General features: G+C 38.8%; 1 protein-coding gene across 2 annotated transcripts; it reads right to left on the bottom strand.

Moving 5' to 3' along the window:
* Positions 1-1,745: 1,745 nt before the first annotated feature.
* Positions 1,746-118,228, bottom strand: LOC114655875 (collagen alpha-1(XXVI) chain). Of its 2 annotated transcripts, none has more exons than XM_028807159.2 (14): positions 117,618-118,228; positions 110,427-110,549; positions 106,225-106,328; positions 41,633-41,694; positions 41,268-41,403; positions 33,864-33,989; positions 27,658-27,789; positions 9,875-9,967; positions 9,308-9,396; positions 7,505-7,546; positions 6,523-6,558; positions 6,167-6,211; positions 5,600-5,684; positions 1,746-2,404 (listed from the first exon to the last, which is right to left on the bottom strand). In XM_028807159.2, the coding sequence occupies exons 1-14, from the start codon at positions 117,773-117,775 to the stop codon at positions 2,235-2,237; spliced, it is 1,401 nt and encodes a 466-aa protein (XP_028662992.1). In that variant the 5' UTR covers positions 117,776-118,228; the 3' UTR covers positions 1,746-2,234. The 2 variants fall into 2 exon arrangements, with proteins under 2 accessions (XP_028662992.1, XP_028662993.1); XM_028807160.2 differs by having other exon boundaries at positions 106,225-106,322.
* Positions 118,229-121,254: the final 3,026 nt, after the last annotated feature.

Genomic DNA, 121,254 nt, shown 5'->3' with positions numbered 1-121,254 from the left:
CCATTCATATTGTTGTGCCCCTCAGCAGATTTAAAGAAGTTCCTTGATAAAGTCTACATATGTGAATCTTCACTTCCATAATTATGGGATGGCTAAAAAAAATACATTTGCCCTCTTTGTTGAACACGGTAGTACAATGATGTTAGTGTCTTAGAAATGATGAAAAAGTAATCCAATCTAAACAGACAAACTTACAATTTTAGAAAATTTGTGCATCAAATCATGCATCAACTTGAACACATCACGTATGACGTACAATTTTCCAGTGAATGTCCCTGGTTGGCAGAGTCTGAGAAATATTTGCTAGGTCACTGAGAATTGATGCCACTCTGTGCTTTAACACATTAGTTTAGTTACTGCAAAAATGCCCTCTATTACTCATTGACCACTGTATAACAAAACCTCAACATACACTTCTTTGGGTCTTTGTAACACAAAGTATCAGTACAGTGTTAATTCATCTCTTCAATGTATAGTACAGTACTAACAAATCGTCACTATGGAGTGGTCAGAGGTGTCTTAACTGAGACACACTTCTCTTGATATTACATATTTGGCGCAAGCCCCATCTTATGAACAAGTAATTTTACCATCATGACAATACACCACACTGCACAGCGATGAATGACCTGTCTACCGATGTTTTGTAAGTGTCATGAAGACCAGAAGAAGCCTTTGTTAAGGTCTTGTTACATAAGAACAAATGAGTAATAGGTGCATTTTTGCTGTATCTTAGCTAAAGTGTTGTCAATATAAATATGTGAGAGGGGGAGCTAGAAACAAAACTGAGACAAAGCTGAAAGCAAAATAAGGTCAGTTTACAGGCCAGGAAAACACAGAAAAAAAGATGCTGGCAAGGACATATTCAAGTTCAGTAATTAAATCAAAATACTAATTGAGGGAGAAAAAGAAAAACAACAATGGCAGGATCCATCCATCCATCCATTTTCCAACCCGCTGAATCCGAACACAGGGTCACGGGGGTCTGCTGGAGCCAATCCCAACCAACACAGGGCACAAGGCAGGAACCAATCCCGGGCAGGGTGCCAACCCACCGCAGGACACACACAAACACCAAGCACACACTAGGGCCAATTTAGAATCGCCAATCCACCTAACCAGCATGTCTTTGGACTGTGGGAGGAAACCCACACAGACACGGGGAGAACATGCAAACTCCACGCAGGGCGGACCCGGGAAGCGAACCCAGGTCCCCAGATCTCCCAACTGCGAGGCAGCAGCGCTACCCACTGCGCCACCATGCCGCCCACAATGGCAGGATGGTAAGTTTAAAATATTTGTTGCAAGGGAAAAGTTCAAGGTCAAAAATACAGAAGACATTAGAAGCACATAAACTAGGAAACTGGCCTACAGTAACTGAATGAGTAGTGAGTGCAAGGAGCATGTTTAGATGTGTAGCGATTAGGACCAAGGAGGCCTCAGGTATCAGAATAGCTGAGTGAAGTAAGAGACCGGAGGCAAATTTTGAAAGCTAAGTGAAGGCCATCATACATGAAAAAACAGTCACCTGATTACTGCTTTCAGTTCTGAACCATTTCAGCCTCGGTATGAAATAACCAGACAAGTTTGTCTCAGAATCTTGATTGCCTAACGACAAATGACAAATTGAGAAATTAGCTAACACAGAATGGACAAAGGCAATCATGAACAACTTTCATTAAATGAATAACTTCTTTAAATTAACCATTAAATACTGAAAGTCACAATTATAAAAAGTCGCCAAGTTAGTTTCAACTTTCCAAAGCTGTATTTTGAATGGAAAACATACACATCTTTATATACAGAGTAAAAAATCCAATTAAAAAAGAATTTACATGATCATAAGGAACTCAAAAGATTTGCCCTGCTACTGAAAAATACATTTTTATTCTTTAGGCAATTACAAAATAAACATTTGTTAAAAAAATGACATGACAAGTAATACATGTGCCAGATCCAATACTCATGTGGCCCAATTCACAGAACAAACCTCCATAGCAATACTAAGGAATTTGCTGCTTTGGCTACAAAATCCCATATAGTACAAAGCCAAGCCCCTGCACTGGACTGCAAATTCAATTTTAATTTACAATACTGAGTACAAATATCCTAATGCCATCAACTGTGCTAATGTGTTGTTTGGCATCCCCGTTTTACCTCTCCCCTATCTCATTTAAGTGCCTAGGTAAACAGGCCAATAAGAAAGCACATATTCCTCCCCCCTTCTCAGGAGGTTATTCTTGGTCCTGTCCATCAATGTCCAGTCCAATTAGATTACTGTCTGTCAGATAAGGGGTAGATGACAGATAGCCTTTCCCCAGTCTAAGTCTCTTCATGACTGGTGTTTGAGTGGAGCTTGAAAGGATGTCCAGTCCAGATCCAGGCTCAAGTGATGAGGAGGGCTCTGAAGGGAAAAAACAAACACAAACAAGCAAAAAATGATAATACTTTTTAAAGTACTTTGGACTTTGAAAAATGCCTCAGATACAGTATGTTCTTAGGCCAGAATCCAAGAGGGCTACTGGAAATGAGATGAATACACAAGTAGATTAAATATGTTAAGGCTTTCTCCATTTTTTGGTTATGCATAACTTGCTAGAACCGGAACACCATGAACAGCCATAAAGACTAACATAAAAATTGGGATGCATGATCTTCCCAGATCAGGCACTGGTCCATGAGCAAAAAATATATGGAATAATGTTAATAGCTCTACTTGAAAACCTTAAGCCACATGGACTCACCACTTCCCACTTGCTCTCAGAACAATGGAGCAGGAAACCAGCATCACTCAAGGAGCAGACAGACATTTTAACTTTGTACCTAGTAACAATGACTAAAAGATATAGCTCTAGGTGAAATATGGATTACTTAACAAATACTGAAACTGCAGGCAGGACTAACTAATCACTGTGGATTGAAAGACTGTGATATTCATATGACATGCGTTTTGAGTATGTAATGGGGATAAATGCTAGAACAGCTTTGTCCATAACAAAATGAGAAATAGCTGATTAGGAGAATACAGCAGTCCTGGCAAAGGTTTTATTATAGGAAAAGAACCTCTATAGTTAAATAACCTGACATTCAACCTCTTATTTTGTGGTCAAAAGTAAATCCACAAAGAACTCCTCCTCAAGGACAGAAACACGGATAACTGGCGTAGCACCAGCTTTAATCTTCCAAGACAACGGATGGTACCATTTATTCCCAGTGAGCTTATACTGAGAGTTACATCTTCATGGTGGAGGATGTTTGACCCTGAGTAAGTTACTTAAAACCATAATAAAAACAGTATAGAGACAAAAACAGCTATAAGCTTATAAAGTGACTTTCAATGCTGTTTACCATAGAAAGGGTCCTGTGAACTGGTGTGGTAGAAAGCATGGATCACTTTACCTCTGATTTTCTTTATTTACGGAGCCCAGGTGGATAAAAGCACAGATCATTTAAAAAAAAATGTAAAGGTAAATTGTTACTTTTGAAATTGAAAAGTATTTTCTTTCATGACTACAAGCTTTTTTTGAGAAAACTGCATACTCTGTTCAATGCTTGTATGGACTGGGTGTTGGGCAAGGTCGTCCAGCGGCTGTGGGGCATCTGTTGGTGAAGAAAAATTCATAGATCTTGACTTTGTTGATGATGCTGTGATCTTCGCGGAGTCAATGGAGGTTCTGATCGAGAGACTGAGTGAGGAGTCTGAGTGCCTGGGCTTGTGAGTGTCCTGGATAAAAACCAAGATCCAGGCCTTTAATGACGTCTTGGGCACAGCCATCAGCAGTGCGTCTGTCTGCGGAGAGAGTGTCGACCTTTTCAAGAGGTTTACATACCTTGGCATTGCCATGCATGACTCTGGTGACTCTTCCTATGAGGTCAGTAGAAGGATTGGGAGAGCATGGGGGGTCATGAGGTCACTGGAAAGGGGTGTGTGGCGCTCCCGATATCTATACAAAAGGATGAAGGTCCAAGTCTTTAGAGTCCTGGTGCTTCCTGTCTTGCTATATGGTTGTGAGACATGGACACTATCCCGTGACCTGACACGAAGACTGGTCTCCTTTGGTACTGTGTCTCTTTGGAGAATCCTTGGGTACCACTGATTTGACTTTGTGTCGAATGAGCAGTTGTTCATGGAGCCCCGAATGACGCACATTACCTGCATTGTGAGGAAGCATCAGTTATGGCACTATGGCCATGTGGCGTGATTCCCAGACAGTGATCCAGCTCACATGATCCTCATTATTGAGGACCCGAGTGGCTGGACCAGGCCAGGGGGTCGCCCACTTAACACCTGGCTGCAGTACATTGAGGGTCATTTCCGGAGGGTGGGACTGGACCGCATGTCTGTCTGGGGGGTTGCCAACCGGGATCCCAAGTTGTTTTGTCAGGTAGTGGGTGCGGCAACGCACTGTACTAGTGCATGCTCCCTAACTTGACTTGTGTATATAGTAATGTATCAAATATATTTTCTTTCAGCTATGAAGTTGTCCCTGTCAAGAAATCCAACACTCTTTGAACAACATCTGCTCCAGATCACTCCACAAATGTTCAAGGGACTATACTATGCAGAAGACAAAACCATTGTTCAATTTTACTCCCGTCCAATATTTTCATTTTTTTTCATACCCTTTATTAGGCTAAGAATCCAATTCATCTCACAATTCAGCCTGATTACAGTGCGGTTTGGTTTGGTTTTTGGATTTAGAATAGACACACAGTTCTGATACAGGGATTTAGGAGGAGGCCAGGAGAGCAAGACCATTTAAGCACTATGTGAACACATGTAAAACACACAAACAAATACAAAACTGAAAAATCCACTTTTGGAAAGAGTTCATCCTGTAAGTTACCTGTAAGTACATCATTTAAACTGAAATGTTCTTTGTAAATTTTAATCTAATTATCTGTGTAAAAGCACTTTATTAGTAATTACATATAAAACAATACAAAACAAAGAAGACTCCCCAAGAACTGAACAACAGAGTTGTTAAAAGACACAAGATAAGCTGGGGGCATATTACATGATTTCCAGACATGAGTATGCAGGAGTTAAGGACTGTAGTTACTGGATCTTGTCTTCTTGGTGATGTCAGATTACCTGACTAGGAATCACAGGGGATGACAAATTATAAAACTCTATGATGACTTTTCAGCACAGTTGCAAGTTTCCAAAGTATCGTGACATTGCCTCACTCTGGCGACCAATGAACACGCTGGTATGATGGCTTTACAGGTATAGCAAATTCAGCTGCAATTTTGACCCTTTAATTTTTCCTTTTTCATTTTTATCACAGTACGACAAACACAACACATCGGATAGATAAGCCTCCCTTCTGACTGTGCTGTTCAGAACACCAGCCATAAATCTTTTTTTCACAAATGGATTTTCAAGTTTTGTTCTTCAAACACAACAGCCTAAAACACAGGGCTAATTGGTGACAGTCGCACACTGGTCTGACTAAGTTACTGGGAATGTCAAAATATAATACTGGGGGACACAGGAACCATGCTCAACTGGCTCAAACAGTCTATTTTATATAATGGGTAGTATGGCAGAAACAGAATTCATGCATATCAAATTTGTTTTGTTTTTTTTGCTTACCGTGAATGCCTATCATGTGCTCCAAAATGAGGACTCGCTCAGCAAGAATTTTCAGTGCTTCTCTTAACTGCTGCACCCCTTCACCCTAAGTGTAGAGGCAAAAAACAATTAAGGAATCAAAAATTAATACAATGCACCACCCGTACTGCAGGTTGTGTGCCTCACTTAAACATAACACTGTTGTGTGGGTAACAATATTTTTTTAGTTTTGGTTAAACAAAGAATAGAATTATCTCTGTACTATAGAACACCTTATGAAATGTGCTGCATAAATGTTTAACCTTTAGAACTAGGATTCTTAACCCTGCACACTGGACCCAAGTGTAGTTACTAGTTTTATGTCCAACTGGACTGTTAAGTTCTGAAGTAACTTTATATTATTAATGTGAGGTATTTCTCCTATTTTTCTGCAAAGAACTGGAGCAGAATAAATTGATATAATCAGTTAAAACCAGAAATTGTTTTCCAATTAAATATATATTATATATAAAGAACAGCCAAAACAGATCCCAAAAAGTAGAGTTAAAAACCGCTATATTTGAGGAAGACTGACCAGGCAGAACTTACCTCAGCAGTTTTGTCACCTGAATCCCCTTTCATTCCTGGTTGTCCCTGTATTCACCAAATATGCAGAGAAAAAAAAAGAGAATAAAATCACCTTTCAATTAAGCAAAACCAACCCAAAAAACAAGACTCTGCATATGCAATAATATACACCATCAGTTGTCTACCAAGCATTTCTAGACATGACACTAAGATTTGAAGATGTTCAAGGCATGGACAGCAGTATTTCATATGAATTACTGTGGGTGGACTAGGAGTCATTTCATGATCAAAACAAAAACCAAACATATGACTGTACACAAGGTGATCACAAGCTTGACGTTATGATAAGCAGTAAAGGTGCTGCACTATGTACTTACCGGCAAGCCCTGCTCCCCTGTCAGTCCTGGAGGCCCCTGTGTTTAACGTTTAATTAATAAATAAAAGAAATCATTAGTGAACAGCCGAACATCAACAGAATTTAAACTCTGATGTGATGCTTTATACATGCTTCAACTTGTACAGTACTTCGAGCAACGCATAATACAGGGTAAGAAGCAAGATTCTAATTGCCACTAGCCACTTTCCTTAAGTCGCTCCTCCATGTGCACGGCATAGATAGAGCTCCTAAAGCGATATCTGAGGTGCATGCATTCAGAAAATGTATACAATGTATTAATTAAACCAGGAATACAAGCATTTGAACACAATGCCATTTAAAGTGTGTTCTTGAATAAGCCAATGATTCTTTCTTTAGATGTCAATGGGAACACCAGCTGTAACAGAAAGGATGCTACTCTTGAATAATATTGACTAATTTCATTTAATCACCTTTTCAAGAAATCTACCTTGGCTACAGAATATGAAATATATTTATCTAACAAATGCTTTGATTTGATTTAAATCCTCAAAAATATTTTCAATCGGAGTAAGTTGCTTTCTTTTCTTTAAATTATTATGTTAAGCAGCATGTGAACACTGAGAATGGAAGGCAAACTTCCAGAGTGGGTGTCACTATAAGGGCAGAACACTACAAAACCTGTAAGTGGAATAGAAACTTTGAAGTGGATTAAAACACAACCATGAGCTCTACATTGGCCAATCTCGTAAGTCAACATAAGCAGTCAATATAGAGTCCATCTTAAAATTAACTCTGTCCAGATGCTGAGCAGATGCTATGTTCTGATTCTCATTACATTTTCTGCCCAATGATCTTACTTACAAATGTTTAATGATTGCAATAGCTAATTATGGTTTTGCATCAGTGCTTTCTTAGAAACCAATTCTATTTTCCTGTGGGATATAGTTAGGAAATGTTGTAACTATTTTTTTCCTGAAGAAAATCAGCTTAGCTTTACTCACCCTGTCCCCTTTTTCACCCTTGGGACCACGAAGCCTATCAGCCTATAATACAAGAACAGACAAATCAAGGATTCACACAACCACACAAATACACACATTATGCAGTCACATACATAAGAGAAAAAAGCCATGTTGAAGATAAGCTGTTTCTTGAAACAGAAAGTTTAGCGATTGGCAAAAATGGATATAGTGAGGTTATTAGAAATAAACTTGATGCATTAGGATTCAAAGTCAAGACGGAGGTAAAGAATTTAGGGGTAACTATTGACTCTGCCCTGAATTTTAAATCGCATATTAATCAAATTACTAGGACAGCATTTTTTCACTTAAGAAATATAGCAAAAGTTAGACCTCTTATAACATTGCAAGATGCTGTAAAATTAGTTCACGCTTTTGTTTTCAGTCGACTAGATTACTGTAACGCACTCCTCTCAGGACTACCAAAACAAGACATCAATCGATTACAACTAGTGCAGAATGCAGCTGCTAGAATCTTAACTAGGAAAAGAAAATCTGAGCACATCACCGCAGTTTTGATGTCACTACATTGGTTACCTGTGCTATTTAGAATTGACTTTAAAATACTGCTTATGGTTTATAAAGCCTTAAATAATCTCGCTCTATCTTATATTTCAGAATGTCTTACATCTTACACTCCAAATCGTAACCTTAGATCTTCAAATGAGTGTCTGCTTATTATTCCAAGAGCTAAACTTAAAAGAAGTGGTGAGGCGGCCTTCTGTTGTTATGCACCTAAAATCTGGAATAGCTTACCGATAGAAATTCACCAGGCTAATACAGTGGAGCCCTTTAAAAAACTGCTGAAAACACATTACTTTAACATGGCTTTCTCATAGCTTCATTTTAGTTTAATCCTGATGTTCTGTATATTCAATTAATTATCATTATCATTCATGGTGGCTCCGAAATCCGTACTAACCCCTACTTTCTCTTCATTCTTTTTCCGGTTTTCTGTGGTGCTGATCTGTGCCACCACTACCTAATCAAAGCACTGTGATGTCCCTATATTGATGGACTGAAGGCCAGAAGTCCACATGACCATCATTATCAAGTTCTTCCATGTGAACCCTGAATACAATGAGAACTGACTGAGGTCATTTATGTTACGTAGAATGCCCAGAGGGGGCTGGGTGGTCTTGTGGCCTCGGAACCCCTGAAGATTTTATTTTTTTTCTTCACCTGTCTGGAGTTTCTTTTGCTTTATCTGTCCTCCCTTGCCATCGGAGCTTACTTTTATTCTATATTAATTAGTGTTTCCTAATTTTATTTTCTTATTTATTTTGTCTTTTTTCTCTTTCTTCATCATCTAAAGCACCTTGAGCTACATTATTTGTATTAAAATGTGCTATAGAAATAAATGTTGCTGTTGCTGATGCTCCTCCACAGCTGGTGTGTAATTATGAATTTGACAAGGAGCTGTATATGATTGATATTCAATAATTAGGTGCTTATTATAGGCAGTATATGCAAGGTATCCATTATAACAAACCATCCAATAAAGACTAGGCTCCCCAATAAGTACATGTGACAATAAATGTAACCTATACAGTCAGACTGAACTTGATGAGGTCCTCTCAGTATTCCTATAATAAGAAGCTCCTCTGGCAATCCTTCTTTTAAAAATGAATGGGCGCTATATTGGCTATGGCAGTTTCTAAAGTCATCACTCTCTTGGCATGCACTGATTTTCCTTGAAACAACATTCTAGCGATTACCTGCAGAAATCTGATCACACAAACCCCATATGTGTTATATTGCACAGCTCAGATTACTGGTACTCACTTCATGCCCCAGATTCTCTGAGTTCCCAGGGAGGCTGACAGGCCCTGAAGGTCCAGGGGGGCCAGGTGGTCCTGGGGGTCCAGGAGGGCCTGATTGAAATAAAAAGAAAATTCAATCTTCATCTACTTATAATTCAAAAATGACTTGTAGTCCATTGTTACATCTACTCATCTGTTTTTATTCAAAAGGGCCTGCTATCAGGCCTATTTGTGGTCTTTGAGCTAATAGAAAATACACCAACAAACTCATTTTTTTTTAAATAGAATGCATAATACTAGCAAGGTGAAAAATGTGCTTACAGAGAGAAATCAAAAATGCAAACACTTTGCGACAAAACATCAACTTTGACTCTGTACTTCTATTTTAATCCATAATCACTACTACTCAATTTACACAATTGCAGGTGTCTTCCCCCAAAATACAGTTAAGTAAACAAACCCAAGTAGATGCCAGTCTTTCTCATGTCCTTAAACTAAAGCAGTTTAGAGTTGGTAACAGCCTACACACTAGGCATCTAGCCTCATTCACTGATGTATGGAGACCCAACAAAGAAATCTTCTGGCTCACCTGGAGGACCTACAGGCCCAGGGATGCCTCTTTGTCCAGATATCTCTTTTTGTGGTGTGTGTACCTCTGGAGAAGGAAAGAGAGACTCTGCATCTGCATAAGGGACATAAAAGAACTCTTAAGTTGAATAGTATGAGAAACTAATTAGAAAAATACTGATGTGAAGCCAAGCCACCTCTTTCATTATTAATGTTTCAACAGCCATACAAATCCTATAATCCGAGGACAACACATGCTTTCCTCACAAGAAACCCCAATATTTAAGTAGGTCACCGTCACATTCTTCAAAGGTAATCTCTACTGCTTTAAGTCCCATTTTAAATGTGAATGTTGGTTACCTGGACACTCAATTACAATCTGAGGGAGACTAATATTCTCACTTGGGAGATACCTTTCAAGTTTCAGCTCCTAAGTAATGGTATTATAAAGATCAATACAAACACTATCTTTTTAGATTGAATCAGTGGTTCCCACTGCTTGAGCCCTCTTTTACTCCTACACCTTTACAGTACCAATGAGGAGGACACTCTCATTTCATCAATTGTTCCGCAAACCAGGGTTATGGCAGGCCAGTCAGAAGGTATACCTGATGGAAGGGTTATCCTCTTCAATTAACCTATTAAAATGGAGTAACCGAAATTTAACCTCAGGCTCAAATGCTGGCTGTGGTTTATTCTATGTTGATTCTACATCTTCTACTCTAGCCTCATATTGGTTTCTTCCTACAGTCAGAAAACATGCTATTAAGGTTGACTAGGGACTGTTGTGATGTGAGATTTTACATATAACTTGATGAATATTTTGTATGACTTTATTTGTAATTTAGGCATAGCAATGTAATTTAGTGTTTACCCCACTCCCTTAGGAATGGGTCTGTTTGAATTTTACAACAGGATTTGGGGGATGTGTCTTAAACCAGTTTGCCGAGTGTTTCTTTGCTAAAGTAATTTCTACCACCCCCACCTGGGGGCAGGTGTTAAGATGTTCTATTCCCCCATTGGTCTGAGGTATGGCTGTTTGGAATTGGCTTGTCTCAGAGGCCTTTAAGTACCATGATGTCCTATTGGCTCTAGGGGTTGGACAGAACATCTATAAATGTATGTGTTTAACCTCACAATCTCTCTCTTACTAACCAACATCTGAAAGAAGCATCTCTCTTGCTAACCTGTGATAATGAAGACAACACAATGAAAAGCACAGCTCAGCAGCCATTTTGAACAGACATGTGGCTGAAGCTGAGCACCAATGATGACTTAACTAGATACATATAAGTAACTACAAATCTGTGTGCCGCCTGAACTACATATCACCATTTAATCAGGTTGTATGGTTGCCAATATTCAAATATACTTTGCATTTTGTTATTATTTCTGAATATTATCAATAATACATTATCTTATGTGTAACGTAACTTCTGCTTGCCTTTTTACTACATTTAATTGCCTGAGGTTATAGCTATAGATAAGTTATATATAATAATACCTTATAAACTGTGGTAAGTCTGTGAGATTAGGCATTTTGACAAAGGCTACATATTAATGATATAATAGGGGAAAGTAGAGCAATATATTACTCTACCAAGACAAAACAGGACTGAAGCTTTGCCTGAGATTCATAGTGTAGAAATACTTTAATGAGCAATGTCTGCCCTTCCAGTTTTAGATACATGCAGAGCCAGAGTCTATACCTGTGATATCAAGTGCAAGCCAACAATCAGTCCTGAACAGATGACAGCAATTAAAAGTCATATTTGTAATGGAATGATTTCTAGAAGGGCGGCACGGTGGCGCAGTGGGTAGCGCTGCTGCCTCACAGTTGGGAGATCTGGGGACCTGGGTTCGATTCCGGGTCCTCCCTGCGTGGAGTTTGCATGTTCTCCCCGTGTCTGCGTGGGTTTTCCTCCGGGCGCTCCGGTTTCCTCCCACAGTCCAAAGACATGCAGGTTAGGTGGATTGGCGATTCTAAATTGGCCCTAGTGTGTGCTTGGTGTGTGGGTGTGCTTGTGTGTGTCCTGCGGTGGGTTGGCACCCTGCCCAGGATTGTTTCCTGCCTTGTGCCCTGTGTTGGCTGGGATTGGCTCCAGCAGACCCCCGTGACCCTGTGTTCGGATTCAGCGGGTTGGAATGGATGGATGATTTATAGAAATCAATTGAATATCTACTCCAGTGCTACATTCCTGTTTGGATTTAAACATGATATAACATAAAAATCTACAATGTGTTGACGTCAAAATGGTCATAGCAGTACCCATAATTTTACCTTCTGATTTTTGTCAGGCGTATGTTTCACAGCCTCTGACAGTGAGATGCCAGTGTCAGTACTTTGCAGAAGGGGCCATCTAACTGAGTTTCTACAATAAAGCCACTAAATAATGTGCTATGGCATAATTAATGTATACCTTCATTTCTAAATTTTCAAATAACCATTTTAATAAACTTCATACAGTGATAACCATAGACTAAATTTAAAATACAAATGTTCATTCTTTTCACACAACTGTCGATAGTGATAAATATTATACTTTGCATCCAGAAGTATACAGGTATATTTATTATTGAAAAATGAAGATTTGAAACTGATAATCACTCTTTTATGGCAGTACTTGATAAATCACAGCTATGTATTTAGCTCAAGTTTCTGTTTCAGAAAAACTGACCAGTTTCTGAATGAACAACGCTTTTGGCCACAAGCAGAAAACTGAGCTCACAATATGCATTAAATCTACAACTTCCTGAACTGAACAATTCAAGAGGACAAGGCATTAGACTGGTCCCCGTCTATATCTCTAGTTACTGCTTTAAGGGGCTAGACATGTGCGACACCATGGTAGCATAGTAGTTAGTGCTGATGCTTCACAGATCCAGCATCCTGGGTTTGAACTCTGCCTAAGGTGTTTGTGTATTCAATTGGTGTGTGTGTACGTGAGTAGGTGCTGTGATGGACTGAAACTAGGTCCAGGATTGAAACCTATCCTGTGCCCAGTGTAGCAGGGACAGACTCTAGCCCACCATGACCATGAACTGAATTAAGTCAGTTTGAGAAGGTTATTTTATTGATATTAGAGTTAGAAAATGTAAAAAAAAATTACTACTACCATTGTCATTTATCAAATGAATTAATGTTTGCCTTGCAATTCTAGTTCAAAACACAAACCCTGGTGTGTGTTTAATACAGGGGTGACATTAAATGCTTGCAGTCTCTTTGCCAGTATTTCTTAGCTTTGAGGTGTATTTTAGTTTACACAAGGTTAATGAAATACTTACTTCTATTGCTGAAAATAAAATGTAATCACTTCATTAAGCACATGTAAGAAGTTTATTCACATGGTGACGCAGTGGTAGCACTTGCAGTTAGGAGACCTGGGATCGCTTCCCAGGTCCTTCCTCCGTGGAGTTTGCATGTTCTCCCCGTGTGTGCGTGGGTTTCCTCCAGGTGCTTTGGTTTCCTCTCACAGTCTAAAGACATGCAGGTTAGGTGGACTGGCGATCCTAAATTGTCCCTAGTGTGTGCTTGGTGTGTGGGTGGGTGTGTGTGCCCTGCAGTGGGTTTGTTTCCTGCCTTGCGCCCTGTGATGGCTGGGATTGGCTCCAGCAGACACCTGTGACCCTGTAGTTAGGATGTAGGGGGTTGGAAAATGGATGGATGGATGGAAGAAGTTTATTCAGATAGTGGAGCCAGCACCTGTAGCTTGTAGTCACTCTGGGAGCTGAAAGTTGCAACTGAAGTACAAACTGTATATCAAAACACCGTCTTGTCTTTGTATAATGATGTTGGAAAATGTAAAACACAGCAAACCAAAAATAGATGTTTCAAATGAAGACTTTGATTGTAAAGAGTACTGACATAATGACAGCTCTTCTAAAGTGATGTATTGCTTGCCTACAAAGCAACTTTTACCTGTTTGGCAAATCAATGATGAATGTTATGATTTGCAAATTAAGTTTTGAATTAAAACCAGCTTAATTAAGCAGGAAGCAGGGTGCTGGATTCTATCACATCATATCATCACAATATACACTTATACTGGAATAATTTAAAATTCAATAATCTAGTAACACATCTGTGCGATGTGGCCAGAAACCATAATGTGCATGGAACATCCAAACAGACTCAGTAAGAGCTTGCTAAGTCTTCACAGCCAGTAACTGAGTAAACTTGGGTTCAAAGTGCCATCCTTTATTAGTGTGCTGTGCACTGAATAACATCAGTACAATGAGAAACTGGTTTTAGAACCCCCAGTGTGACAGGGTAGTTGGCTAAAAAACACCAGTGTTTGTGCACAACTTATCTTTACATATAAACACCTGAAAAAAAGATATTGAAATAAAAATTTCCTAGGCTCACCAATTCATGATTTTTGGTCACTTTCTGGTAATTGTTCCCATATACTTCAAAGATTTGAGCCTTAACTGGACATACCCTGGGGGGCGAAGGTTTAATTTGTTATATGTGCACTAATGAAAAATAATGCATTTACAATAGGAAATGTGTTACATAAGCACTATATGTCCAATTTCATTCTACATAACATTTTAATTTTATTGATGTTTTACATGCAATATATTGGGGGTGTGTTTTTAGTAATATTTAAATTTCAGAAGTAGTAAATTTTGATATCATTTTTGTCTTCAATTCGGACCAAAATTCTATTATGTTTATTGCACAATTTCAATTTTGCCAGCAAGCAACCTTGAGTTTTCAGCTTTTTGTTGGTCTCTGTCGTTCTCCAACTCAGACTTGGTCTTGAGGAAAACCCTATGGGTGTATTTCCCCTTCCAAACTTATTTAGCAGATACCATCCATCCATCCATTTTCCAACCCACTGAATCCGAACACAGGGTCACGGAGGTCTGCTGGAGCCAATCCCAGCCAACACAGGGCACAAGGCAGGAACCAATCCCAGGCAGGGCGCCAGCCCACCTCAGGGCACACACACACACACTAGGGCCAATTTAGAATCACCAATCCACCTAACCTGCATGTCTTTGAACTGTGGGAGGAAACCGGAGCGCCCGGAGGAAACCCAGGCAGACAAGGGGAGAACATGCAAACTCCACGCAGGGAGGACCCGGGAAGCGAACCCAGGTCCCCAGATCTCCCAACTGCGAGGCAGCACAGCTACCCACTGCGCCACCGTGCCGCCCCAAATTAACAATATACACCACTAAATTATTTTTCATTGCATAATCTTTTTGCTTTTATTTATTTTAACCTGCTGAAAAAAATGAAAAATAATTTGCTTAGGCAGAATGTTTAAACGTTAGCAAGCTAAAAAATTTACGAGACACACAGACATGACAATACATTAAATGTTATGAAAACAATGCACATCTTTCTAAATTTCCAAGAAAGATTAAACAAATATGGTTGCATATTTCTGATTGCATTAAGCAAATCTGCCCTTATGTATGCCAGTGATGTAGGTGTGTGTATTTTACTTTTTTATATTTATATTTATAAATATGTTAATGTTCTCTGACTTGATCTTCAGTAAACAGTAAAACACTTAAATACATTTAAATAAACACTGATGAAATTAATCAAAACTGAAGACAACTCCCCCATTAAGTAGGCAGGTATTAAATTTACCCTCACTGTTAGTTTGGACAAGAAAGATGAGAGCATCATAGAATCAGAAAAATGCAGTAATGCTGGGGACTTCTGGAACATTCCCTAAATAAATCGGTAGTCTGACTGATTAATATTTCTGACTAGTTTGGCTTCAAGTTCATTTTTAGGGATAATGATATATAAGCATTTTAGCTCATTTTTACGATTGCAGCATACTCTGGCCCATTTCAGACATATTTGAGCCATAACAGAGCTAGTCCTACAATTGTAACCTCAGACTGTCTTGTGCAAAAATGTAAGACTTGTTACCATGACACTTGATTCATGGAGAATACTGAAAAGAGCTGCAGAAATTGGAAAAAATGTAATTATATTGTTTCCTTTTTCTGGTAGCAAACTTTATGTGAAAGTGAGAAATAACCTTGACAATTTGTCAAGCGATAATCAGATGATTAAGAAAAACATAGATATTTCATGTAGAAGAAACTGTAACCTCTCTAAAAGTTGCACTTCTTAAATGATGATGGTGATGAAGAAAATGATTCTAGTAATTTAGTACTGCAACAGTAACAGTCATGCTGAGGACAACACTGTGGAAGCAAAGCTGTCACTTGGGTAAGAACCTATAGGTAAATGAAGAAAGTGGCAAATGATTCGCACTTCAGATGGAGTCCAGTAAGAAGCTTGTACAACAGCTTATAAGTCAAACAAAGACTCTATAAGTGCATGCATTGTTAATGTTGCAAGTCATTTGTCTATGGGGAAATGCTAATTTTACTGGGATTACAAGGCATTCTATGTTAACATTTACACCAAAAATTTGATTATTATTAACCTCCAGACAACTAACCTCAAAAATCTGCAGAATCACCTGTGGGACACATGCTTCTGGAACCAATTTTTCCAATCTGGCACTGGTTAGAAAAATACTGTATTTCAGCCAATGGTAGCTATAGGTCATATTTATTATTATTATTTTCCCCATTTTATTTTGAATATTTTCTCCTTCTTACTAAGCAGGTTTTTGGCTAATATGACTGGTTTGACTGCCAGCAACTAAGTGAAGTGCTGACAGGTTACAAATTGGCTTTGAATTATAGCTCTCTGACAACAGCAAGAACAGAAAGTCTAACAAAGCCAGGAAACTAATTGAACTCACATTGCCAAAACCTTTGTCCAAACTAAATAACTAAACCTCTGTCTCCCTCTAGTGACAACCTGCTGCTGGTTCAAGTACAGGAGCATAGACACAGGTCAAACAGTAAATGGTGTGCTGCTGTGCATGTGCATCTAAGTCTGACTCCAGCACTCTTCTGTTTGTAACAAAGCCTCAATGTACGGTGACCTTCTAGTCCAAGTGTTACTGGTTAAGATTAACCTGTTTTTTATTCACAAAATCTCTGTTGTAATTTGCTTAAGCAAGTTTATCTATCCTAAAAAAAAAGGTCCATAAAAATCAGATTCTTCACTTTCAAACATAACTCAATACAGAATTCATAAAGCTACTGGGTAACACTTCAATGTTCATGTAATGGCATACACATTTATCTGTCTCCTTTGGTCAAGTTACACAGTCTATTGAATGTTCTTGCTTGCAAAGAATTGAACTGGAGACAGACAGATTGAAATTAAAAGTTTGTTCAATGAGTAAAGAAATAATACGTTAAATTGGGTGGTCCCGCTAATCAAAAAATTGTAAATCTCTGGGTATCACTGGAGCCTGCTGAAACCAGTCAATAAATCAGTGCTATTGTGAGTGAAGAAGCAAAAAAACAGTAATTTGTCTGGAAGAACTGGAGCCAGATGGCCACCATTCACAAGAATGACTCAAGACATACATTTCACACTTAACTGACAACACTTGGCCTGTATTCTTTAATTAAGTAATAATTATTATAATTCAATGTATCAGTTTAACATGTATCTAGCCACACTGGGATTACATACCAGAAGTATAGCATTTCATATCAAAAGACAATTCATTGAGTGTTCTTTGTATGGGGTCATTATAAGGACTATTTGTCTAATTAGAAATAAAAAAAAATGACTTGCTTATTCTATCCATTTTTTCCTACATTACATCCGTTATGGGCTGGGCAAAATGTGTATCTGGGTACAACTTTTTTTTTCTTTGAATTTACTGCCTTAATCTTCTTTATTTATTTATCTGGTTTGTACAATGCTATATATTGTATACCCTGCCATTCTATCTTAAACTCTGTGAAGTGCCTTGAGCATGGGAAAGGTGCTATATAAATAAAATGTATTATTATTATTATTAACTATAAAATATGAACATGTGTAGTTGTTTATCAAAAAGTGAGTTCTTTTTGGAATGCTTAAGGTAAACCTAACAGGTCAGATTGGAAAGCATGCACTGGTATAACGACGAAAACGCTCAGAATCCTGGTTGGCAACCCCCCAGGCAGACACATTGTTCAGTCCCACAGTCTGGAAATGATCATCAATCTGCCAAAGCCAGGTGTTACGTGGGTGTCCCCCACAGCCAGGTCCAGCCACTCAGGCCCTCAGCAATGAGAATCCTATGAGCTGGATCACCTTCATGGAATCATGCCACACGGCTGTAGTACCGCAACTGACGCTCCCTCACAATGCAGGTAATGTGCCTCATTCGGGACTCTATGAGCTACTGATCACTTGAAACAAAGTCAAGAGACACAGTAGTGAAGGAGGCCAGTCTTCTTCTCAGGTTACTGCATAGCGTCCATATCTCAGAACCATATAGCAAAACAGAGAGCACCAGGGGCCTCATGTATAACGCCGTGCGTAGAACTCACACTATAACATGGCGTAAGCACAAAAGCGGGACTGTGCGTACGCACAGAAAAATCCAGATGCTGGAATCTGTGCGCACGCAAACTTTCACGTTCTTCCACTACATAAATCCCAATCAGCGTGAAAAGTAACGCACGTGCACGCGCCTTCTGTCCCGCCCCAACTCCTCCCAGAATTACGCCTCTTTGAATATGCAAATCAATATAAATAGCCTTCTGTGAAAAGACAATGGGAAAAGCACGGGGGGAAATATAAAAGTTTCAGCGAATACCAAGTGGAGGCAAAGGAAAAACGTACTATTTGTTGGTTTAAACAGTGGTATAATCAACAAAAGGAAGTTGATCGAGTGACAGAGTGTCAGAGAAACTCGAAGGCTCAAGTTCACAAAGTCGCACAGTGCCCGAAATAAAAAAGAAATCACATATCAAAGTCGCCGTGAAAAGGCGAGTCGTAGCCCACCGTCTGAGTGTCATATGAAAGCTTATTAGGGTACTAACAAAAAAAAATAGGCACACAGTGGGACAAAAGCACGAAATGTCAACTTTAATCTCGAAATTTCCACTTTAATCACGTAGTTTATTTTGCCATTAAAGTAGAACATCATAAACTTCATCTTAAAATCGTTTACTTTACTAGTTTCTCAAATCCCATTGTAACTAAAGTGGCACATTAAATGCTTTGTTCTGTATTTGATCTTCTATGTGCTCTACATGTGTGAATCACTACCTGTTTCTTAAAGGGGCTTTCTCTTTCTCTGACAGGACACATAATCCATTACATTCGTGATATTACAGCTCTCTGAATAATTAAAATACTGAGATGTATACGTGATATCTTTTTCATGATGATAGGAATGAAAGCATGTTATTAAACATGGGAACACGGTGGCGCAATGCTTGTTCATGTCTCACGCAAGAGGCTTGCAGCGCCATGCGCATCCTCCGATGAAATAATTTATTACAGAAGTACTGTCTCTTTCAAACGTACTAACCTCCAATTCCTGTCCTTACTTTTCTTTCTCCAAAAACCCAATCGCCACACAATCAGCTATATAGACGTGAAGCAATCTGTAAGCTTAAAACGCCGATTCTTCAAAACTTTTAAGGAACATTGAAATATCTTCGTAGTACATGTTTAATTATTATATCCGTCTATCCTTCCAGTGTCACGTCAGCACCAGCAAGAATACAACGCAATGCAGGAACAATCCCTGAACTAACTAGCGCTGCAGCACCGTGTCCTCACATGTTTAATTGTTAACAATAAAGATTATTTAAATGAAGTTAAAGTTTTATCTGTATAATATAATCAACATATTTTGCTGCATTTCATCTTAAAAATGATATCATCATATGTAACTACACTCTTCATAAAGTGGCGCAGGTTGTGCAATATTATAACTGTAGTGCAAGTTTACAGTGAGGTAATTGTACTTATAAGTACAAACAGTTCTACAAGGAGCACTTGATGGACTGATTTAGTGCATTTACAGTTCTTGGGATGAAACTTTTTCTAAACCGCGAAGTCCGTACAGGGAAGTGTCTGAAGCGTTTTGCCTTGGCTCAGGCAGTGTCTGCTTCATGCTGTGTACCGATAATTCTTTCCGATCAGCTGCTGCTGTGAGTCCCCACTCAGATACAGTGATATAAATACTCCGAGTGGTGCAGTGAGAGTAATATGGAAAAAGATGATCTGCTGTGGCAACACCTAATGGGAGCAGCTGAAAGAAGAAGAAGATGCAGTGAGAGTTACAACGCTAAAGCAGTTATGGTATTTGGAATACTATGGCTATTTCCTGGACCATTATATTGCTGCAGGTTAATTAAAATCAGATGCATTACACTAATAAACAATATGCAGTTAGTTTCAGTGTATTTATAAAGCCGCAACAGGAATGTGGATCTAAGAAAGAAAGGGTGATCACACAGGAACAGTAGCACTGCTTTGACGCTGGGTGCCGCCAGTCTGCAAAACCGAGCGGAGAAATTGCGTACGCCAAGGTATGAGTTACCGTGGAAATGTTCGTGGCTTTACGCCAAGTTTAAGTTTTATACATCGCGATTTGAGCGTGGAAAGGTTCGTACGCAACATTTCTGTGCGTACGCACCGTTTATACATGAGGCCCCAGGAGTCTAAAGACTTGGACCTTTGTCCTTTTGCAGAGATATCAGGAGAAACACACATCCCTTTCCAGTGACCTCATAACCCCCATGCTCTCCAATCCATCTACTGACTTCATAGGAAGAGCCACCAGAGGCATGAATGTCACTGCCGAAGTAAGTAATCCTCTGGATGAGGTTGACATTCCCTCTGCTGACAGCAACACTGCTGACAGCTGTGCCTGGATCTTGGTTTTAATCCAGGACACTCGCAAGCCCAGACACTCAGACACCTCACTCAGTCTCTCGAGACCCCAATCAGAGCCCCTATTAACTCCATGAAGATCACAGCATCGTCGGCAAAGTCAGGATCAGTGAATCTCTCTTCACCAACAGATGCCCCACAGCCACTGGACCCCACAACCCTGCCGAAAACCCTGACAAACTCCAAAATCAACTGGGAAGAACACTGATGTTCTGCCTCTAATCTGCCCAGAACTCACAGTACCAGTGTAAAGGCCAGTCATAATATCCAGCAATTTCAGGGGGTTCCCACAAAGTCTCAATATGTCTCACAGGGCAGCTCAATCAACTGAACCAAATGCTTTATGAAAGTTGACAAAGGCTCCAAAGAAACTCTGCTGATATTCGAGTTTGCACTCCATGAGAACCCTCAGTGCCAGGATGTGGGCAATGGTAGATTTGTTAAGTGTAAAACCAGACTGCTCTGGTGTCAGGCAAGATAGCAAGTCTTCACGAATCCTATTGAAGATGGCCCTAGCAAGGACCTTACCCGGCACCAAGAGCAGTGCTATCGCCCTGTAGATGCTGCAATCAAGGCATTCACCCTTCCCTTTCCAGATAGGGACAACAAATTCCATTTTGAAGTCAGTTGGGATGATGCCAGTCTTCCAGATGGAAGCAAAGGTTGCTTGCAATGCCAAAACGAAAGCCTAAACACCAGCCTGGAGAACTTCACCCCCAGATATCATAGTTCCCTGCAGCCTTTTCTACTTATAGCTGGTTCACCACCTGTGCAATTTCAAAGAGACTGGGTGGTTCACAGCTAATTGGAGGATATCCTAGCCAGAGGATCAGCTTTAAACAGCTGCTCAAAGTAGCCGGCCCAGCAGGTCACAACTGCAGTGTCATCCATAAGGAGCATTCAATCACTCTCCCTTACTGCAGCTCCCGAGGGACAGATTCGGATGTGTATAATGCTTTGATTCCTCTGTAAGCCAAATGTGGGTCACTAGACCATAGATAGTGTATCACTTGCTCACATATTTCTCTAACAAATGCCTCCTTATCTGCCCTCAGAACCCTCGCAGCCATACTTCTTAGTTCCTGGTACAGACCGGAGTTGCCATCAAACCGTGCACTGCAGTTCCTCTTGATGATATCCAGGGCGCCATGTGAGATGAAATACCTCCTTCTGGGAACACTGGCGACACCAAAACTGCCCTCAGCAACCTTCAGGGTCTTGTCATGGAAGGTCTCCCACATCATATTAGGATCAGCAGTTGCACCCAATTCTGCAAGTTCCTCACACAAACTGCATGCAGACTCATTAGAAACAGCCTGATCTTGGAGTCTGGCCAGGTTCAGCCTCTTTCTCGTAGTAGGTGGTAGCCTAATGGACCTAACTTGAACTTCAAAGTAGAAACAACAAGTCTGTGGTAAAAATTTACAAACTAGGCACTTCTGTAGACCCTGCAGTTCTGTACAAGCCTGCAGCATCCGCTCACAAGGATGTGAATGATCTCCTTCACCGCACCACAAGTACTGGAGTATCAAATCCAACGATGTGGATCAGTGCAGTGGAACCAGGATCCAGCAATCCACAGCCCCTGACCTTTTGCAAAGTCAAGGAACATCAAGCCACTTTCAATACGATCGCCAGACCCATGGGGACTGGCACAATCCTCATACCCAGCCCTGTCAGTAGCAGTGGTTGCATTGAAGTCACCCATGACCAGAGGAGTGTCACCTTGTGGGCACCCATCAACCACCAAGTGCAGTTGTGAATAAAATGTCTCCCTCACTGATACATCACTCACCATGGTCAGAGCATACACTGAGACAACAGACAAGGCACCCCGAGAGTGCCTTAATCAGAGTCTCATAATACACTTGTTGAAAGGAGTGACATTGGACACAAAGAAGCCGATCCGCCACAGCAACAGCTACTCCCTGAGTATGAGAGCCATCAGAGTGACCAGACCAATAAATAGTGTACCCACCTACAGAGATTTCTGGCCAGTCCTATGTCTGTGCACCTCAGAGAGTGCAACCACTGAAATGTTGAGTTTACAAAGCTCTCCGACAGCAGAGGAAGATGATTACCATGCTGGAGAGAAATAAGCTTACCCAGATGGGCTGCCTCAAAGTGGAACTAGAGTGCTGCTGTGCAGTGGGTGACGTCTCAACACCACATCAGCTCCGATCCCCAACAGGTCTGACTCCATTGGCTCTCCAGCAGTTTTGAATCTTCCAGGGATGAGGCTCCCGAGGGCTTTCCCACACCCCCTTCATAAAGTGAGCTGCCTTTCTGTAGGAGGATGCAGCAAAGCAACTCCTGCAGAGAGCATAAAGAAGTCTTGTCCACTATATCAGAGCTGCATGAAGTTTTTACAGTGGCTGGAGTGCCAATCCTGCTACCAACCCCCAAATTTTTCCTGCAAGTTGGAGGGATACTTTCATGGCCTGATGCTGTTTAACATCATACCCAGGACAGATATTCCTGACACACATAAAAAAAACCCAAAATGTATTGAACACAAGTCTGTCTCGGTGTAAAAAGAATAAGATAGCAGCCAGACAAAATGTCTGTCCATTGTATGGTACACTGAAAAACAAGCCTACTATCTAAATTTACCTTCTGACAGCATGTCCCACCTGTGATCTTGAAATGAATAAAGTGATACAGTACTTTTGTACATTTTAATAAACAAATAAAACTCCAAGAATGCCAATGTGGTCACTTAGGACCATGAAAACCAAGATGTAATATACGTTGAGCTCATAAACAACTTTCATGTTAGGTATGTTTTTTTTCTTTATCCATCAACACATTTTTTACGTTTGCTTTAACTGGACCAAGGCAGCAGGGTAAAAAGGCTTATAGCACACATTTAGGAGCACAAGTTATGAATAAGCCAGAGCAGAATGCCAGGACACTGCATGGAATGCTTATCTTTATTACCTCATATACCATATATAAGAATACCAGCTCAATTTAGCATTGTTAATCAGCCAGAAAGCATGCCACAAGATTGTGGGTGAAAACTTGCATGAAAATTGAACAAACCTGCAAACTCAATTCAAAAGGAACTTTCAGCTACAAATATAAGCAGGGTAATAAATCTTCAATAGTGTTTGATGCAGAATATTTACTTCTCACTCCAGTTTACTGCCGGTGTATTATTTAGTTTTCTGAACCTGTTTTTATCTATTAATTAATCAATTAAGAGGGACCAAAGCCAGTCCCAAAAGTATCAGGCATAAGGCAAGGACAAATCCTTAATGGAGTGCCATGACAGACCAGGCCACAAATACCTTTATGCAGAATCAATATTACATTCCCAACACTAGAAATCTAAGCACTTCATTAACTGTGACAAAACTTCCACTATATGTAATCTCAAAAGGATGTAATGTCTCTTTATCGATTCCTTTTTAAGGCTCCTACTGTGGCAATATTTACTTTAGGAGCAATGGTTCTGCAGACACTCAATCATCACCAAATCTGTATGATTTCATGATGGATATTGACTTGGATAATGCAAATGTAGAATTCCCAGGAGAGCCATTTTAATTTTCGAACTTTTAAAAACCTTGGGCACCCAAAGGATTACTTTCTCCAGAATTAGGATTCACTGAGTTTTTGTTTTCCTCTTTTGCAATATTATTTGGCCATATTTGGCTATTGTTAAAAAATAAACAAATGACTATATCACATTAGCACTTTGGGATAAGTGATAATGGTTTAAGCAACTTTTCAGTTACTCTGTATATTTTATTTATGTACTTTTTAAAAATGCTTCTATTTATTATTATCATTATTAATATTAGCATTAGTATTAATAGTAAGATGCTAGCATCTTAATAGCATTAGTTTTTAACTTTTTTGAACACCATATGGAATGGATGGGCATCCTGACCAGGGGCCTCATGTGTATGCACAAAAATAGCTATGTATAAAACCTAAACTTAGCGTAAAGCCACGCACATTTTCACGGTAGCTCCAACCCTGGCGTACACAAGTTTTCTACTTGGTTTTGCAAACTGGCTGCACCCAGCGTCAAAGCAGTGCTACTGTTCCTGTGTGGTTACCCTTTCTTTTTTAGATCCACATCCCTGACGCGGCTTTATAAATACACTGAAAGTAACTGCATATTGTTTATTATAGTAGTTTAAGGCATCTGATTGTAATTAACCTGTAACAATATAATGGTCCACAGAATGGTCAAACTATTCTAAATACCATAGCTGCTTTAGCGTTGTTATTCTCACTGTACCTTCTTCTTCTTCTTTTAGCTGCTCCCGTTAGGGGTTGCCACAGCGGATCATCTTTTTCCATATTACTCTCACTGCACCACTCGGAGTATTTATATCACTGTATCTGAGTGTGAATCACAGACCTACAGCAGCTGATCGGAAAGAGAATTATCGGTATACAGCATCAAGCACACGATGCCTCAGCCATGCTGTCTATTGAACTGCTCTCACACGGCAAACACTTCAAAGCCTTTCCTGTACGGACCTCGTGGTTCAGAAACAGTTTCATCCCAAGAACTATAAACACACTCAATCAGTCCATAAAGTGCTCCTTGTAGAACGGTTTGTATTTATAAGTACAATTATCTCACTGTAAATTTGCGATACAGATATAATATTGCACAACCTGAGCCACTTTATAAAGTGCATATTTACATATGATGACGATATCATTTTTAAGATGAAATGCAGCAAAATATGTTTATTATATTATACAGATAAACTTTAACTTCATTTAAATAATCTATATGGTTAATGATTAAACATGTGAGGACACGGTGTCGCTGCACTAGCAGGGATCTGGCGCTTTGTTCACGGATTGTTCCTGCCTCACGCTGTATTCTTGCTGGTGCTGATGCGACACTGGATGGATAGATGGATAGAATAATTAAACATGTACTATGAAAATATTTCAATGTTCCTTAAAAGTTTTGAAGAATTGGCGTTCTAGGCTTACAGATGGCTTAACGTCTATTACAGAGCTGATTGTGTGGCGATTGGGTATTTGGAGAAAGAAAAGTAAGGACAGGAATTGGGGGTGAGTACGTTTGAAAGAGACAGTACTGCTGCAATAAATTATTTAATTGAAGGTCACATACAGCGCAGCAAGCATCTTGCTGGAGGCAGGAACAATCACTGTGCCACCGTGTTCCCATGTTTAATAACATGCTTTAACTCCTATCATGAAAATGATATCATATATACATCTCAGTATTTTAATTATTTATAGAGCTGTAATATTACGAATGTAATGGATTCTGTGTCCTGTCGGAGGAAGAGAAAGCCTGGAAGCACGTAGTGATTCACATACATAGAGCACATAGAAGATCAAATACAAAACAAGGCATTTAACGTGCTACTTTAGTTACGATGGGATTTGAGAAACTAGTAAATTAAACGATTTTAAGATGAAATTTATGATGTTCTACTTTAATGACAAAATAAACTACGCGATTAAAGTGGAAATTTCGAGATTAAAGTTGACATTTAGTGCTTTTTTCCCACTGTGTGCCTATTTTTTTTCTCTGTACCCTAATAAGCGTTCATATGACACTCAGACAGTGGGCTACAACTCGCCTTTTCACGGAGACTATGATATGTGACAACTTTTTTATTTCGGGTACTGTGCGACTTTGTGAACATGAGCTTTCAAGTTTCTCTGACACGCTATGTCACTTAATCAACTTCCTTTTGTTGTTTATACCACTGTTAAAACCAACAAATAGTATGTTTTTCCTTGCCTCCACTTAGTATTTGCTGAAATTCTTCTATTTTCCCCCATGCTTTTGCCATTGTCTTTTCACAGAAGGCTAAGCTTAAGGGCTATTTATATTGATTTGCATGTTCAAAGAGGCTTAATTCTGGGAGGAGTTGGGGCAGGACAGCAGGCACGTGCACATGCGTTACTTTTCACGCTGACTGGGATTTATGTAGTGGAAGAATGTGGAAGTTGGCGTATGCATAGATTTAGGCATCTGGATTTTTTTGCGCGTAAGCACATTTCCGCTTTTGTCCATGCGCCATGTTATAGTGTGAATTCTACGCACAGCGTTATACATGAGGCCCCAGGAGAGGAAAAGGTTCTTTACCCAGACGGAAGGCCCCAAGTGGACGGATAGGCATCCCGGCCGAGACAGGGAAAGCTGCCATACCCAAACAAGACTATCAAGATGGATGGGCAGATATCCCAGATGAAGGATAGGAAGATTTACTGGCACCAGAAGTACTCCCAGGTCCTCAATAAAAGGAACTGTGCTGCCTTGTCCAGGTGAGTCATAGATGGGAGGAAGTGCGGTAGAGGGAGGAGAAAGAGGGAAGAAACTACTTGTTTTGTGCTTGTAATTTCAAGGTATTTGTAATAAACACCCTTTATTGGACTGTTTTGTCTGTTTGGGGCTACTGGCACCCCCTAGCCTTCACACTTTATATATATTTTAAGGTAAATGGTATTATGTTTTTATAAAGCACACTGTTCTGCATTCAGTGTGTTGGGTGTGCTATAGAAATCAATTCATTATTATAATAATACAGTATTTAATCTTCAACAATGATAATGTTAATATTAATATAAGTGGAAAATAAATGAATGTATGTTCAGTATATTCTGAAATTTTACAGTACAATGGTTTAGTTTAAAGAGTGACATTCCAGGCAGCTAACATGAAAAACAAGACACTAGTTCACACCATTTTTTTGACATCCTCCATGATACAATCACAGCAGACCTGCTTGTGACTACACTCAAACAGTGGCCAGATACAATGAGCATTTAAAAGACATAGTGATTATAAAATGTAAAAAAAACCCACTGTTCTTCTTCTACTAACACAGTCTGGATTTTCCATTAAAGAACTACTAGCCTGAGGCTCTCTGACTTTATTTCCCTAAGTCTAAGCACAGATTGCTTTGTAATTTTCTATAATGAAAATGTACTGTATAGATCATACTCTTTACAATACCCAGCCTCCAGGAAAACATTTGTTTGTAACACTGACACATAAACATATAATGGGCATCCATTCTCTCACTGACACTCACTGTCTCCAAATTCTGGAACATCTCCTCGAGGAATAAAAGGCCTTGCTGGTCCTGGTGGCCCAGGGGGTCCTGGAAGGCCCATTTCCCCTGGCAAACCCTTTGGCCCAGGTGCTCCTGGCTTTCCAGGAAGTCCTATAAAGGTGAAAGAAAGAGAGAGAAAGTGAACAAAGTAAAAGGGTCAGCTTTTCAGAAGCTTCATTCTTGACCTTAAGGTATATGCTTGTAATTTACATGTAGTAATGAATTAATTTCTCATCAATTTGTGTTTTGTTCTGGTGTTCTACTAAATCTTCAAGCCACTACATTTTGCACACTTTCTTCTATAGTTGACACAGAATGCAAATCAGAGACCTTCACTTTCATAAATGCATTTTCCACTTTCTTTGAATTCTGATGCTCATTTTAAAAGCCTGTTAATGTACATATGTTTAGACTGAATTTAAGTGCACATTCGTACAATATTTACCTGCAATTCTGTGTTTAAATAAAGTTCTCAGGTGAAAACAGAAAAATAATCACTAGACTCACTTTTTGGCAAATGCAAATTGTTGAACCGTGTCATGTGTGTTGTGGTATTCTTGCTAAATGCCCACCTTGACAGTTATGATGGGAATAATGGTAATTGTAAAACTAAAGATGCACCATTAAGTACATACTGTAGGTCAGCAGAGAATGTACACCATGTCACAATTTTTTTTTTTAAATACACTGCTCTCCTGCAGTGAAATGAAAAGGAACTAATAATACTGTATATGCTGTAGCAATTAAATTTACTGTTATGCTGCATATTAATGTTATGGGGATGTGAAAATAACACAAAGAAACAGAACTGTGAAACTGTGAGACAAATACTCTTACATTAAAAAGTTTATTAAATAATGGTCATTAAGAAGGAGTGGGACCTGCCATATTACATATTGTAATATTGAACACAAACAGTGTTCTTCCTGGCACAGAGCTAGAATAATTAATGAGACATTAAAAAATGTAGTCTCTAGGTAGCTGATACAGGCAGAAGAAAGTGGGTACACTTATGTTTATCAAGTATCTTTTTAACAAAAAAGGTGATATTCAGTCTGAATGGTAAGCTGTAAGCCACATTATGTGTTTAATATGTCTGCCTCTTTTATACTATTTGAAGGTTGTATGGTAGATACAGTTATGTAAGGTTAAACCCTGTCCTAAGAAATACTTGGAATTAACTCAGAGTAACAGGTTAAAATTCTTATTTTCCTTTTGTTATCTATGTTCTGGTATAGACACCATGGTAACTATGGCCAAGCAACTCCTCTTGAACTAATGAAGCACTATAATGCTAAATGACATTTCTACAATTGCAGAAAATAGCCTGCATCATAGCACATTGCTGACTACCTGTGTGGGGGCAAATGTTCAGCTGGACTTGACTTAGAATACCTTGATTTATAGGAAATAAACTTTAGGGTAACTGCAAGATTTGCACTAACTAATTTCGTTTCTTCAATTATGAACTGCTGTTACAAACATAACTTAAGAATATACCTGCAATATATGTATAAATTTACTTGCATGTATATACAAATTACTATACATTTAATGTTTGGTTCTATTGCCATATATAAGCATTTAGCACAGTTTGAAAATGTTTGCATTGCCCTAAGCCTGCTCCCTCAGACAAATGCTACATAAAGCTGAAATAAATGCTGTTATTAATAACTATATTACTTGCCTTTGCCTGGGAGATTTCCTAAGGCAACGGGCCATTGGTTATACTGCATTGGTTAACTGAATGACATTGGTTTCTATTGATGGTTGTTGCAAAACTCAACTTTACAGTTAACTGGATTGTTTTGAATTGTAACAGGTATTTAGTAGGAATAATGGGAATCAATCAAACTTAAACACAACACTTTTATCTGTAACTTTGTACAATTACAAAATTTTGAAGGGTTTAAATCAAAAGAAATATGAAAATTGAAACAGGTCTAGCGTATGGAAGCAATAGTTTACTCCAGAGAAAGTTGGGGACTAAAAATTGCAACTTAAATAAACCCCAAATAAACATCCAAATTGAAAACAATGGAAAGTCCAATAAGAAGTGCAGCTATTTGCAAATGTAAGCTTACAATGCACACTACTGAGATAAACTCGCATTCAAATGTGGGGTTTTACTTCATTCTCTTAAGAATTAGTTTTTAATTGTATCGCCAGTTGTATGTTCACCTGGGATACAGGAGGATATGGTACTATATTATTATAATTATCATCATCATTATTATTAGATGTTTATGATTTTCATTTGTTTACGTCATTCACGGATGCATTTGTTTGCGTGCTTTTGACAGTTAAACTTCTATTTTTTTGTAATTTGTTTTTGTTTTTTTTATTTTATTAATATGTCTTTTCCTTGAAAGCCATAGCTAGACAAAGTTCTAACAGTGAATTGTGTTTTACTTTAACTTATTACAAATAGCAATAATGTTTACAGGTTGCAGATTTATGTGGCCTACGCAATGAACTGAATGGTTTTAATTTTAGGGTTGTTTTGTCCCTGTAAATGTATGGTAGTGACATATTTGCAACCCCAATGCACACATGTACTGCGACTTGCATCTAGACTCAAGTTTTATAACATACCAACTACATCTTACTAGACCTTCTCTAAAATTTCCTCCTGCTTACTCTTCATGCCACATATCATACCAAGTCTTTTTCCTTCTTCACTTCTCCATCCACCCTATTGGTCAATGATTTTCTTTATGTGCGCCCCCTCCTACTCCTTCTACCAGAGGCCTTCAGTAAGACCCCAAACAATTGAGTAGCACTGTGTCTATGCCAGCTTCATCTCAGCACTGAGACGAAAATAAGACATAGACCATTAGTATAGTGCACTTAGAACTGTATTATTATCAACAAATAAAGAAAATGTCAGCTAAATTTTGCTTTTTTGATGTATTACATCACCAGCATTTATTAGATTTTGGTATAGTTTATTATAGAGATTGTTTTTACACCTAAATATTGATATATCAAAATGTACTTTCTTAGTGTGTACCTACTGCCCTACATGTACAATCCTGCCAAATTTCTGATTTTTAACTAAATGGGAAATAGTGTTTACATCGATAAGTGAGTGAGTGAGTCAGTCGGTCAGTCAACTTTGCATTGTTTATGTATTGTATATGTACTTTACTCAATGGATTAGGATATAGACTGTATTTTTCATAAAAGAATAAAGGCAGGTTAAGTGACTTGCTCTACAGTTATAGACTAAATCAGACTGAATTGTCAACAATGTGGGTCAAAGTTTAGCATCACAGCTATTAGCCACCTTGTCTGTCTACTCAACATGGACCAAAAGGCAAAAGCTTTTCTCTGTTGCAAAGAAGAGTGTCCTGATACAAAAGGAAACTGAGAAAGAATGACAAAGAGGTTGCTGTGAAACTGGTTAGCTGCCCTGTGTGACAAGCGCCATAAAACACTGGTTCTTACTGGTTAGCAAGAACGGCTTAATTATTTGGCACATTTATGTTCTATTTCCTAAAAATATCTGCCTTGTTAATAATAAATATTCTTATTTTATGTATTTTCTGCTCAGGTGTAATTACATTCAGATTCCAAACTGTGCCCACAGGGGGTGCTAAGACACAAGAAAAAATAAAATTGTTCTTTTTTTTTTCCAAGACAAAACTCCAAATCCTCCAAAATGGCACACAGTTCTCTGCAGAATTACCATCTTCAAGAATTTAATATATTTCCCAAACCCACTTCATCTCACTCAAGGATTTGAGGAGCATTCTAAATGAAAAATAGAAACCAACCTTGGATTTGAATCCAGCTCAGATTTTGGCACTTGTACATAAATATGAAAACCTTTACAGATTCAATTTAAAATGCAAATATTTTGAGCTATGAGGCAGTAATTATAATCTACTACACTACACATATGTCCTTTTCTTGACTGTATGGTTTAACACAATTTAAACTGGTACAGTATATATGAATATTGGTAACAGGTGGTGCTCCTGTCAAGGTTGATTCCGGCATTGTTCATAATGCTGCCAGGATACAGCTCCCATAGGGTTAGGTCCTGCCCTGAATCCATGATTAGTGTGATGTGCTCATGCTCTCCATGACCCTGAACTGGATTAAATGGGATCAAGAAATGAATACATGCAGTGCTTAAAGTGGGCTAGTAAGTAACGATAAAATGTACCCATTGCGCTCAGTTTGCCCCACTCTATCAATGACAGTGTATCACCATAAACAGAGTACTGTCAGTTATTTGGTTCCACTTCAAGAACTAAATTGATGAATCCAAACCTATTGAGTATTTGGAGTAAATAAAAAAAGCCTACACAGACGTAGTAAGAATTTACAAATTCCCCACAAATTAGTCTTTACTTTATATTGTGCCATTAATGTTGACCATTTCTTCAAAATGCATTACATAAACAGTATAACAAACTGACTGCCTTTCAGGTTCTACTCAATTCAGTACACTCATGGCAACAATCTTACGTTTCAGCATGATATTGATTAAAGTGATAGTAATTAAAAAAAAGTAGGGGGGTCTGCCCCCTGCTCGCTTTGCTTGCCAACTCCCATGTGGGCCCTATGCGCTAGTCACTTACCGGATCTGCCGCTTGCGACAAATCTTGCTGTGCTTTTGGATAAACACGAATATCAACTCTGTCTTTGATATCTCTGTCTTTCGAAACTATTATTGCTGACAATTCGTCAAATGTTGGTTTATTATATATGCAAGCATGATCTTTCTGATTCAAATAGAAATCCAAGAAACTTCTTTGTCTGTGGTTTTCAGATAAATTTCGTGTAAAGTGCGATACTTTTCGACGTATGGATTTGTATCCATTATTGGCTGTAGAATTTCTTATACAGCCGATCGTTTAACTATTTTGATTCTATGTTGCATTGCTTCTCCGTGGTCATAAATATAAACCTGACCAAATTGTGGTTTCTTTGAAATTAAACTTGGTAGTTGCTTTAATTGTTGCGGGACCATAGATTCTCATAGCGTATGTTCCTGAATCGTGTAAATCTAGGTTTTGAGCACTGAATGATGCAAACGCGAAGAGATTGTAGATTCAAATATTTTGCCTGTAGTGTTTGTGGCAACACAAATTAGACGATCTGCAAGTTTCCGACTTAAACTTTAAAGCCAAACAATATCTACATACTTCTGTCATATCACATATGTCCATATATTTGATCTCTTTTCGCTGTTCCGTTATTTTACCGAGTAATAATTTACATTTGTTTGCGCTAATGTGATCTTTACAATCAGTTTTTTGAGACTTTCAAATTTTAGTACTTTCATAATCTCTAACCTGCTCTGCATGTGTATCGCACCTTTTTGAAACTCTTTATAATGTTCTACTTTGTCTTCTACTCTTTGTCTTTTATTTCCTCCCCCGCTTGGACCTATTAGGCTTTTAATTTCACTTGGTTCGGGCTGATTAGAACTTTCATTATTTTCTGAATTTGCACTTAGATTATTATTGTTCTTTTTTGAATCCTTTTCTCTCCAACGCTTTTGGGCCTCTTTTCGACGTGCTGCTCTTTCTTCTTCAATTAGCCGTTGACATTTCATCTAAAATGTATAAAATTATTGTCCAGAAAAGGACTACATCGAAGGAAACAAATATTGTATGCCTTGTATTAAAACGAGGAAAACATAAAAATTTATAAGAACTGAGAGTCTGACAGGGTGGCACGGTGGTAGCGCTGCTGCCTTGCAGTAAGGAGACCTGCGCGGAGTTTGCATGTTCTCCCTGTGTCTGCGTGGGTTTCCTCCCACAGTCCAAAGACATGCAGTTTAGGTGGATTGGCAATTCTAAATTGGCCCTATTGTGTGTGTCCTGTGGTGGGTTAGCGCCCTGCCCGGGACTGGTTCCTTGCACCCTGTTTTGGTTGGGATTGGCTCCAGCAGACCCCTGTGACCCTGTGTTCGGATTCATCGGGTTGGAAAATGGATGGATGGAGAGTCTGACAATAGCTTTCACATGAATCAGAGGTGAGTGGACCGTGGGCGTGGTTAAATCTCTCGGCACAAAGTCTTGTCTCACGGGACTTTAAATTATCTCTCTGAAAAAGTCTTGTCTCGTCCCAGGATTTTTTTTATATAATAGAGACAAATGTCATTCAGTAATTTGCACATTCAAGTTCACCATGTCTGTGATATAGTATAGGTGATCCAAGCTGACCTTCAGGCCCCATGGGTCCAGGTGCACCAGCTGGGCCTCTCTCTCCAGGAGACCCAGGAAGTCCATCCCTTCCTGGAAGTCCTGGCATTCCATTTGATCCTGGCAGACCTCTCTCTCCAGGGGGTCCTAAATAGCAAAGCAAAAAAAAAATATATGAATAAGGGTCAATAATAAATGCACATGATACTAGAGACATAATGTTATCAGAAAGCACAACTCTGAGGAGACTTTTGGTAGAACTGCCTACAAACTTACATGAATTAAACAACTGCTGATCACACCCCCTCTGGACACTTTTTGAATATATGTTGGCAACCCTCTCTGGCCAATGAAAGCAAAATGCACCATCTTAATGTCTATATTTTTACAACTGTGCAAGTCACCTAGTAGGAGAAGGCACATTACCCGACACAAACTGAACCATGTAATCCTGCAATATTTCCAGGAGAAAGTTAAAAATGTTGCAAATCAAGATTTTAATTCACCAGACAGTTAAATTCAAACCGGCTTTTAAGGAAACCCTTTATTTCAAGAGACAATGAAGTACCTGGAGATTAGGGGACTCAAGCAATTATTAGTTTGTATGAAAGGTGATGTGCAGCACAAGTGCATGGCTAGATGTCTCCATATTTCAGAGGTGACAACATATCCTAGGAAATTGCCTGGGTATGAGACACAGCTGTTATAGATTTTGCACCATATGAGCCATATAAAACGAGCTATGAAGATGTCATACTGGAACTGCTGCTAATACAGTATATGGTAATATGGCCCCACAGAGCTGACATTAATGTACATGTTCAAGTTTGCTTTAATTAACCAATATGTGAAAATGACATAGACACCTGGGTGTTTGAGGTGTGAGATGCCCTGGATCTTACATATTACCAACACCTGGATTTTTTCTTGACTTTTTTAAAAAGTGCATTTCATTCAATGATTACAGAGGTCTGGAGGGGGTAGAGTCCAGGAAAGATGGTCCAGTGGTTTGCATTACTGCGTCACAGGGCCAGGAACATGGCTTCAAACCTGGTACAATCACTGTTTAGGGGAATGTATCTGCAACATTGGCATTAAATGATGTATCAGTAAACCAATGGGAAAACTCGGGCATGTACACACTATCCCCAACATAGCAGGCCAATATGGTACACTCAGTAATATACCTCAATTTTAGAATGTGTAAGGGTGCTACAGGAATTTGAGAAAACTCACACAGACATACGAACACACAAATTTCTCACAAAAGGCTTGTTCTTGGATGCAGTGAGGCACCAAAGGCACTCATAGCACCACTCAGACACCCACTTTTTTAACATTTTTAAAATCGCTCAAAATTTTATAAATTCTTAACTACTTCTCAATCATAAGTAATACAATTTCAGCTCATCATAAGAACAAAGTTATTATTTGTAATTGGTAAATATTTGTAATACATCAAATGATGGTATGTTTATTAAGACAATTAACAAAAATCTATCCACTCACCCACTCTCTAAATCCACTTAATCCATTTTTTGGGGTTACAGTGTAAGAAGCTAATTCAACAGCATTGGACAAAAAGCAAAAACAAACCCCGGACAGGACACATGGCATATGGACAAAACTGGAAATTTGAGTATGCACAAAAATATTCAGATGCATAAAGATGTGTGTAAGCAAAGTTACACAAACTTTCCTTTATAAATTACAATCAACATTAATTTTAATGCACATGCATGTGCCTCCAGCCCCATCCTGACTCCTCCCAGAATTTTGCATATTAGAATATGCAAATCAATATAACTAGCCCCTTCCATTCAGTATTTTGTTAAAAGACAATGGCAAAAGCACATGGAAAAAAGAAGAATTTCAGCAAATGCGAAGTAATGGCAAGGAAAAACATACTATGGATTGAGTGATACGGCTTGGTGGAGATACTCTAAAATTCAAGTTCAGAAAATCACACAATGGCCGAAATAAAAAAAGAAATGATCAGATATCAAAGTCGATATGAAAAGGCAAGTCGCAGCCCATCATTTAATTATTCTGTTTCAGACAATAATATAAAAGCTGATCCCTATGCCGAGGACGTGACTCCAGGGGCTCTTTGGGCACTGGCTGCGTACACACCTCTGTCTCAGAAACTGCTGGATGACCATCGCTCTGGGTATTAACAAACACTGTTCTGGAGTCAGAAAATGCAATAGTGAATGCTGTAGAAGATGTGGCCAATGAACTAAGGAATATAAGTAGGGCCAGTGCCACCATTAAGGCGATTTAGGCATTTACCTAGGGCGCACATTATAAGGTGGGGAAAAACCCAGCTGCACATGTTAGCTACTGAACAGTGCATTGGTGCACTAATAACGTTGGTGCACTAATAAGTTTGGTCTTTGACGCAAAATAACCTAGCACTAGCACCCAATATAAGGGCTATAGTATGTGATATTGACCACAAATTAAACAAATTGCTTAAAAAATAAATGCTGCATCTGATTACTTATTTTTACATTCTGCTAATTACATTCAAACAAAGTTGTAACACTGTCTTATTTGGCTGATTGTTTGGTTGGTCAGGGTGAAGTTCATCACACTGCATCTCTTCAGGGATGGGCAAGCCACATTTGTGTGCCACATTATGCAGCACGCTGCATGGTTGCACATTGCAACACACTTTCTGTGGACTATAGAGGAGCATATTAATAGAGTGAAAATGCTTTCTATTTACATAAGCAAATTCATTCTTTGAAGGTGCCTTTATAATGTAGTGTCAGCACCAAGCGCCACTATAGATAGATTGTCTGCTGTTTACATGACTCTTTGAGGTGACTTACTATCCTTAAAAGGACTGCTTGCATTTTGCTGTACTAGTTGGAAAAAAACCCTGAGACTGTGCGAAGTTGCCATTTTTATAGGCTCTCCTGCTATAGATAATGTAATGCCAGCATTTTGTTTTGGTGATACATCCCTGGCTGATCTAACTTGTCCTGTGCTGTTGCAATAGCAATGTGCATGCAGCTGACCACTCCAATTACATTTGGAAAACCAGACATTGCTGCACATTGCTCTTTGATGTTTTACCAGTTCAACCACAGTGTAAGGAAATCTTACATATCTGGATGCACAAGCAGATAATACCATCCCATACACCTGGCAAGGTACGACTCGTGATGTTTGTGAAATACGCAATTGATCAGCTAGTTCACATTGAAATGCTCCTGTGGCTAAAAACCCATGGGTGGAGAGAACTGGTGAAAGAGCAGTAAAGCCGGCGCCAGTTCAGCACACAGCTGCAAGTGGAATAGCTCTTGGAAATTGAAATTGACTTAGAAGCCAGTCGTTATCATCTCTAAATACATGCTCTCTTCTAATTCTTCCATTTGCGATGTTTTCTAACAATGTTAAACCAGCCATGTTAGTTGGAATAGTTTGGCTGTTCTGTGCACCATTATATTGTTACAGAATGATTACAATCAAGTGAATTAAATTTGTAAACAATATGCAATTAATTTCGGTGTATTTTATACAGCCCATGTCATGGATATGAATCTGAAAAAGAAAGACCACAGAAAGAGTAGCACTGCTTTGACGCTGGGTGCTGCCAGTTTGCAAAACTGAGCAGAAAAGTGCGTATGCATGGTGTGAGGCTGCACATGAAAATATGCGTGGCTTTATGCCAAGTTTAGTGTTTATGCACCTCGCAAATGAGCATGAAAACAAGCGTACACAACATTTTTGTGCGTACGCACTGTTTATACATAATGCCACAAAGCATCCACCTGAAGCTAAGCATGTTTGGGTCCAGCCAGTACTTGGATGGGAGACCATCTAGGTAGAGCTTGAGTTGCTTCTGGAAGAGGTCATGGTGAGGCCAGCAGCGGGAGCATACCCAATGGCCTGAATGTGGATTCCAAAGCCCCAGTGTAGTGATGGGGACACTATGCTGTAAAAATATCGCTGTCCTGTCCTTCGGAGAAGACGTAAAACTGAGGGCCTCACGTTCTGTGGTCATAAAAGATCCCCGGGCATCCTTTGCAAAGTGCAGGCTAAACTGATGCCCAGGCTAGATTGCCCATCATGGCCTAGTCATTCTAGCTCCTTAATCATTCATCTGGAAGCCATTCAGCCAACTACCATCTTCACAATGAGTGCTACCACTATCATCAGAACACTGAATGCAAAGACTATGTATGAACCTGGGACTCCAGGGCAAGTGATTACTGAGATAAGGAATTATATCATTTCCATAGAGGCAAAAAAGGAAAGGCCCACAAGGCATATGGAAGCCAACAGAAATGTGAAGAAGAGCTGACAAGACCGACAAAAAACTTTGTAGGGGCATTTGAAACAAAAGCAAAGGAAGGAGCCTGACAAGAATACATGAAAGACCTCCACTGTACCACCCAGAAGATGACTGGAAAATTCACAAGACAAGCCAACTGAAGGAGAAGAGTAAGAGCAAAGCAGATGGGTGTAGCATTTTAGGAACTGCTGAATACACCAGTTCCCCATGACACCACTTTATACAGTATGTAAAACTGTCTTCATGCTGGTTGCTGCATGCCTGTTTCCAGCTGAAGGGCTAGCTCTATGGCCCTGCAATGTTTTAGGCTAACCCTTGAGTATGAATGCATATGTGCAACCTAAACTTTCCAATTTAGAAATGATGAGTGCAGGCTATACCCCCTATTCTTGGAATTAAAATGAACACTGCCTTTAATTTTTTTAATTGCAGGTTTCCAGTTCAAGCTTTTGTCAGTCAAGGCTACACAGCACAAGCTAGCAAAGACATACGAAAAGTCCAGTACCATATGCTACCTTAAAGGATAGCTTTGGTATTTTTCAAGTCAAACTTATTTCTTTAAAATCATATTATACATTAATTTGTCACTTGAAATTGTGTTCTAAAGTGAAGCTTCTTTCATAAATATTAGAAATAGTTGTTTGTTCTTGCAGTTTACAGTAGGGTACACAAGTGCATTGGTGATAGTAAACGCAATAAAATTGATCAAATACATCCACTTTGAAGAGGCAGAGGTTTCAAATTAAGAAAATGTCACTTCTGTGTTTATGAGAGGTTTTTGTGCTAACTATTGATGAATGAACATTGCTGAGTTCACTTTGCTGTGAGTTTCCCGAAATCACAGAAGTGTTTGTGAATATCGCCAAAGTTGGCAAAATGCATTAAAGTCAATGGGGAAGGACAAACTGATCTAGATGTGACTGGATTATAATGCTGCAATTGTCTTTGAAGTGTCCCTGTGGGCTAGGGAAACATCTGCCAACTATACTGGACTGATTATTGTGGCCAAAAAGGTAACCTGAGCTGTGTGGCAGCAGTGCCAACCACTGCACCACCATGCCTCCGTAAGATCAAAGAAGAAAGAACACAGTCAGAGACGTGCAATCATATATTTCATCAAAACAAAGCTGAAATGCTAAAATCATACTCAAAAGTCAGGTCTTTTAAAGGCAATAAATTCAAAGTGGTGTGACATGATTGCAACCGCTGGCTCGTTCTGTTTTTTTGAAGTCGTGCGGAAGGGTCTCCAAACTGTCTGTACTGAAGCTTTGCACTTTTTATCCTATCAAAAAGACAGAAACGTCCTGCAAATAGTAATACATCTTTTGTCATTGTTGTTATTTCATAAACTCTCCTGTGTTTTTTGGCGTTACTCTCACCCCGTCATGTGGCTAATTATTATGTATGCATAGTGCACGCACCTCCTTCTCTTATACTGACTTGGAACTAGATCAGGGGTCCTCAATCACAGTCCTGGAGGGCCGCAGTGGCTGCAGGTTTTTGCTCCAACCCAATTGCTTAATAAGACGCACTTATTGCTTAAGTAACTCTTCTGCTTCACTTTAGTTGTCTCGCTCATTAAGATTTTTAACCCTTATTGCTTATTTTAGTCTTAAACAGCTGTATTCTTGGTTTTTAATTGCTCCTAATTAGCAATAACATGCAAATGACAAAAGAGAGCAGCATTTCTCCATTTAGCTTGTTACCATTTACACCTGTGTATATTTATCGTGCACTATTGGGTTTAATTAAATACTTGGAAGGAAAGTGAAGAGAAAAAAGTGAAGGACTGAGAATTACTCATCCATTTTAGCCTTCAAGTCATTTGTATGATATCCTTAGAAAGGGGAAAAAAAATCTAGAATATCAGAATTATCTGACATAACAGAGTTAAAGAACTAACAAGCCATGAAAGTAAATTATTGCAAAGGATTGCTTTCTAATTAAGCAACTGGGTTGGAACAAAAACCTGCAGCCACTGTGGCCCTCCAGGACTGTGATTGAGGACCCCTGAACTAGAAGATCGACCTGCACATTTGGCCATGAGCACAGATAACTCATCCCACAGAGTCTGTAATGCAAATGATCAGCATTATATACCCAGGGGGGCGGTCCCATTAATGTTGGCTGTTACAGCTCTGGAAGATGATGTACTGGCTTTGCAAAGCATTATGGGGTGATGGTATTAAAAAAAAAAAATCTCCTAAACTGGTCAAATTACCAGTAAATAATTCCATGAACTTGGGCGAACACGAATGCAGCAAATTTGCTGCGAATAATGCTTTGGCGAAATTTGCTGATCAACACTAGTTATAATGGAAAGAAACTAGAAATAATTATTTTATCATAGATTCTTAGTACTATTTTCTCAAGGTAAGGATATGTTTCTTGCTCGTTTGTCTGCTTGCAGCAGCCACTGTGGATGGAGTTGTGACAACCCAACGATGAGATGCCCATTAAAGTCTGTGCTATTTTACATAGCATGCCAAGTAAGATGTACACTGTTTGTATTATAGTGGCTTGTACTTTCTTCACCTCAGAATCATTTGATTTTAAACCAGTGTTATTTAAATTTAGGAACTTCATATTTCCTGGGTAGCAACTCTTGGTTTACTCGAGGTTTAAATCTGTATTGCTTTATTTTGTCAGATGGTGACAATATTAAATGGTTTCACAATGATATAATGCCAAAAGAGTCAGCATCCATTTGCTTGATTGCTTTCTGTGATGTGAATGATACATGAACTTGCATTTCTCACTTTTCATTAGGAAACGTAGGACAGATTATTGTTAGTTAGGAAAGTTAATCTTAATATTAAAGCAGTATCAACATATAAAGATGATTCTGGAATGGTTTCACCAAAACTGCCATGCCCAAAAACACCACTGTCATTGTGTACGTTAAAGCACTGTAAACCTTCTCTTTATCACAGAATATGTATTGAATTGTGTGAAGATCAGACTTGGTTGAAGAAATCCCTCTGAAACAGATGCTAGAGAGCTCAATTTCAAAAGGCTGAATCCCCCACTTACTTATCTGACATTCTGTACTAAACTAACATTTGTGAAACCAATACATGTCTCCCACAAGAGAAGGAATGTGACCTTTCACTTCTGACCTTTAGGTCCTGGAGGTCCCTTCATTCCAGGTTGCCCATTGGGAATAGGGCTGGGAGGGGCAACTTCATTCTCAGAGGGGAGGGGCATCTTATTTACAGCTGGTGGTGGTCTTTCAGCAGATTGCAGCAAAAACATCTGCAACAAGGAGAATCGCATTACTTTTAAGGTCAGGTAAATTTAGTACCTTTTGAAAAAAAAATCATTATTTGCTTTCTGTAACAGATATGAAGATGAAACACTGTTGTAATTTTTTCTCTATGAAAGAAAATAAAATACTTTCACTATAACATTAAAAAAAACCAATTATAACAACATTCATTTCACTATGAAACTAAATTAAGAAAAAAAAAATTGAAGCCCTTACCTTTGTTTCAAGTGAGCTGAGTCTGTCGTTCATTTCTGAGAACCTGGTGCAGTTCATACAATCTGTGATGAAATACATAAATTAAAAAAATTAATTCAAACATTGGAGGATACACTTTTCACAACAGTAACTGCAATTCCACAACCTAAAGACCAAATCTATACAAAACATACTTCACTTCATAATGAAAACTTTGACTATACTTGTATCTTGCAAATAAGAAGGCAGTATGGCACCTAAGGTACTAGAGTTTTAAAACATCAGACTGTGGGTTCAATCTCCACCTTTCACTGACTATGTGACTGACTATGGTGCAAGCTGTAAGCGTCTAAACAATTGTACCTTATTTGACTACAGTTGTCTTCTTTAATAAAAATATCTTATTTGTCTTTTCATCAATGAACACATTGTCCGATGGACACCAACTCTCATTAAACAGCATGTACAATGTCATTTGATGCCACCCAGTCTGTTCAGCTTATTTTTGGATACTTGCACATGTACAAGGAGAAAATGTTTCTGCAAGGAAAGATGAAGAAACATTCTTATGATTTGGTCATATTGTACTAATTACTTAAGTTGGCCATTTGTAAGGAGGTCCTGCACAGATGCTGTACACTTATGATGAGTTTCACATTAGTTTGTAAGAACCAATTTGTGGAGACTATTTAGAGGCAGTACATGGACAAAAGGAATGTCACTTCTTCCATTAAAATTTGGTATAACCTCTCTTTCCCATCACTATTTTGCAATATAAAAGCACTTGCACTGTAGCTTGAAAACGGACAGCACTGTTTAAAGCACACCATAAGGATAAGACCCTATCTTTGAAAATACACTGCTTGACAGAAAACACAAAGGCGAAGAGTTTCAAAATTTAATGTGTACAGTTTAACTAATTATTTAGAGATCAAATTGGATGACATTTCTGTACTTACTGAAAATTACAACAGGTGCCTATTACAAGGTAGTTTTAATATTAATAGTGTCTCTGAACTTCACTTCCCTTTGTAGGCAGGAACAAATCCCTGGACAGGGTGCCAGCCCACCACAGGGCACACGCACACACAAACCCACACTAGGGACAATTTAGGATCACTAATGCACCTAATCTGCATGTCTCTGGACTGTGGGAGAAAACCAGAGCATCCGGAGGAAACCCAAACAGACACAGGGAGAAAATGCAAACTCCACACAGGGAGGACCCAGGAAGTGAACCCAGGTCTCCTAACAGCAAGGCAGCAGCGCTTCCACTGCACCACCGTGTGCAGGTTAGGTGGATTGGCGATCCTAAATTGTCCCTAGTGTGTGCTTGGTTTGTGGGTGTGTGTGTGCCCTGTGGTGGGCTGGTGCCCTGCCTGGGGTTTGTTTCCTGCCTTGCGCTGTGTTGGCTGGGATTTGCTCCAGCGGACCCCCGTGACCCTGTAGTTAGGATATAGCAGGCTGGATAATGGATGGGTGGATATTTCTAGCAGCTGCACTTTGCAGCTGGCAATGATTGATGTAGGAAATACAAGCATCATTTTAGAAAAGTTCACATAATTGCAGTATGTTTAGTTTGCAGTATTTTCTTGACATATTTAATTTGGTATTTACTTTAACCAAAAAATAAAAGCAAATACCAACCCTGAATGCGAGTTTGGAATGAATGATGACAAACGTTCATTACTTTGTTTCATGTTCCACTCAAACACAAAAAAGATGAACCTTCTTTTTCAAATATTAACAATGCTTTTAAGTATATGCCTATGGCACCCTTGGGCAGATCTGACCATAATCTGATCCATCTAACTCCCTATCTAATAACAGGTTTGTAGGTGGAACATACTTCCACCAAGACAGTGAGACAATGCTGTCTAGAGGCTGAAATGGCCCTGAATGACTGCTTCCAAAGGATAGACTGGTAAATGATATATGAGTCACCTGGGGATGATATTGTGGGACTCAACCACTGCATCACAGGGTATATGGACTTCTTTGTTGACATTATTGTACCCTTAATAACAGTACACTACTTCCCAAACAACAAGCCCTGGATTACCAAGGATCTAAAAAGTCTTCTGAATGAGAAGAGAGAATTCAAATCTGGTGACAAAGAGGTCAAAAAAGGTGTATAAGCGAGTTGTGAAGAAAAACTTGAGTAAAGGAAAGGAAAGGGAACTTACAGAGCTAAAATAGAAAACAGAAGTGAATGTGGACAAGGCTAACACCCTGAACAAATTATTTGATAAGATTTTTTTTTTTCCGTCATGACCACTTTCTTCCAATGACCAGCTCCTATACACAATCCTTACTACAGGAACAACTAGTACCTCTTCAACAGATATGGCCAGTCATGAGTAAACTTCTGATCATCAGTATGGGTTCTCCATAAGCTGATAACCAGGTAAGGAGACAACTGAAGAGGCTACAAACTGGAAAGACATTGGAGCAGAATCAGTTCTTGACTTCTTAAGGCCAGTGCTGACTAACTTTTTGGTATCTTCTGTCACCTGTTCAGCCTGTCACTAAGTCTGCAAAAAATGACGCTGCTGTGGAAAACATCCTGCATTGTTCCTGTTCGAAAGAAGACAGATACCTCTTCACCTAATTACTGCAGACCAGCGTCACTTATGTTCCCTATCATAAGGACTTTTGACAAAGTGGACCTGGACTATATGTGCTCTCCTGTGAAAGACTATCTGGACCCACTGCACTCTGCCTATCTGACAAAGACTGGAGTGAAGATGCAATTATATGTCTGCTCCACAAGGCCTACTCCCACCCGGACAAAGCTGGCAGTACTCTAAGAATTATTTTTGCTTTGCGCCCTCCCCAACCATAACCTACTGTCTATGGGGGAGGAGCAAAAGCTTCAGATACGTCAAAAATTTAAATCTCCGGTTTTTGACGGATCTTGACGTTTTAGGGACTCCTGATACCTAAAACATTGATATCTTGATGATGGGTATGTGTCTGTCTGTCTGTACGTGTGTGTGGGTCACACTTTCTTGAGGATGGTCCAGAGCTAAAGTGGCTGGACAGAGAAATACCAAACTCAAAATTTAGGCCTGTTATGTGATGACAATGCGCTGATTAGTTTTTGAGCCAAATCATGCCAGAGAAACCCTCAAATACCGTAATTCTGCAATTAATTATAAATTCTTAAATGTGAATTGATATCGTAATGACCTATTATTATCAAAAAGATCAGCATCAGAGTAGTAAATAATTACTGAAATGTTATAGAATAGTTCAGGCAAATTGGTTCCTAGGGCGCAAAGCCCACTGATGCTCTTGTCTGAATTTTTTTTGTTTTCCCAGGGTCTTCAATACCATCCAGTGATCCGTAAAGGTGTAAGGCCAGGAATATATAGGTAGATGTGCCTATGATGTCCCGAATAATGAATCTGTTTTGCAAGACTGCAGTTTTTGAGACTCAAGAGCTTTGTCTCTGATACAGATGTGATCAACACTGGTGCACCACAAGGAACAGTCCTCTCTCTTGTTTCTTCACACTTCGGACTATAAGTATAACACTAGGTCATGTCACTTTTAGAAATTCTCTGATGATATGAATTATAGTGTGTATCAATTAGGAGGATGAGACAGAGTATACGAATCTGGTGGAGTACTTTGTGCCTCAGTATAAGTGTCTGCAACTTAAGATCAGCAAAACCAAGGGACTGGTTATTGACTTTTTCTGCACCAAACAGCCTCCATTTCCGGTTATTATTCAGGGAGTGGATGTGGAGATAGTGCGTCCTACAAGTACCTGGGGGTCAACATCAATGACAGGCCTGGGCTGGGCTCAAAACACAGAGGAACTATATAAGAAAGGGCAGGACAGACTGTACTTCTTTAATGTGGGTAGCGAAATCCTTCACATATTCTACAGCTCTGTAATGGCCAGTGCAATAATCTATGCTGTGGTATGTACTAGACTGGTCATATAACGTCAAGAGAGACCCATCGAATTAACAAGGTAATTAAAAAGGCAGGCTAAGTTATAGGATGCAGTCTCAACGTGGTGAAGGTCATATCAATGGAGAGAATCAAAACAAAACTGAGTTCCATTATGAAAAGTGCTACACAACCTCTGTCTCTGACAAAATAGCATTGAGTACTTTCAGCCAACAGATCATTCAGCAGAAATGTTTAAAAACGCTTAGGGGCTCATTTAGAGCAATGGCAATATGCGTTTATAAAGCCTCACTGACACTAAATACTCTTTTTATTTTTAGCCAGACATTTTCTTTTAATTTTTCATTTTTTTAGTTTTTTTTTTCTTTTAGTCATTCTGGTGTGTACTGGGATGGGTATTTGTTATAATATAATAAAAAACCTTCTGTAAAAGCCAAATTTCCCCATGGACATATAAAGTGCTATTTAGTGAGATGAACTAAGATGGACAGTATAACATCACAAATGATAGCACAAATATTCCTGTAGCTAATGATATGAACCACAATGATAAACAGGAAAAACAGAAATGATATCTAAATGGTTTCAAACATATTTTATACCTAAACAGTCCTATACAAAGCAAACTTAAATTATTATTAAAAGAACTCCAAACTTTCAACAGTATAATTAAAAGGAGGAATCAAGTTTATATAGATTAAATGATTCCAATAAAATCAGAACTGTTGACAGGTACATAATTAGTCACCAGGATCAAGCCGGACCAGGAGACTCAGTTTGAATCCTGGCTGTCACTGTCTGTGTGGAGTCGCATTTTTTTCTCTGTATTCCTTGGATTTCTTGCATATACATACATGGAAGACTAACTGGAAAATTATCTTTGTTACAAGCAAGTGTGGGTACGTGGCATGCATGATGAACTGGTGCCCCCTCCGAGGTTAGTTCCTGCTCTAAACTCAGTACTTTAAGGATAGCCCTGTGGAGATATATTTTAAAGGTCACCAATGGAGGAGATCTTGCTGTGCATTTTGAGACTGCTTATTTAATTTTATACAGGTTCCACTAAGAAAATCTGAAAAATTATTTTTGTGTTTCATACATTTACTTGTTAACAGACAAATTTTCAAAATGACTTGCATATTAGAATTTGTTAGTTGGCTATTACAAAATAAATTGTGCTTTTTAGCTAAAACCTTCATATAGAAGGTATCACTAAGGTGGCACAGCCATTGGCACTGATGCCTCAAAGCTAAAAGGAACAGGGTTCAATACCACATCTGAAAGGATTTTCTACAAGTAGTCTGGTTTAAATCCAGCATATCAAAATCCCTGTTTACTTAACCAATGGCTTTGAGCTGGCACAATTTAGGCACAGTATATAAGGTCGCCTGCTCTGTAAATAACTGGTACCACCATGCGGGGCTGATTGAAGAATTGCTCCCAGTGCTGCTGTGATAAGAGACTTTCCCCTTGTAATATACTGTGTTGAAAAAGTAGGCTTGGTATAAAATGGATCAACAAAAAGACAGTCTCTACTGAGATCAAGACATCCTGATATAAAATCTCACTGGGTTAAAAGGTGGTTCACTCCATGTTGCTAAACCAAAATATCCATTGGACTTGATGTTGACATGATATGGTGTGATCTGAGCAAAGTTGTTTTTTATGCTTTAATATCCAATTTGACTATAATCTGATTTCTGGGTACAAAATAAGAGAAAACAAGAAATTTAGTTTAATAGTAGTGCACACAATGTTTTCAATTACCTGCTAACAATAAAATGTCAATGATAATGAAAAGTTATAGATGAAGCACATTTATCCTCTGCACATGGCTCTGTCAGGAGCTGCTGGGGGGAGGTTGGCCCTTTTTGGCAACCACTGGGGTCACCGTGCTCATACTGGCTGCCAAACAGAAATACTTTAATCTTTCAGTTTTATGAGATGCAAAGCAGTACGTCTAGACAGAGTCCAGCAGCAGGCACTTTGAAAAATGGCATATCTGGTAATAATAAGCAGCCAGCCGTGGGGAGAGGTTGTGAGGTATTACCAAAGGGAGCGCGAGACTGACAGAAACCAGAAACGAAGGTGGGTGTGGCCCATACGCACCCCTAACATACTAAAAAATGACTGTCCAGTGCAAGCCTCTTAAGTGCAGGCTCAGTTTCTCCTGTGCCTCAGCTTTGTTTTCTCTCTGTCTGCCCCCTGGCATTCTCAGACATTGTAAACATGCCTAAGTGACGCTCTACCCACTCCAAACATTCCCGCCTGCCCCAGCAAACATGGTCTGTCTTGCTATGTCTGAGCTCAGGACAGCTGGATGGCTGATGGTGCCACAGACAGCTCCAGCTTAACTCCCTGCATCTTCCTGAATCAGGGGGAGTAGAATCTACATTATGGGACTTTTCATCTAACATCATGTGGATTGCTATGTTTTCCATTTTGTGTTTCACCTTTAGACTGATGATATTCTTATTTTCCTCATCAGTTGCATAGTTTTGAAACTTATTCCGACTGGAATTTGAAGTAAGAATCAGAACTTGAGGTAAGAATTGAGTATACAGTAAATGTGATAACTGGGCATAAGGAACACAAAAGGCTCAGGGATAATATTTTTAACCACTGGGTGGAAAAGATTGCTTTTCAGGACAAAAGGGGATGATGTCCTTGCTCTGACATACACTGTAAGTCAGTGGATTATCTTAAAGTAGAACCAAGGACCTGCTATTGTAGACACAAAACACCATTAGATGACTAACAAATTAGGTCACAATGATGGGGAATTATAACAATCAGAAAGTAAGCTGAGAACGCTCTCTCTGCTAACTAACACAGACTGAAGAATAGGAGCCAGGCACTTAAGTGATACAGCCATATGTTCAAAATGACACACCAAATTAACTGATTTTTTTAAAACAGTAATATTCTGAATTTATACATCCATCCCACTTCGATACATACACGGGCAAGGTGGAATATGAGACATTAGCTGTTAAACATTGATTTGGGTCACAAACATTTATGTTGATGTAGTAAGCCCTAGATATTGGTCTTTGTTAAACAGGTGTATATTCCCTAAACTTTATGTTTAATTTGCAATTGGGCTGCCAAGAGTAATATGCAAGTCTGATAGCCTCTAGCAACTGTAAGGAAAAACTGGACTACATCTGTAAAGCAGATGTTTGAACCAGTGGCATTTTTGGGTTTATCCTAGATCCACACAGTTTAATCATTAAGTCATCACTAGCTCAGGTCTGTCTTAAACATCCAAAGAGGCTGTAGGTGACAAGTGTAATTTGTATATATTTGTAATGTACTTTCATTACTATTTCTTTTCTTGTTCTTTAGCTCTTATGCCTTACACAGAGTCGACAGCACCTTCAATTTTGTTGTTCTTTTGTAAAAGTGACAACGACAATAAAGATTTATTTATCTTATCTATCTATCTTTATCTAGGTAGCCTGAGTCACAGTGAGTCCTCTCAGCCCTGCTGTCTAATTAACCCTTGAAAAATCACTGCCACTTTAAGTAGCTCAGCTCCAAAGGGAGATCCCCTCCTCAATTTCATCTTAATATATAAGTGAAAAGGTCTTAGACTTAATTAAATAAGTCATATTTAATGTCAAATTTTATCAGCTCTACTAAAGGTGCTTTAAGGTTTTAAGATTTGCAGCTCACTTCAAAAGAGTGGGCAGCACAGTTGACACACCATAGTAAAGACTATAGTAAAGGAAAGTTACTATAAGAAGTCTCAAATAAAGTGTATTTTATGCTTAATTGTTAAGACCAATGTTAATGTAACAACGAACAAGGCACACGATGATACAGTGGTAACTCTGTTGCCTCGTAGTAAGGAGTCTGGGTGTTGAGTCCTGGGTGCTCACTATGTGGAGTTTGCTTCAATTTCCTCACACAGACCAAAGACAGAAGGGTTAGGTGTAATGGCAACGCTAAATTATTCCGATATAGGTTTGTGTTGGTTCACCTGCAAATGGCTGGGGCTCTGTCCTCGATTTGTTCCTGCCTACACCTTTTGATTCCTGGCATAGGCTCCAGCTGCTCCCTTGCCTGGATAAGCAGGTTTAGAGGATGGATGGATCAATGAATACTATAAACCATCTTGCCTATAAACTATAAACCATCCTTCAAACATATAGAGAAATATTCTGCACAATTTCAATTACAGGTTAGTTCACTGTTTCAGATTTACCTTGAGAGAGGTTATTTTAACTTGAATGTTGTGTACAGTATTTTCCTCTTTTGCATGCCCAAAAGATGCTCCTGTTGACAAACAGATCCTCAATAGTCAGCCTAAGAGACTTTAATGGTAGTGTGTGTGGCTGTGTGTTTTGCCTGCTAGTACAAACAGTGGCATGACAGTTTAAACGAATCTCCTAATGTCCCACATACCACTGTGACAAAATATTTAAAAAAAAAACAAAGATGTGATCATTTTTCTTTGATGCAGCAAATAAATAACAGGAAATGCTTCAACATTCAAATCAATTAACTAAGTCACATCCAAATGCTACACTATGCTTATTTTGACACCTTAAAAACACATCTTCTGTCATTTAAACATCATTAATGTGAATTTCCCATTGGGATTAATAAAGTATCTATCTATCTATCTATCTATCTATCTATCTATCTATCTATCTATCTATCTATCTATCTATCTATCTATCTATCTATCTATCTATCTATCTATCTATCTATCTATCTATCTATCTAATGGTATTTGTGTCCATATTCATGATGATGACTGACTTATAAGTCAATCTAGACTTCCCAGAGCTGTCCTCTTATAGATGTGTGCCTACATTACAGAGACCACAAAGCAGAAATCATACGGTTCCTGTTCTGGTACAGATTTTCACAATTTAAAAAAAATGGATGGATGGATGGATGAACATCAGAATGAGACTGACAAGTCACTGATGCAATGAAATTAAATTTTCTGTTAACTTCATTATCCTGCCACCTGGAGTTGTTAAAATGCCAAAAACAAAAAATCTGCATAGTACTTATGGATGGTCCATAATTATAAGACAATTTCCACTCCAAGTTTTTTGCTTAATAAATCCTAACTTTTGCAAAATAAACTGCTTAACATATTTCCAAGCATAAGCAACTTTTACAGGTTTCAGGTTTTACTGACTGGATCTCATTTAAATGATTTACGAAAATAAGACAACTATGCTACTGACTGTTCATAAGTGTCCAAAGTATGGAGCCTCTTGATTTCAAGCCCCTGATTCCCCCCAAGGTTGCCCCAAGATAATCTGGTGAATGGAAGGAGATGATACGTCTATTAAGTGCCTTGAGCATGGGAAAGGTGCTATAAAAATAAAATGTATTATTATTTTATTATTATTATTTTATGCCTGATGACCACTATATGAATGAAAGAAACTTGTTGTCAGTAAGCCCTTTACAATGGCTAATTCAAATACCAAAGGCTGTGTTTATGTGCACCTTGAGAAGTAATACTGTACATGAACAGTGCAGTAGCCTCAAGAGATTCAATCAGTCTAATAAGATGATAGATATATAAGAAAACAGTGACCAGAAGCCATCATTAAATTGTTTAAACTAATGTAATCTTACTCAACATTCCATGATGGTCTCACTATTGCCACTAGGTTTAGACTAGGTTAAATTTGGGTCTGAATCCCACTGTGACACGGATATATAATTTGAACTGGAATTTGAATTTCAGATAAACTTTTTTGACTGTTCAGTGCTCTTGGAATGAAATGTTGGACTAGTTTTACACTTCAAGCTTCAAGATAAAAAAGGTGAATTTATTTGAGGTTAATACAAATGTTAAATGGTGCAGAAAAAAATCACAAGACATTAAGGGAGCAGTTTAAAAAAATCACAAGCACCAGACAGACAAGGCAATAAGTGTACCATTGCATATGGAGAGCTTCACTAAACCTGGGACTGGCCCACAAGGGGAAGGATAACCTCTTCACTCTAAACAACAAACAGCTCAAAGCCAACGACTCACAGGTCATAAATAACCCGTCTCTGGGTATCTGCAGACAGCTACTAATGAAATTCTGTCTGCAGAGTTTAGGAGTAGGAAATGGCAGATGACCCCTGAACCAGAATTCCATCTGCAAAAAAGCAGGGAGGAAACCTCAAATTGCAGATACACCCTGTGGCACCATGGGGGATGGGGTAGTCAGCACAGTCTCACTATGATGTGATGTGCTTTGTCTTGGTAATTTTATCATACCTGTACTTTGCTAGTTTTGCTACCACAAAATGCCAGCACGAACTTTAGAATTCTACTTAAGGAGACCCAGGATGTACTGTATGTCTAAAAATGACCTGTCAAGGAGTAACAAATGAGGAGGCTAAATGTTTAAAGGCATTCTGAAGCTGGTTGTAGTGTGGAGGTTTTTCCTGCTTCTATACATTTCATTACTAACATCAGATTAGTTTTATTCCATATACTGCTGCTGGTGACAAACACCAACTCAATATGCTGCTCACTTCAGACTGATCTTGAAGAGTCAGATAACATCTGTCAAGTCAAGTCTATAGTTGCCTACATGTGCTTGCTGATCATCAGAAGTCATATTTCCTATACATTTCTAAATTAACATCTCAATTATATGGCTTTCTTCATTAGTATGGATTGTTCTTCCATTCAACCAACAAAATCTGGCATGGTGTTTCTTTTTGAATTCAGTAGTTTGATTACATTTTCTCCTGCTAGATTCCAACCAAAATGTAGGAGTGTTTCCTGACATGACAGTACACTTGATGGACTGACACCTTGCCTAGGCTCAGTTTCTACCTTATGTTCAATGTTAATGGGATAGGCTACAGATTTGTTCAAACTTAAGATGGATCAAGTGAAAGCAATAATGGATTGAGGACTTACAGTAACGTCAGCAAGTTCTTTTGTTGCCCAAAGACTTATTCTGAGTCAGATATGTGTCACCAATCAGTCTAGCACATATATCCTTGGCATACGTGAATAAAAACAGTGTCCCCAAGATAACATGGACACAGAAATATATAAATTACACACCTTGATCCTAAATTTAGGAAAATAAGGAAGTGTCTTAAAGGACAAGAGTTAAAAATGTATACAATTGTAAAGAACACATAAGAGCAATAGCTAAATAAAAAGGTTTGCATTCAGAGTGGTGGCTCTGAGGGTAGGGATCTGCGCTGGCAATCGGAAGGTTGTCGGTTCGAATCCCGTAAATGCCAATATGGACTCTGCTCTGTTGGGCCCTTAAGCAAGGCCCTTAACCTGCAATTGCTAAGCGCTTTGAGTAGTGAGAAAAGCACTATATAAATGCAAAAAATTATTATTAGAGGGGCAGACATGGCCCACCAAGTCAGCATCTGAAATCACAGACAAGCCCGTGAGGAAAAGGCAAGTAAATGGCTTTTCTTGGTGGCTTAATTTAGCAATCATTTTAACTTAATAATGTGCCCGACCCAAAAAAAAAGAACTGGTACTCTGTAGCAAAAAGCTAAACACAGTAAAATTCACTGAAAACACAGTAGTTATAGTATATTCCTTGAGCTAACAATGAAAACAACCAGGTATGTACAATCCTAGTCCTGAAAGGCCAGAGTGGTTGATTCTTACCATTTTATCTGATTTTTCAGATGTTATGAATCTGCTTTGTTAGAATTTCCTACTAATGTATGTTTTACTTTTGGGGTAATGCAACAAACTACATTACAATCTCTCAACCTTGACTCAATATTTTATTAAAAAAACTCTGTAAGGCTAACAATATATAGTGTATGTTTAGCTGGTCAGTGACCCTTATTAATTAAATTAAAATAAAGACAAAAATATAGAAACTGAATAGGTATCCATGTAACAACTATTGTTGCTATGATCTTTCGAGACTTCTAGAACAGTAAAAGTCTGCACCATTATTTAAAGCAACGTTAGTTAAGTCTTATCTATAGATCAGATGCCTACATTTGGCTCTGTCTTGAGCATCCTTGATTTTAATACCTTTCACCTTCATATTGGCAGGCACAACTTCATGCCATGTTTTCTTGGGTCTGCCCTTTGGATGCTTTCCATTTGCAATGAAACTTTGAATTTTCTTAATCCATGCATCATCCTCTCTTCTCTGAACATGCCCAAACCATCTGAGTCTGCTCCATCACATACCTTCTGCAACATCTTCAACACATATCATGTTACGAATACCCTCGTTATTTCTACATTCTTGTAAAGACACACCAGCCATCCATCTCAGAATTCTCATCTCAGTATGCTGAATTGTGCTTATTTCTCCAACTTTCACAGCCCACGTTTCACTTGCATATTCTACAGCAAGTCTAACACAGCACTTGTACACAATACCCTTCATGCACAAGCAAGCACCTTTCCTTAAAATAATGCCAGAAAGATCCCTAAACTTATTCCACTCAATTCTTACTCTGGCAGCAACTGCACTGGAGCAGCCTCCTTCAGCACTCAGCATATCTCCATGATAACAAAACTGTTCACGTGTTTTAAACCTATGACCTCAAGAAATGTGAAAGTTGTATTGTCACTTAACTCGCCTATGCATCTTTTGCATACAAACGGCACCTTCAACTGTCCAAAAAAGCCTCTGACACCACTACATCACCTATGGCTCTACAGTCACCTGTATATGTACTTACCAATGCAATTATCTATTCAGCCAATCATGTGGCAGTAGCACAATGCATAAAATTATACAGTTACAGGTCAGGAGCTTCGGTTAATGTTCAAAGCAAACACCAGAATGGAGGAAAAAAAGTAATCTAAGTGATTTTGACATTAGCATGATTTTTGGATGCCAGATGGGCTGGTTTGAGTATTCTGTAACTGCTGATCTCTTGGGACTTTCACACAAAACAGTCTTTAAAGTTTACTTGGAATGGTGTCGAAAAAACAAAAAACCACCAAAGAGTAGCAGTTTTGTAGATGAAAGCACCTTATTGATGAGAGAGGTCAGAGGAGAATGGCCAGACTTGTATGAGCTGACAGAAAGGCTAAAGTAACTCAGATATCCATTTTGTACAACTGTGGTGAGCAGAAAAGCTTCTCAGAATGCACAACATGTTGAACTTTGAGGCAGATGGGCTACAACAGCAGAAGACCAGGTTCCACTCCAATCAGTCAAGAACAGAAGGCTGAGACGGCAGCTCATCAAAACTGGACAGTTGAAGACTGGAAAAATATAACTTAGTCTGATGAATCTCAATTTCTTCTGAGACACTTAGATGGTAGGGTCAGAATTTGGCACCAACAGCATGAATCCATGCATCCAATCTGACCTTTGTCAAACGTCCAGGCTGGTTTTGGTATATTGGGCTCATTAATACCAATCAATCACAGTTTGAATGCCACGGCCTATTTGAGTATTTTTGCTAACCATGTTGCTGACCAAATTAATTTCCACAATTTACCCATCTTCTAACAGCTACTTCCAGCATGAAAATGAACCATGTTACAAAGTAAAGGTAATCTCAAGCTGGTTTTATGAACATGACAATAAGTTCAGTGTTTATCAGTGGCCTTCCCAGACATCGGATCTGAATTAAAAAGAACACCTTTAGAATGCTGTAAAACAGGATATTCGCAGAATGAATGTCCAACTGAAAAATATGCAGAAATTGTGTGATACAACCATGTCAACAAAATGAATATGTCATGTCTCAAAGGAGTATGCAATCCATGACACAAAGAATTGTTTTAAAAGAAAAAGGATACTCCACCCAGAATTAATATAGTGTTCCTAACAATTTGCTCAGTGAGTGAATATTTTCAGTTAGTTCATAGCTCAGAAAACATTATGATCCTTAAGGTTAACTTAATAAGTTCAATAAATGCCTTAACATTGATTATTTCACACTAGAAGTGTACTACTAATAATTAAACATTGGTGATGCTATTCAATAAAAACCATGAATAATAACAACTTTGTTTTTCTCAAAACAGAATGCCTATTCAGATCCTCAATTATTTAACTATCTATACATACATAAATACAGTAGAAACCAGAGCAAATTAAATAATATCTAACAAAAGGCATCTGTACTAAAATCTAAGAATTTATTTCTAGGACCAATGTCTTCTCACTTGAGTAGTGCATGTTATGCTAATAATTCTAGGACACTGACAATAGAAAACAAAGTGATGAGACAATGTTTGTCCACACTCAATGCATTGTTTAAGCCTTACTTATATGTGGCCAGTACAATTGTGTTTTAATTCATGTTTATTATTAGAAATATTGAGCAGCAAGATTAACATTCATTCACTCAAATTCCTCTGCTTATCCAAGAATGGGTCGTGGAGACAACAATCTTAGCAGTGAGGCCCATACATCCCTTTCCCAAACCACATTTTCCAACTCTTACTGTGGGATCTTAAGGTGTTCCTAGGGCATCTGGGAGATATAATCAACCTGGCGAGCCCTGGATCTTGCCCAAGGTCTCCTCGTAATTAGTTGTGTCAGTAAAACCTCTGAATCAGATGCCTGAACTATCTAAATTAGATCCTCTCTATGCAGAGGGTCAGCAGCTTTACTCCACAGCCTCTCCCAGATGTCCACTCTTCTCTCCTTCTCTCTATGGGAGACCCAGCGACTCCGTGGAAAAATCTGATTTCAGCCACTTGTACCCTCAATCTTATTCTTTTAGTCATTACACAAAGCTCATGACTTTAGGTGAATGTAAGGATGTATATTGACTTCTTCACCACTGTGGATTGGCATAATGACACATAACTGTATTTGCCACACCAATCTATCTGTTGATTTTTTACCATTCCTTTTCCTCTCATTTGAGAACACAGCCGGGAAGTACTTGAGGAAGTAACTCACTTCTCACTCTGAGAGGTTTGCCAGCTTTTTCTTACTGCCTCAGATTTTGGAGGTGCTGATCCCCATTCTTGTTGTTTCACACTTAGTTTCAAACTACTCCAATGTGTTTAGGAGTTCACAGCTGGATAAAACTAATAGGATCACATCATCTGCAAAAATCAATGACGCAATTCTAAGTCCACCAAACTGGACACCATCCCCTCCTTAGCTGTACCTTGAATATCCTGTCTATGTAACTCACAAACAGGATAGGAGACAAATCACACCCTAGCAGAGTCCCACATCCCACAGCTCTCACTATAATTACTGTATACAGGGACTGAATAACCCTTATTTAGGTCCAAAGGAACTCCATACTCTCATAGCACCCCCTAAAGACTCCTTCAAGGAGCAGGTCATATACCTTTTCCAAGTCCAATTGGGCATACTCCCATATTCCCCCACAGGATTCTCATGATGACAAAGAACTGACCACTCTTCCACGTTCTTGATGGAATCCACATTTCTCCTTCTGGATTTGAGGTTCCACAACTGGGTAGAGACTCCTTTCCAGTAAACAGGCATAAGCTTCCTCAGGGCGTCGAAGAAGTGTGATCCCACAATAGCTGCAGCACCCTCCGGTCCCAGTTTTTGCAGTACTTCCGACAACCACACAACATTGTAAAGTCTTGTCAGCCATGCCTGTCTGACAATGTCCAGAGCCTTCAGCATTTCTGGATGGATCTCATCTATCCCTGGCGCCTTGCCACTGTGGAGTTGCTTAACTACCTCAGTGATCTCCCTCAAGGAAATGGGTATTGATACCCCATCAGCTTCTGGCTCTTCCTCCTCCACAGAGGGTGTATCCATCAGGTTCATGAGGTTCTCAAAATGTTCCTCCCACCGCCAGATGACATCCTAGTCTGGTTCAAATTTTCTCCACTCTTGTTAAGAAACGCCTAGGTGAAGCTCTGCCTTCCTCTTCTGAGTTGCCTGATGGTTTGTAAAAACCTCTTAGCGCCTGATTGATAGTCACTTTCATGTTAACTCTGATCTCCTCCCACACCTGGGTTATTGCTTCCTTGAATGCCAAGGACTGAGCCTTTTTTGTCCTATCGGTACTAGTTATATATTATTATCTTGTGGAAGCAATACAATATATGGCAAATTGGTGCAATAAAGAGTGCAGAAGAGCATGACATTTAACAGAAGTGAGACATAAAGTATGTATTCCTCTTCCATTCACTGTACGTACTAGCTGGGAGTGATAACTGTTTTTAAACTTAAAGGTCTGGACTTTCATGCTTTGATATGGTCTGCTTAACCATACAGGTGAGTATTCTTTTTGATCAGGGAGGATATAATCTTTTACTGTTGAAAACTTGTTAATTTGGCAGGTTAACCACAAAGATCTTTACAACACATGGCAATTTACATCATTCAGTTCATTGGTATTTTATAGAAGCCATGAATATCCTGCTTGCTTCATGTCACACCGCAATATATAGCTGACTTGACTGAAATACTCCAAAATTAGTTTGACTCCAGCTATTTTGTTGTATAATTGCTAGTAGTTCAAAGTTTATTTTCATTCTCATTGTTACAAACTCTTTTAGGTTTTCATCCTATGTGTATGCCAACATTCTCTTAATAAAATTAACTAGTTACTTTTACAACCCATGTTTGGATCCAGAGGCTGCAAAAGAGTTTCCCATCATTAAATTCCCACTGCAGTACTCCACAATTTAGATGAGGTTGTGTTGTTGGTATGTAATGTTTTGTTTACACCAAACAAAATTTCTCATTTATGCCAGAAGGGTCCATTTTTCAAGATAAGTCTGAGCCAGATTAAGCAGGTTTAGATGAATGAATGATTGCGTTCCACTTTCAAAACAAAATATTCTGTATTATAAGGTAGCAATGGCTTTTATGAAAAGCACCCAAACCCAGTATTCCTTATAGGGTAATCTCTGTTCTTCTGAGTTTTTCTTATGTAGATAACAACATTGATATTTGTTTAAATAAGTGAGGCATGCACTTCTTAACTTGTATCTCAGGACAGTTTGTGTTGCTAATTTTTTCTGTTTGAACATTGTCTAATGCAGGGGTAGGCAACGTCGGTCCTGGAGTGCCACAGTATGTGCAGGTTTTTGTTCCAACCCAGTTCCTTAACGAGAACTCAATTATTGCTGATGAAGCACATATTGCTTAAGTGACATTTTAATGCTTCATTTTAGTGGTCTCGCTTGTTAAGGTTCTCCAACCTTAATTGCTTATTTCAATCTTAAACTGCTGCATTCAGTGTTTTAACTGCTCCTTATTAGCAATAAGATGTAAAACAGGGGTAGGCAATGTCGGTCCTGGTGAGCCGCAGTGGCTACAGGTTTTCATTCCAACCCAATTGCTTAATTAGAAACCAATCATTGCCAATCTCAGACCTTATTTAATTTTATGGCTTGTTAGTCTGTGCAATGTAAGGCTTTCATATCGTAGATTTTTTTCCTTTCCAAGGATATCATCCAAATGATTTGAAGCCTAAAACAAATCATTTTCAGTCTGTCACATTTTTCTATTAAGTGTTTTATTAAATCAAACCGTGCATGATGAACACACACAGATGTAATTGGAAAAAAGCTAGCTGGAGAACTGCTGGCTGCTTTGTCTTTTACATCTTATTGCTAATAAGGAGCAATTAAAACACTGAATGCAGCAGTTTAAGATTGAAATAAGCAATTAAGGTTGGAGAACCTTAACAAGCGAGACCACTAAAATGAAGCATTAAAATGTCACTTAAGCAATATGTGCTTCATCAGCAATAATTGAGTTCTCGTTAAGGAACTGGGTTAGAACAAAAACCTGCACATACTGCGGCTCTCCAGGACCGACATTGCCTACCCCTGGTCTAATGTACTGTGAACTAAGAAGTCAAACTCTTTGTAATCGTTTTGTAACTTTTTCAGTTCCATGAGTGTGGACAAATGTAGTTCTAAGTTCCTCAAAAATCTCTTTCAATTGGAGCATGATTCAAATTTTATGATGTCAAATAAAATTAGAAAAAATTGCATTTATTTTGAAGAAGGGAGCATCATGGACAAAGGCATCTGAGAGAAAATAACACCTATAATTCCAAGGGTTCTTGAACACCCCTACGCTCACAAAAAGAAAAACGAACATTTACATTTCATGATACACATGGAGCCAGATTCTCTAATTAGTAATTTTGACTTTAAAAGTATGTTAAATACAGAGCATTACACATCAGCAAGGGTACAATAAGCTTCACAAGACCTGTGAAACAAGACATCTTGTATTGAAATAAGGCATCTCACTGACTAGCAATGTCTCATATATTCCAGCACAACACTGTACTCTAGGAAGGGAAGGAGGGGATTTTCAGTTGAACAAACCTTAACACTAGGGTAGTGGTTGCACATTTTCCAGTATATCTGTTTTGCCAACATGGTGACAGATAAGTATACCATTACCTTTTACTCCCTCCTACACAACTTGAAGAAAAAGTGTGTTTATCAAAAGACAAAAAGCAAGACCACCCTGTGCCACATCATGCTTATTTCACTGTGGCAGAGATAAAGTACCATGCAGCACTCTAATCCAGTCTTAAACCCTCTGATATTAAGTGCTGGCAAAGTTTACAGGTAACAATTGGAATTTATTGAAGATGGAACTGGCAAGGTTTAGAGAAAATCAAGAACAGACTCTGCAGCTGTAACAGAAACATCCTACTGATAATTCACATACTGAGTCAATCAGATAAAACATGAAGCTGAGCGACTTCTTTGCGCTGATTAATATGTTTTGTGGTGAACAGGAGCAGGAAGATCTTCACAATGATCAATTCTAATGAGTCAGTCAGGTAGGTAAATGGTGCAAGCTCAGCTTTAAGAGCTTTTCCCCCCCCGGTGTACTGAGCTCTCTAATGCACTAAGACAGACCATCTGTGACTGGCAGCTGTCAGAAACCTTAAATCAGAGAACCAAATATACCTTTAATTCAAACAGATTATAACAGAAAGCAAATCTGTTTCAAACATAAGCGACACCTTCCCCTCTCTTTATCAGTATAGTATATGTATGAATACTATGAATATGTGTAATTCCTTAACTAGCCAGCTGCTAAAATCCTTATGTTGTCATAGAAGGATTTAGGAATCTTTCCATAACCTCTCAAACACTGAGGTCTAGCTGCTTTTCCACTGTCTTCATGAGTCAGCAAGTCATCGAAATCAGCCAAATTGATAGAAATTTTAATGTAACTGTGTGTGAACAAAAGACCTAACATTTCTAGAAAATTAACAAAGCTCCAAATATGTCTCTCGCGCCTTTGTGAACAGCCCAGTTTAAAGTAACATATGGAATAAACCTTGCTTGTTTCTCTTATAATTTTAAATGCATATTATGTCCCATCTCTTAGAAAACCTTTAGTCAGTGTTGGTGACAATGAGCACTAAAAATGTATAAAAGAGCAAGGTCATTTATATCCTTCACAAAAAATTGCCACATTACTAATATAAGACTTTTGCTACTTAATTCTGATTGCAAGAGAGAAATGACAATCATCATGCCACAACCACATTGTTAATTCCATGATGTAATTTCCCTACAGCCTCATTAGCTCTGCTTCTATCAAAATAACTCTGTATATTATGTGGCATACGACTGGGGCTCTTGCCCGACTGGGACGCCTCCACACTGGAAGAAATGGGGGAGGGAGCTTATCCATAGCATTAGATAGATAGATAGATAGATAGACAGATAGACAGATAGATAGACAGATAGATAGACAGATAGATAGATAGATAGATAGATAGATAGATAGATAGATAGATAGATAGATAGATAGATAGATAGATACTTTATTAATCCCAAGGGGAAATTCACATACTCCAGCAGCAGCATACTGATAAAAAAAACAACATTAAATTAAAGAGTGATAAAAATGCATAAAAATTAAAGAGTGATAAAAATTACCTCCCCCCGGAGCACTAGGTGACAGCCCCCCTGGGTTGCAGCGGTGCCTCGGACTCCCGCTGGGCTCCATTGAAGCTGGAGTTTGATACAGCCATGTTGGAATCCGTGGGCGCCGCCAAGAGGTGCTGCAGCTGTTGCTGAGCCATTATGGGCAGCACTTCTGCCACACCTGGAAGTGCTGCCGGAAGTGGAACAATGAGCACCTGGAGCACTTCCGGGGTGCCTTATAAAAGCATCTACTACTCAGAGAGCCAGAGTCAGGAGGGAGTAGACAAAATGTTGCCAGGAGGAGTGAAGAAGGGAAGAAAGAAGAAGAGTGTTGTGTGCTTTTGTTGTGCTGAACTGTGTTGTGCTTGGGGAAAAAGAAAATAAAAAAATGTGTGTGCCTTGAACTTGTGTCCCACGACTGTCTGTATTGGGTTTGGGCAGAGGTGCACCCCCTGGTGGTCCACATTACTAGTAACAAAATAAATTTTTTTCAAACATCCAGTAATCACCACTTTTGCCTTTGTTTTTTGTTTATTGAAAGTTACACAAAAGTAGCATCTTGTAATTTTTCTGTAGCTATACATGGCCTTGTCACCACAAACATACATTTCTTGCCTGAACACTTTTCTGTTACCCAAATGAAGAAGTAGCAGGAAAAAAAAAAGCTAAAGCAAAGCTTTAAAATTACTACGTGGTCTCTAGAGACAACCAAAACCAAGCTTTAGCAGCAAACGTTTTAACTACAACAAAAGCTCTACAGTAACACAAATTTCCAACATGTACTCTGACCAGACACAGAGGCCACAAGTGACTTCACCAGAACAAACTACACTCTGTACACAAACACATAATCCCTCAGCAAAGTACTCTAATTAACCAGGCTTTTTTTTTTTTTTGACTGTACACTCATAGAAAACCTTGCCAAGTACTTCATTTAGGTGTAGTACATGAAATTTACTTTGTGGTTAGTTTTATCGTTTCAGTTTTGCAGTTTTTAGCCCACTGTGAATGGGGTCTCATTTTGTCATTGGTTTCATTTTAAGTTATGTCAAAAGTTTTCTTTAAAAGAAAAATTGTTTACCAATTGTTTCTTGAGCACAGCAGTTAACACTACTGATCCATAGTCCTAGGCTCAGTTCCTAGCCTGTTTATGTGGGGTCTGTACCTTCTCCCGGTGTTTCTACATGGGATTTTCCCCAGATGCTTCCCCTGTCCTCATACATCACAAAAATATATGTATGAAGTTAGCTGATAAATATGATTTAGTGTTGATACAGTATGTGCTTAAATATGACCTGAAATAGACAAGTGCCCTATACAGAATTGTTTCTCAGCTTGCACTCAATGTTACCATGAAGGATAAATGGATGGATGGAATAATGTTATATAGTGCATTTCAAAGTGGTCATCTTTACAAGAAACCAAACAAAGCTATACAACATAATCATGTTAGATTACTTCAGTATAGAATTTCAAAATAATTTGCTGGGAAACACTGAAAGACTAGAAATATACTCACAACAAAATAAAAGTCAAAAATAAATTGACCTTATATATAATAATCATTTGACATACAGTACCAATTTAAAGACAACATAACAACTAATATGTAGCTAGATTAGACATTCATATCTTTACCTACAACAAAGTTCAAAACTCAATGGAATGTTATAAAAGCACAGCTACTGTCTAACACTGTGTCAGTGAGTAACACGGGAAAGTTCAGATGTTAAAAGTTCTAAGAAACTGTTGAAAACTGAAAGAGGAGTACTGCTGCAAGACTTGAAATTATTTCAGCCAGCTGTCAGAAACTATCACGCATTTGGACTATTGGTTATGTAATGATGATATATCTGGCTGCAAATTTGAAAGTAATAGTAAAAAAGTCAAAGTAAGGATCTGCAGTTACATTTGTAAAAATCATGTTTATGTGCCAAATTAAAACATACCATACGTACGGAATGGTAAAACTACAGTCAGGAATACATTTTTTACAATGCAATCTCAAGTTAACTATTGAGATACATTAAAAATTATTGTTTATAAATAGCTAGTATACAGTAAGTGATATTAATGTTGTTTCCAATGACTAATGATTTGTAGCTGCAGAGAATTCCTAGTGGCACATACTGCATCTGCATAACAGCAGCACTCATTTAATAATGAAGAATAAATAAGGGTGAAGACACCTGCTTTATACAGATCCTCAAATACAGTAAAGCATGATGTATCCATCCAAGATTTGGTAAAGATTTATGTTTTATAGTTATCATTTTAAAACTGACGTTATCATCTAAATCACAGACAGTCAACAATAGATCTAATAAATGTGACTGGTAAGCCGTTCTGTAAGAATATTACAGAACACTGACAGAAAACAATGAAAAGGTCAAATAAAGAAGAGGAACCATGAGGGACTATAACACAAAAGGAAAAAAGGGGAAGAACTTATCTCTGCAGTTCAGTTCCACCAGGGTTATTTTACACACTCCCCTAATAAATGATTCTAGTGGAAACACTTTTACCAATATACCAAAAGAAATCTAGATACTGAACAATCAGTTTTATCAATATTAAAAACAGAAAAGTTCCTTGTGCTTTTCATTTAAAAAGTATTTAATTTTGCCCACTGCTGTCTTATGTTTTTGAAATACTGATTAATATATACATCTTTTTGATAGTGTAATTCAATTTATGAGAGTTCAGCTTGAAACACTAATACCGTAAATACCCGCATATAGGACGATACCATGTATAGGACGCAGTGGATTTTTGACCCTAAAAACCATGGAAAAACCTGTGTACCTGTTTATAGGACGCATCCTGATTTTGTGTTACCGGGGTACTAATTAAAAGCTGCTGCCGCCAGCGCCAGTGATAGTATCCATGTGTTTGTGTTAGGCTGGAGTATCTCTGAACAACAACAAAGAGCGAGAAACATACCGGTACTAGATGGCGAAAATGACGTATCGGTGACGTGAATACAGTAGGCTCCCGCTTAAGTACGCAACTTGAACCTGCGAAGTTTGTGAGTACTTAGCTGGTAGGTGCGTACTTTAGGTTGGCCACTCCCAAACGCAACTTGAACCTGCAAAGTTTGCGCGTACTTAGCCGCCACTCCCAAATAGCTTGCATTTTGCTACGATGTCAAAGAAACCAAACGGCAAGCGTCTCAATGAGTCTCAACGCTGCAAAATCATCTCGAAGCTAAGCAAAACGTCTGCACCCAGTAAGAGGGCCATAGCGTGCTCTCAACATCGATGATTAGCTGCTCTGCTCTGAAATTCAAATTGAAGCTGATGATACATTCAATGATCTTAAGAAATTGTTTGAATCCTTTCAGAGCAAGATCTGGGCTGTCTCCCTCAAAGCCAAATGCAAGAAACTTTAAAACCTTCGCCAAATGACGATTCATGACGTTTAACTACCGGTAATAAATCTTGAACCGAGAATTTTAGGGAAAAATATGCGTACTTAAGCGGGATGCATACTTAAACAGGTGCATACTTAAGCGGGAGGCTACTGTATTCAAAATAAAACAATTTCCAAATGTTACAATAAGGCATACAGGTGGAAGTATAGTAAAATGAGCTTTCAAACGCCGTGTCATTCTCCAAAATCGATACAGTATTAGCGACGCTACATCTGAAAAATACTTTAATTTGAAATGGTGTGAAATGCCAGTGCGGGGGCAACGGCTAATTGCGCATGGTCTGAGGCATACCCCGGTAGCTACAATTGCAGCACTGCTAACCGACTGTCGCTTGAAAAAAAACCTTGAAATTCAAATTGGATTCAAACCACTCCCCTCTGTCCCCATCACACAGCCATCGAAGGCGAAGGAGAGGCACTGACACATGCACACACGATCATAAAGTCCAATATCCCATTACGTAGTTTTAAAGAGCTAGCTGTTCATTATTACCCAGTCAACATGGCGAAGACAACACGACAGAGCTATACTACAAAGTTTAAACTGGAAGTGATCACGTACGCGAAAGAACACAGGAACTGGGCAGCTGAGAGGCAGTTTGGTCCGACAGAATGCGTAATCAGAAAATGGAGAAAAGCCGAAAGTACCATCAAAGAAATGCGAAAAGTAAAGAGGGCAAACAGAGGCTCGTTTGGGAATCGCTGTGTGCAGCGTGTAAAATAGTTTGCATGTGTGGCAGCAGAAAGGTACCGTAATCACGTTTGGGAATCGCTGTGTGCAGCGTGTAAAATAGTTTGCATGTGTGGCAGCAGAAAGGTACCGTAATCACGTGTGGGAATCGCTGTGTGCAGCGTGTAAAATAGTTTGCGTGTGTGGCAGCAGAAGGGTACCGTAATCACGTTTGGGAATCGCTGTGTGCAGCGTGTAAAATAGTTTGCGTGTGTGGCAGCAGAAGGGTACTGTAATCACGTTTGGGAATCACTGTGTGCAGCATGTAAAATAGTTTGCGTGTGTGGCAGGAGAAGGGTACCGTAATCACGTTTGGGAATCGCTGTGTGCATCATGTAAAACAGTTTGCATGTGTGGCAGGAGAAGGGTAATCGCGTTTGGGAATTGCTGTATGCAGCGTGTAAAACAGTTTGCGAGTGTGGTAGGAGGAGGGTTAGATTTGGCGGGCGGGGCTCTGTTGTGTAGTGCGTAGTGAATTGTTGGTGGGCGGGGCTCGGTGAATTATATATATAGATTTATAATTTTTGTAATAAAAGTATCCATGTATAAGACGCACCTGGGTTTTTAGGCCTACTTCTTAAGAAAAAAAGTGCGTCCTATACACGGGTATTTACGGTAGTTTAATTTAGCAGCACCAGGTTTCTGTGGAGAAACAAAGTTACAAATTCATGTGCATACCAGAAGCGTAAATATAGAAAAAACAGTGGAAACAGGCAAGTCTCCAAGAGGCTGGAACAGAATATACATTATTTTGCTTCAAGATCAGATCACGCTGTGTCTGATACCATGTGAGCCATGTGAGAAGCAGCCAGTAGCAATAACATACAGGCAGGGGACAAAGCAAGAAAAAAGATCATTGGAGCTACATGGAAGGAGCTGTGGAAGATCAGATAAGTGGCAGAAGCATTGGATGACTGTGGCAATGTGCCTGCCAGATATTACCAATTTACCAATTTAAAGAAAAAAGTTCCAGGATTGGTGTAAAAATGACTTACACATAGTAAAAAATAAAAGCTTTTACCTTTTTAATCCATCGAAGTGTATGCGTGTGTGGGAGGACCACTGTGTCATGCCAGTGGCGGGGTAGGCAAGTGTCTCCATAGCCACCTAACATTAAAGTACAGTGAAGCATTTAGTTCAAGCATGCATGCATTAGTTATGAGCAGGGGATTCCAAGATAAAGTCCTGAGTTAGAATTACAAGAAAAGTAGCTTACTTTCCGGAGAGCATATCGGCTTGTTTGGTGGAAGCCCATCGTGGCTGCGTTCGCGCATGCATGCAAGGCTAAAATCTTATTTATTACATGCATTGCAGGGATTGAGCATAACACATACACAGAATTCACCAGCTTCAGCCATTATTGGAGAATGAGAACAGTGTGAGGCAGGATTAGCTACAAGTTTCATACCCTAGTATAAAGGGCACTTCCTGCCTCTAGGGGTCATCTTTTGTGACTTAGTCGTGGGTCTTATTGTGCTTTACTTTTTACTGTATATATCTTTTTTGGTATATAAATAGATATAGATATCTCCTAATTATAAGTGAGTCTTTGGTAGAGGTATGTAAATAGCCTGGATTTGTGGTGCACTTTTTGTTTTTCTTCTATATACACTGTTTTTACTGAGTTTTTAGAAGGACTTTGGTTTGTGTAGGATCTTCCTGACTGCATGTTGTATTTGGGAAGACTGCTGTTTTTGTGTATATACATTTTTGACTTTGATTATTTTCATTTTGGGACTGGCAAAAACTACTGTAAATAATATTCACTATTTTTAATTGGGACATAGCTTTTTGTCAAGATTTTTTTTTACAGTCCCTGTACAGGAGGAGCAGAAGCTTGGTCCACATTGCTGGTAATAAGTCAGACTCGTTTCCTGTTGAGGTTGGACTCCACCAGGACTGCCCTTTGTCAGTTTTATGGACAGAATTTCTAGGTGCAGCCAAGGAGCGGAGGGGGTATTGTTCGGTGACCTCAGAATCTCGTCTCTGCTATTTGCAGATGACGTGGTTCTGTTGGCTTCATCGGACAGTGACCTCCAGCTCTCACTGGAGCGGTTCGCAGCCGAGTGTGAAGCAGCAGGGATGAGAGTCAGCACCTCTAAATCCGAGGCCATGGTTCTCAGCTGGAAAAGGGTGGAATGCTCTCTCCGGGTTGGGAACACATTACTGCCTCAAGTGGAGGAGCTCAAGTGTCTTGGGGTCTTGTTCATGAGTGAGAGAAGAATGGAGCGGGAGGTCGACAGAAGGATCGGTGCGGCATCTGCAGTAATGCGGGCTTTGCAACGGTCCTTTGTGGTGAAGAGAGAGCTGAGCCAAAAGGCAAGGCTGTCGATTTACCAGTCGATCTACGTTCCTACCCTCACCTATGGCCATGAGCTTTGGGTAGTGACCAAAAGAGCAAGATCGCAGATACAAGCAACTGAAACGAGTTTTCTCCGCAGGGTGGCTGGACTTTCCCTTAGAGATAGGGTGAGGAGTTCAGTTATCCGGGAGAGACTCGGAGTAGAGTCGCTGCTCCTCCGCATTGAGAGGAGTCAGTTGAGGTGGTTCGGGCATCTGGTCAGGATGCCCCCTGGACGCCTCCCTGGGGGGGTGTTCCAGGCATGTCCCACTGAGAGAAGGGCACGGGGCAGACCCAGGACACGCTGGAGGGATTATATCTCTTGGCTGGCCTGGGAACGCCTCGGGGTCCTCCCAGAGGAGCTGGAGGAGGTGGCCGGGGAGAGGGACGTCTGGGCTTCCCTGCTTAGGCTGCTGCCCCCGCGACCCGACCTCGGATAAGCGGTGGATAATGGATGGATGGACATAGCTTTTTGTGCACCTGTAAATAAAATCCACTGTTGTTTTTGTAAATACCATCTTTTTTGTGTCTATTTCTCCATGTCTGACATCTCTCAAGTCTGATCCCGGTCAGTCCTGAACTACAAGATGTCCAGAGGGTATTCTGGTGCCAACCTTGCCACTACAGGGGGTGTCACAAGGATATCTAAGAAAAGAGATGAACTCCAGTAAAACTTTCGCAAAAAAGCAAGGAAGAGACCATGCATTTCACAATATATTAGATTATCAGCACCAGTGATGATAACATTTCACCTGAAAAATACCCCAAAAAAATATAAAATAACAATCTATTAACATATTACTATATAGTATCACCACCAAAGCACTGTATATAAGATATATCAATATTAAATACATCAAAAGCAGAAATGCAAATAAATTATTAATAAATTTCCAATTTTTCTACAGTGGGCAAAGTGCCACACTGTACAGTACATAAGTGACCGACATGATTCATGATAATAATGGCAACTACTCCAAAATAGGACTGGGCAATATGGTAAAAAAAAATTTAAACCTATGTTTTTTTAAATTTTTAGAAGATATAAAATGTATTTGTTTTATTTAAATACTGTAACACATAAATCACTTTCGACTAAAAAATCAAAAAGAAATTAAAAAATGAAATAAAATCTAACAAAACATTTTTATTGTCAATAAGAAAAGGTGCAAAATAAGAAGACTTTTCTGTACTTTTTTATTGTAATTTATTTTTAAATTTTCAACTCTTATTTTTTCCCTCTGTTCTCCACATTCCTTTCACTTCACCTTCAGGAGCCTTTCCTTAAATTGTCTGTAGTTTACAACTTTTTCTTTTTTGCAGCCCACATTGCCAATACGTAACCCAAACCTTTATCACAGGTGCCTTTTTCTGAAACAGTTTAGCTTGCAGAACACACAACCCTCTACTATAACAACAGGTCTCTGGAGAGAGGCAACTTTAAAGGAGTCCTTTCCTCCAAGTGCACTCTGATAGCCCTGACCCACAGTCTATTACATGCAGTCTGCTTGTTCTTCTTCTCATCGTAGCCTAGCCACTGTTGTAGGGTAAGAAGGTATGATGGACAAATCCATTCTTCCTCTGGCCCCAGACAAGGCACACTCTGCACCTAAAGTAATTATGGTGTCTAATGGGACATATGACAGGGAGTGTGTTTTGTGTGTTAATGCTGAAGCAGAGAGGAGAATACTCAAGAGCTGTTTGTTACGGACAGGTTTTTTTGCAATGGTTCCATTCTGCTGTTTCTGTCTTAAGTGCTGAAATAAAAAGGATGTGTTACTATTATCATCTTTTTGCAAACTTTGCATTTTACTTTAGTTTGTTCAACATCCAATATATTTATATATTATATCCTTTCTTTGGAACTAGCGCAGTCTTAAGAGAAGAGCTGGTCATCATATTCTTCACATTAATACTGTAATGTCTCTTCCTAGAATAAAACTGCATTGACAGTTTGCTTGGCATGCACAAGGAGCTGTGGCGCTTTTGCAGATCCGGCCTAGAATGCCAAGTGACCCAGATACCCCAGAGGGATTGATATTCCTTTCGAACGGCTCAATATTGACATCATCGGCCCACTTGAACCTTCAACTAGGATACACAAATACATCCTCATCCTGATGAACTATGTCACCCACTACCCAGAGGCCATGCCCCTCTGTGAAGCTAAGTCCAATACCATAGCACAGGAAATGTCGGCAACCTCAAGGAGATCATTACAGAGCAGGGGAAGCCTTTCATGTTTCAGACCTTCAAGTTACGAGATCGCTTTGTGTGACTGCGCCTCGCGGAAAGAGAACACCTCAAGGACGGCCATCACTCACAGGCTTGGCTGTACAATCAAGGCTCCAGCCTTTGTGTATTTTGCTCAGGGAACAGGGTCATGACACTAGTCCATTAGTTGGTCTACCAGCCCAAACAGCATCCAAGAGAATACATCTATGAGGTCAACCTTCTGAAGCCCTGGATTGACCGAGAGTCTAGCAATTCCTTGGCCACTCCCGCATTGTCTCTCTTTTACGGATGCCGGAGAGTTAAATTACAGAGGCAGCCTCAATCCTCGGCAAAAGAAGGAGCTAGCAACATCACCTCAGTTGAGGCTGGGCCGAACAACAGTTATCGCCCATCACCAAGCTAGTGTGGTCATCTACAAGCGGTCATACCATCATCTGGAGGCTAAGAAGATAAAGGTAAAACTAGAAATACACTGCATGCTGCAGCTACATGTCTAGCCCGATCATATTGAAGCCTGACGGGAGTTGGAGCTTCTGCAACAACTTCTGTTGGCTCAGTCACATCTCCCGGTTCGATGCCTATCCCATGCTGTGGGTTGATGACCTCCTACAGCGACTGAGAAACATTTGGTACCTGTCCACCCTCAATGTGACAAAAGGCTACTGGCAGATTCCACTGATGGGCGTGGCGAAAGAAAAGACAGCGCTTAGCAACCCTAGTGGCCACTGGCAGTAAAGTGTCCTACCCTTTGGGTTGCATGGGGTTTCCGCAACCTTCCACCATCTGGTGGACAGACTGCTCCAGCCAGACAATGTCTACAGTACTGCCTACCTCAAAGACAATGTCACCTATTCCAGCACCTGGGAGGAACACCTGCTGCACGTCAAGAACATTCTATGCTTAATCCGTAATGCCACCCTACAGACCAACCCCCAGAAGTGTAATTTTGGGTTGACCAAGGCTAAATATCTCAGACATGGGGCGGGCAAAGGATGGAATAACCTGCAGTGGTCCAAAGTTTCTGCCTGACTGGCTTCTGGCTGCAAACCAAGAGGCAGATACACGCTTTCCTGGGATTAGCAGACTACCACCACTGGTTTGTGCCTCGTTTCTCCAAGTGAGCCACACCTCTCACAGGACTGACAAGGAAGAAGGTGTCCAACACAGTGTCGTAGGTCACATTGACGGAAGCAACATTGTGTGACCTGAAAATAGACCTAATGTCTGCTCTCGTTTTGTTATCTCCTGACTTTTCCTTACCCTTTCTCCTCCAGACCGATGTGTTGGACACTGGCCTCAGTCCCATGTTGAGCAAAGCCGTTGACAGAGTGGAACATCCCATCATGTAGCTCAATCGGAAACTATTGGAGCAGGAGATGAGGTATGTGGCAATTGTGCGGGAAGTTATCACCATCAAAGGGGCCATTACACCACTCCAATATTATCTTTTGGGCCAGGAATTCACCCTTGTGATGGGCCATATCCCCATGCAGCTGCTTTGTTCCCACCAGGACTCAAACCCATGGATCACCTGCTGGTTCCTGAGTTTCCAGCCCTACAAATTCAAAGCGCTGCACAGGCATGGGACCATCCATGCCAATGTCAATGCCCACACCTGGGCCCACGATGGCACGGCCAAGTCTGCTTGCCCTTCTGGGCTAGAGCTAAGGGGGGGCATGTCATGCATGTGCGTCACAGAACATCCTCACAGACTCAGTCGAGGGATGTAATTACCCACTGAGGTGAGAGATGGAGGCTGTCGCTAGCACTTCCATCCCCTTCTTTTCCCACAGTGCCAAGAAGCCACCCAGTAAAAGCATTTAGCGCCACTCCTTCCGTTCCCACCACCATAAAAACAAGAGCAACTCAGGAGATGGAGCACTGCTGAGAATGACAAAGCCTTATCGCCTTCAAGTGCTATTTCTGCTTTTTTTTTTGTTTTCTTGTCTTTGGACAAATAAAAGGGACAACCTGGTTGGCGCCCCAAAAAATATAAAATTGCATTGGACATATACAGTAATAGGAAATTGGAAACATTTGATTATTATGATGGCACAATAGGGCAAAATGCAAAAAAATGTGAAATTAACATTAAAATGTCAGAGCTTGAAATTATCAAAAAGTGAGAGTGGGAAATTATCAACAAAAAAGTTAGGAGTGTGAAATTAACAATAAAAATGCAGAGTGTGAAATTAACATTAAAAAGAGACATCAAGAAATTGCCAATAACAAATGAGAGCTGACTGAGTGCAAATTAACCATAGTCTGGATGGATTTTGCATGTTCTCTTTATGTATGAGAGGCTTTTTCCCCAAGATGGGCACCACCCACTGACCCACCCCAACATCGATCATGTAATATAAACAGCCTTATCTTTTAATAGTTAGGATAACCAGCATTTCAACTTTAACCTTATTAATCAGAAGAACTGTCTGCTAGGCTTATTGCATCTTCTCACAGAAAACCAAAATAGTACTTGACTGGGACTTTGCTCGTTCACACATATCAAAACTAGCTGGTATTTTAATAACATGACATATTCGACGCATAAAGGATAGGTGAGGCATGCCAAACACAAAGCAATAAGAATAAGAAGGCAAAATAATAATAATAATAATAATAAATTTTATTTATATTGCACTTTATATTTTAGCAATCCCAAAGTGCTACAGAGTAAAAATAGAATAATAAATAAAAAAACAGAAGAATCTATAAAATACTTTAACAAAATGACTTTCTAAAAAGATGAGTTTTTAGGTTTCGCTTTTTTTTCGCTTTTTTTGCAACATCAGAAAAAGGGCAGTGACAATGTGGTACATGTGATGTGCGAACAAAAAAGGAATACCTGGAAAAAAAGCTTTTCAGAATGAGGAGAATGAGCAAAATCCATCCACAAAATGAATGGCCGCCAAATTCGCATCCAATCAGCTGGAGCCACCAGGTGGCCAAAACAACATGGGTGTTATTGTACACTTTACACATAAATAATAGATTATAAAATAGTAATAAAATAGAATAAATGGATGTATTTATTTCAGTAAACTTTGTACAGGTGATTCCTAGGCTGAGAGTTTAACAGACCACTCTAGATCTGTTCTTGAGATAGCCATAATTCCAGTGGTTATCTCCATTTTACTACTACTTCGATGTCTGAGCATCACCACATAAGCTGTGAAACTTAGCACTCATGATCCCGTGTGCAGATAATTACAACAAAGTGACAAATCTATTTTGTTTGTATCCATGGCTGTATCTTTCTTTGCACATCTTTGACAAGGTAGTTCATGAGTAAAATTCAGGGACAGCATGATGTAGGAAACAGGGCTTCTGTGCAGCCACATGGTGTGCATTATTTCCATTTTCAGAATGGGGTTTCTGTTTTCAGTTTTTTTTTTTTTTACAACCTCACTGTTTAAAATTATTTGTGCACACTTTTTTTGGGCATTTGCCCTTTAGGTCCACCATAGTGATTATGACACCTAACTTAAGTTTGCTATGAATATTTAAACAGTACATTACATTATTTGCGGAGCCACTAGTAGCACTGCACCCTTGCAAGAAGGAGACCGGAATTCATGTTCCTGGTGATCCCTCTGTGGAGTTTGCATGTTCTCCTTGTGTCTGGTTTCCTCTCACATTCCAGAGATACGCAGGTTGAGTGAACTGGAATTGTTAAATTGGCCCTAGTGTGTGTGCGTGTTTCATCCTGTAATGAAACAGCACGTTGTCCATGGACTGTTCCTGCCTTGAGCCTGTGCTTGCTGGGATAGGCTCCAGCTTGCAAGTGGCCTTGTTCTGGATAAGAGGGCTAGAGAAATGAATAGATGGATTAAATTAGAGATATTTACTACTTATTTTAACTTTTGCACAACAGCATCATCTGCTGGGATATAGAGGGGCAGGGTGCCACTTGCTCTAAAAGCAGAAATGCCACTGTTCTATATATAGTAAATTCTGTAATTAGAAAGACAAGGCCTGAAGGTGAGAAATGAAAAGGTGATCTTGATTCACGGGATACAGCTATAATACTGGTGTTACAATATAATAGTGATAAGTCCCCAAATATTGCCTATGAGTATAAATAACTTGAACACTGAATTTATTTTAGAACAATTTAATGAAAATACCAATGCTAGTGATATTTTGAAAAGTAGCATTTCTCCTTACCATACTTTGCTTAATTTCTATAAAACACTTTGTAGCTGTTTGCTGAGGGGCAAGAGGTAAAGTAGCCCATAGGTTTTTCTACAGTGAAGTAATTTCTCTTATGGCTGCAGAATAAGACGGAGGGTACGGTGAATCAACAAAAAATTAGATCAGACCCTAGACTAATAGAATGTCGAAATAAGATCCTCCTTGGGTCTAATTGGACACTGTTACCAATTTTGACAGGCCCTATATTATGGATAGTATCTCAGGCATGCATAAACTACTAATGCTAAGAGATGGAGTTCTTTTCAGACAACATAAACACTTTCAAAGGACATCCCAGTTCCCAAAACTAATTTGGGGAATTGTCACACAGAAACAGCACCAGAACTAAAGGTAGTTCTCAGTCAGTGTCAAAAGGCAAGCTGGAATGAAGGCTCATGGCAAAGGATAAACAGAGTAAAATGAGGGCTGAAAGAAATGCTTTGATGTGGTATCAGAATGCAGCAAACATAAGAAGCTATCCTATCTGAAAGACAGTACGTCAAAGGGCACAGAAAGATCTAGAGGGCTAGCGGAGCCTTAATTTGTGTTATTTAACTTCAGTGTTTGTTTTCATTCTTTGTACCTTTATTCAGTCCTCCTTTCAATGTTTTATTAATACATATACTATTCACATCATTCCAAGTGCACAGAGATGCCTAAACAGCACTCTTCAGATCACAATAAATAAATACATTTTGGATTATAGTATTCTCCTTTATACTCACATTGTAGCAAATAATTTACTTAAATGTTTTCATGTTCACTGTTTGAAAAATGTATAAGTAACAATAACTCTATGAAATTTTTCCTTAAAAAATGGAAAAAGTGTGTACTACCAGAAGGAACTAAATCATTAGCTAATGAAAGTTTACTCAGTTCTTCAGCCCCTCACAGCACTGCTGTCATTTACTCACTACTGTAAGATAATAAAAAGGCTTTTTCACTGACACACTAACACACTTTATCCAGTTAAGAGTTGAACCCATCCCAACAGCACTTGTTGAAGTGTAGGAACTTGTAAATGAGATGCCATTTCACCACTAAACACACACACAATTTCATGAGCACTCACATGGAACCAATTAAAGTTGACGGAGAACCTAAATAAAACCAGCGCAGACATTGAAAGAAACATACAGTCTTAAAACAGAGGTTACATAAGCCTGGGATTCAAATACAGTGTCTAGTAATAGTTCAGAATTGATCAGAATGACTATAAAAATTTTATTCCTTTGTTTAGAAATTGAAAATGGATATTGAGAGGAGTCACAGCACACAGCTTGATGGCAACTCCAGTCTGTATCAGGGACTCAGAAGGATGGTTGCAAGGGCTCTGAGCGCAAATAAGGAAGTGTTTGTTCGAAGAATATGTGAGCAGGTGACACACCGTCTGTGGTCTAGTGACCAATGTCCTGCTTACAGAGGAATCAAAGCATTATGCACATGCAAATCTGTTCCTCAGAGAGTTGTAGTCAGGGCAGGTGTTGGAACAGTCCTTAAGGATGATGCTGAAGTTGTGACCCAATGGGCTGGCTACTTCGCAGCTGTTTAAAGCTGAGCCTCTGGCTAGAACACTGTACATCTTTGGGTCCACAGTTCTTGAGGCTGATCCTCCAATTAGCTCTGATCTACCCAATCTCACTGAGATTGCACAGGTGGTGAACCAGGTGAGGGTAGGGAAGGCTGCAGGGTTCTGTGGTATCCCGGGTAAACATCTCCAGGCTGGTGGTAAGTCTGTCATCCTGACATTCCAAGCAATCTTTGCTTCCATTTGGGAGATGGGCTTCATCCCAGCTTATTGGAAAATGGGACTTGTTCTCCCTATCTGGAATGTAAAGGGTGATCGCTTGGATTGCGGCAACTAAAGGGGGATAACACTAATCTCAGTGCTGAGTAAGGTCCTTGCTAGTGTCATCCTCAATAGGATCCATGATCACTTGCTCACGTACCAGTGACCGGAGCAGACTGGTTTTATGCCTAAGAAGTCTATCATCGAAAGCATCCTGGCACTGAGGGTTCTCATTGAGTGCAAACAGAAATAGCAGGAGTTTCTTTGCAGCCTTTGTAGATTTTCGCAAAGCGTTCAACTCAGTTTATTGAGCTGCCCTGTGGGACATCCTGAGACTTCATGGGATCCCCCCGAAGATCTTGGATATCACAGCCAACCTATACATTGGTACTGTAAGCGCTGTGCAGATTGGAGGCAGAACCTCTTCATTTTTCCCGGTTGATTGTGGAGTTTGTCAGGGGTGTGTTCTTGCTCCTATTCTGTTCAATGCTTTCATTGACTTGGTGTTGGGCAGGCTTGTGGAGTCCAGAAGCTGTGGGGCATCTGTTAGTGAAGAAAGATTCACTGATCTTGACTTTGCCAAAAATGCTGTGATCTTCACGGAGTCAATGGAGGCTCTGATCTGGGCACTCATGAGAGTGAGTGAGGAGTTGGAGTGTCTTGGCTTGAGAGTATCCTGGATAAAAACCAAGATTCAGGACTTTAATGACCTCTTGGGCACAGCCATCAACAGTGTGTCTGTTTGTGGAAAGAATGTTGACCTCATTGAGAAGTTTACTTACCCCAGCAGTGACATTAATGTCTCTGGTGACACTTCCCATGAAGTCAGTAGACGGATTGGGAGAGTATGGGAGTCAAGAGGTCGCTGGAAAGGTGTGTGTGGTTCTCTCTACATTTCTGCAAAAGGATGAAGGTCCAATTCTTTAGAGTTCTGGTGCTCCCTATTTTTCTATAAGGTTGTGAGACATGGACGCTATCCAGTGACCTTAGACGAAGACTGGACTCATTCAGTACCATGTCTCTTTGGAGAATCCTTAGGTATAGCATTGTATGATATTGTGTTAAACAAACAGTTGCTCAAAGAGACTTGAATGAGGCACATTACCTTCACTGTGAGAGAGCATCAGTTATGGCACTATGGCCATGTGGCTTGATTCACCAAGGGTGATCCAGCTTGCAGGGTCCTTATTGTTGAGAACCCAAGTGGCTGAACCAGGCCAAGGGGATGCCTATATAATACCTGGCTGTAGCTGATAGATGGTCATTTCTGGAGGATGGGACTGGACTATACCAGCGCATGCTCCCCAACATGACCTGACCTGACCTGTATGTCAGGGTGTGAAAGTTACATTGGTTTTGTATTAATATATATCTCTGGCTGAACAGGTACAGTATTGTGCAGGGAAAATTTCACAAATGCACTTTTGCTAAAATTGTAATGTATCTGCAGAAAACTGAATGGTCTACTTTTAATTCATTAAATGTTTTTAGGCTGCGGTGGGTTGGCACCCTGCTCAGGATTGTTTCCTGCCTTGTGCCCTGTGTTGGCTGGGATTGGCTCCAGCAGACCCCCGTGACCCTGTGTTCGGATTCAGCGGGTTGGAAAATGGATGGATGGATGTTTTTAGGTAAATTTGTATTGCTCCCCAAGAATCTGACTACCCAGAGCAGCTCTACGGTTTCACATGCAGCAATATCTCTCTATTATATAAACGAAATCCTGCGACGAGACAAGACTTTTTTGAAGAGATTTTTTCAAGTCCCGTGAGACAAGACTTTTGCCATGAGATTTTTTCAAGTCACACCCTCCTCTCAACCAAATTCAACCACGCACATGGTACTCTCACCTCTCATTTGTGTGAATGCTTTTGACAGACACTGTTCTTGCTCTCTCAGCTCTTATAAATGTTAACATTTTCCTCACTTTAAGTTCCCAATTAAAGAAGTCGTATTATGTCCAAATCTTATTGAAGAATTTCATCACGAAGGGTTATCAACAGTAAAAATGAGTACACGGGCAATTCTAGCACAGAGAAACGATGAAGTCAAATGAATTAACGCCAAAAATGTTGATCAGTTACACGGCAAATTGGTTAAATGCGCATCAATAGACTATGCTGAAACAGTTGGTGGTGATCGTGCGTAAGATGAAAACATCAACTTACAATATCCGAAGAATATCTACAACTGTTAACACAGTCCGGTCTTCCTCCGCATGAATTACTGTAGAAAGAAGGACGTATCCAAGAAAGGTAATGTAGTACATCTTCAGGGGATAACATTAGACAACAAAAGAGATCTTGATATGCCATTCATATTAAAATGTTAACAGTTTCCCATTAGAATAGCTTTTGCAAAGACAATTTACAAATCTCAGAGCCAAGCATTCAAAAAAGTCGTTTTATTTAATAGAGAGAAAAAAATAAAATTCAATCACGGGCAGTTACTGTATATGTTGTGCTGTCACGATGAAAGTCCAAACACAGAATCAAAATTCAATGTGATATTGACGAACATTTAATTCAAAAAAAAATTTTTACTGAAGTTTTACAGTAAAAGTGTAAGTTTAAAAAGTTTTTGTGTATTAATTTCAAAGCCAAACAGAACGAAATTGTATTACGCAACGAATAACACTAACGCAACATGAAACATAATTTACTTTCAAACTATTACGTTTTACTCTTTTTTAATATGGTTAATTACTAACCGTAATGTAAGATAGTTAGTTCTATTATGCATATGTAACAACTCCCATGAAAATAACAATCTGTTTAAATTGTACATCCGCATCCCCATACTTGAGCAGCAGAGCCGCAAAGAGGCTAGCACATAGCACAGGCCCGGGGGTTGGCGAGCAAAGCGAGCAGGGGGCAAAGCCCCCTAGTTTAATAGAAATCAAAAACTGTTTGGGGCTCAGTGACCAACACTTATCTTTATTTATCCCACTCACTAAAAAATCCCTGATCAGCACACAGTGATCAGTAATATTAAAAACTGTATTAACAACTTTACAAACAAAAAAACAATTTTGTTATGACACAAAAATCCCAAACAACAAATATATTCCAAAATAAAAGCTCAAAATTTACTACAAAATGTAAAGCAACAAACTATAAAATCACTGATTAGCTTGATTATGAAGACGGCTCCAGTCTCATATCTTGTGTCACACAGATTGGCTCCAGCCAACCCCACAAAACAGAACTGGGTTAGGCAGGATTACGGATGTTATTTATGAATAAATAAGCAAACTCTTCAATATATAAATAAACATGAGGCTAAACATTTAGTAGAGATCAGGCTAATAAAGTCAATAGATCTAAACATATAATTCAATATTGAGGACATCATCCCAATGGCGTGGTGATTGACATGAACTGCAGACCACTAAGTGAGCAAGGAATCTTCTTTACAGTTCAATGTCCAGAGCTGGCTCTACCACAACTATCACCCTAAGCAAACAACCTTAGATATTATAGCTACTTTAGGAATCAAATTAAAGTGGGTAATGTTACATCTGAATACTTTTCTATTAAAATGATTACTTTTAGAAAATGGCATATCACAGTCCATTACAGCACCTGTTAATCGCACCAAGATGGTAATTTTAAGAAAGCATCAGGATGGCACTATCAACATTTTAGCCAAAATTACAGACTGCTAGCAGTCAGTCCGCAAAACCTTGTCCTGGTCACTTATGCAACGGTATCACTTTCGCCTTTAACTACATTATGCTCATAAGGCTAACAGAAAGTGTTCCACCAGAATTATATTCCTTAATTTTGTAGCTGGTTGGAAAATATTTAATATATATTTGAAGGTGGTCAAGAGAGAATGACAACTAAGCAGAGAAGTCTACTGCTGTGAGCCACTGCAGCCCACGGAAGCAGCGACAGTAGGGGCTCTTCAGAATTTGAAGATTGCTTCCCAATGTGACTGCCTTCAAGAAGCATTCTTTCTTTCATAAATACAACACACAATTGTTTCTTTTGATTTTTCTTCTTAGAAATTGAGCATTCAAGTAAAGGATGGGGGATGGGTTTGCAAAACATTTTTTCTGACTGAAACGGGAAAAAGTCTTGATTTATTTAGCATGCCTGTTGTCGCCATAGGGCTCTTGGATGTTGCCCAAGTTAAACTTCGAAGATGTCACTGGGGAGAAAGTCTAAAAGTAGGATGTTTTGAGATACGAAGATTGCTTGTGGTCTTTAACTCTTTGTCCTCCACCACAATGCTTATAAGACAAACTGGTAACTAATCCTAAGTGATCTGAAATCTTTGTTACAGATATTAATGTATAGAACATTTTAATAATGTTCACACTGAAGAAAACTTAAATGAGAAACCACAATTCTTCAGGTTCTCTAAATAGACCCATCTTTCTATCTTTCCAAACAAATGTTACATGCTGACTAATTGTGTTCCCTTAGAGGTGTTGCGGCTGAAGGCAGCCTTCAGAGAAACCTGGAAAGGGGGGAAGAATGGGGTGGGAGAATAGTACAGTATATTAAAACAAGACAAGCAAAACCTCATCTGGAAGTCATTAGCTATACCAGCCCCGGGGGGCTGGACAATAAGATTTTTGAGCTGACCAGCTCACTGACATAGTAACGTAAGCCGGCAGCTCTGTACTGCCTTATGTAATACTGCATGCCAAAAGATTAACCTTCAATATTGATTTAGCTAAGATATATAAATTAAATACTTTCAGATGATAGAATAAAGATTTTCTAATATTTTAAAGCCCGACTGCAATCACTCATCCACTGCTGAAAACAAAAATAGGTCAAATTTGACTGCTTAAGGTACTGGCTAAACACATCAACCACTCCTTTAGTAATGAATGCTTGGTCCTGTTCTATAGAAAAGGATAAGTAACTAAGCCACTGAGACCGTAAATGTTCTTCTTTAAAATATGTTAAGACCTTGTATTTTGATGTAGCAGCTTATGTGGGGATACACTTTATGGTGGTGAGGTCACGTTCTAGCTGTAAGCAGACATAATGATATACAGTGCATCTGGAAAGTATTCACAGCACATCACTTTTTCCACATTTTGTTATGTTACAGCCTTATTCCAAAATGGACTAAATTCATTTTTTTCCTCAGAATTCTACACACAACACCCCATAATGACAACGTGAAAAAAGTTTACTTGAGGCTTTTGCAAATTTATTAAAAATAAAAAAACTGAGAAATCACATGTACGTAAGTATTCACAGCCTTTGCTCAATACTTTGTCGATGCACCTTTGGCAGCAATTACAGCCTCAAGTCTTTTTGAATATGATGCCACAAGCTTGACACACCTATCCTTGGCCAGTTTCGCCCATTTCTCTTTGCAGCACTTCTCAAGCTCCATCAGGTTGGATGGGAAGTGTCGGTGCACAGCCATTTTAAGATCTCTCCAGAGATGTTCAATCGGATTCAAGTCTGGGCTCTGGCTGGGCCACTCAAGGACATTCACAGAGTTGTCCTGAAGCCACTCCTTTGATATCTTGGCTGTGTGCTTTGGGTTGTTGTCCTGCCGAAAGATAAACCGTCGCCCCAGTCTGAGGTGAAGAGCGCTCTGGAGCAGGTTTTCATCCAGGATGTCTCTGTACATTGCTGCAGTCATCTTTCCCTTTATCCTGACTAGTCTCCCAGTCCCTGCCGCTGAAAAACATCCCCACAGCATGATGCTGCCACCACCATGCTTCACTGTAGTGATGGTGCCAGGTTTCCTCCAAACGTGACGCCTGGCATTCACACCAAAGAGTTCAATCTTTGTCTCATCAGACCAGAGAATTTTCTTTCTCATGGTCTGGGAGTCCTTCAGGTGCCTTTTGGCAAACTCCAGGCGGGCTGCCATGTGCCTTTTACTAAGGAGTGGCTTTGGTCTGGCCACTCTACCATACAGGCCTGATTGGTGGATTGCTGCAGAGATGGTTGTCCTTCTGGAAGATTCTCCTCTCTCCACAGAGGACCTCTGGAGCTCTGACAGAGTGACCATAGGGTTCTTGGTCACCTCCCTGACTAAGGCCCCTTTCCCCCGATCGCTCAGTTTAGATGGCCGGCCAGCTCTAGGAAGAGTCCTGGTGGTTTCGAACTTCTTCCACTAACGGATGATGGAGGCCACTGTGCTCATTGGGACCTTCAAAGCAGCAGAAACTTTTCTGTAACCTTCCCCAGATTTGTGCCTTGAGACAATCCTGTCTCAGAGGTCTACAGACAATTCCTTTGACTTCATGCTTGGTTTGTGCTCTGACATGAACGGTCAACTGTGGGACCTTATATAGACAGGTGTGTGCCTTTCCAAATCATGTCCAATCATCTGAATTTACCACAGGTGGACTCCGATTAAGCTGCAGAAACATCTCAAGGATGATCAGGGGAAAAGGATGCACCTGAGCTCAATTTTGAGCTTCATGGCAAAGGCTGTGAATACTTATGTACATGTGCTTTCTCAGTTTTTTTATTTTTAATAAATTTGCAAAAATCTCAAGTAAACTTTTTTCACGTTGTCATTATGGGGTGTTGTGTGTAGAATCCTGAGGAAAAAAATGAATTTAATCCATTTTGGAATAAGGCTGTAACATAACAAAATGTGGAAAAAGTGATGCGCTGTGAATACTTTCCGGATGCACTGTATCACAGCCAAAAGCAGTATAGGGGTATTAAAGAACAAGAAAAAAAGTTATTAAACTAAAAGTGGAACTTTCTACCGCAGAATACTGCTAAAGATCAGGGAGAAAAATCAGCTATAAATACGAACAGCACTGGCTAAATTCTATAGGTACACTATTTCTGCAATTCAGATTATGTGAACAGATGATTACAGAGCATTGATCGTGTTTCTTGCCTAAGAAACCCTAGCTATAAATAATTTCAAATCATATCCACTATAATAAAACAAAAATTACAGCAAAGCAGTGCCCATAGTCCAAAATGTACTGTAAATCAAAACACCTGATTGATGTTTTGAAAGATAGAAAGTCACTATAGAACCACGCAGTCTGTACTGGTAAATTTAAAATATGTAGTATTTTATGCACTCAAGCTATAGTGACAAGCAAGCCCTTTTACATGTTAAATCTTTTAAAATGTTTTGGATCCATTTTGTAACACATGCATCACACTTCCAACATCATGTCTATGCACATTATGGGTCACAAAATAGCTTCCAAACCAAGGATTTTAACAATTAACCAATGTTTAATTAACTTGCATTCAAAATTTTAACTAATAATCTTTTTTATTATGCAATTAATTTAAACAGTTTACTGCTTTTTTATACATGGACTTTTGACTACATGGATACCGTATTTGTATCTATCACATCAATGAATTTCCATATTTTTGAACTGGCATTATTAATTTCTCAAGCATCAGTCTGCCTATTCCCATACTGATAAAGCTGAGCTTACAAAGCTAAAAAACAGATTTCAATAGTGTTTATGTTACCAAACAATATTAACAGTATTTAAATAAAATCTATTTGCCAATGAGTTAGCCGTTTGACCTTATCATCAGACTCATATTTAGAGACTTAAAAACCAATTTCCATATGTAGGGACTCTACTTTTCTATTAATTATATAGCTATCATATGTAAATGTGCATTATTTATTTTTTGTATGTTATTTACTCAAATTTTAATCTATTTGTAATGTGTTTTCTCTTTGCTTAAATCTATTTTTTGACATATTATAAAGCACTCTGAGCTACATTCTTTGTATAAGAACGTGATGTAGAAATAAATGTTGTTGATGTCTGAAACTTTAAGACAATATAAAAATTGGGCAGTTTTGGCACACATACGTCAGCAAAAGCTGGAGTCACCAATTAAAGAAACCTGCATGTCTCAGGATATGTATGGAAAACCAGAGTACTCAAAGAAAATGGCAAACAAAAAGTTGACCAGGCTGGGATATGAACCCAATGTCCTCAAGCTGTGTAGTACCAGAAGTAATTGCTGTGTTGCCTTGGGAGGATATGAACAATAGAGAAATACAGTAAAAATGTAATTTTGCAGGGTGATGTATTAATAAAAGAATACTTCACACGTTATTAATTCCTTCAATACTGATCTATTTTTTCTATTATTCTATCTAAAAAAGGCAACAACTGAGTGCTTTATCTGCTATGTTTTATTAAGCTATCCTGTACAGAATCACTGAGAACCATTTTAGGACAGACTGTCAGCAGAATAAGTATAGTCACCCCCAAGGCAAGCAGTTATGTCTCCAGACCAAATTATAGAGATTAAACAACTCTGCCTACGTGACTGTACAAGACCTTCCAGAATCTGAGACTTATAAGGGCCCTCTGCTGAACTGCAGTTTCAATGTTTTCTTCTAGTGGTTCATTGTAATATTTGTACAGTAATATTTTATAATATTTTTACTGTATCACAGACAGCTTTATAAAGGATTTTCAGGTGTTGTTCACTGTAAAAGGTCGATCCATTTTAATTTCCAAACTCAGAGTCTCCATTACAGGGTCATGGGAAGCTGGACATTATCCCAGAAGGAGGCAATTAACTATGGACATGACGCCTGTACATCACATGACCCAATCATATTCTCACAGTCATTCATACCAGGCAAATTAACCAAACATATATGAAGGAGGAAATCAGGATGACCCAGGAAAACTCCAGTGAATGCAGAGAGAAACAACACATTACATACAGATAGGAATGAAACCCTTGAACCTAAAACCTAATGTGAATGTAAAAAAAAAGAACTATGCACAGAACACGTAATTATGGAAAGAAGGTATGAACAGTTTTTTTTCTGTTTTGTATAGCTAGTTTAAATGAGACCACTATATATATATTTCCTGTTACTACAGAAAAAGAAATATTCAGAACAATGCAATTTCTCAAACACTGGTACATTTAATGGGATCAACAAGCTTTAGAAGATGCATGTGGGAGGACACTGTAATCATAATTTATTGTATGATGGTCCCACCATTAAACCTGGTTAGGCCATGTGTGCCAGGATCAGCAGAGATCGAACAGCACTAATTAGTACTTAATTTACAGTGGCACAAAATTAAACATATCATAGATTGGGAAGCATTACATGTTATCTTATTCTAAGAAAGTTTTGTTTGACATGCACATGTTTGACATCAAAACCCAGTCTCTTCATTTAGGCGGACACTGCTGGCTAGTAGTAATAATCATGGGTTCAAATCCTATTTAAGGGTCTTGTGCTTTGAGTCTGATGCAGCCAAGATGGGACTTGACTTTCTGCATTCTTGTAATAGATAAAGTGGTTTTATAAAGTAAGTGGATTAATATTTACTATGAAAAACATGACAAAAATATTGATTTTTTTTTTACAAGAAAATATCATGGAGCTGAACATTTGAATCTTGACACTACAGTCCTATGTATTTGGTTTTTTTAGGGAGACAGACTCCTCATTAGTGTAGCAATACCTGGATTATGGCAAGTGTTACAGAACAGTCTGTGGACTAATTTTCAATCTTTAAGCCTCTAAGGCCCCTTTCTCTGCCTTGTTGCATGTGAACTTGCACGCCCTGCTGTTCCCCAAACACCACTGCCACAGGTCGGCTTGATATCTGACAGGTCCTGTGTCACTGGGGCTTTGCCTCTCAGTTAAACATATGGATGTGATTTTGAAAAAATGCTTTAAATATTTTGGAAATATTTGCCAATGCATTTCCCAAGGAGGTTAAGCAAACATTTAAAAAAAATCTTCTATATTCTTTCACAAAAAAACAAAGAAATTAACCCTTACCATGAATTAATTACACAGTGCAGAACAGGCCCTTAAAGCTGTTACTCTACAAATTACAATCCAGTCCATGTATGTAAGAAAAGCTGAGAAATGTACCTATGAAAGAAAATATATTTGAAGTCTTGAAATGATACCCTTCCATTTGGTTACCATAGTGGTAATCAAAATAGAATTTTGAGGTATACTTGTTTTTTATATTTCACTTGGACAATTTTGTTTCAGAAAAATGGTATAGCAAACATTGATTGGTATAAAATTACACAAAGAATATGATATTTTTTAGGGATGCCTCTTAATAAAAACTATTCAGAAAAAAATGGATAAAATCTGTTTTGTTTTTACACTTATGTTTTACCAGTCTATCATGTAAATCAAAGTATACTGCTGAAAGCTGAATCAGAATATTATCAATTCCCAATACTGATGTGCTGAAATTTATGAGTTGATTCTATACATATTAGGTACAATTGTATGCACTGTATACATTAGTAACTCATGTACAGTTCATTACTCAGTAGTAGGGCTCACTTGTGACTGCAAATTTTCAGCAATGCCCTTATCATCTATACCTTCCAAACATCAAATAATGCAAAATTTAACCACTCTTCTGCAGCAATATTTGTTACATTATTAAGACACAGAAATATTTCATCAGGCCCTCTACATTTGTGCAAGAACAAATATTTTGCATAATAATTAAAGAGAAAGAGCTTTATGCTGGATGGTCTGACTATTTTATGTTTTTACCAGTTACAAAATATGAATACAAAAAGAAAATCAACACAGTATCCTGATCTGTCTCAAAATAATGCAGAGAGGTGCAAAGTTCTCACTGGTGGCATTTTCTGAAGTGATTTAAAGTGACACTGCAACTTCCTTTAAACTATCTTAAAAAAACACATTATTGTAATTTCTCAATGTTCTGTGCTCAGTTTAAAACAGAAAAATGACAAGTACTTTTACAGGCAATAATAACAGAAGCAGTTGTCCAATTATAGTGTTGCACACTATTTTCTGATTAGTATGTATGGGTTCAGGTCTTAACCTGGTCATTGTCTATGTAAATTTTGCATGTTCTTGTATTTCTGCCTGAAAGTTTGTTTTTTTCTCTTGATATAAGAATGTCAACTCTGATGTGGCCATGTGTATGAATGTGCCCTACAATTGACTGTCAGGGCAGACTCCAGCTTCCAGCAATTCTAAAACGGATTAAGATCCTTCTTCTCTGAATTTCTACTTCGGCCATGACCTTTACTTAGGAGCCATGGGAAGACAAGTTCACAATAAACTTTCCTCAGTCTGGTCAGATTGGTGCTGTACATATCTGAAAATCTCTGTTTACAAATCAGTGGATGTTTATTACTTCCTTTATACTGAAAGTCGTACATTAGGCTCCCGTGCATGGCCATGAGGAATATTATGTAGAGGGAAACAGCAGTCTAAATAATCTGAATGTTGTGTTAACATTATATCTTTCAAGTTGAGTAAACAACCTGTCCTTTTATCCACTGCTGAAAATTAACAAAAATGTAATTTTTCAGCAACACACACACACACACACACAGATACACACAGCACAGGCAGATGTGGAAATCACCTTCCCAAGGAGCTGAGCTTGTCTAAATATTTTAACAAGCACAAAGTTTAGTGTATCTAGACACCAGACAAGGCTCTCCAAGTGGTCCTTATAGCTTTGGGTAGAACTGCTGCCTGAGGTCAAACACTTCTGTTGCAGGACTACAGAATTTTGTGTCCCACATTATCCAGTTTTTTTCCCACCTCTGTGAACCTCCTGGACAGCAATCCAAATTTCATAGGTTTTAATTCTCAACTAAATAACCAAACCCGAGGAAGATCTCAGGATGCTGAGGACCAGCAGTATAAATAAGTTGTTTGTTAAAGACTCCTCTGGCTCTGCACTGCTTCCACTGCTACTGTCACAGTCAAACTCAGAAGACTACTTGCATTACTGGATGGATAATTAAATTTAGGACAAGGCTGTTCCAAGATTCAACTCTTTCAGGTGGTCATTCATTACAATAATGACATATTTATACACATCCAACATTTATCTACTCCCACATCAGTTCATCTGAGAAAGAATCTTATAACACATTCTACCACCATGTTATAAAAGGTCCGTGGTAAAGCACGATTTTTAAATAAATACTCAAGTCCCAGAATGTGCAGGTTCTGAATGGGTGTGAGTGCACGTGTACTCTAGCATGCACCACTTCAGGGTTGATTGGGGTGCTTGGTTCATCATTTATTCACATGCAAATGCAAGCAGGTCAATCAGATGCCTCATTCACACCTTGGAGTAGGAGGAAGACAGCACCTGCACCTAATCAGTCAGGATAAAAGGAGCCTGCACGGTAGAAAGGGAAGCAGATCAAGAATAGAGTAACGAGACGGTGGACCAAGAGGGAGTGCAGTGTTGGATGCTTAAGCACAGCCACCTTGACAGAGTGAGAGGAGGAAGAGCAGTCAGAAGCTGTATGGAAGAGCAAACAATCAGCTCCCTAGGGGCAGATTGATGCCCATTGATTAAATGTAGGAGTGGGTACAAAGGAGGTGGAGTCCTCCTCAGGGATCCATGGGACGTCAGGAGAGCAACAAGGAAGATGGAAGGGTAGCTGACTCCAAGCAGTCTGGCAGATGCTAACAGAGGCAACCAAAACAGGAGTTGGAAAGGAGGACCACAGCTGCTGGTGTCTCCAATGGCAGAGGAAGCCATGGGGTGAGCTGAGTAGACAGGAGAGGGGAAGTTGTGCTGCGCTCAATTAAAGGAAAAAGGAAGAAAGATCAAGGACCCAATGACTGTGGTGTTTTATTCTGGTTTTACCTTTGGATTATTTATTGGTTGAGAATTTTAACACACTGACTATCACTTGGATTTTAAGGATTATTTACTTATTTGTAGAAGTTCTTCTTCACTTACACTTTTGAGCACTGTGGTTTTTAAAAAAAGCACTTGAAGCACTTTGCACCAACCACTTGTTGACTGTGTGTGTCCTCATTTGCTCAGCTCATCTCAATTTATGGCTGTCGACAATTCTGGGTTCAAAAGGCTGCTGGAAGCAACCAGGGAGTGTTGAGCTGATCCACACCATCGCATACCAGTGACTGCTGCAAAAAGCTTTAACACTCTCAGGAAGCCCTTCGCTGAAGTTAAACAACATACAGTATGCTACCAGAATGTTTGATATGGCTAAACACATCTGGTTCAATCACCATTTCATACAGGAAGTAAAGTAACAATTGAGGACAGGCCATCTTGAAAGCCTAGGTGACTTTTCCACATCTCTAGTCTAGTTTCTGCTGGATAGTGGCATTAATCAGTTACAAGTAAATAGCAATCCTTCATCAGCACTGTTCACAATTTTTTTTACAAATAAAGTCAAATTTGGAAGAAACAAAACATGCAAAAATGAATGAAATATAAAAATAACATTTAAGAACTAAGAAAACATCAGCAATTTCACACTTTGGATTAAAGAATGCTAAGGTCTTAGCCATCAGCACAAACAACTTGCTAGTCCTCCTGAGTCCCTGACAGTCCAGAGCCCTGACATACCCTTAGGATGACGCAAAACAAATTTAGTAAACCTCCAACTGGATGTCCCAAGTGGTCTTACCATTTCTTTTTCTCTGAAAACGCCACATGTCCTAAAAAGTGTTCTGGCTGCCATTTCTCCACAATAGCCAAAAAAGTCCAACCTAACCCAAAAAGAAACCATTTGTAGACACCTGCCAACTAACAGTATCTCTTGTAACCTTTTGCCAGCCCTCCTTGACCTCTGACTTTACTCAGGAATGAACAGAACTCCCTGAAGAAGTCCACAATGGAATATAAAGTTGTTCTCTGGCTAACAGCACCAAGTAATGCATTGTCCGGCTTCTAACATGTCCTTTTCCTCCTTCCATTTTTTTCTCTTACTACCTCTTGCCAACCATACAACCAATTACACAGTGTATAGACAAATATTCATAAGGCTTGCAAAACACTGAATGATTTATACATTTAATCCCAAATTAAATCAAGCAGTATACTACATCAGTGTAGAAAAGAAGTAAGGGATTAAAGAAAATGACAGAACTAAAGAATAATGTTAAGAAGCTAATTTTAACCAAACTAGGGCAAAACATTCTGCTTGCAATGCAAATTTTTTAAAATAAACAACTATGCACAATGGAATTTAAAGAAAACAAAAAAACAATGGATTTTCCTACAGTGATTTGAAAGAAACACAAACAAAAGCTCTTTCTGTAAGTGATAGAAAGAAAGACCAGAGGGCCCCCCTCATAACTGAATGGAACATTACATGACTTAATAGCTGAGCATTTGGACTCCCAGCCACCACTGTGTGGCCCTAGGCAAGTTCCCTTCATCTGTCTTTGGTAGAATCAGCCCAAGTTTATTTCATACAATGCCTTTAACAGTGAACACTGTCACAAAGTGTTTTACAAATACAATTAACAACAGGACTGTACTAAACGAGCTTCAATGTATGTAAGCTGCACATAAATGGTCAACATACACTGTTGTGAAGAAAAAAAATGTGAACCCTTTGAAATTACATAGATTTCTGCATTAATTACTCATAGTAGACAAACACAATCTGCTTAAACTAACAACTTTCAAAACAACTGCAGTTTTTCTTGTTAATACTGAACACATGCAGGCAAGAATTTTACTGGATTCTGTACATATTACAATATTGACTCTATTACACTATTTAAATTTTCACAGTGGGCGGCACGGTGGCGCAGTGGGTAGCGCTGCTGCCTCGCAGTTGGAAGACCTGGGGACCCGGGTTCGCTTCCCGGGTCCTCTCTGCGTGGAGTTTGCATGTTCTCCCCGTGTCTGCGTGGGTTTCCTCCGGGCGCTCCGGTTTCCTCCCACAGTCCAAAGACATGCAGGTTAGGTGGATTGGCAATTCTAAATTGGCCCTAGTGTGTGCTTGGTGTGTGGGTGTGTTTATGTGTGTCCTGCGGTGGGTTGGCACCCTGCCCAGGATTGTTTCCTGCCTTGTGCCCTGTGTTGGCTGGGATTGGCTCCGGCAGACCCCCGTGACCCTGTGTTTGGATTCAGCGGGTTGGAAAATGGATGGATGGATGGAAATTTTCACAGTCTAGGATGGAAAAAGTATGAACCCTTGTAGTTAGTAACTGGCAGAAGCTGTTTCGCAGTATTAACCTCCACCAAACGTTCTGCCTATAGTTGCTCATCTGACTTGCACAATGGTTAGGAGGTCACGCCACAGCATCCTGAATGGGCAGACATATGGATTCTGATTTGACCATTCCAGAACACAAAAGTTCTTCTGTTCATATCATTCTGTTTTTAATTTGCTGTATTGAACCACTGTCTTATTGCATCGCCCACTTCTATTAAGCTTCAGATGACATCTGTCACATTTTCTTGTAAAATGTCCATAGACACCTTCTATGAAAACAAGCTGTCCATGTTCTGAGGCAGCAAAGCAGGCCCAAGCCATCATGCTATGTCCATCATGCTTCACAGCTGGGCTAAGGTTTTGGTGCTGGTGTTTAGTGATTTTTTCCCATCCAAAAATTGTGTTACATGTTCCTGCCAAAGAATTCAACTTTGTCTCATCCATCCACACAATATTTCCAAGAAGCTTTGTGGAACAACCAGGTGGGCAAACATGAGAAAAATGGGATAGAGACAGGATAGAGATACGAGATATGAAGTAATGTTTCTTTTGGAGAGCATTGTCCTTCAGTGAACATCATTCTTGACCACTGTTTTTTCCTATAGTGGGCACATAAACAGACTCTTTGAAAAATTGAAAAGATTGGTGCTTTTTCATTTCCTTAAGAATTACATCCTGCATTGCTGTCATGATATTTATAGTATATCCACTCCTTGGATGAGTAACAACAATACAAAATTTCCTCTCTAGGTAGATAATTTAACTTATTTTGGTCTGGTGAACACCAAGACCTTCAGAAATGTCACTGTATACTTTACCAGCTTTAAACATCTCTACATTTTCTCTTTAAGGTCACTTGACCAGGGAATGGTTCACATGAATCCAACACAACAAATCCAAATCATATTATATGATATCATCTACTGTTAAATTCTGCTCCTTATACTTGTACATTTTTATTTTTTATACTGTATTGAGGATTTGTTCTGTGCTGTGTATTGTATTGTTTTGACCCCCTTCTTTTTGACAACCACTGCATGCCCAACCTACCTGGAAAGGGGTCTCTTTTTGAACTGCCTTTCCTAAGGTTTCTTCCATTTTTTTCCCTACAAGGGTTTTTTGGGAGTTTTTCCTTCTCGTCTTAGAGAGTCAAGGTTGGGGGGCTGTCAAGAGGCAGGGCCCGTTAAAAGCCATTGCGGCACTTCTTGTGTGATTTTGGGCTATACAAAAATAAATTGTGTTGCATTGTATGAACATACCCTTCTTGAAAAGAAGAGACTCTGTCGGCAACCAAACTGTTTTCTTTTTAATAGGGCAGAGCGCCTTCAACCCACACCTCCAGTCTCAAATCACTGATGGGAATACTTAACTCTAACTAGCTTTTGGAGAATTCCTTAATCTTGAGATTCACACACTTTTTCCAGCATAGTCTATGAATATTTGAACGTTGTATTAAGTACTGGCAGTACTGAAGTATAATTGTTTGTGTGTTAGTTTAAGCAGATTGTGTTTGTCTATTATTGTGTCTTAGCTGAAGATCAGAACACAGTATTATTAGCAATGAATGCAGAAATACAGGTAATTTCAAATGGTCCAGAAACTGTTTCTTATATATTCATAACACATATTCCACCCATTTGTATAACATAAAATATTTTAAAAACAAGAGGCACACATTTTGTCTGTTTTTTTCTTTGGTTGGTTTTGTCAAGCTATACCATTGCACATTACTATGCCTACAAGCATACTTGCCATGTGTTATTTGTTCCTATCAACAATAACTGCATTTGGATGAGATGATTCTAATTCATCAATACTATATACAGTAGCTAAACAAGCTCCTGGCTTTTACTGACTGTATAATCATTATATCATGCATATCTTACTGTGCTATTTTTTCTTTTTCATATTTAAAACCTTTTTAAATATAACATTATCACATTTCTTACAGTGCTTGCTCATGTAGATATTTACCTAATGAACATAATACATACTTTTTTGAAGGATATTAATAGCTTACTAATCAAGTTAAAGCAAACTGGTGAAAGACACCCTGAGAATAAACTAGGCCCCTGCCCTTTTTAGCAGGTTCTCTATGACTGTATACATACTGAAGCACTGCTCATCACCTAACTGCTTGTCAGTTCAAAATGTTTCATTTTCATAAAAATAAACACGACAAATCACTTTTCATTGTACATGTGACAATAATGACCATATAACCTACACATATATAAACCTAAGACAGCACATAACAACACTAAATAGACAAGGGAAATCATTCACATGTCAATCTAGGACAAAATTCCAATTACAACAGCATCTTTCATAGTTCATTATTGATGATGTCATTATGTAGCAATGTGTATCAAGTGATAGGCAATACATGTTATTACTAAGAAACAACATGGTTGCACCTATAATTCTAGACACATAATAGTGGTACCAAGGTTTAAAACAGGTGCTCACAATGCAACATCTAGATATTAAATTATTAACCTCAAAAAAAACAGAAGCACCATATGCAAAAACTGATAAAATTGAATATGTTTCCCAACACTAAAAAACTCAGATTTGTGAAATAAATAGGTTCAAAATTGTAACAATAACCCAGTTACCTTAACTTGAATCACAGGTAAATTAATGGAAATAAGTTAAAAAATAAAAGTTACAAATTAAAAGGAAATCAGGACTTAGACATTCTGCTTTAACAACACCTTACAGAAGTTTGGTATACAATATTATTTAATTGTATCTTGACTTTTTAATTGTCCTTTAAAAAGTACAACATAAAATGCCTGTTATCAAATCACAAGAGGCAATGATTTTGCATAAAGAATAAAGATGGGTGCAGAACTGGCTTAAAAACAGTAAATATAACATAAGTTTCTTCTTAATTTCTTAAATCAGTGCTGTTTTCAATTCATATAAATTACTGAAATAAAAATGTATTAAAGAAATCAATCAAGTAATCAGATGATGCTACTGTACTTGTTAAGTGGAATACCAGATACCATAAGCCCATTAAGATCACTACACATGGCCATGCAATTAATTCATATTTGGTCTAACAGTAAATAACATTTATGAAGCAAAAATGTCAGATATAATTGCACAAATCTACCTTAATAAAAGGAAAAGTGACTGTGTGTGTGCCTGCTTGCTATGTCTCTGTTATATACCATTTGGTACAACAACCTCTTGCTGCAGTCTGAGGAATGGGGCATACCTATATATGGGTCGAGTTAAAGTTTAACTCATAATACCCAGGCATCACAGCCTATTTCACATGCTGGTAGTAAAAGTTGTCATGCTACAGTGACAATAAATGCAATACACTGGGATATACTATCGTTTAGATAATGGCTATGGGTTGGTTATCTGACTCAAATAATGATGACTATCAAGAAAACCAGATTACATAAATGTGTAATTTTCATCATTTGCATGCAGGTCTCATCTTTCCTGTCTACCATGCTTCAGCAGGACCCAAATGCATAATGTCTATGAATTACTGGCCGAGTTAAATGTTTAACCCTGCCCACATTTAGGAATGCCCCATTCCTGCTCACATGCTGCAGTGAGGACCTTCTCATTTGGTAAGAGAATAATAAGAGCAGTGCTAGTGTTTATGATGTGCCATCTGTTGGAATGAAAAAATGCAATAAATTATATTACCACATACATTAAAAAATACATTCCAATTGATGGTGCACTGTAAACGTTAATACTAAATACCGCAAACAGAGAGTGACTGCCAGATGGACAGAAATCAGCTTATCCACCTGAATAAAAGGACAATTGTCTCGGTGTGTGTCTGCATATCATTGAGTCCACTCAGTTGATAGGGTTAACAAGAAAATGTAAAAAATAGGCAGACCATGAGGAAGAAAAAATGATATTAAGAATACCAAATAAGGGTCCAAAATAAGAAAGTTGGCCGATGATCTATGCTGGCAACAACAGCATGGTAGTGACTTTCTTGCACCCCCTTGGGCTACATGAATGAGGCTTATAGCCTTTGTGTGGTGGGCAGTGAATAAGTGGAAACAACAACAAATTGCCAGGCACATCAGGAAACCAAGCCCCAACACAATCTGGTGGCAACCACCCCTGCATTTTACCATTTTGGGTGGTTCTATCCAAGAAGGAAAAAGCCACCATAAGGGAATGAGTGGGCATTATACCAGACCAAATGGACACCTGATGTATCATATATATCATTCCCAAGTAATTCGAGTATTAACATTTTAACCCATCTTAGATGGGTAGCACAGCTAGTAAATACATAATACAGCTGTCTATCAATAAACACATCAAAGACAACGTCCCAGGTAAAAATCAAACTAGGGTCAAGTCACAGTAAAGTCAAAATACTTGTCAAATTTTCTCTATGCTGCAAATGTGTATATTAAAATCAAATTAGTATTTATAACTTCTATAAACAGTAAATAAAACAGACTGCTTTAACTGTCTGTTTACCTGTATTCTCTAAGCTAAGTGTTTCCTAAATTCATGTTATATATTCATATGTAGAATGGCAGGGTCCATTGGTCATAAAGTGTTAAAGGCTTGTTTCCGAATTGTAGAGACATAGGTTTATCTCCTGTCATCCAGTCTATGTGAAGTTTCAGATTCCTTTTTTGTCCATGAGAGTTTTCTCCAGGTGCTTGTGCCCACTGCCCCTCAGCCCTAAAATACAAAGGTTGGTTCTCTAAACACTTAGATGAAAATTCTTTTAAGGTACCTCTTTAAAGACTCTCTGAGAACATTGAAAATATTGTCAAATTCAGAGTTATGAGCTGCATTACAGAGATAATCTAATAACAGCACAAAACATAAAAATATATTAGCACATAATGCAAATACAGGTAAGTACAAAATGACACAAAATGTTTACTAGATTTTGCATGTCAACAGTTAAATTGTTCAGCATTGAAAAAGAAAAAAAGTCAAGTAAATTATTTGCCAAGCAAGTTCATCACTCTACTTCTACCTAGCTCATCCATCCCTCAAAACCAGGGGTACTTATCTTTGGTCCTGGAGGTCTGAAGTGGCTACATGTTTTTGTTTTAACCAAGATTTTTCATTAGAACCCATTTATTTACAACTAAAGCAATATATTTTTCTGGCATAGTTTTAGTTAACTTGTTTGTTGCGATTCAGAGCACTTAACCTTCTATTTTAGTATTAAATAGCTGCATTAAGGTTTTAATTATTGCCTGTTACCTTCCCAAGCCATCAGTTAACAATGAGGTGTAAATGATAAAGAAACCTCCATGCTCTCCAGCTAACATTCTTCCATTTAAACCTGACCTGTGTATATATTAGGAGGCATCTGTGTTAATACAATATTTTGAAATAAATGAGTAGGAAGGGAAGGACCAAGAGGTACAAATCTGTTCTAAACCACAGAAAACACAGTACGAGAAGGTAAGCACTAACAAGCCATATAATTAAATACTAAGCTTCCTTATCTGCTAGGCCTGGCTTCTAATTACAAAACTGGTTGGAATGAAAACCTGCCCCCACTGAGCACCTTTAAGACCAGAGACAAGAACCCTGATCTAGACAACACTCGCCATTCTGCTTCCATATCGCTTCCCATATACATGAGTGAACTGAGTGTTATCACTGTCTGTTCCTATAAAAGATAATGACAAAAGGAAACTACAGGTTTGTATCTCTTGCATATCACCACCTATCAGCAAATAGTTTCTCCATTTTCAGCCTTCTGTTGGCCTGATGACCCATGTACTTATGATGAAAGGTCCTGCCCATCCGCAAGCTGAAAGCTGTGCTGCTCCACACATTCTCACTGTAAACAATGTACTTATGATTCAGACAGAATAGTCCTTGCTTCCCTTGGGACAGGCATGGCATCCTGACCTTGTAAACAACATGGCCATGTAAGGGAAAAGGAGTGTCCCAGTCCTTTGGGAAGTAGCTGTGGAAGTACTCTTAAGAGTTAAAACTTGATTTACTACCACTGGGTAAATAGGAACTTCCAGGATGCTCTGCTCCAAATTCCAGAAATGTTGCAATTGAAAAGCTTGGTTCCACCTTCCTCAGCTAACAAGGTTTTCTTTACATTTCAAGCTATATTTCCTCTGATAATTAAAAGAAAAATACACTGGATTTCCTTTTGTTTATTTCAGTACTGAAATAGATAAGCTGTCAAGAGGCTTTGAGAAAAAGAAAAGGTTGCCCTCTCTGACTTTCAAGGATTAAAGGAAAGTTGCTTTATGGGCACTGCCATTACAATGCTAGAAGTGAGTGAAAGGATGCTCTTAAGTGGGCTGTAGCTGTTATAGACTACATTTTTATGCAACCATACTTACTTTTTATTCTTATGTCTACAAGCATTCAGCCGTAGTTATATGATCAAACAAAGGAATCTGCATTTAATAATCTGTCTTGTGAAACATGAATGGTGATGAACATTCAAACAGGGGATTCCCCTACACATTATTTAATGAGCTAAAGTAGCACAAACTCTGTGTTGATGGCTGATAGTATAAAGTTCCAACCATCATTCACCAGTTAGTGGAATACAGTAAACATTTTTAGGCATAGCTAAAATCTACACAGACAAATTTAATTGAAAACAGGAAGGTGGACATTCAACTGACAAATGATAATTGAGAAACCCTGATATGTAAAAAAGTACAGCAATAAGAAGAAGGTTAGCAATACCATAATGGTATACACAAAAGTACAATGTAATAAGAAGCAAAAATATCTATGTACACATCAATTGAGTAAGGCATATAATTATCACTAAACTTTTAAACCTCAGTATGCCATTAATTCTGTGTCCTCAGGTTTTAACAGCATATGGATGACGACAAATCCAGATTGCAACTAAAAAGAAAATTCTGCGCAAATTGAGATTCAGTTTTACAAACTTGCAACAGACATACTTCAACAAGGCCAGATTGCTAACTTTGAAAGAGCTAAACAAATAACAAATCACTTAAACAAGCATGCTGGGGCAAATGATATCAATAAACAAGGAAAGGTTCAGTGACGAAATATTCAATCTTTAATTTAATCATTACTTATGTTTATTTGCAGAGAACTCAGACATTAAGTACTACTAGTCTAAAGTAGAATAAAAGATACAACCTGAATAATTCCAATCAGTGCCTGTGTAATTGAAAGAGTCAATTCGTCTTAATTCAACTGACACATTCTTTAAAAGTTTCCACTTCCTTCATGGCATGTTTTTTCTTTGGTGTGCAGGTGGTGCTGCACTTTCATAACATGATGGCTCTGTGCAGCTTCAGGACTGACTAAGCCCCGTTTCTTTCATGCTACCACTGAGTTGTCATTCCCTCCATTTCATCTGCCTCATATTTGCTTCTCTTGAATTCCACTGCATCTGTATCTGTCAATAGATGTATTTCTTTTTATACCTAGTTCGTTAGTTTTAATAAATGGCATTAGTAAAAATCAGACGATTGAGAGTTTACCCTTTGTCTTAGCAGCCTGTCAACCTTCCGTTATTTTAAGTTAATTATGAATTACAAGTTAAATAACAAATACTGCAAAAGTCCCCCATTTCACATCATCACATCTTCTTGAGAGCATTTGCACAATCAATGGTTTACCTGATCTTAAACATACTTATTCTTAAAGTCTGGTTTATACTTGCATATTTCCCATAATGCTTACATCTTCTGCAAATCCCACAATTCTACACTCTTTTAATATACTGTTTATCCTCATCAATTTGTTTAGGCAATGGTTTAAAAGAAGAGCAGATCTAACAGACTCCTTTTCCAAAGTGGTCTCAAGCATGGCCCAAAACGTCTCCTAAAACGTTTACCTCTCTCAATAGTCCTTCAAATATATGTCTTCATTCAGCTTCTCCCTCCTGTTGCCGCTGTCACACCTACAGTATGAGGTCATTGCCTGCCTATCAGCTAATCGTTATTTGTCTTACCAGCTTTTTCTCCAAACGTTTTGGATAAACACATGGTTAAATGTAAATAATCAAAACTAAATTTCTATAGTACAGTTATTGTCTTTATCACATAGTTTACTCACTTAAAAGCTACATCTTATCTAAATTACATTTATAATAATACTATTACAAGTCTCTTTTAATAAACTAAAACAACTACAGTATAATTTTAATCCCTGTTACAACATGAAAAGAACAAAACATGGGTAAAGGAAAATTATCTATATATATAATTCACTAAGCCGCCGACAAGTAGCCACCCATGGAAAGCACGCAAGTAGCCACCCATGGAAAGCATGCAAGACAGCCACGCCCACCGTATATAATTCACTAAGCCGCCAACAAGTAGCCACCCATGGAAAGCACGCAAGACAGCCACGCCCACCAACTCTACGATATCTATATATATAATTCACTAAGCTGCCGACAAGTAGACACCCGTGGAAAGCACACAAGACAGCCACACCCACCAACTCTAAGACCATTGGATACGACGACAACTCGCAGAGCCATGCCCACCAACTCGGACACGACAACACAGAAAAAACGGCGTCATTTATGTTCGTCTGTGGTAGAGTCCACATGCACCTCTGAGCCACGTTGACTTTTCATTATTCTTTTCGGTTACGACGCATGACCGCGTCCACCATCGCAAACTGTTTTACACGCCATGGTCTTAGAGTTGGTGGGCGGGTCTCTGTGAGTTGCTCTTGTGAGCGGGTGCATGACCAGGCGGTGTGTATGCTTCGAGAACGAGAGTGGACGCGGCAGGACCATCTAAGTAGAAGCAAGTTTATCGCGGATGTGAATTGCTGTATGCAGCGTGTACAACATAGGATACGCACGATAAATAAACCACTCTTAGCCCGCCCAACACTAAGATGATGGGATACGCCGACAACTCACAGAGCCACGCCCACCAACTCTAAGACCATGGGACGAGAACACCTGCCCGCCCGCCTGCCTGTTACCAGTGTGTAAAACCATCGCAGCTTTTAACTCACACACTGCAACAACTCACCAAACGTGTGAAACCATCGCAGCGTTTAACTCACAAACTGCAACAACTCACCACACAAGGACGCCCTGTCTCTCGAGGCATTCACACTGCCAGAAGACAACCATGAGATACGCAGAAATTAGCCATGTCAGTCAACTCACAAAGCCCAGCCCACCAACTCACACCCACCAACTCGAGCACGCGTCTACCCACGCTCTCAAGGCATTCACAGTGCTTGCTCATGTGCCCGGACTCAACAACTCACCAACTTGCTTTCGTCTCTGCTACAGTACACATGCACCACTGAGCCACGTTGACTTTTCATTATTCTTTTCGGTTTCGGCTGCATTTCCATATATAATCCACCAAGTCGTCCGACTGTGGGATACAAACGACAGAGCACCGCCCAACAACTCGAACCGATAGAGAGACACGCCCACCAACTCTAAGAGCACCGACTCTAATACGCCTGCCCGCCTGACTGTTACCAGCTTTCACCGCAATATACTGGAGTGTAAAACCATCACAACTATCAGACGCATTTGACTCAACACGGGAATGAAAAGTCAACGTGGCTCAGAGGTGTATGTGGACTCTACCACAGACGAACATAAATGACGCCGTTATTTCTGTGTTGTCGCGTCCGAGTTGGTGGGCGTGGCTCTGCGAGTTGTCGTCGTATCCAATGGTCTTAGAGTTGGTGGGTGTGGCTGTCTTGCGTGCTTTCCATGGGTGTCTACTTGTCGGCAGCTTAGTGAATTATAAATATAGCTATCTTAGAGTTGGTGGGCGTGGCTGTCTTGCGTGCTTTCCATGGGTGGCTACTTGCGTGCTTTCCATGGGTGGCTACTTGTCGGTGGCTTAGTGAATTATATATATAGATATTTAAACAACAGTATTTTAAAATTTTATTTAGAGGGAAGGCATTTACATTTTTTTAATATTTCCTAAGCAAAATTTTATACATCTCAAAATGAAGAAGATATGTACTTGGTTACAATAGCAAGTTGAAAAAAGTTACAGTATTTCTCATTAAGGCTGTCTTGTAACCTATCAGGATCAAAAACAGGTTTCACTTAAATACTCATAAAATGAGTTGAATTCAGATCAAGAAACATTATACCCAGACTTTATTGAGCATAAGCAAGAGCACATCTGGAGTACAATACTGGTCACGACAAAGGAACTTAGTAACACTGTCCAGGCAACAGTAACCAAATGCACCCCATGACCACAGTTTTCGTCAAATGGAGTACTAGAAAGTTTCTTACACTCTGAAACTTGGAAAGTACATTGCTAAAAAAGGTAGTAAAGGCAAGAGGAGGATGACATAAAAGGCGCTAAAAACTGAAGCCTGCAGAGATTTGTTAAATCAAATTAAAGAGGTTCTGAAGGATGAGTTAGTTACTGACACAATCAAATCAATGGCAGTTGTACTGCTTAGTGTTTTGAGGCTTCATAGAACTAACATCTTTCTGCTATTCTAAAATATTTTAAATTTTTCTCCAAAGCAAGCACACCACAATCACAAATGCACAATTGCTATAGCTGAAGTAGTGTTATTGAAGTAATAAGAAGGCTCATATTTTCAACCTGGAACTGCAGTGCAACTGTGGCAGTTATTGAGTCCTAGGTGTAAACAGTGATATTGACATCACTAACACAAATGAATCAGGGCAATTAAGATTTCAGACCCGTTGAGACCAAAAAAAATTAAAAACAAAAAGTACCAAATTACAACAACCCCTCCACCTCCACGTGCCACCAGGATCCTTTGTGTAAACAGGATGCCGGTGCCGTCTTTGGAAATAATTACAGTACGCCTCATGCTATACAACTGTGTTTCATTTAGCTGCGGGTGAATCACTTTAAAGCAGCTCTTATACAGTACAAATAAAATATGTCTCTTTCCTAACTGCCAACCACAAAAACATACCACGTACAGCAAGACATTTATAGCCAGACAACAAAAGAAAAAAAAATTGTTTAGTTGGAGACTAGACATAAAAATGCAAACCATAAAATGTTAACACAACCACAATTCCCAGTATAAGGAATATCGCTATTTAACTAAAAAGACGAGCATAATCACTCTACTTATTTTTGATAAACAGTTATTAAAACTAAATTTAGCCATTCCATTCCATATTTCCAAATCCACATTATCCAAAGGAGGGTTGCTGGGATACAGTTATTTATGAGGTACCAGTTCAAATAAGGGCATCTTAACTTGCTTGGAAATGTTTTAAATCACCTCTCTCACCTGCACATCATCATGATATGGGATTAATAATATTGTTATGTGGAGTACCTATGAGAACATGAAGTGGACAGACACAAAGAAAACATGCAAATTCTACATAGATGTGATCTGAACCCAAGACTGAAAAAGGACACTTTTTTGGGGTCAGAGGCAGAGGTGAGTTTCCTGCTAATACTAAAATGTTAAGGAAGAAGCCCAGGGCAAAGCACTGTGTGCAAAGATAACATTGCGTCCCCCCATCACAGGCCGTAGAATAAGTTTAAGCACAAGCTTAGTGCAATAATATAAAGAACCCTAAATTGATAGGGTGTTCAAATCTTCTCTCTCAAAGAAATGAATTCCATTTGAAACAACAAGACATTGCAGGTGGTCCTAGAGAACAGAAATAAGCTGACACCTGGAACACTTTATTCAAATGAATAACCCCACATTTACAGACACGTGAGATTCATAACACACATTATTTTATTCATATCTTGCTGGAATAGGAAACACCGTCTGCCTCTGAGAGAGGGAGAAAAAAAAACTTCCTTGTTGCTATTTACTAAATGGAAGAAAACTTTCAAAAACTGTACCTTGACACCTTGCTCCAGAATTTGCCTTCAAGGTGCCTACTCAGCAAGTTTTTTTCAAGAGTTTTACAGTCCCCATTTTTCACGTTAACTAAAACCTGGCAGGATTCCTGTCTGCCCAGGAGGTTCTTGGCTCTAAGTGGATCTCTCTTTGGTCCCTTTTGTCTGTTCCCTTTTTCTCTTGTGAAACTCTGCATGGAAAACATGTGGTCGCAATTGGCTAGCTTGCGAACGTGTTCCTCACAAAGTCTTTGCATGCCCCTTTAATTCTCTTTTTATTGCTGTCTCTGTTAACTTGAGGAGGTGGGGTGGCTTACAAGAATGACATACTATTATGACACTACCTAATAAGCTATCTCTTAAATAATATTATTTGATCACTAAGCAAAGTAGAAAAAAAGGACAAAAATGTTAATTCTCCCGAAGAATCACTTATACTTTCGTATTTTTTTTCATAAATGTGTTTTCATGACATCTACATTTTCCTTGTGTGCAGGTAATCTAATATAAAGCTACAAAATAAATACAGAAAACTTTTTTGGGACCTTTAAAGTGATGTGTGAAATTAAAAAAAAATGTCAATTTTAAAATGAATTGAAATCTTCATATAGAATGCAAAATCCTGTATGTAGCATTTCAATTTTAACAAAAATGTAAACCCCTAACTTTTAAAGATTCTCTCTTCTAGTTCAAAGCCTTTCAGTTTAGCATGTGCAGTATATCCACAACTGCATAATAAAGTTGAATTGCACAAATGGAACAAACAAAATAACATCTTTTCTTTCTAGGGACTTTCTTCGCAGGCAGTTACTGGAGATTGCTCAGAGGTTTTAAGTGATTTACAAGATATTGGTTTTGCTGAAAAGACATCAAGTATAACTTGCTTTCCTGTAGGGGATTTTGAAAAAAAGTAGAAACATTAGAACAGTAGGGGGCTAGGTGCTATGGCATATGCTACTTTCTGTGAAGTAGGTACATTGAAGCCACCTTAAGGTCATATTCTACAATGCACTAATGATGCTGCATCTGCACTACTATGTACCCTGTACATGTCTGCTCAACATTAAATAGAAGACATAGACGAATTAGAATCTATGTGGAGGAAAACAACTAACTTCTTACCTTGAATAAAAAACACATTTTACTCTAAGGCAATTAAACCAATTTAGATTTGAGGATATGAGAGGGGCAGGGCTTATAAAGCATTCAAAATCATCAAAGGTATTATTAAAGCTGAAAGAATCCACACCAGTAATGAGTAAACCACAGGCACATACCATACTCAAAACAGGTGTGTAATTGAAGGGAAAACCTATTCAAGATAGAAGGAAGCAAACATTTCTTCACTCAAATATTAGTGGGAATACAGAACAAACCACAGAGTTATGGAGCCGAGATGACTCTCTGATGAGATAGCAAAGTCGGAATGGCCCTATCTCTGGCAATTATTTCTTATGCAGTCCTTTTGGATTCTTTCAGGGAACTCTAGTTTCCTACCACGGTCCAATGGCATTCTGTTCACTGGTAACTATGAACTGTCACATTGTTCATGAGAGCCTGCTGCATCCATACTCAGGAATTGTTCCCCTTGTGACCACTGATTCCTGAATTTTGGAGGTAGAGAAAATAAACAAGTGAATGGCTAACATAAGCCAGGCATCCAGTGATTTTCCAGTCTACCCGTCTATTTCAGTGTTCCTGGGAGCTGAACAGAATGATAAAACGATAATGAATTTTCTGATTAAACATTCAGACCTATCCTTTAATGCACTGTCAGGAATTGCTGCAGGTCCAAATGTTACACCAGCCAAAGGAGAAATTTTGATCACTCATAATAAATACTTGATTCTATTCTGCTATTGACTACTCAAAAAAACTGAATGGCATACTTGAGGACACCTTTGGAAATTATGGGGAAATGTACTGTATTTAAGACTGAAACTTAATATGTTAAACCTCTTATACTCTATTACTGAACACACAACCAAACTTTTAATGAGAGCAACAACTACGTTAAACCCTGCAAAGAAGAAAGCAAGTTGAAAAAATGAAAGGATGGATTAAATGAAAGAGGTATCTTTTTCTATTTTTTTCACTGAATAGTTCAAATTGTGATATTGGAGATATATTAGATTGAATAACATGTTTTTATAAATGAAACACAAAAAAGATTATAACTTTAATTGAAGCACAAAAAAGAATTGAAAGGTAGGAATCTCATTTTTACATTTGATGTACATTAGCTTTTAAGTAATCAGTAATTTGAAATTTTAATGTTTTTACAATGTTGTCTAATTTTTGTGCATGTTTTTGTCCATGTGACAAACTAACAATACAGTGCAGTAAAACATACTGAAGATTATGTTGACATTTTACCTAGGAATTCCTGCTCAACAATATATTATTCGTGTTTTAATATATTGAAAATAAGATGTACCAAAATGTAACTGAAAAATTGAAATGATATAGCCTTAACAATGTTTAAGATATTATGAAATAAACTCTTGAATTAAAACTTATAAACACACTAACATTCTTCACTGTGTTATTCATAAATGTGTTTATTTATAACTCTAAGGTATTTTGCAAAAAAAAAACAACAAAGTTAAACTGTTGCTTTCCAAATCAGTAGCTAAAATATGCAACAGTGAAGGAACCAACAGGAAAAACACTGAAAGTTAAAAATAATATTGTCTAATATCCTACAATATTGGAAAAAATTCTGAGGAATCTATAGAATTCTTGTCTGTAAACCCTAAAATTCCTAATAATTAGCTTATTTCTTTCTAAACACTAGCATCAGGTATATTCATTTGCTATAACAGGAGTAAAAATAACTGAAAGAATTTAGCAGTTGGTACAGACAGGTTTAAGCATCCCTCTATACGTCCAAAGACATACAAATCAGAGTCACTAGCGGAGCTACCAGATCCTGTTAAATCAGTTTTGTTTTGTCTAAATGAACCAGTTGGAGCCAAAGGCAAAAGCAGATCTGGTGGAACTCCCTAAGGCAACATATCAAAATGCATTGAAGGGGTCGGGTAACATTTCAGTTAAAACAACACAGCCATTACTTTGAGGGAAAAATAAGGTTTGTATAAAAAAGGCCACCCAGTGTTGTCTTGTTATGGATGCCTGCCCATTGCCCAATAAAGAAACCCAGATTATTATTTACATATGCAAACACAAACTGAGGTGTATGCTAAATAACAATATTAAAGCTAAAACAAAGTATTAAAATTATTACAATTATTCTGCAGGTAAGGACTTATAATTTAGTTATCAGTTACTCTTAGTTACTTGGTAAACTTTCTCACAATAAATACCCACTGAAAAGTTGTCACACAGAAAATACTTTAATCCACTCCCTCTCAATCCATACCTTTGCCACATATCCAGGAAGGAACACCGTTGACTTACCTTCATTGCAATTTTCACCATGAAAACCAGGGCAACAGCGCCACTCTAGTGCAGTCACAGTGCGGTAGGAAACCCTGTATGTGGGCCTTATGACAGTCCTGTAACTAACACAATGGAAACATTAGTATTGAAATCTTCATTATTTAAAGGAGAAGTGGAGTGTTGCAAACATACTTAAAACAAAACCATATACAATCATTTATAAATATCTGCTTCACATTATGAATAAATACCTCAGTCTTTACCACATGAAAAGAGTAGCAATTTATCATATTATATTTCTTTTTGCGCCGCCCCTCCCCATTGCTTGCAAATGCTGTCATTATTACAGATAATAACAGAATGTATTAATATATGAGTTGAAATGCAACCTTAAGTGGGAGATGTCCTCAACAATTTATAAGCAATTCAACTTTGATCAATAGGGTATAAAATTTGGACAAGGGCACTGCTATTGAGCATAAAGCAGTGACCACTCAGGCATTATAGTCCCGTCTTTATAGCATTACAAGAAAATGTCCTTGCAGGTTTTGTTTTTTAAGTTAATTATCTGCAACAGGATTTCAATCTTTGATTAAAGATATCAATAATAACCAATAACTAGCCATGATAAACCATACATCCACCTCACATGAGAACCATCTCTGTCCCAGCTTAAGAAATAAAAAAAAAAAAAAGATTTTATGTTCTAGTTCTTAAGCTAGCTCCCTCTATAAATGAAAAGGGGCCTGTATTGACAGAACTGCAAAGCACCCTGTTAAAAAAAATAAAACACTTCAACACATGAGTCTAAATTACAATAAGAAGCAGAAGGACTGAATTAAAGAAAAAGAAAAATCAGGAGACAAAGCAACGGGTAAAAGGTTAATGTCTTTATGTAGACAGATTAGTGAAAAGAACTAGATCACACAGAGTATAGTGGAAATTATGCTGTTGCAAACTTGTGAGATACAGAAATCTTATTATTCAAGTAAGAAGAATTCCAGACTAGTGAAGGAAATAGTCTAAAAAATTATTTAAATTCCATTGACCTTTGACCCTGTTATCCTACATAGACCACGCCACGGTCTTCTACATGTATGTTCAACTATTTAGCTGTATGTGATACATCTAAAGATGTTGTGCATCATAAAAAGTACTATGTAATATATTGCATTCATAGATTCACTGAAGATGGTGATAAATTCATACAAGGTCATTTACTTTTTTCTGCCAGATTTAACTCTGAAGATGAAAAGTCAAAAACACCAAATAACTATAAATATTAGTCTCCTACATTCTAATCTGACAGTGACTTCTCCCAGTCGGCTGATAAATTATTTGTTATATTCACACCCTATGGATACAAGTCAGCATTTTCTTTTTAGGCACATAGTCATCACCCTTAGGAGACTGAATTATAAAACAGTAGGGCTGAAAACATGAAGAAGGTCACGATTCACACAACACCCTAACAGTACACTCTACGCCAACTCAATTTGCAATAGGTGGAGTGTCAAGTTCCCTGGAACTAGTAAAGCAGTCCAGTTATGAGCATTTCTGTTGCTGTATTGTTTGGCTGCTGTTGCAAGACCACAAAAATGCAATCATAAAGTACAACAGCCAAACTCAAGCTGTGTTTTTCTCATACATCCTCTTAACATGTTTGCTGTCCTGCACCTCCTATAAACAATCACCACAGCTCTTCTCAATGACAAACTCATATTGTTACAGGCAAGGCTGACCTTTATTCTCAAGTGATGAGCATGGTTCTAGTGGTAATGCACTCATTGCTGCAATTTTTAAAACCTGGCCAATAATTAAAAGAAATACCAAGGAAAATGTAAAGAAATATTCATTCTAGTTAAGAAAACTAGAAATAAGCATAAACACAAACATAAATATTGATTGGCTGATTAACTGAACAGCTGATAAATTAGTGAGGTGGAGGTATATCAGAAATTCAGAGAAAAACAGGTGCTTTATTTTATTACTCAAATTTACTCTTTTGAACAGAAAATGATAGAATTAATTCTTCTATAGTAGACTTGGTAAAGAAGATAGAGTTTGGCATAGTTGATTATGTGTTATTCTCTCTTTTTTTAATCACTCATCTTAGTAGAAAAAAATAAGTTCTTAGATTTTACCATGTTTGAGGGTTTCTTTGGAATCTCTGGAGTTGTAACAACAGGTATATAAAAAACAATAAGAATTATATAACAACTATATTATTATCCGTAAGGACCGTTATGAATGACACTGCAGTTGTGACCTGCTGGGCTGGCTACTTTGAGCAGCTGTTCAAAGCTGATCCTCTGACTAGGACGTTGGATATCTCTGGGTCCATGGTCCTTGAGGCTGATCCTCCAATTAGCTGTGAATCACCCAATCTCACTGAGATTGCACAGGTGGTGAACCAGCTGAGGGAAGGAAAGGCTGCAAGGATCTGTGGTATCCAGGGTGAACTTCTCCAGGCTGGTGCTAAGGCTGTCCTCCTGGCATTGCAAGCAATCTTTGCTTCCATTTGGGAGACTGGCATCATCCCAACTGACTGGAAAATGGGACTCGTCCCTATCTGGAAAGGGAAGGGTGATCACATGGACCGCAGAAACTACAAGGGAATAACACTGGTCTCAGTGCCAGGTAAGGTCCTTGCTAGGGTCATCCTCAATAGGATCAGTGATCACTTGCTCACCTACCAGCAACTGGAAAAGTCTGGTTTTATGTCTAAGAAGTCTACCATTGACCGCATCTTGGCACCGAGGGTTCTCATGGATTGCAAACTCTGCGAATATTGGCAGAGTTTCTTTACAGCCTTTGTTCGACTCATTTGATCGAGCTACCCTGTGGGATCCCCTCGAGGTTGCTGGATATCATGAGTAGCCTGTGCACTGGTACTGTTAGTGTTGTGCAGAGTGGAGGAAGAACCTCTGTGTTTTTCCCAGTTGATTCTGGGGTTCATCAGGGGTGTGTTCTTGCTTCTACTCTGTTCAATGCTTGTATGGACTGGGTGTTGGGCAAGGTCATGGGGTCCAGCAGCTGTAGGGCATCTGTTGGTGAAGAAAGATTCACAGATCTTGACTTTGCTGATGATGCTGTAATGTTCGTGGAGTCAATGGAGGCTCTGATCAGGGCAGTCGAGAGACTGAGCGAGGAGTCTGAGTACCTGGGCTTGTGAGTGTCCTGGATAAAAACCAAGATCCAGGCCTTTAATGACCTCTTGGGCACAGCCATCAGCAGTGTGTCTGTTTGCGGAGAGTGTGTTGACCTTGGCGAGAGGTTTACTTACCTTGGCAGTGACATTCATGACTCTGGTGACTCTTCCTATGAAGTCAGTAGACAGATTGGGAGAGCATGGGGGGTTATGAGATCGCTGGAAAGAGGTGTGTGGTGCTCCAGATATCTATACAAAAGGACGAAGGACCAAGTCTTTGGAGTCCTGGTGCTTCCTGTCTTGCTATATGGTTGTGAGACATGGACGCTATTCAGTGACCTGAGATGAAGACTGGACTCCTTTGGTACTGTGTCTCTCCGGAAAATCCTTGGGTACCATTGGTTTGACTTTGTCAAATGAGCGGTTGCTCATGGAGTCCCGAATGAGGCACATTACCTGCATTGTGAGGGAGCATCAGTTATGGCACTACGGGTGATGCAGCTCAGACTAGGCCAAGGGGTCGGCCACGTAACACCTGGCTGTGGCAGACAGAGGGTCATTTCTGGAGAGTGGGACTGGACCGCGTGTCTGCCTGGGGGGTTGCAAACCGGGATCTCGAGTTGTTTTGTCGTGTAGTGCGTGCGGCAATGCACTGTACCAGTGCATGCTCCCCAACTTGACTTGACATGCTATATTATAATCTATATAACTAAAAGTAGAAAATTATAAAAATAATGTTATTTCATTCAGCTTGTCAAACTAATTAAAATTACTTTTTGAAACAGTGAAGGTATGTTACAACCGAATTAGGGAAGTGCTAGTAAAAGATCACTAATGACAGTGATTTCAGTCACTAAAAGAAACCATGTAGATCATTCCCCCTGGATGCACTGAAATACTGGCAGATATACAGAATGTGCCTTATTACTATAAAAAGTTCATTTTATGATTCTCTCATAAGAGGATTGAATAAGTGTTTATTCTTCTGACTGCTGAATTTTATATAGTATAACTCAGCTGAAACACACTGGATAGTGAATAGTGACAGTTTTAAGTATTCAAATAATACCTTATAAGGTTGGTGCAGGGTCCAGGCCAGCGGCAACTTTGGTAGACCCTCTGCATTAAAGTATCAGAGCCATTCTGGATCTGGCATGACACCGTCTTCGATACTGTGAACTGGCACCAGTTCCTATGACAAGCAAAATTTAAAGAATAGTTTTTAATTGATAACATTTAAACACAATAGGCAAAATATTTACCAAACAAAGTGCATAATGACAGAAGTAAGGAGTATAATTAAGATAATTCTATTAGAAATGGCCACTAGCCTGCATATCTTGAAACAGATGCCTTAATTTAGGGACCTAGGTAAAAGAAAATACATAGACCAAAAACAGTACTTCCACCCCACACTGTTAAAATACTGTACAGTGTTAGGTCATCTTCAGTGTAAACTAGAAATATCACAGTGCTGTATGAACATTAGGGAAACATTTGTACTAGTGAATTTGAACCCATGAAATTATAATTACTCAAGAGAACTATCCATCCATCCATTATCCAACCCGCTGAATCCGAACACAGGGTCACGGGGGTCTGCTGGAGCCAATCCCAGCCAACACAGGGCACAAGGCAGGAACCAATCCCGGGCAGGGTGCCAACCTCAAGAGAACTAACGCATTACAAAAACAAAGAATAAACAAACCTGTCATATCTAAACTATGTATAGGGACCATACTGCTAAGGTTTGTGACATCACATTACTAAGAAGCCATAGGAACTGCTTAAAGCTCACTGAGGAGTTACCTAAAAGGGATGTTACACCTCGAGTCTGCATCCTTCTTGATATCCTAGGCAATGCTCAAAATCATTATAACAGATCTCCAATGGGGTCCTAGCCCTTTCAGACATCAAAAGGTCTGCTCTTAGTTAGCTTTAATGTTTTTCTTTATTCCAGACCTCTGTGACGTATCAGTGCACCCATGGTCCCCTCAGGTGCTTGATTTACAGGACAGGTTTTTGGCTTTTCAGATAAACAAACACAAGCAATATACAAAATTTGGCAGTTGCTGGCACTATGATTAGCCATATATAATGTATGTTATACAGTATCTGCGAAATAATACAAAGACTATATAACACATGTTTCGCCCCTTATTGAGGCTCGTAAGGTGTATGCACTTTTGCATCTCCTTTACAGGGATTGAACCTGGGTCATCAGCACCTGAGGTAAAGCCTGTGATGTTGCGCTACAGCAGCTGGTTTGCTTATTTAACAGGGTGAAGCTCGGAGTATTACATTCTTAGGTCTGAAACGCAATCTGACCGCATTCTCACGGATCCAACTTTTTTCACATTTTTAAATGCTTTCACTTTATATTGCAGAATATGCGATTCTCACTCAAGTGTCTATGTCAGTTAGACTGAATATTAAATGCAACTACCTTTGTGGTCAGAGCTTCAAGAGCTGAACTTGCTTACTTGAGATGCTACACTTGGCATCCCAAGGAGACAAAGCCTCGCCAAACAGAGCTGTAAGTGAATAATCAAATTCAGTCAGGCAATTTACTAAAGGATTACTCATACAACTCTAAACTCTTTCCAGCTGCTCTAAGTGAACTTTCTTTTTCCAGACCAACAGGCTTAGCAACACATAAACTGGAAATTTTTAAAAGAAAAGGATTAAGTGTGCAGGCAGGTATGACTGTATAGTGAACCTGGCTTTCTCCATTTTGCATGGATTTTCTTTCAATGATATTAATTTCTTGTAAAATCCAAAATCTTGTGACCTGCCTGATTGACTGGACTGGACTAAATTACACCGGTACCAGATTGCTCAACTAAGTCAGCAACAAACTGTTTACTATACTCATTGCTTCAGAACAATCTACAGCTCTTCTAATGATACAGAATTGATGGGTGCATTAATAAAATCAAGGACTTACTGGTTAATTGACTTCATGGAACTAACAAGGGGGCTTAATCTTACGGACTCAAGTAAATTACAGTTTGGGACAGTAATTCTGAAAAAGGGTGCTATATAGATTATTTTTTATGGAATATGCATAGGATGGGAAGGTTCTGATGATAATGTGAATGTTCCTCTGGCTTCACCTCACATTACAAATAAACACTAAACTGTGCCTCTACAAGTTAATTCATATGTGTGTACTGTGAAAGACTGGTTTTCTATCCTGGGTTGGTTCCTGCCTTGAAATCAATGCTGCTAGGATACACTATGGACTTTGTAATGGAAAAAAAAATAATGATTGGCCATATGATATTTGCATGTAGATTGGGTTTCATTGAATTAATGCTATAGTGAATTCCCATCCTGTGTACCAATAAACTTCTGCGACTCTCAGTTGATGGTTACATTCCTGAACAAAAAAGCACGCTGACAGAAATAACTATTATTTTTAATGTAAAGAAAATAATTGTAAACTGTAAACAAATAATAATTAATGAACCTGCTCACAAAGCCTGAACGCAGGCAAGCCTTGTTACGGTTTAACTTTCAAGGAGCTTTGTGTGGGTTCAGATATAGAGACCAGGTGGTTTGTCACTGGCTGATGAAGCATTTCAGCTTGAACTGGCCATTTTGAAGACCAGCTTAGATATTACACCCACATAGTTCAGATAAGGCAATTTCTTGTAGAGGAGCTGTTCAGGTGCTGAAAGCTGGAATTGCCCTATGACCTGTGCGCTCCAGCATGACTGCATTTCCTGGGTTATCATTAACTATATTTTTGTTTCTTCAATTTAATGTTATCATGACTAATTTAGGTACATTGTTGATCACTATTAAAAATATTGCCCTTAATGAATGAATCATTTTTTATTTTTCTGTGCACTGTGGCCAATTGCTGTTGTCAATAATCTCATTTGTAGAAATGAACAGCAGACTAGAAAAATAATCAATAGTCATATCAATGTATTATGGTCAGAGAAGACAGTAATATGACTAATGGGTTTATTTTTCTACTCTTCAGCAGAGTTATTTAAATGATGTAACTACTAATTGAATAAATGAATGGACCAATTTAACATTCCATCAAAAAATAAGCAAACTCTTAACACTTTACAATTAGTTTGTATAGTCAGTTTGTTTCATCTCTGTCTCCTGGGTCGTGACCACTTTTTTGTTTTTCCTTTTCCTTGCATTTAATTGTTTGTGGTCAAGGGAAGTGAACTGTACATAAAAGTGCGTAAGCAAGATACATGATACTTCCTTTCCAAAGTGATATTGGGCAGCTTCGTCATCAGACGTTTCTAACTTGCCGGAGGTGTTTCTACGGGTATCACATGTAGAAAGCATTCAGTGGAGGCCATCCAAAAAACAATGTCTTTTTTTGATTTAAAAAAAACAGAGAGAACTTGCTATTTCTATATTACTCTCATTAGTTTATTACAATACCAAAACTATTCTCAGAATACAATCCCCATGCAGTCAATATCAAAATAAAATTAACATTTGGGAGTCAAGCAGCAGCCACAATATGTTGTCTTTCAATGACAGTAGTGTTAATGAGTGTAAAGAAGCTGAAGAAGGCTTGCCACTATTTAAAAAATTAAAAAATATCACCACCCAAAATGTTTTCTCATTATCACAAAACCCCCAAGCTTATCTCAACAAAAAGTAAATTCAAAAAGTGAGCAAATTAAAGGAAAAAAAATCATTATTTACAACTAAAATGCAGCTAAGAATACACCTTTAGGACAAAGCATAAAAGGAATATATTAACTAGAGGCATAAAGTGAAGGAGAATGTTGGGATGCGCTCAGATCTTGTAAGAGATTTCAAAAATACTATTACAACATTACAGTGGAAGAGATCAGGGCAAGGGATATAAACTTCAAAAATGGAGATCAGAAGGCACATTAGAGGCTCAGACAGGAGTAGTACTAACTACTGTAAAACAGATTACAGGCACAAATGGAACAGAATGATATTAACAAACAGAATGGAAAAGAAAGTCAGTTTTATTACAAGATGGACAGTGGTATAATGTCTACTATGATAAAGATGAAGATGTACAGGTTTAATCAAACTAAGCATTCAATTATAGGATATAGGCCTGAAAAGAGTATTGGATGCTCAAATAAAATTGAAGAAGGGCAGTAAAAATATATATATATATATATACAACTACAGCAATCTGGACACATGTAAGACTTCAGAACAGATGAACAATGAATTTAACAAAGGTGTCAAACTGTAAGAGCCCCTTCCAAGAAGGAAAGTCACAGATGAACATAAGCAAGGCAGGTTTAGGGTAGTAGCAGCAGCCTATTAATTTGGAAATATTTTGGCACTCTCACTTAGGCTTTCTCCAAGAAATGATGTGCAATTTTAACTGTATTTAACTTAATGATTAACTATATAAATATGGTACAAAGATATCCAAGTAAACAGATGATGTACCTTTCATTTCTGTTTTTGGGTTTAAAATAGGACCCATTAAAAATTAAGTGCAACAAGTTTAAAGCCCATAAAGACAGCATTTTTCTCCAGATGTGACAGTTTGCATTGCTAACTCTCTGAGGTTTAAAAAGAATATGCTGGGCATGGACTGAAATGAAAACAGTCTGTATGAGGTTTTCCTAGATCACCACCCTGATTTCTTTAACTCTGAAAATATGAAGTCTCCTCTGAGAAAAAAGACCAATTCATTTTTTTTAAATTATAGACTATGGTATGCATGATGACAAACTTTAGTTGGGTCTGATCTATCAGTTCTGCTAGGTTCGCTGCCATGCTTAACACAAGTTTATTTCTTCACTTCTGCTTCAACCTAAAAAAAGTAAACATTCTGAATTACAGTATCCACATTTGTGAATGTTACGATTCATATTGTGGGATAGATACAGAATCTAAATTTATTGTGTCAAGCCCTATTCCTGAAAACAATGATCACTACACCTTCCTAATCGTCACTGCTAGGCAAAAGTTGTCACCCAATGCTGCTTTGAACCAGTTAGCCTTGTCATTTAAACTGAGAATTTCTGCACATTTTTACTACATTCACATCTTTTTCTTAATAAATATACTTGATTGGCTAACTTATCTTTACTTATTCCAATCTTCTCTCCGTGTTCTCCAGCTTTCAGGCCTATAACTTCAATACATCTTCAAATCAGGTCATCAGCAGTTTTTGCTATTTCCTTCTTTTCAGAACTCTCTGCTGTCACCAATGACCTTCCATTCAGCCATTGGATTGGCCTGTCATGCTTTAAGAGCGGGATACTGTCATCTTATGATATTATGAAAACAATATCACCATGTTTTTCCATCTACTCATGTGCACCAACAGGAATCACACAACTTTCAGATAATGTTCAGCTTACTGGCTTTGTATTGTTACCCAGAAACCAATTCAGAGAGGTCTTTGTTGCTGTTTCTATTTTATCTTGTTTTGGATATCTTGTTTTCATTATTTTTCCCCTTTAGCCTATATCTTTATATAGTTTGTTCAAATAATATGTATACCTTTTTTCCATTTATTTTTTTGTTTTCTTCTTTAACTATATGTAAAATAGTTAATTCATGTTTGTTGTCATACTTGCATTTTTATACATGTATATATTTTTTTTATTTGTATTTCCCCAATATTTTTGTTGAATGTTTATTTAACATAGACAGGAACCATTATTGGGTGAGCAAGTGTTTCAGGCTCCTGCCGTGGGTGCAATTACATGGACCCTCCCAGTTTTCAGTAAGTGCAAATTTGGCTTGCTCGAGGTAGGATGTGCTTTGCAGAGTTCCATTCAAGGTTTTGCTTAAAATTAATTTTTATAACCATTAATTGATTATTTTTTTGTAATGTTTTTCATTCCATTGGAAATAGGAGCACCCTCTTCCCCAGAAAGCGTGCAAGAGCCGCGGGAAAATTATAATTCTTTTTAATATACCAGACACCAGGGAAATAAAAACATCAGATATTCAAGTCAACTAATTGTTGTTTCTTACCTGATGCTAAGGGAAGAAAAGAACAGCATAGCGAAAGGTTTCATATATTGTTAGTTTGCGCTTAAACTCAGGTCCACAATTTTGAAATTATATTTAAACAACTGTCTTCCTTTGAGTCCTGAATTTCAGAGCACCTGAAGTAAATGCCAAAAATGGCAGCTGTACTTATTGCACATTTATGCTGGTAAATATCTGCACAGATATCAAGTAGCAGTAAAATGCAAAGATGGCGCTAGGATGCAGGCCAACAGCTGAAGTATGCATACCAAATCTTCATCGATAAGAACCACGTTACAGAAATGTCTTGGCCAATACATAAAAGTGATTCCTAATTAAGACTGCAGGAATTAAGGGAAAGAATGTAAAGGAAAAAATGCAACTATATTTATACATTCACAGATATAAAACGTTGAACATTTTGTATAATAAAGGTTTACATGCAGCTCAATCCAATCATAGAAGCACTGGGCAAAAGGTAGGAAACAAGTCAGAAGAGTCACTCACATGCACACCATTGAGATGTAAAAGGAAACTGGAGTTTATACAAAAAAAGGTTGTAAGGCAGCACTGTTTACTTCTCTTTCACAGCATCAGCTTCATCTGACCAATTTTTTCAACAGTGTTCACGTCAAACACCATGAAAACAAACACAAGATCCACAATATAACAGTATAGATTACAAGACAATTCAAATAAGAAATTGGATGTCTGAAGACATTAAAAAACAGCCAATGTCTGTTAAACTAATGGCTTTATGAACAATGGAACATGCGGTACACTCGCATAAATGCACTAAGCCTATACCAACTGATGAAATTACTTATGGTTTGATTAGACATTAACCAGATAAACTTGATAGACTCCTCTCCAAGTTGTAAAATTTCTTACTCATTGTATTTATACATTCATTCTCTCATTTTTAAATATGCTTGAAACAGTACCTGGTCATTGTAAGTCAGATTCAAGAAAGGAACCAATCCTAGATGGGATGCCAAATCATTTGGAGGCCAAAAAAAAAACATTCAGTTACAATCCTCTACTTCTGGAAAGCAACCTACAGGCATGTATTTGGAAATACTTGGAAGGTCAGAGTGTTTAAAAGAATTAATGTGAACATGGAGAGAATATAAAAGCTCAACTTCGATGGCACCAAAGCCAGGAATCAGAGTACTCCAACATGAAAAACTTAAATTATGTTACACCGCCTGTAATATTTTAGCTACACAAATATAATATACAATAGCTTCCGTCACCAGGAAATTCGTGTAAAACTTTAAGAATTGCCTACCTGCGGTGTCTTAAGGTAGATCCACTTGGATGACCTGCACTTTGGTCTGGGTTCATATGTTGCAGAGAAGCAGATGGAAACTGATAGAGGAAGCCAGTGGCTTTTGCTGAACCAAAAAAGACGGTCCCCAGGCACAAAATGAAAAAAGTCGGTGTCATTATGCACGAATGTTTAACGCTAAGCTTTGTTAAAAAAAATTATTGCAGATCTAAATGAATTGACTGCGGGTTCATGGACATTACGGTACGTTCTTGAGGAAACTTGTGCTACCCGCGCTTCTCGGACTCTGAAGCGCTGTATCATAAGCCTGTAATTTGGGCTCTGCAGAATTCTGTGTTTTGCTCCACTCCGTGTCTTGTGCTGTAGCCTCTTCTCCCGTGCACAGCAGCTTTTCGGGTGTCTCTTGAGTCCCGTGCTCTAAGTTAGTGCCCTTCCAGACTCAGTCTTTGTTCTGCCCTGACTTCTGTAACTATTTCTGCAGGATGTGTCCCGTACTTAAAGACCCTTTGCCCCCCTCCCCAGTCGTCAGTGTCCACCCCCCTTAGTCTAACTGTCCGGTCCCCGGTATGCACCGGTGTGACTGCCTCCTCAGAAGTCTGCAAGGAAGGATTTAAATTACTCGAGTGGTCGCTGCAAGACGCGCCGCAGTTTACAGGGAAAAGGGGGTGGGGCGTGGAGCTGGGGGTTTGGAGGAAATTAACTGTTTGAGGAAATTCAAGAGGCCAAAAAATCCTTTCGATCGGACACTGCGTCTCTTATTTCCTGAGACGTATCCGTATCGTGGAGTGATCATTGCTCCGGGCTCGAGAGATAGGCTCTTGCCTTCTGGAAACACTTTGAACAGATTAACCATTTAGTCTAATGTCGTATTCTTTGCTTTTTAATATTTTCTTTCTTTTAGACTACGTTATGAAGATGCTGGCGTTCAAATGAATGTCCTTTACGGGGCCCCTACCAAAATTTAGATCCTTGTCGTTAGTTTATAATATGTAAAAGTTTGGTATCGAGCACGTTGGAACGCTTTGGGAAATTTATATACGCCTTTGTGAATCAGGACCAAAATGCCCAATGTGTATACAGCTTTATATTGAGATATTCGTTTCCCTAAAAGCGATTCAGATTATACTTCTAGTTTGTTGCACGTTACAAAAAAACAGTTAAAAATGCGATGCAGTTTTCCAAATATGCTTACTTGCCGTCTGGGCAAAAAGTTCGAAACTGCCCACCGACAGACAGCCTTTCTGACAGCCGTACCTACAAGCCCATCTCTCGTGGCTATGTAGCAAACCAACACGCCGTCTACACTGTAAGATTCAATATACAAACTCTCAGTAGAAAATATATTTTAAAATGAGTTATAACAGTAACATACAAAAAATAAATAATGTAGTAATAAGTGCATGACCTATGATAGACCGGCGTTCAGTCCATGGTTGTTCCACGTGACTGACGGGGTTGATTGGCAGGTCAGGGCAGTGTTTAAAGATTTCATGAAACATGAAGCATCCCCGCCAGGCTGGGGTCCTGAAGAATTTGCTGGATGAGGCCATACATAAAATAATTGATAAATACTGCTTCAGTATCCAGTGGTCAGTCCGTGTGGAATCTGCGCTCGGGTTCTGTCCACGCACTCCGGGTTCATTCCATTCTCAGGTAAATTGATTTGCCGTCCTCAAATGACACAATGTTTGTTTGTTGATGCTACAGTTCATATACCATGTATTCTTCATTACAATTAACAGCCTAGAAGAAAAAAACATACGAAGCAATACATTGAAAACTTTAAGTTTACCCTTTTTAAATGATTGCTTGCTATTCTATTTTGTGTGTGAAATACGCCGACGGGCTGTCTAACTCTCAAATTTCGATCTTTTGCCGCTTACCTTAACGAATTCTCATGCTTTGTCATGGCTTCTCCAGACCGAAACGTCATCGCCGTTCTGCGTCTTCCCGCCAAAGCACTCCTGCCTGCTAATGCACCCTTCGCGACTGCGACTGGCGCGTCTCGATCCACCGTAATAAAAGGACAAGTCTCAGTGTATGTTTCTTTATCTGTGCGTCTGAATGCTCTTGTCTCAGACAAATGCCTTTTGGTATGGGATTTTTAAAATCAGCGCTAATGTTTGTGATGCACAGCCTGCAATTGAAATGATAAAAAACATCCACTTTATCTTATTACTAGGGGGCTCCGCCCCCTGCTCGCTTCGCTCGCCAACCCCTGGTGTTGGGAATGACAAAGAGCGTGATGTATGAATGAGATATAGAATAGTGTGACGGTGTAGATGATGCAAATAGAAAGCAAACAATAAAGTGTGTGGCACAGTGTAAAGGTTTATTTGAAAATTTCTTTGTACACGCCGTTTAAGTGTAAAAGGTAATTCCAGCTCAGAACTTGTAAGGTCATTTAAGATGGTTATTGTTGTGATCAGAGTCAAGTTTGTCAGAGCTTAGAAAGAGTTGTGTCTCTCCAGGAAGTAATGGAATGACTTGGGTATTAATGTTTTCCATATTAATATTTTTTGGACATAATATAGTGCGTTGTGTTAAAAGGGGCATTTGGTCTAATGAGATTGCTGTTCGAAATGTCTCTGTAACTAAGTTGTCGCAGATAAAGGCTTGAGGAATTGTAATAATATGTGCCTGAAGTCCAGCTGTATTGGTGAGTGTACCATCTGTCAGTTGTAATAAGCAATTGTTATGATCTGGTTCTGGACATCGTATCTTTTTTACTAACTGTATCTTTTGAAAGCAATGCCAATTGTCTGCGTATTTTAAGGTGCACTGAACAATAGCTGAGTGCATGGCATCTGGAAGAATAGCTAATCACTGTCTAAAATCTCCTCCTCATAAAAGTACCTTTCCTTCAAATCGAATATTATTATTCATAAACGTTTGTAGAACTTTATGAATGGTGTTGAGTAAGTGACTTCATGCCATTGTACATTCATCAATAAACAACATTTTTTCAAGACGGATGTCATGTGCAGTGCCACCGTTAATGTTCATAGTGGATACCGATTTGTAGGATCTAATGTAGTTGATAAAGATTTCACTTTCAGGTACATCGTCAGTTATAAGCCTCTGTAGATATTCAGTATATGAATGTAAAGAAGGCAGTCTAATTTGACCCTTTTGACAACAACGTGTAAATGTATAACTTGTATTTCCAGTTGTTTCTTCAGGGAAGTGAACTGAATGACAATGATTGCAAATGACATTCATTAATCCGAATGAATTTTCCTGGTGTATGTTTTTCTTGTGCCGTTTGAGAGGCGCGTTGTTGCATGTGTAGTATTTGGGACGTGTTGTTTTGGAGCTGTAATCGATTTGCCTGTTCTGTGTGAGAAGCCCGTTGTAGCCTTCGCTGCCATTAACGTATGTCTGAGACGGGAGGTGTTTCGTTTTGAATCCGTGCCTGTTGCGATGCAGCACTTTGATTGATAGTTTGCGTCATGTGGATCTAGGATGTAGATTTGTGCATATTTGCGTTGTTGATTTGTTTCAGGGTGCACTGTTCCAATGCGATGCAGTATTTGTGCACATATGGGAAAGCAGTATGGGCCATTGCCTTTTGGTGGCCTGATATTTACTCCGGTATATGCAAAAGCAAATGAACCATTGTAGGATCTAATGCAGT

This window comes from Erpetoichthys calabaricus, chromosome 8 (assembly GCF_900747795.2).
Source record: "Erpetoichthys calabaricus chromosome 8, fErpCal1.3, whole genome shotgun sequence".
NCBI lineage: Eukaryota > Metazoa > Chordata > Cladistia > Polypteriformes > Polypteridae > Erpetoichthys > Erpetoichthys calabaricus.
This window is presented reverse-complemented; position numbering and strand designations above follow the sequence as displayed.

Bases quoted from the DNA above. Each gene is read 5' to 3' on its own strand.
- LOC114655875 (XM_028807159.2), bottom strand. From the start codon at position 117,775: ATGACACCGACTTTTTTCATTTTGTGCCTGGGGACCGTCTTTTTTGGT. The intron at 41,404-41,632 runs GTAAGGGCTTCA...TCCTTGTTGCAG, and splicing joins TCAGCTCACTTGAAACAAAG to ATGTTTTTGCTGCAATCTGC. The intron at 33,990-41,267 runs GTCAGAAGTGAA...TTTGCTATTTAG, and splicing joins GGGACCTCCAGGACCTAAAG to GACCCCCTGGAGAGAGAGGT.